The sequence below is a fragment of the Pelophylax lessonae genome, assembly GCF_965119305.1.
Source record: "Pelophylax lessonae genome assembly, chromosome: 4".
NCBI classification, from domain to species: domain Eukaryota; kingdom Metazoa; phylum Chordata; class Amphibia; order Anura; family Ranidae; genus Pelophylax; species Pelophylax lessonae.
The window spans coordinates 648,538,075-648,682,253 of NC_138771.1; the positions used below are offsets into that span (position 1 = coordinate 648,538,075).

At 45.3% G+C, this 144,179-nt stretch overlaps 1 protein-coding gene across 1 annotated transcript; it reads left to right on the forward strand.

Moving 5' to 3' along the window:
• The first annotated feature begins 22,466 nt into the window (after positions 1-22,466).
• Positions 22,467-74,236, forward strand: LOC309554080 (alpha-2,8-sialyltransferase 8F-like). Its single transcript, XM_082255614.1, has 7 exons — positions 22,467-22,668; positions 40,360-40,440; positions 44,804-44,890; positions 58,226-58,370; positions 65,263-65,375; positions 68,876-68,962; positions 73,678-74,236. The coding sequence occupies exons 1-7, from the start codon at positions 22,562-22,564 to the stop codon at positions 74,135-74,137; spliced, it is 1,080 nt and encodes a 359-aa protein (XP_082111740.1). The 5' UTR covers positions 22,467-22,561; the 3' UTR covers positions 74,138-74,236.
• The last annotated feature ends 69,943 nt before the right edge of the window (positions 74,237-144,179 follow it).

The window sequence follows — 144,179 nt, forward strand, 5'->3', positions numbered from 1 at the left end:
GAGGGAGGGGTTAATGTATGCCTGGTGCTTACTGACGTGTGTGGGGGGAGGTGACTGAGTGACACAAGGACAGATCGGATGTTCAGCTATGCTGAACACTCCGATCTGTCACTCCCTGTCACTTAGGAGATCCGCCCGCTCTGTTTACACAAGCGGGCGGATCTCCTCACTCGATTCCCCGACGATCGGGGAAGAGCGGCGGCGATCGCCGCTGCTCCTCCCCTGGCCCGACTCCCGCTGTGACTGAAAACAGCGGGAGCGCGCCTCCAGGGGTGCGCGAGCGCCGCCTACAGGGGGAGGAGTCCAGCGACGTAGGTCTACGTCGCTGGACGGAAACGAGCCACATTGCTGCAGTAGCAGCAATGTGACTGGAGGTAAAGTGGTTAAATTCTGTTCCCATGCTAACATACTAGTTGATTTCCTAGAACGTTCTTGATACTGTAGATAAGCAAAGAATTTAGATAAACTTCTACGATAATCTCTACTATAAGCTGTCTCCAAAGGTGTTTTAGAGAATTTGGCAGTACATCCAACCATTCAACCGGCCTTACAAATGCAAACCATGTGTAACTACACCAGCCCAGGACCTCCACATCCAGCATTTTCACCTCCAAGATGGTCTGAGGCCAGCCACCCAGACAGCTGCCGCAACAATCGGTTTGCATAACCAAAGAATTTCTGCACAAACTGTCAGAAACTGTCTCAGGGAAGCTCATCTGCATGCTTGTTGTCCTCATTGGGGTCTCAGCCTGAATGCAGTTCATTGTCGTAACCGGCTTGAGTGGGAAAATGCTCACATTGGATGGCATCTGGTACTTTGGAGAGGTGTTCTTTTCATGGATGAATATCGGTTTTCACTGTACAGGGCAGATGGCAGACAGCATGTATGGCGTTGTGTGGGTGAGCGGTTTGCTGTTGTGGATCGCAGTGGCCCATGGTGGCGGTGGGGTTATGGTATAGGGAGGTGTATGTTATGGACAATGAACACAGGTGCATTCTATTGATGGCATTTTGAATGCACAGAGAATGCACTCGCCTGTCAGCCTGCTTTTTGCTGCAGGCGTTTATAGGGTTTTTTTGAGGACATGTTTGGAGTCAGGCATGACATCTGAACATGTGTATAGGGGGTATATATACACACCCATGTCTGTATATATACACATATATAGGTGTGATAGGAGCAGAGACATATGCTTGCGCTAATGAAATATTGAACACCAATATGTCTCCGCTCCTATCACACCTATATGTGTGTATGTGTAAAATACATATAAGTGTGTGTGTATATATACCCCTATACAGAAGTTCAGATGTTTTGCCTGCCTCCAAAGACCCACAAAAAATGCCCAAAAAAAACACCTGCAACAACACACCTGGGCATTTTTTTTTTTGGCGCAGGCATTTTTTGGGCATTTTTTGTGGGTCTTTGGAGGCAGGCAAAACATCTGAACTTCTGTATCGGGGTATATATACACACACATGTATGTATATATACACCTACACATACATAGGTGTGAAAGTAGCAGAACACTATGCTTGCGCTAATAAAATAATTAACAGGCATATGTCTCCGCTCCTATCACACCTATATATGTGTATGTGTATATATACATATAAGTATGTGTGTGTGTGTATATATTGCTACAAAACCGGCAAGGTGTGATAATAGCGGAGCCATATCCCTGTTCTATATTAATTCTAATACAAACAACCTTTTTTTTCTGGTTCTGGACATGCTACAGAGCTGAAACTTCACAGGTACACTTTTTAGACCCCCCCCCCCCCCCCCCCAGACACTAAATCCAAAGAAATCTCTTTTTTTTTTTTTCAATAATTTTTTCAATAATTGGCTCTCTATTACAGTTTTTAATAACTTTTTTTTGTCTGATTAATAGTCCCTGGGGCATGACCCAGAACCCTAGGCACTTTTTAGGGGCATTTATTGTTTTTTAGGGCTTCAAAATGGTGTTTTTTGATTACAGAAGTTAGGGTCCCATTGATTTCAATGGGGTTCTGAAATCCGGGCCGAACTTTCGGGAAGTTCGGGTGTTCTGGTAGAACCGAACTTTTGAAAAGTTTGATCTTCCCTTCCCTTCCCTTCCCTTCCCTTCCCTTCCCTTCCCTTCTCTTCTTATTCTCTGTACTGAAGTACATTCAGGTGGTCCATAAAATCCATAAAATCAATACCAGATCACATGGGGCTAATGTCTGCTGCCGCCCAGGGAGGCCGCACAGGAGGGCGCCCCAGGGTCCACTGTGCACCCACAGGGACCATCTGATTACCGTATGTTACCGAACTTGGCCTGGACTCTCTACCTATTGATGCTATACCTTGTTGCCTGCGCGTTGTCAACCTCTGATCATCTCTGACCTTAAGCCTGCTCATGATTTGGTGCCTTCCTATTCAGCTGTTACCGAAATCAGCTTGTGACCCAGTCCTGTTCTCAACCGGTCTGGGTAAACTGGGGTGCCCTTTCATTGCTCTAGCAGGCCCTGTCTCAAACTCCGGGGATACTCGGACAGGAACTGTGTAGGCGGCCACCCTCATCATCTCAGCTCCTCATACGGGTATGTGATACTGTGGCCTTTTTAGACAATAGCTTGCCTATTAACCTTAAAAATGGGCAGAATTAAGTATCAAGATTTGCCACTATGGACTATAGTACGGGTCATTGATCAAACCTATACAGTTTTGTTCATTTCTGTTGGTGGCAGCCCATATTTTGGATCTTCTCTCTTGTCACCAGGACAGAAGAGGTTCAACCTGATATGGGTTCTAACCCTTCTGTACTCTATTCTAAATAATAAAAAAAAAAGCTTTGGTTCAGCTAAAGGTAAAGCTCTGTTTTTTAGATTTGAATAGAATGGTGAGATCGTAGAATCACTTTCAGGTGTATATTACTCAAGTCATATAAATACAGAAAAGAGAACCAGACCAAAGCACACATGAAATTACCGCACAGATGTGGTTGAGGACCGGAATGTCCCGATCTTCTCTGTGGTCGAAGAAACTGGATGCAATGAGTATTTCGTCACATCCGGTTTAGACCGGATATAAGCAAGCCAATACTGGCTTGGGGAAAGCATCGGGTCAAACCGATCTTGGTTTGGTCTGATGCTTTTAAGGGGTAGAGGAGAGATCTGGGGTATAATAGACCCCAGACCTCTCAGTAAAGAGGACCTGTCGTGCTTATTGTGTCACAAGGGATGTTATTCACCCCTTGTGATTGCACTAAAGTTGATAACAAAAATAAATAAATACAGAGACAGTGAAAAACCAAATAAATAAAATAAAACATGTAAAGCGTTCTTATCCCTCTGTGCTCGCGCGCATCGGTCCTACATGTGTAGACAAACAGCGATCGCACTCCACGTGTGATTTATTACTGCGAACGTCAGATCAAGAGCAATAATTTTTAGCATCAGACCTCCGGTGTAGAACTAAAATGGTAACCTGTAAAGGCTTTTAAAGCATTGCCTATGGATAATTTAATGTACTGTCGTTTTTTGCCATTCCACATGTGTGCGCAATTTTCAAGCATGACATGTTTGGTATTTATTTATTCGGCATAAGATCATCAAACATGGGTATTATATTTTTTATGTGTGCACTTAAATTCATTAACCACTTGCCAACCGCCTGCCGCAGATTTCCTGCTCCTGGTGGCGTGCGCGCACCCCCATTAGCCAGCAGGGAAGCCGACCCATGGGACCGGCACCTGCGGTTACCGCCAGGCACCCACGATCGCTCCTCGTGGAGAGAGAACGGCCGTCTGCTGTTGTAAACACAGCAGACCGTTGTTCTCTCTGGAATGAACACAGAGCACCTGTGATCCTCCTATTTAGGATCACAGGTTTAAATTGCATTTGAAAAACCTTTGCACAAATACCACTTGGCATGAAAAATGCAACACCCAGTATTTTATTCTCTAGGAGGCCCTCTGCTAAAAAATATATCTAAAGTTTGGGGTAGCGTTTGCACTGATACCGTTATTGGTATCGGTCCCGATACATTTTTTCTATGTAAAAACCCGTGCTACGCACGTCTGTGCTCTTATAGCGTAACTCCACTTTTGTTGAAAAAAAAAAAAACATTCCCCTCTGGGTGATCTCTGTACAAGGATTATAACAAACTTTGTTGCAGATTCCTTCCTTTTGTTATTCTGAAGAAATCATTGTTTGTTCCTCTGTGCTGAGTGGGTCTAATGGGAGGGGTTTCATAATTATCTATCAGCTGTGGCAGCTGCAGGGCTCTAATGAGGGAAGCTGATGGGCCTGCATCCCTTTAGACGTGTTCCTATTGGGAGTATCTCACCAAAAATGACATTTTTGTTGCAGGGGATGCCAGAAATCTGACTTGTATCTTTGGCAGACTTCTGGGAAAATTGGTGAGCCAATCACACAAGCAGGAAATGATGGTTCTGGGGGTGTGGTCAGTATACATTCTGTGTACAGAACAGCTCCAGGAAGCCATATTGCATTGCATTTTCAGAAAATTACAACAGCTACAGATTGAAAAGGAAAGGTAATTTTTAATAACATTCAATTACAATATGATTTGTGTCGCAATTGTATACAATATATTGTTTTTTCTTTATTGCTGATTTTTTTCCCCCATGAAAGTGGAGTTACCCTTTAACCACTTGCCGACCGCCGCAAGTACATGTACTGCGGCGGTCAGCCCCGGCCAGGCAAAGTGACGTACCGGTACGTCACTAGTCTGTCACTGGCTTGTGAGCCAATAGCGCGGCGCACGCCCGCCCCGGGTCGTTCCCTAACAAGTCAGTGCGTGTGACCGGTGGACCCGATGTCCGCTGGTCACTCACGATCATTCGCCGGGAAGGGAGAAAGGCAGGCGGCTGATGTAAACAAAGCCGCCTGTCATTCTCCCCTGTATAAAAATGGAGATCAGACGGTTCTACTATGTAGGACCGTTGATCTCTGTTTTTACACTAGTAGCCATGTCCAATCACAGTTAGAATCACGCCCCTAGGACACACTTAACCCCTCCCTCTCCAGTACAGTTAACCCCTTCCCTGCCAGTGTCATTTTTATAGTAACAGTGCATATGTATAGCACTGATTACTGCAGTAATGTCACTGGTAACCCCAAAAGTGTCAAAAATGTCAGTCAAGGGTCCGATCTGTCCGCCGCAATGTCGCAGTCCCGCAAGAAAAATCGCAGATCGCCGCCATTACGCGTTAAAAAAAAACACCAAAAATGACAAAAATCTTTCCCTTTGTTAGTAAACGCGATAACTTTTGTGCAAACCAATCAAAATACACTTTTTGCGATTTTTTTTCCAAACATAGGTAGCATAAAACAAATTGGCCGAAAATGTTAAAAAATTTAGATTTTTAAATTTTTTTTGGGGAATTTCATATAAAAAAAATGTGAAAAATATTGTTATTTTTGCAAAATTGTCGCTCTTTTTTTGTTTATAGCGCATGATCAAAGAATCGCACAGATGATCAAATACCACCAAAAGAAAGCTCTGTTTGTGGGAAAAAAAGGACGTCAAATTTGTTTAGGTACAGCGTCGCACGACCGTTAAAGTCACGCAGTAAAAAATCGCAAAAAACCCCCTGGTCAGGAAGGGGGTAAAATCTTCCGGGGCTTAAGTGGACCGGAAGGTTTTTACCCCCTTATTGACCAGGCCATTTTTTGTGATTCGGCACTGCATTACTTTAACGAACAATTGTGCGGTCATGCAACGCTGTACCCAAATAAAATTGATATCTTTTTTTCCCCACAAAAAGAGCTTTCTTTTGGTGCTATTTGATCACCTCTGTGACTTTTATTTTTTGCGCTATAAACAAAGAAAGCGAGAATTTTTAAAAACAATATTTTTTACTTTCTGCTATTATACATTCCTAATGAAAAAATATTAAAAAATTCAATTTTCTTCATCATTTTAGGCCAATGGGTATTCTTACAGTGCAGCGCAACCAAAAATCACCATAAAAAGTAATAGAATAAAAATATAATAAATAATAAAAATTTGTGTCTTCAATCAAAGTCCTTTAACTACTTGCTGACTGCCCGCCGCAGATATACTGCGGCAGGATGGCTCGGCTGCGAGAACCGCCGTACCTGTACGGGGGTTTATGGGAGCGCTCTCGGGGGCACGTGTGCAACGCCGGAGGCACGCTGGCGCCCCCATTAGCAAGCGGGGAAGCTGACTCACGGGGGCCAGCGGCCGCAATTGCCGCCGGGCACCCATGATCACTTGCCGTGGAGTAAACACAGCAGACCGTTGTTCTCTCAGGAATCAGCACAGAGCTCCTGTGTTCCTCCTATTTAGGAACAGAGGTCTCAGTGTTGATTCTACAAGTCCTTCCCCTCCACAGTTAGAAAACACCCCCTAGGCTTACACTTAACCCTTCGATCGCCCAGGGTTAACCCCTTCCCTGCCAGTGTCATTATTACAGTAACAGTGCATATTTTTAGCACTGATTACTGTAGTAATGTCACTGGTCCCCCCAAAATTGTCAGTTAGGGGTCCAATCTGTCCGCTGCAATGTCGCAGTCCCGCTAAAAATTGCAGATCGCCGCCATTACTAGTAAAAATAATGAAATAAAAATGCCATAAATCTTTCCCCTAGTTTGTAGACGCAATAACTTTTGCGCAAACCAATTAAAATACGCTTATTGGGATTTCCACAAGCGTGCGCAATTTTAAAGCATGAAATGTTAGATATGTATTTACGCGGCATAACATCATCTTTCTCATTTAAAAAAAAAAATCAGGGGATATATTGTTTTTTTTTTTAAATTAATTTAAGTGTATTTTTTTCCCCAAAAAAGTGCGTCTGAAAAACTGCTGCACTAATACCGTGTGACATAAAAATTTACAAGGATTGCCATTTTATTCCCTATGGTCTCTGCAAAAAAAAAAAAAAATATATATATATATATATATATATATATATATATACATACATACATACACACAGTATCTCACAAAAGTGAGTACACCCCCTCACATTTTTGTAAGTATTTTATTATATCTTTTCATGTGACAACACTGAAGAAATGACACTTTGCTACAATGTAAAGTAGTGAGTGTACAGCTTGTATAACAGTGTAGATTTGCTGTCCCCTCAAAATAACTCAACACACAGCCATTAATGTCTAAACTGCTGGCAACAAAAAATGAGTACACCCCTAAGTGAAAATGTCCAAATTAGTCCCAAAGTGTCAATATTTTGTGTGGCAACCATTATTTTCTAGCACTGCCTTAACCCTCTTGGGCATGGAGTTCACCAGAGCTTCACAGGTAGGGATGAGCTTCGTGTTTGAGTCGAGCGTTACTTCGACTCGAACATTGGCGAATAGCGAACAAATTGGCTTCTTTGTGGGAAATTCAAGCACCCGCATCCATAATGCACTGCGTGCACTTGCAGTGCATTATGTAATTGGCCAAAGCATCCACCCTGACCTCCATGCTTTGGCCAATCAAGTCATCTCTGCCATGATTGGACAAAGGCAGGCTGCCTTTAGCCAATGGCGGCTCAGAGGCTAAGTACACGCCCCGTACTATAAATAAGGCTGCTCACACAGACAGGAAGTGGTTGAGGCAGGGAGAGGAATGTAATTTGTAGTTTATCAGGCAGTGCAGTGTAGTTAAGACATTGTTAGCAGTCAGTTAGGCAGGGAGAGAGATTTTAGCTTTTTACAATTTAAGAGCTCAGATAGTGAAGTGTATTCAGCAGTGCAGTATGTACCACATATATATATATATGGCACTTGAGTATATATCAGGCCATTCTGTATCTATCGGTCAGTTCAGTACATATCAGCAGTGCAGTATATATCAGCAGTACAGTATATATATAATATATATTTATCAACCAGTAATAAAACCCCTCTGTAAATCCACATCATGTTCGAATGGCCGACAAGGAGAGGCAGATGCTCACAGGCCACGAAAAGAGGGCAAGCAGCCTCTGTGTCCACAGTGAAAAGTGGTGGTCACAGACATGGTACATCCTCTGCAGGAAGGGCACGCCCGTCCTTTTTTTCCGGTGCTGACCGTGTTATTCAGCCACAACATGCAGAAGAGTTGGTGGAGTGGATAACTAAGTCATCCTCATCCTCCTCATCCTCTTTCACCCAGGCTCATACTAGTTTGCCTTCCACCACAGCTGCCAAAGTGGCCCGTTCCACAGGCTCCTTTTACACAGCTACTCCTGTCGCCCCACCATCATACACGGAGGAGTCACCTGAATTATTCGATCATAGTGTCAGTGACATGCTGCTGGGGGATGCACATCAATTTAAATGCTCTGATGTGTGTTCCCAGGTTGATGAAGAGAATAACGTGAGCCTAGAGAGAGGGGATAACAATGACGAACAATAAACTAGCAGTCATGTTGCCACAGCTGCAGCATACTGCCAAGTTTGCTCCAGTGACGAGGAGGGAGGGGGTGATGAGGTCACTGACTGTACTTGAGTGCCTGAGAGAATAGAGGAAAGTGAGGGGGAGGAGGAGGAGGAGGAGGAGGAGTTAGCACAACTCCAATGAGGCAGGATGTGCTCCAGGGGCCGACATAGGAGTAGCAACCTATTGCATCACCCCACAGAGCTCCACAGGTGCAGGGTGCTGCAAACTCCCTGGGGACTTCCAAGAGTTCATTAGTGTGGGCTTTTTTCAACACATGTGCAGTAGACCGCAGCATTGCTGTTGGCAATATCTGTCTGAAGCGGATCAAGCGTAACCAGAACAACAGCCGCTTGGGCACCACATGCTTGACAAGACATATGATGATTTTCCATGCAGTCCGTTGGCAACAGCACCTAAAAGAGTTACAAGATAAAAACAAGCATCTCTAACCCTACTATACCTCATGTCTTCTCAAAAACCTGCATTGAGAGGAATGATGGTATAGCAATGAGTGCCACAGATACTTGCATCTCATCTGCTAGCAGTACACCACCTCTTCATTCCAACAGCAGGCACATTTCACTACCCCAGTTGCTGAACCCTAGAAAAGAATACTGTCCCAGCCATCCACATGCTCAGCATCTTAATGCTAGCTTTGCCAAATTGCTGCCTTTTCATCTGGTAGACTCTGCCCCCAATTTGCGGAATGTGCTGTACCACAGTGGCAGGTTCCAAAAAGAAATGTATTTTCTGTTCAAACGGTTTTTATTAAGGCAGAAGGAATGTAGTACAAAACAATACCAATAGGTAACAGTGGTGCATAACAGATGAATACACGTCAAAATGACATCATGAACAGCAAGTAGTAGCATAACAATCAGGTTAAGGAATAGGAAAGGGGCAAGCTGGGCGCCCGGAATACAGGTACAAGGGATAAACACAGTGCACAGGGGCGGCTGGGGGTAGGGCAAAAAGGGAGGCCGTAGTGCAGCAAAAGTTTGTGGTCCAGCCACAATAGGGAAACAAATTAGGTAGCGGCCAACTCGAGGCAACAAGGGGGGGGGGGGAGAAAAAAGAAATGTATTTTCACGTAAGGCCATTGCAGCTCTCTACCATCATGTGGAAGATAGTGTTTTGGCCTCATTGGACAGTGCAGTCATAAGGAAGGTTCACATTGCTGCTGACTCTTGGTCCAGCAGCCATGGAAAGGGATGTTACATTTCCTTCACGGCGCACTGGGTAACTCTGCTGGTAGCTGGGAAGGATGCAGGATAGGGTTCAGTGCTGGAGCTTGTTTTGCCACCACGCTACCAAAAAGCTGGTGCTAGTTCTGCCACATCTGGCTACTCCCCTTCCTCCTCCTCTTCTTCTTCCTCTATGTCCTCTTCTCCTGAAATGTCCTCTGAAGCAGCAGTGCTCCCTAAGCGTGCAAGGGGTTACACAAGCAGTTAAGCTAAAAGATGCCATGCAGTGCTTCAGTTGGTCTGTCAAGGAGATAGAAATCACACGGGGGCAGAGATTCTGTCAGCTCTGCAGGGGCAGGCTCAGAGATGGTTGACGCCACGACAGCTTGAGCCAGGAATGGTTGTATGTGACAATGGCACCAACCTTCTCTTTGCCCTCCGACAGGGACACTTGACACATGTTCCATGCTTGGCACATGTCCTGAATTTGGTGGCGCAGTGTTTCTTGAACAGATACCCGGGCTTACAAGATCTCCTGAGGCAGGCCAGAAAAGTCTGTTGACATTTCCGGCGTTCATATAATGCCAGTGCTCGGCTACCTGACATTCAACGGGAATTCAACCTGTCCACCAACCGTCTCATTTGTGACAGGCCCACCAGGTGGAACTCAACATTGGCAATGCTGCAGAGGGTTATCAATGAGTACCTGTGTGAGTATGGCACAAGGACAGGTTCAGGGGATCTTGGCTTCTTTTCACCATGCCAGTGGCTAATGATAAAGGATGCATGCACTGTCCTGTCACCATTTGAAGGCGGCCACAAGGATGGTGAGCTGGGACGATGCATACATTAGTGACACTATCCCTCTATTCTACCTCCTGGAGCACACACTTCATGGAATTATGGACAGGGCATTGAGGCAGAACAGCGGGAGGAAGAGGAGGACTTTCTTTCCTCACAAGGCACCCTTTATGCAGATATCATTCCTGCAGGGACACAAAACACACAGGAGGAAGAGAAAGAGGAGGAGGAGGGTTGTGGCAGCATGGATGTAGAGGATAGCATACAGCAGTCTTCAAGGAATGGTTTTTATTCCCCAGGAACCCCAGGAGTTGTATGTGGTTGGGGAGAGGTTGTTCCTGACAATGTCATCCTTAGTCACCCAGAGGACTCAGAAGCTCATGCCTCCTCAAGCCTTACATTACATGGGCTCCCTGATTCTGCAAAGCCTGTGGAAGGACCAGAGGCTTTGTGGTATCAAGGAGAGGGATAATTACTGGTTGACAACACTTCTTGATCCATGTTACAAGGGTAAAGTTGCAGCGCTCATCCTGCCTTCGCAGAGGGAGCAGAGGATGAAACATCTTGAGGACGCCTTGAAGAAAAATTTGTGTAACACGTTTCCAGACACTGGGAGGTTAACATTCTCTGGACATGTTTCTGAGGCATCGTTCAGCCAAAGGAGGAGTGGTGGAGAAGGTGCCTTTAAACAGTTCTTTATTCCTCAGCACCCAGGGCTGTTAGGCTTAAGCAACCATCGGCAGCATCTCCATAATATAGTGCAGGATTATCTAGGGGCAAGAGCAGACTTGGAGAAATTTCCAAGTGTGCATCCACTGGGTTACTGGGTCTTGAGGATGGACCACTTGCCAGAACTTGCTCAATATGCAATGGAGCTACTGGCCTGTCCTGCTTCCAGCGTGCTTTCCAAACTGACATTCTTTGCTGCTGGAGGTTTTGTGATGGACAAAAGAGTGCATCTGTCCACAGACTCTGTTGACCAGTTGACTTTTATCAAATTGAATTCTGTCCTGGATCAACAGCAGCTATAAAGCCTCTGATGCTGATGTAACTGATTGAATTTGCTAGGGGTCTGCCATCCCTTGAAGACTGCATATGCTGCCGATCCTATTCCTTAATCTTCATAATGCTAGCTTCCAATGTTTTTGGTTTAGGTCACCACCAACACCCAAGGCCTATTTTTCTGCACTTGTATGACAGGTGCATAAAATTTAAATTGCGTATGTACTTTTTAACAGCAGGCCCTGTCCCTGTGCCCTGTGCCCAGCAAGAGTAACTGCGAGGGGTTACGGTGTTCAGGCACCACCAACACCAAATGCCCAATTTTTCTGCACCTGTATGAAAAGTTCATGCGATTTCAATTTCGTATCTAATTATTAATGGCAGGGCCCATTCCTGCACCCAGCAAGAGTAAATGCGAGGGGTTGCGGTGTTCAGGCACCACCAACAACCAAGACCCAATTTTTCTGCACCTGTATGACAAGTACATGCATTTTCAAATCTAAGTCTTTTACAGCATGGCTCATTCCTGCGTCCTGCGCCCTGCGCCTGTGCTTTTTTTTATTTATTTTTTTGTGGCGTATTGCAGGGAGCTGAAAATACATTATAGCCGGGAGCAAGTTTAAATGACATTTTTTCCTTTAGAAATATCAGTATTGCTGCAGAAGGCTACATACCTCGCACAAATGCGCCACTTTACAGGAACATTAAGGGGACCCCCCCAGGCACGATATTTAAAGGAATTTTTCATTTTTATATTTCACTTTAAGCATCATTAAATCAGTAAATCACTGCTCCTTTAAATACAATCGTTTTTTATTTTTTATTTTATTGGTACATGTTCCCCAGGTCAGTACCCGGACCTCCATACACTTTTTTTTTGGGCAATAACTTGCATTTAAGCCTTTAAAATGAGGACTTTTGATTTTTGACGTTCTTGTCCTATAGACTTTAATGGAGTTCGTTTGTTCAAACAAAATTTTCCCCTGCTTGTGGTGTTCTGGTGCAAACCGAACAGGGGGTGTTCGGCTCATCACTATTCACAGGTTTCGACTGGAGTCCTCTTCTATGCCTCCATGATGGCATCACGCAGCTGGTGGATGTTAGAGACCTTGCGCTCCTTCACCTTCCGTTTGAGGATGCTAAATAGGGTTTAGGTCTGGAGACATGCTTGGCCATTCCATCATCTTTACCCTCAGCTTCTTTAGCAAGGCAGTGCTGATCTTGGAGGTGTGTTTGGGGTCGTTATCATGTTGGAGTACTGCCCTGCGGCCCAGTCTCTGAAGGGAGGGGACCATGCTCTGCTTCAATATGTTACAGTAAATGTTGGCATTCATGGTTCCCTCAATGAACTGTAGCTCCCCAGTGCTGGCAGCACTCATGCAGCCCCAGACCATGACACTCCCACCACCATTCTAGACTTTAGGCAAGACATACTTGTCTTTGTACTCCTCACTTGGTTGCCGCCAGACACACTTGACACCATCTGAACCAAATAAGTTTATCTTGGTCTCATCAGACCACAGAACATGGTTCCAGTAATCCATGTCCTTAGTCTGTTTGTTTTCAGCAAACTGTTTGCAGGCTTTCTTGTGCATCATCCTTAGAAGAGGCTTCCTTCTGGGGACGACAGTCATGCAGACCAATTTGGTGCAGTGTGTGGCGTATGGTCTGAGCACTGACAGGCTGATCCCCCACCCCTTCAACCTATGCAGCAATGCTGGCAGCACTCATATGTCTATTTCCCAAAGACAACCTCTGGATATGACGCTGAGCACTTGCACTCAACTTCTTTGGTCGACCATGACGAGGCCTGTTCTGAGTGCAAGCTGTCCTGTTAAACTGCTGTATGGTCTTGGCCACCATGCTGCAGCTCAGTTTCAGGGTCTTGGCAATCTTCTTATAGCCTAGGCCATCTTTATGTCGAGGAAATATTCTTTTTTTTCAGATCCTCAGAGAGTTCTTTGCCATGAGATGCCATGTTGAACTTCGAGTGACCAGTATGAGAGAGTGAGAGCGATAACACTAAATTTAACACATCTGCTCCCCATTCACACCTGAGACCTTTTAACACTAACGAGTCACATGACACCGGGAAGGAAAAAAGGCTAAATGGACCCAATTTGGACATTTTCACTTGGGGATGTACTCACTTTTTGTTCCAGCAGTTTAGACATTAATGGCTGTGTGTTGAGTTATTTTGAGGGGACAGCAAATTTAAACTGTTATACAAGCTGTACACTCACTACTTTACATTGTAGCGGAAAGTGTCATTTCTTCAGTGTTGTCATATAAAAAGATATAATAAAATATTTACAAAAATGTGAGGGGTGTACACACTTTTGTGAGATACTGTAGCTTTAAGACAGTGTATTTTTTATTTTTTATTTTTGCTTATAATTATTGACCTGACAGAGATTAAACTTTACAACTTGAACAAATATATGACTATCATATATGCAGAGGGGAACTGTGCCCCACCAAAAATGGCAGAAAGGTCATAAATTGCTTTCTTTTCTATATTGCTTGTCTGGCCAAGTCCTGTGTGTTCCTCGATCAACATGGGTATACCAGCATATTTTCTTTCTTGAATTTAATGCTTCAGCTAAGAAACACATCAACTGCACATCTTGGGATGGGGAGTGGAGGCTAGAACACTTGCAGGTATGCATATTTAGATGGAGAATGTTTTTAGGATTTTTATAAAATTTTAATTTCCTATTAGGCAGGGGATGTTGGTGTGGCATTTAGAAGTGCAATGTTTGTCTAGGTTAAAGAGAATTTGCTTGGTGTCTTATTTTTTTAGCTAAATGTTTGCATTCTGGAAAGGGCACAGGACCAGTTTAATAATCAGATGCCGTTACAGATTTTCCTTAAGCTGCAGTTTACACTAGACGCGGTGCGAATTCAGGATCCCGCACCGCATCAAAATTGCAACCCCTTCATGCCAACTGATTCCAGAGTATATGTTATGTTAAAAACCCCCCCGAAATCAATTTGCAATACGCAGTGCGATTTGCAGAATCAGATCACTTGGGTGTGAACAACCATGTGAGCCAATTCTGGTGTGGACAAAAAGAGTCCTGCATGAGTTTGGTGCGAATGAGGTGTGATTTGAGCCATACAAATCCAACCCCAGGGACACCGCATGCAATTCGCACAGGAATGTGCTGAGATTCCTGTGCAAATTACACGTGGTGTCCAGCGCTGCATCAGTGTGAACCTGAGCTAAAGAGATCAGGGGACAGGATAGGGAAAGGAAAACAAGATAGAGAAAAACATAATAAATTGGAACTACAGAGAAATGGAAAAAGGATAGGGAAAAGGAAAAGGATTGAGAGAAGGATTGGGAAGTACAGGATACTGAATTGAAGCAGTATATAACATGGGAAAAACCATAGGAAAAGGGAACAGGATTGGGAAAACATACAGGATAAGGAAAGGGAGCAGAATAGAAAATAGGAAAAATCATAGGAAAAGGGAACAGGATAGGTAAAAAGTACAGGGTAGGAAAAGGGAGCAGGAAAGAAAATGGGGAAAAAACATAGGAAAAGGGAACAGGGTTAGGAAAAAGTGCAGGAAATGGAATTGAAGCAGGATAGAAAATGGGGGAAAAAAATATAAAAAAGGGAACAGGATTGGGAAAAAGTACAGGATACGGAATTGAAGCAGTATAGAAAATGGGAAAAAACTATAGGAAAATGGAACAGGGTTGGAAAAAAGTACAGGAAAAGGAAAGGGAGAAGGATAGAAAATAGGAAAAACCAAGGGAAAAGGGAACAGGATTGGGAAAAAGTACAGGATAGGAAAAGGGAGCATGATAGAAAATGGGAAAACCCATAGGAAAAGGGAACAGGATTGGAAAAAAGTACAGGATAGGGATAAGGGAGCACGATAGAAAATGGGCAAAACTATAGGAAAAGGGAACAGGATTGGAAAAAAGTAGAGGATAAGGAAGAGGAGAAGAATAGAAAATGGGAAAAACCATAGGAAAAGGGAACAGGATTGGAAAAAAGTACAGGATAGGGAAAGGGAGCACAATAGAAAATGGGCAAAACTATAGGAAAAGGGAACAGGATTGGAAAAAAGTAGAGGATAAGGAAAGGAGAAGGATAGAAAATGGGAAAAACCATAGGAAAAGGGAACAGGATTGGAAAAAAGTACAGGATAGGGAAAGGGAAAGGATAGGGAAAGGGAGAAGGATAGAAAATGGGAAAAAACATAGGAAAAGGGAACAGGTTTGGGAAAAAAAGTACAGGATAGGAATTGAAGCAGGATAGAAAATGAAAAAAAAAAACATAGGAAAAGGGAATAGGAGTGGGAAAAAGTACAGGATAGGAAAAGGGAGCATGATAGAAAATGGGAAAACCCATAGGAAAAGGGAACAGGATTGGAAAAAAGTACAGGATAGGGATAAGGGAGCACGATAGAAAATGGGCAAAACTATAGGAAAAGGGAACAGGATTGGAAAAAAGTAGAGGATAAGGAAAAGGAGAAGAATAGAAAATGGGAAAAACCATAGGAAAAGGGAACAGGATTGGAAAAAAGTACAGGATAGGGAAAGGGAGCACAATAGAAAATGGGCAAAACTATAGGAAAAGGGAACAGGATTGGAAAAAAGTAGAGGATAAGGAAAGGAGAAGGATAGAAAATGGGAAAAACCATAGGAAAAGGGAACAGGATTGGAAAAAAGTACAGGATAGGGAAAGGGAAAGGATAGGGAAAGGGAGAAGGATAGAAAATGGGAAAAAACATAGGAAAAGGGAACAGGTTTGGGAAAAAAAGTACAGGATAGGAATTGAAGCAGGATAGAAAATGAAAAAAAAAAACATAGGAAAAGGGAATAGGAGTGGGAAAAAGTACAGGGTAAAAAAGGGAGGAGGACAGAAAATGGGAAAAACCACATGAAAAAAGAAAATGACAGGAAAAAGGAACTGAATACAGAAAATGAAGAGGGAGGCGGAAAGGAGACGGAAACAGCGTGGGGGAAGGGAACAGGATAGGAAAAAGGATCAAGATAAAGAAAGAGAACAAATAGAGAAAACAAACAAAATAGATGAAGGGAAAAATGGAAAAGAATCAGGAAAGGGAACAGGTTCAAGAAAAAAGAACAAAGTAGGGAAGGGGAACATGATTGAAAATGGGAAAAAAACTTGCCTAAGCCTGCAGGAACCTTACCAGTTCCTCCTTAACCCTGTGCCCTTCCCTTTCCACCCCCACCCCTCCTTTTTCACTTGTCTTGACTCTCTACTTTTATGCCCCTGAGTCATCAAACTTAGTCTGCACAGACCAGCGGTAGAGATGTCCCGAACTATTCGCCGGCGAACATTGCTTGTTCGCGTTCGCCGCGGCGGGCGAACATATGCGATGTTCTGTCCGCCCCCTATATGTCATCATTGAGCAAACTTTGACCCTGTACCTCACAGTCAGCAGACACATTCCAGCCAATCAGCATACCCTCCCACCTCCTATAAAAAAGCAAGGACACCGTCCATCTTAGATTCATTCTGAAGCTGTAGTGTTAGTTAGAGTGCTGCTGCTGAATTAATAGCTAGGCCAGTGTTCTGTGTCCACTCCAGTCCTCAAAGACTCATCTGCTGTAAGGACAGCACCTCAAAAAGCCCTTTTTTGGGCTGGTACATCAGTCTGCTTTTTTTCCCCCCTATATATATATATATATATATATATATATATTGCAGTTACCTGCCCGTGTGTGAGAGGCCACAGGCCCACAGGCTGTACTGTGTGCACACCACTCATATAGGTTGGCACAGTACATTGCAAGGCGCACGCACAGTGCTCCAAATTGGAAGTAAGAGGACCGACCAACCATCTTTTTCCATCTACCGGTTCCTAAAATATATTTCATACACCGGCCCCTGATAGGGGACGTAACAGGGATTAAACTGATAAGAATAGTACTACTTAACACACCACTCATATAGGGTGGCACAGTACATTGGACAGCGCACGCGCAGTGCCCCAAATTGGAAGTAAGTGGACCGACCAACCATCTTTTTCCATCTCCCGGTTCCTAAAATCTATTCCATACACCGGCCCCTGATAGGGGACGTAACAGGGATTAAACTGATAAGAATAGTACTACTTAACACACCACTCATATAGGGTGGCACAGTACATTGCACAGCGCACGCGCAGTGCCCCAAATTGGAAGTAAGAGGACCGACCAACCATCTTTTTCCATCTCCCGGTTCCTAAAATCTATTCCATACACCGGCCCCTGATAGGAGACGTAACAGGGATTAAACTGATAAGAATTGTACTACTTAACACACCACTCATATAGGGTGGCACAGTACATTGCACGGCGCACGCGCAGTGCCCCAAATTGGAAGTAAGAGGATGGAACAACCATCTTTTTCCATCTCCTGGTTCCTAAAATCTTTTCCATACACCGGCCCCTGATAGGGGACAAAACAGAGATTAAACTGGTAAGAACAGATTTTTTTAATTTAAAAAAAAGAGGACAGCCTCTGCGGAGCAGGGTATTTTTTGTCTGCGTTACTGAACGCTCATGCACAATGGCTGTAGGCTCATGCGTCCTTTTGCGGAGGTGACAAACCTAGTCAGTCAAACCCAAGGCAACATCCTCGACCTCATCTCATATGTGTTTTTTCAGGAGCGTGCCCTGCGAAGAGTGCTGGATCAGGCCGTAGATGAGTATGAAGAGGAAGAGTTGTGGTCACCATCACCACCAGAAGCAGCCTTGTCATCATCGATTGCTGGACCTGCAGCAATGCAGAGAGAGGAGTCTGAAGAAGAGGAGTCAGAGGAGGAAGGTGGCTTTGAGGAGGTGGAAGACCAACCACAGCAGGCGTCCCAGGGGGCTTGTTGTCACCTTTCGGGGACCCTTGGTGTTGTACGTGGCTAGGTGGAGGAAGAGACCTTCAATGACGTCAGTGAGGATAAGGAACGGGACAAGGCTAGCTTGGTATCCAACCTTGTGCAAATGGGGAGTTTGCGGTTATGCAAATGGACTGTTTGCGGTTGTTTGCTGTGCGTTAAACGGGGAGTTTGGTCTGTCAGAGTTTGGTCTGTCACTGTGAAGCAGGCGTAAACCTTACACTACCTGATCAATACAACATCATACCTGATCGTATACACACACTGAATGTTTTAAAGCACGTTATTCCAAACAATTTAGAAATGTTAGGTGATTTATGCCTTTATGGATTAAAACCCTACTCTGCGTCAACTACGTAATTTTCCATGGCCCAGGTGTTAGTCTCCTTGAAACAACTTTTCCATCACTATTGTGGCCAGAAAGAGTCCCTGTGGGTTTTAAAATGCGCCTGCCTATTAAATTCTATGGCGGTTCGCCCATTCGCGAACATTTGCGGAAATTCGCGTTCGCCGTTCGTGAACGTAAAAATTTTATGTTCACGACATCTCTAACCAGCGGTTCAAACCGTGAGGTTGTTTAGCTGACCTTTGGTAATACAGATCAATACTGTGTTGTAAAAGATCCCATTCTTATCTTTATAGTATGCTCATCTGTTGTTAACCCCTGCGGGGTGACCAGGTGTCTTGTTACCTTTAAAAATTTCAATAAAAAATTTATACCAGGAAAAAAAAAAAACACAAAAAAAGGATCAGGATATCAAATTAGAGAAACACAGGGAAAAGGAAAAGGTTAGAAAATGGAAACATCATAGGGAACGGGAACTGGTTAGGAAATGGGGAAAACCATAGGGAAAGTGAACAAGACAGAAAATGGAAACAACATAGAATAAGGGATCAGGTTGGGAAACAGGAATTAAATACAGAAAGGGAGCAGGATAGGAAACAGGAACCAAATACAGAAAGGGAACGGGATAGGAAATGGGAACCAAATACAGAAAGGGAACAGGATAGGGAACAGGAACCCAGTACAGAAAGGGAAAAGGATAGGAAACGGGAACCAAATACAGAAAGGGAACGGGATAGGAAATGGGAATCAAATACAGAAATGGAACAAGATAGGAAACAGGAACCAATTACAGAAAGGGAACAGGATAGGAAACGGGAACCAAGTACAGAAAGGGAAAATGATAGGAAACGGGAACCAAATACAGAAAGGGAATGGGATAGGAAACGGTAAACATATACAGAAAGGAAAATGGATAGGAAATGGGAACCACATACAGAAAGGGAACAGAATAGGAAACATTAACCAAATACAGAAAGGGAACAATATAGGAAACAGGAACCAAATACAGAAAGGGAACAGGGTGGGAAGAAGGAACCAGATAGGAAAATAGAACAGGATAGAAAAAGACAACAAGATAGATCAAGCAAAAGAAAAAATGGAAAAGGATATGAAAAGGGAACAGGATATCAAATTAGAGCAACTAAGGTAAACGGAAAATGTTAGAAAATGGAAATGGCATAGGGAAAGGGAACTGGTTTGGAAATGGGGAAAACCACAGGAAAAGTGAACAAGACAAAAAATGGAAACAACGTAGGAAAAAGGAACAGGGTAGGAAACGTAAACCAAATACAGAAAGGGAACAGGATAGGAAATGGTAACAAAATACAGAAAGGGAACAGGATAGGAAACAGGAACCAAATACAGAAAGGGAACAGGATAGGAAACGGGAACCAAATACAGAAAGGGAACAGGATAGGAAATGGGATCAAAATACAGAAAAGGAACAGGATAGGAAATGGGAACCAAATGCAGAAAGGGAACAGGATAAAATGGGAACCAAATACAGAAAGGGAACAGGGTAGAAAACAGGAACCAAATACAGAAAGGGAACAGGATAAAAGGGAACCAAATACAGAAAGGGAACAGGATAGGAAACAGGAACCAAATACAGAAAGGGAACAGGATAGGAAACAGGAACCAAATACAGAAAAGGAACAGGGTAGGAAACAGGAACCAAATACAGAAAGGGAATGGGATAGGAAATGGTAACAACATTCAGAAAGGGAACAGGACAGGGAACGGAAACCAAATACAGAATGGGAACAGGATAGGAAATGGGAACCAAATACAGAAAGGGAACAGGATAAAATGGGAACCAAATACAGAAAGGGAACAGGATAGGAAACAGGAACCAAATACAGAAAGGGAACAGGATAAAATGGGAACCAAATACAGAAAGGGAACAGGATAGGAAACAGGAACCAAATACAGAAAAGGAACAGGGTAGGAAACAGGAACCAAATACAGAAAGGGAATAGGATAAAATTGGAACCAAATACAGAATGGGAACAGGATAGGAAATGGTAACAAAATACAGAAAGGGAACAGGATAGGAAACAGGAACCAAATACAGAAAGGGAATGGGATAGGAAATGGTAACAACATTCAGAAAGGGAACAGGACAGGGAACGGAAACCAAATACAGAATGGGAACAGGATAGGAAATGGGAACCAAATACAGAAAGGGAACAGGATAAAATGGGAACCAAATACAGAAAGGGAACAGGATAGGAAACAGGAACCAAATACAGAAAGGGAACAGGATAAAATGGGAACCAAATACAGAAAGGGAACAGGATAGGAAACAGGAACCAAATACAGAAAAGGAACAGGGTAGGAAACAAGAACCAAATACAGAAAGGGAATAGGATAAAATTGGAACCAAATACAGAATGGGAACAGGATAGGAAATGGTAACAAAATACAGACAGGGAACAGGATAGGAAACAGGAACCAAATACAGAAAGGGAATGGGATAGGAAACGGTAACAAAATACAGAAAGGGAACAGGATAGGGAACGGAAACCAAATACAGAAAGGGAGCAGGATAGGAAATGGGAGCCAAATACAGAAAGGGAATGGGATAGGAAATGGTAACAACATTCAGAAAGGGAACAGGACAGGGAACGGAAACCAAATACAGAATGGGAACAGGATAGGAAATGGGAACCAAATACAGAAAGGGAACAGGATAAAATGGGAACCAAATACAGAAAGGGAACAGGATAGGAAACAGGAACCAAATACAGAAAGGGAACAGGATAGGAAACAGGAACCAAATACAGAAAAGGAACAGGGTAGGAAACAGGAACCAAATACAGAAAGGGAATAGGATAAAATTGGAACCAAATACAGAATGGGAACAGGATAGGAAATGGTAACAAAATACAGAAAGGGAACAGGATAGGAAACAGAAACCAAATACAGAAAGGGAATGGGATAGGAAACGGTAACAAAATACAGAAAGGGAACAGGATAGGGAACGGAAACCAAATACAGAAAGGGAAAACGATAGGAAACGGGAACCAAACACAGAAAGGGAACAGGATGGGAATAAGGAACAAGACAGGAAAATGGAACAGGATAGAAAAAGACAACAAGATAGATCAAGCAAAATAAAACAATTAAATGATATGAAAAGGGAACAGGATAAGGAAAAAGAACAGCAAGCAAAAACAGTAAGAAGAGGAAACAAGATAGGAAATCGGGAACACGGGGAAGCAAACAGTTTAGAAAATTGAAAAAGCATGGGGAAAGGGAACATCATATTTGATAGGAACAGTATAGGGGAAGGTAACAGGATTGAGAAACTGAGCAAGATAAATCAAGGAAAATAAAAATGGAAAAGGATAGGGAAAAGAAAGGGAACAGGATAGGAAAATGGCAAAAATATAGGAAAAGAGAACAGGCTAGGAAAAGTAAACCGAATACAGAAAAGGAACAGGATAGGGGAAGGGAATAGTATAGATGAAGGGAGCCTTATAGGGGAAGGGAACCTGATAGGTAAAGGAATCAGGATAGAGATAGTGAACAAGTAAGATAAAAAAAATACATAAAAAATGGAAAAAGAATCAGGTAAGGGAAAAGGATTAGGAACAGAAAAGGGAAGTGATCCATGGAAGAGAGAAGGGGCTCACTGTGCAGCTTTATATAAATCACATTGCCTGTTTTTCCTTAAATGTTGATCTCAGTGTTGGAAATCTTATCCTTTCTCTGTCCTTATCCTTTCTCTGTGTGTTTCTATCTTATCTCTGCACAAGTGTCTGACCTGATTCTAATATTGCAGCATGTTCTACTAACAACTGAATACACAATCTTTCACTTCACTCCTGTAATTGGGATTCTGACCCTCGCCACACCTTCCGACAGTCCATAGAGCCTGATCTCAAGTCTACGCGTTAGATTCCAATCCTCGGCAATGAGCTCTCTTGGAAGAAAAATTTCCTGTCGAGATCTATAGAGACGATCTGGACTTAGGAAATGATTTTGTACAGTATTCTGCGTAGATGGCGCCTCTTCCTCTTCGCGGTGCTGGCGATCCATGGCTTCTACACCAATCTGCACAGTAGGATGACCATCGACTTTTGGTAAGGGCTTTCACTGCTTGTGCGCTTTTAAATCCTTTGAAGAAGGAAAGCAACCCTGATTTTTTTTTTAAGGGTATACCTACCTGTATCTAATATCACTCATTGAGCTGCTTAGTCATTATTTCACAAAAATGAAAAAAAACAAAAAACGAAAACTAAGATAAATTTATTTTTATTCATATTTAGAAGGTGTGGGGTTGAGGATATATTTAGGGAAGTTAGCGTTAGAGTTATTTTTTTTCTCTCTTTTTTTTTTTGCATTTGATTTGTACTTTTGCTGTATGGCACACCGTCACCTACCTGAATCTGATATCACTCATTGAACTGCTTAGGCAACATTTAGCATTATTTAGAGGGTGTGGGGTATTTTAGGGAAGCTAGTGTTTTTTTCTTTCTTTTTTGCATTTGATTTGTACTGTTGCTTTAACCAGTTTACGACCACCTGCCGCAGATGTACCGCGGCAGGCAGCCGCTCCCAGGCAAATTGGCGTACATGCACGGCGTTCGCTCTTGGGAGGCTAGGGGGCGAGCGCGTGCCGCCGCCGGTGCGCTCCCACCCCCGCTTATCAGCGGGGAAGCCGATACAGCGGGCAGGGGGCTCTGATTGCTGCCTGACACCCGCGAACGCTCCCCGCTGAGAGAGAAGGACGGTCGGATGTTGTAAACACAGCTGACCATTCTTCTCTCTGGAATGATCACAGAGCGCCTGTGATGTATAGAGAGAAATAGCCGCACTCCAACTTGAAGGTGAAAAATATAAAATCTGTTTTATTCGTATCCAAAAGATAAAATCAATTCAAAGTGTATCCATAGTACAGTCAGAGACAAGAGATGAACGCATAGTAGTTGACGCGTTTCACGGATAAACGTCCGCTTAGTCGTAACCATGCTATATAGGATCACAGGTCTCTATGGTCATTTCAGAAGACACGCCCCCCCCCCATAGTTAGAATCACTCCCCTAGGCTCACATTTAACTCCTTGATCACCCACAGGGTTAACCCCTTCCCTGCCAGTGTCATTATTACAGTAACTGCATATTTTTAGCTCTGATTACTGTAGTAATGTCACTGGTCCCCCCCCAAAAGTGTCAAAAATGTCAGTTAGGGGTCCGATCTGTCCGCCCCAATGTCGCAGTCCCGCAAAAAAACGCAGATCGCCGCCATTACTAGTAAAAAAAAGAAATAAATAAAAATGACATAAATCTTTCCCGTAGTTAGTAGACGCAATGACTTTTGCGCAAACCAATCAAAATACGCTTATTGTGATTTTTTTTATATACCAAAAATATGTAGCAGAAAACAAATTGGCCTAAAATGCTAAAAAATTTTCATTTTTAATTTTTTTTTTTTAAATGTCCTATAGCAGAATGTGGGGAAAAAAAAAAAAAAAATATATATATATATATATATATATATATATATATATATTTCACAATTGTTGCTATTTTTTTGTTTATAGCACAAAAAATGAAAATTGCACAAGTGATCAAATACCAGCAAAAGAAAGCTCTATTTGTGGGATAAAAAAAATACGTAAATTTCGTTTGGGTACAGCGTCGCACGACCGCGCAATTGTCTGTTAAACTAACGCAGTGCCGAATCGCAAACTAGGGCCTGGTCAGGAAGGGGGTAAAATCTTCCGGGGCTGAAGCGGTTAATGTTTTATGATTTCACATTTTTTTCACCCACTTTTTTTTTTGTGCCTAAAAAAAAGTAAAAGGATGAGGCCCATAAAAGGCCATTTTTTTTTTTTGGGGCACAGGATCAGATCCAAATGTAAAGAGCCTTTGTATCTCTTGAGATTAAAAGCCCACTGCGCTCTCTAAAACTACCAAAAACGAAAGGAGGTGTAAAGTCAGAAGGTTTTTTATCTTAACCACTTAAGCCCCAGCCCTATTTCGGACACTTTTTGTTTACAAGTTAAAAGCAGTATTTTTTCCTAGAAAACTACTTAGAACCCCCAAACATTATATATATTTTTTTAGCAAAGATCGGTCATTGCAAAACTTTTTGTCAAGCGGTATTTGCGCAGTGGTCTTTAAAACGCCAATTTTTTGGAAAAAAATTAAAAAATCCCATTTCACTGCATTTAAAAAATACTAAACAGTAAAGTTAGCCCATTTTTTTTTTGTATATTGTGAAAGATGATGTCACGCCGAGTAAATAGATACCCAACATGTTACGGTTTAAAATTGCGCCCCCCCCCATGGGATGGCGACAAACTACTGTCAATAGAGATCTCAATCTGCGACGCTTTAAATTTATTTAACGGTTACCAGTTTAGAGGTAGAGTGTAGCTCTTTTTTTTTTAATTATTGCGCACGCTCTGGTGATCGCGGCGATACCTCACATGTGGGGTTTGAACAGCGATTTAATTCGTGGCTCGACTTGCGTATACGTTTTTTTTTGTGCGCGAGCTAACGGTGACGGGGGCGGCAAAATTTTTTTTTTTTTCCTATTTATTTTTTATTTTTTTTAAACTTTATTACAGGTTTTTTTTTTAAAAAAAAATCTGATCACTTTTATTGCTGTCACAAGCAATGTAAAAATCCCTTGTGACAGCAATATGTGTGACAGGTACACTTTATGGAGGGATCGAGGGTCTAAAAGACCCTAGACCCCTCCACTACACTTCCCTGTATGCAAAATGCCGAAAACTGCATTTTTGCATACAGCCGTTTTTTAAATTTGCCGCCTTTTGCAGCACAGTAACCCGGAAGTGACGTCATGGACGCCGCCTCCGGGTTACGTCATCGGAGCCCCGATCGATGCCGTTTCCGGCATTCATCGGGACTCCATCCAGCCGGCGGACGTGCCGGCTGGGTGCTCGGGGCTCCCGGTGGGACGGGAGCCCCGGGCAAAGCCACGGAAGGCGGCGGGAGGGGGGGGAGTCCCCTCCCGCCCCCCGGGTAACGATCGAGCGGCTCCCGAGCCACATCGGTCGTTACCGACGGAAAGCCGACCGTCGGCTTCAAACCACGGTACCGGGATGATGCCTCTAACTAGAGGCATCATCCGGTATAAACCCGCAAAGTGTACCGACGTATCGGTATGTTGATATGCGGTAAGTGGTTAATGCATTCTATGCAATAGGATAAAAAGCCTTCTGTGTGTAGCACCCCCTAATATTTACCTGAGCCCCCTCTCTGTCCAACAATGTCCACAAGTCCCTTGGCCGTCCAGCACTCTCCCTCCTGAGTGGCTGAGACACAGCCGCAACGCCATTGGCTCCCACTCCTGTCAATCAAATTCAGATAGCCAATCAGAAGAGAGAGGAGATGGGACCGAAAGGCAGCTCCATGTCTAAGTGGACACGCAGAGCTGCAGCTCGGCTCTGGTGACCCCATAGCAAGCTGCTTGCCGTGGGGGCACTCGTCAGGAGGGAGGGGCCAGGAGCAGCGAAGAGGGACCCGAGAAGAGGAGGATCCGAGCTGCTCTGTGCAAAGCCAACTGCAGAGAGGAGGTAAGTATAACATCTTTGTTATTTAAAAAAAAAACAGAAAAACACGAGACTTTACAATTACTTTAATTTCCATTTCCCTATTGATTTTAACATATTTTGCTAAAATGATAATTTATCCCAATTTTCACAGACATTTGGGGTAAATTAAAACTTTGACTCATCCCTGGTATCTATTCCAGTTCCAGCAAAAAGATCTGTTTGTTTCAGGAGCAGCCACTGCCACACTAATGTTAAAATGATTTACAATCCCTAGCAAGGAAACCTCATAGCTAGACTCTTTCTAGATTCGGGGTGTCAACCTCAGTTTCATCATGGGCCGCATCAGTATTACAGTTGCCTTCAAAGCGCTGGTTGTATCTATAAGACTATATCAATTTATCCAGGGCTTTTTTCCCAGAGAATAGGTGCAGGAATTCAAGCAGCCCCTCCTGCACTAAACCGCATTGAACGGTGGGTGTGGCCAAATTGCAAAGTTGGAGGATTTTGAAGGGGCAATAAATATCACGAGCGGATTATGTGTGGAGTTCAGAGATGCGATACATAGATGATGTGGATAGTGCAAAGATTGGGGGTGTGCTACGTGCAGAGTCCAGTTCAAGGGGCGCCCTTTGCACCATATGCAGGGAACAGGGGTGCCCTAAGCACAAAGTGCAGAGTTCAGGGTGCGCTATGTTCATATTGCAGTTTTAGGGGTGCCCTATGCACAGAGTGCAGGGTTTGGGGGTGCACTATGTACAGATTGCATTTTGAGGGATGGTCTATGCACAGAGTGCAGGGTTAAGGGATGCATGGTTCAGGGGTGCCCTAAGCACAAAGTGAAGGGTTCAGGGGTGCACAATTTACAAAGTGAAGTTTTAGGGGTACCCTATGCACAGAGTGCAGGGTTCAGGGGTGCCCTAAGCACAGAGTGCAGAGTTCAGGGGTGCGATATGTACAGAGTGCAGTTTTTGGGGGTGCCCTATACACAGAGTGCAGAGATCAGGGGTGCGCTATGTACAGAGTGCAGTTTTAGGGGTGTCCCATGCACAGAGTGCAGGGTTCAGGGGTGCCCTAAGCACAGAGTGCAGAGATCAGGGGTGCGCTATGTACAGAGTGCAGTTTTATGGGTGTCCCATGCACAGAGTGCAGGGTTCAGGGGTGCCCTAAGCACAGAGTGCAGAGATCAGGGGTGCGCTATGTACAGAGTGCAGTTTTATGGGTGTCCCATGCACAGAGTGCAGGGTTCAGGGGTGCCCTAAGCACAGAGTGCAGAGATCAGGGGTGCGCTATGTACAGAGTGCAGTTTTATGGGTGTCCCATGCACAGAGTGCAGGGTTCAGGGGTGCCCTAAGCACAGAGTGCAGAGATCAGGGGTGCACTATGTACAGAGTGCAGTTTTAGGGGTGCCCTATGCACAGAGTGCAGGGTTCAGGGGTGCTCTAAGCACAGAGTGCAGGGTTTAGGGGTGCACTATGTACAGAGTGAATTTTTAGGGGTGCCCTATGCACAGAGTGCAGGGTTTAGGGGTTCAGGGTTCAGGACCACATGAAATAGTCTGGCGGGTCGGATTTTACACATTTGCTGTAGAGATATCAACAGTTGACAAGTGATTTAGCCCATCACCGTCCACTTATAGGTAAAATTTCAGTGGTGGAAGGACTAAAACGTTAAGGACAAATGTAAAAATGAGTTTAAAAAATTAAATTTCCAATGAGAGTGGCATAACAAGTAGATGGTGACCAAATTACCAAATATACTGGGAAAGCTTGCTTTTCCACACACATGAACTTTAATGGCATTCCAGTCCTAGTCCATAGGGTTCAATATTGAGTTGGCCCACCCTTTGCAGCTATAACAGCTTCAACTCTTCTGGGAAGGCTTACGAGTGTGTCTATGGGAATGTTTGATCATTCTTCCAGAAGCATATTTGGAAGGTCAGGCACTGATGTGGACAAGAAGGCTTGGTTCGCAGTCTCAGCTCTAATTCATCACAAAGGTGTTCTGTCGGGTTGAGGTCAGGACTCTGTGCAGGCCAGTCAAGTTCCTCCACCCCAAACTCGCTCATCCATGTCTTTATGGACCTTACTTTGTGCACTGCTCCAAATCATTTGGTGGAGGATGGGATTATGGTGTGGGGTTGTTCTTCAGTTTTTGGGCTTGGCCCCTTAGTTACAGTGAAGGGAACGCTTAAGGCGTCAGCATACAAAGACATTTTGGAAAATTTCATGCTCCCAACTTTGTGGGAACAGTTTGGGGATGGCCTCTTCTGTTCCAACATGAGTGCACACCAGTGCAAAAAGCAAGGTCCATAAAGACATGTCCTAAGCTCAACCTGATAGAACACCTTTGGGATGAATAGAGCGGAGACTGCAAGCCAGACTTTCTCTTCAATATCGGTGCCTGACCTCACAAATGCACTTCTGGCAGAATGGTGAAACATTCCCATAGACACTCCTAAACCTTGTGGACAGCCTTCCCAGAAGAGTTGAAGCTGTTATAGCTGCAAGGGTGGGCCAACTCAATACTGAACCCTACGGACTAAGACTGGGATGTCATTAAAGTTAATGTGCAAGTAAAGGCAGGTGTCCCAATACTTTTGGTAATATGGTGTATTTTTCAATGTATTTTTTCTATTGATCAAAGAATAATAACTTAAATAATAATAACTTAATATAATAATATTGATCGAAGAATAATAACTTACTCAGTTTATACTCTCTGCATCAACATTGTGTCTTGTACATAAATGGGAGCAAGAAAAAATCACTGATAAGAGGTAATCCAAATTGACTCACCCAGCGCTGTATAACAGAAAATCATATAACACATAAACCTTAAAGGCTAAAGCTGCTGCTATAAAACAACAAATATAAGTCACCAGGTGTTACTGATCAAGCCTAAAGCAGGTTAATCTGTAACACTAGCAGCGCTACCACATATTTCGTATACATAAAATAATCATCTGAATGTCCATAAACAATAAAAGATGTAAAAAAGCAATCGCTGGAGATTAGAAATCCACTGAGCCCAGTGCAAGAGTCCAAGTTCAAGTGCAGATAACAGAATTGGTGAGAAAGAAGTGCAGCTAGCCGTATATTCTATGTGCCTCCACCATCAAGACGTGACACCCCATCAAAATGAACACTCACCAAATCGATGATTAATAAAAGCCTGCATATATCAAAATGAATTCTCCATCACTGGACAATTTGCACCCGCAGCTTGGCTCTTAGCAGGGCCGGATTGGGTATGAAAACCCCTGGAAAAAATTACATACCAGCCCCATAGCATTGCGTCGTCAAACCAGCACAACTTTGATTTCTTGTTCATAAAAAGTAAAATTATGCATTGCGTGCTCTCCTTTCAATGCAGAGAGACCAGCGTGCCCCCTTTCAATGCAGAGAGACCAGTGTGCCCCCCTTTCAATGCAGAGAGACCAGCGTGCCCCCTTTCAATGCAGAGAGACCAGCGTGCCCCCTTTCAATGCAGAGAGACCAGCGTGCCCCCCTTTCAATGCACAGAGACCTGCGTGCCCCCCTTTCAATGCAGAGAGACCAGCGTGCCCCCCTTTCAATGCAGAGAGACCAGCGTCCCCCCTTTCAATGCACAGAGACCAGCGTGCCCCCTTTCAATGCAGAGAGACCAGCGTGCCACCCTTTCAATGCACAGTGACCAGCGTGCCCCCCTTTCAATGCACAGTGACCAGCATGCCCCACTTTCAATGCACAGTGACCAGCGCTGTGTGCCCCCCTTTCAAGGCACAGTGACCAGCGTGCCCCTTTTCAATGCACAGTGACCAGCGTGCCCCCCTTTTAATGCACAGTGACCACAGCATTGCCCCCATTCATTGCAGAGTGCCCACAGCATTGCCCCCATTCAATGCAGAGTGCCCACAGCATTGCCCCCATTCATTGCAGAGCGCCCACAGCATTGCCCCCATTCATTGCAGAGCGCCACAGCATTGCCCCCATTCATTGCAGAGCGCCACAGCATTGCCCCCATTCATTGCAGAGTGCCACAGCATTGCCCCCATTCATTGCAGAGCGCCACAGCATTGCCCCCATTCATTGCAGAGCGCCACAGCATTGCCCCCATTCATTGCAGAGCGCCACAGCATTGCCCCCATTCATTGCAGAGCGCCACAGCATTGCCCCCATTCATTGCAGAGCGCCACAGCATTGCCCCCAATCATTGGCAGCATGATGATACTTACCAGGCACGCATGGGACCGGACTGCTCACTCACTGACCTCAGGCTGACCTGCGATCACATGCTGGCATGCGTGACGTCTCTTAGTCTGTGCAGTGTGGGAGACTGGGAGGGGGAGGGGTCGTCGGCGCCAGTTGAAATGATGCACCAGCCACGCAGCCAGCCCAGAGCCAGCACCGCCGCCCGCCGCGCAGGCGCAGCTGGCCAGCCGCCCCGCCGTGACATCATGCCGCTCACAGCGGGAGCACAGAGGGGGCCGGGGCAGTGCACGCAGCCTGCACAGCGTCAGCGGCCAATCAGCGGCGAGCGCAAGCGGCCAATCAGCGACGAGCGGCCCCAATCAATGCAATCCTTAAAGCGGCACTGCGGGCAGCCGGCAATACTTAAAGCGGCGCTCTGCGGGCAGCCCTATTAAAGCGGCCCCAGGGCCGGTAGCCCACCGGGAAATATCCCGGTATCCCGATAGGCCAGTCCGGCCCTGGCTCTTAGAGGGATTCCGTTTCTCAAACGCCAGTCAACTCTCACAAGGGAGGCTTGGATGCTGCTGGGTGAGGATTTCCCTGACATCGGTGGGTACTTGCGAATCAAGGAGTGGATTCAGGAGGGTCCAGTGTTGTTACCAGCATTTCAAGCCGTATATTGTTGGCCTGGAACACACACACTTCTGTTAGGGACTGAACCTACTTTAGCAAACTTTGCTAAGTACTATCTATAAAAATAATCAGGAAAGGAAATAATTTGAAGCCTGAATGGTATTTCTGCTTGACGCAATAGATAAGAATCTGAATGTAAACTTCAGCTTTTACATCAGAAGATTTTTACAACAATATGTTCGTATGAAAAAATACTCATTGATACATTTGATAATGCCTTCTGAGACTTGACAAATGTCATTCAAAAGTAAAAAGAACACTGTCATGGGGGTACTCTAATGCAGTCTTTTTCAACCAGGGTGTCTTGAGGTTTCTTTAGGGGTGCTTAGGAACATACCTAAAAATTGCCCCAAAATTGTATATAGGCCAGTGGGTGGATGTGACCATTTTTTGTATTGTTGTCATATTGGTCAGACAATGCACTGACACCTTTGCTGCCATTGTGCTATGTGCTGTGTGTTCAGTGTGACCCTGTGCCTTTAGGGCCTTTAACCACTTGCCGACTGCCGCCCGACTATATACGGCGACAGTCAGCCCCTCACAGGCAAAGTGACGTATGGGTACGTCACTAGCCTGTGAGGCTCTAGGGAGCGAGCGTGCGCCGCCGGAGGCGCGCTCCCGCACGGACCCCCCCCGCGCGAGTGAGCGGCTGACCCGATGTCCGCCGCTCACGATACAGCGGGAGAGAGGCAGGCGGCTAGTGTAAACAAAGCCACCTGTCATTCTCCCCTGTGTAAAAGCACAGATCATACGGTTCTGCTATGTAGGACCTTTGATCTCTGCTGTTACACACACAGCCACATCCAATCACAGTAAGAATCACGCCCCTAGGGACACACTTAACCCCTCCCTCTCAAATAAAGTTAACCCCTTCACTGCCAGTGTCATTTTTACAGTAACAGTGCATATGTATAGCACTGATTACTGTAGTAATGTCACTGGTACCCCCAAAAGTGTCAAAAATGTCAGTCAAGGGTCCGATCTGTCCGCCACAATGTCGCAAAAAAAAATCGCAGATCGCCGCCATTACTCGTTAAAAAAAAACAATAAAAATTACAAAAATCTTTCCCTTTGTTAGTAAACGCAATAACTTTTGTGCAAACCAATCAAAATACGCTTTTTGCGATTTTTTTTTTACCAAATATATGGTAAAAAAAAAAATTGGCCTAAGATGTTAAAAAATTTAGATTTTTACATTTTTTGGGGGGGAATTTCATATAAAAAAATGTGAAAAATATTGTTATTTTTGCAAAATTGTCGCTCTTTTTTTGTTTATAGCGCATGATCAAAAAATTGCACAAGTGATCAAATACCACCAAAAGAAAGCTCTGTTTGTGGGAAAAAAAGGACGTCAATTTCATTTGGGTACAGCGTCGCACGACCGCGCAATTGTGGACCGCGAATCGCAAAATAGGCCCTGGTCAGGAAAGGGGTAAAATCATCCGGGGCTTAAGTGGTTAAAGAGGGGTGGCCTCCCTCCAGTCACCTGTCCTCCGTCCATCCATCAGAATACATGTGCTCTCACTGTTTAGACTCTCTATGGTAGAGTTAGGGTCTGCCGATATCAGGGTGCCTTGCCGGGGCCTGCAGCTTACGCATGTATTTGAAAATGTGTGCAACTAAACCCCTGTTTTTAAGGCATACTGTTATAAAGGTTTATTTGGTTGGTCACAGGCTGGTTGGTAAGTTGTAACTGGAAACTCCTTGGCTTTTTTGACTGGTGGATGAAACCTGCCTTTTGGTTACACAGAGCCACTAGTTTTCATTGTAAATCACTGCAACCTTCTAGCAGCCAACCTCCTAACAACCAATGACCTCATCAGTTGATAAGGGGGATGTCAGTTACCTGCATACCATCCTTGTTTGACCCTCTCTTGCCTCTCTCCATCAGCTTTGGGGGGTCTCATGAGCTAAGTGATGGAGGGAGAAGAGAAACATTGAAATACTAGTTCACCCAACAAATTAAATTCAAAATACTTACATCTTACAAAGCAATACACAGCTTAGCCCCCAGCTACATCACCAGCCTCGTCTCAAAATACCAACCTAATCGCTCTCTTCGTTCCTCTCAAAACCTCCTGCTCATCTCCATTGTCCCCTCCTCCCATGCTCGCCTCCAGGACTTTACCAGAGCCTCTCCCATCCTATAGAACTCCCTACCCCAATCTGTCCGATTATCTCCTACTCCAGCCCTCAAATTTTCCACTCGCCTACTCGCATTTTGCGAGTGGAAAATTATGTAGGGCGAGCTACTGTCAGGGTAAGAGAGGAGAGGAAAGCCGGCCGAAGGATTGGATAATGTCAGAGCGGTGGATCATCCCGCTGTAACAGCTTTAATTGTAATTGCTGGGCGCTTGCTGACATACACAGTCCCGCCTCCTAGCCCGGCTTCTTTGATAGACAGAACACCTGGCCAACCAGGATGTGTGACGTCTATCAAAGAAGCCGGGCTAGGAGGCGTGACTGTGTATGTCGGCGAGCGCCCGGCAATTACAATTAAAGCTGAGCGGGATGATCCGCCACTCCGACATTATCCGGCCAGCAGTACTGATGGAGGGGTTCAAGCTGATCATCTCACCAGAGCCGGTACAAGGGAGGGTGGGATGGATGGATGGCTGCCCTGGGCGTCTGTGTCATGGGAGGTGGAGGGGGCGCTGCCAGGAGTGTTTCTGTGACTAGTGACAGGAGAGAGCGGGATGTGCTCTCTCTCTCTTCTCGCCGGGCTTCACACTGCTGTCAGTATAGCAGACATCAGATCGGGACTTCTTCTCCCCTTAAAGAGTCAGAGTGGAGGAGGAGCGGAGGAGAAGACAATTAATTCCTAAAGCTTTGCACGGACAGCTGGCGGGAGAGATGCGGCTGCAGAAGGGGAAGAAGATTGTGGCTCAGGAATGACACTGGATGTCAGATCCGGACTATACAGAGTTTGTTATCCCCTCTCCTCCGAGTCAAAGCAAGCAATGTGGAAAGGGGGTGGGTAACAAACTCTGTATAGTCCCATCTGACATCCAGTGTCCTTCCTGAGCCACAATCTTCTTCCCCTTCTGCTTCTGCAGCCGCATCTCTCCCGCCAGCTGTCCATGCAAAGCTTTAGGAATAGGCTTCTCCTCCGCTCTGACATATGAAGAGGAGGATCACAGAGCGATGTGCCATGCTGTATCTGAGGTCTGCATGCTGGAGGAAAGGGAGAACTACACTGGGGTACAAATCTTATCCTGTCACCTCCCAAATTCCCATCTCAGCACAATTACCCCCCTCCTAGCACAACCACCCAATCTCAGCACAATCCCCCACTCCTAGCACAACCCCCCCATTTCAGCACAGTCCCCCCTTTTAGAAAAACCCCCTTATCTCAGCACAGTCCCCCCCCCTCCTAGCACAACCCCCCCATCTCAGCACAATCCCCCCCTCCTAGCACAACCCCCCTATCTCAGCACAGTCCCTCCCCCTCCTAGCACAACCCCCCCATCTCAGCACAATCCCCCCCTTCTAGCACAACCCCCCCATCTCAGCACAGCCCCCCCCTCCTAGCACAACCTTCCCATCTCAGCACAATCCCCCCATCTCAGCACAGTCCCCCCCTCCTAGCACAACCCCCCCATCTCAGCACAATCCCCCCTCCTAGCACAACCCCCCCATCTCAGCACAGCCCCCCCCCTCCTAGCACAACCCCCCCATCTCAGCACAATCCCTCCATCTCAGCACAGTCCCCCCCCCCTCCTAGCACAACCCCCCCATCTCAGCACAGTCCCTCCCTCCTAGCACAACCCCCCATCTCAGCACAGTCCCCCCCCCTCTTAGCACAACCCCCCTCCCATATTGATCCCACCTAGAAGTAATCATCTTCTCCCCACCCCTCATGCTACAAATTCTCTTATTCCAACCCCCCCCCCCCCAGGGACAATCCCCCAAAAAGTATTTGTACTAGAAGGGGTGGGGAGAAGATGATTACTACTTCTAAGTGGGATCGATATGGGGGGGGGGGGGAGGGGGGTTGTGCTGGGATGGGGAATTTGAGAGGTGACAATATAAGATTTCTTCTAGCAGGGGAATTTGGGGGGAGGGTGCTAGGAGGAGTGATTCGTGCTTTCGTGCTAGGGGGGTGAGGATTTGTGCCAGGAGTGGGGATTTGGGGATCGTCCTTATAGAGATTATTGGAATGGGGTGGGGGGATGGATTTGTGCCAGAACAGGAAGTCTTGGGGCTGTTAAAAAGGGGTATTTGGGGGGGGGGGGTTGTGCTAGTAGGAATAATGGGGTTTTTTTGTGCTAGGGGGGAAATTTTGATGGGGGGAGGATTTGACGGGTAGGATTTGTTCTAGGAGGTGAAATTTGGGGGGGGGGGGGTACAAGGAGGGTGATTTGGGGGTTCCAGACCCTTGATGGGCACTGATTAGGCTGCACTGATGGGCACTGAAAACGTTGTTATTAATATTTATTTTTGTAACTTCTGCATTAATGCAAAAACATTTAACAGTGTCATTTTATGAGATAATTTATGAGGGCGTGTTTAGGGGCGGAATTTGGGGCGGGGCAGGGTAGGAGTTGGGTGTGGCAACTGGTGGCGAGTAACCCTTAAGGCCTGGCTAGTAGCTCAGGACTTTAAATTTTGAGCCCTGTCCTACTCTATTAGCTTTTAGGCGATCTCTGAAAACACTCCCCTTCAGAGAAGCCTATCCTACCCACACCTAACAACTGTACTTCCATTTTCTCCATCAGCCCAGCCTCCACGGTTATTGCCTTTTGTTTCACTTGACCCTCCATTCTAGATTGTAAGCTCTGACGAGCAGGGCCCTCTAGATCCTCCTGTATTGAATTGTATTGTAACTGTATTGTCTTCCCCCACATTGTAAAGCGATGCACAAACTGTTGGCGCTATATAAATCCTGTATAATAATAATAATAATAATAGTTAGAACCAGTTTGCAAAAGTGTATTTGTTTTGGAAGAATAAATCTACTTAACGTTGGGTGTCCTACGTGTATTGATGATGCTGCATGTAAAACTATCAGAAAAGTTTTTACATTTTAGAATGGGGTGCCTCTGCCTCAAGACTGTCCATCATTTTGAAGGGTGCCTCAAGGTTGTCCATAATTTTAAAAGGTGCCTTGACTGAAAAAAGGTTGAGAAACATTGCTATGATGTGATGCATATGATGTCAGGTAAAGCTACCTGACATATAGGGATGAGCTGAAGGTGCATTGGTTCAGATTGAGGCAGGCTCACAGAATAGAAGGAAAGTTTGAGTGTCAAATTTGAACCCCACTAATATCAGTGGAAGCCGAATGCTGAAAAAATAACGGTAATTTTCTAGATTAATAGGCAAGGAATAATGCCCACAGAGACTTGACTAATGTCATTCAAGAGTACTTCAAAGTTTTGTTTGCTTTTATCATTACATTTTGGAATAAATGTCATTTTTCTGAATGATAACCACAGTCAGAAATTCCTTTGTTTGACAAAAAAACAAAAAAAAATTCCATCCCGTTCCTTTGAATTTTACCATCACCACAGTTGGAAAAAAATTCTGTTTGACCCCCACTAAATGATTCGAAAATTTAACAAACATTCCAATATTTTCAAATGAAATTCTACTAGCATATGGCCAGCTTAAATCACTATCAAATCGTTTTATGATCATCCTCACCTCAATGCCCCCCCCCCCCAATTCCATTCCTTGGCCCACTTTCCTACTTTTCTTTCTGACTAATTTCCTCACTCTTATTACTATACACGTGTTTGTTTTGTGTGTGTTTTGTTTACCAGAATTGTTTTTCTTCTCAATTAAACAGTGTAAAAAATAAAAGTGTTTATCAGCCAGGGTGCCTTGGCACCATGGGGTGCCATTTGGGTACCACAAGCATGAGACTCTGGCTCCTGCTGACACTCCCCCCCTGCACAGCTCTTCACTGGGGAGATAAGTGTACAGCTCCCCCTCTGCCTCCTGCTGACACACTCCCTGCACAGCCCTTCACTGGGGAGATCAGTGTACAGCTCCCCTTCTGCCTCCTGCTGACAAGTCCCCCCCCCCCTGCACAGCTCTTCACTGGGGAGATCAGTGTACAGCTCCCCCTCTGCCTCCTGCTGACAAGTCCCCCCCCCGCACAGCTCTTCACTGGGGAGATCAGTGTACAGCTCCCCCTCTGCCTCCTGCTGACACACTCCCTGCACAGCCCTTTACTGGGGAGATCAGTGTACAGCTCTCCCTCTGCCTCCTGCTTACACACCTAACTGAACAGCTCTTCACTGGTGAGATCAGTGTAAGGCTACCCCTTTGCCTCCTGCTGAAATGCCCCCCTAAACAGCCCTTTACTGGGGAGATCAGTGTACAGCTCTGCCTCTACCTCCTGCTGACTCCTCCTCCTGCACAGTTATTCACTGGGGAGATCAGTGTACAGCTCTCCCTCTGCCTCCTGCTGACCCCCCCTGCACAGCTCTTCACTGGGGAGATCAGTGTCAGCTCTCCCTCTGCCTTTTGCTGACCACACCCCCCCCCCCCACCCCTGCACAGCTCTTCACTGGGGAGATCAGTGTACAGCTTTCCCTCTGCCTCCTGCTGACAAGTCCCCCCGGCACAGCTCTTCACTGGGGAGATCAATGTACAGCTCTCCCTCTGCCTCCTGCTTACACACCTCCCTGAGCAGCTCTTCACTGGTGAGATCAGTGTAAGGCTCTCCCTTTGCCTCCTGCTGAAATCCCCCCCCCCTAAACAGCCCTTCACTGGGGATATCAGTGTACAGCTCCCCCTCGGCCTCTTGCTGACACACTCCCTTACACAGCTCTTCATTGGGGAGGTCATTGTACAGCTCTTCCTCTGCCTCCTGCTTACACACCTCCCTGCACAGCTCTTCACTAGGGAGATCAGGGTAAGGTTCTCCCTCTGACTCCTGCTGAAACGCCCCCCTAAACAGGCCTTTCACTGGGGAGATCAGTGTACAGCTCTCCCTCTACCTCCTGCTGACACACTCCCTTACACAGCTCTTCATTGGGGAGGTCAGTGTACAGCTCTCCCTCTATCTCCTGCTGAAACGCCCCCCTAAACAGCCCTTCACTGGGGAGATAACTGTACAGCTCTCCCTCTACCTCCTGCTGACACACTCCCTTACACAGCTCTTTATTGGGGAGGTTAGTGTACAGCTCTCCCTCTGCCTCCTGCTTACACACCTCCCTGAACAGTTCTTCACTAGGGAGATCAGTGTAAGGTTCTGCCTCTGCCTCCTGCTGAAATGCCCCCCTAAACAGCCCTTCACTGGGGAAATCAGTGTACAGTTCTTCCTCTGCCTCCTGCTGACACACTCCCTGCACAGCTCTTCACTGGAGGGATCAGTGTACAGTTCTTTCTCTTCCTCCTGCTGACACACTTCACTGCACAGCTCTTCACTGGGGAGATCAGTTGACAGCTCTCCCTCTGCCTCCTGCTTACACACCTACCTGAACAGCTCTTCACTAGGGAGATCAGTGTAAGGTTCTCCCTCTGCCTCCTGCTGAAACGCCCCCCTAAATAGCCCTTCACTGGGGAGATCAGTGTACCGCTCTCCCTCTGCCTCCTGCTGACACACTCTCCCTCTACCTCTCTGGGGAGATCAATGTACAGCTCTCCCTCTGCCTCCTGCTGACACACTCCCTGCACAGCTCCTCACTGGGGAGATCGGTGTACAGCTCTCCCTCTGCCTCATGCTGACACACACCCTGCACAGCTCCTCACTGGGGAGATCAGTGTACAGCTCTCCCTCTGCCTCCTGCTGACACACTCCCTGCACAGCTCCTCACTGGGGAGATCAGTGTACAGTTCTTCCTCTGCCTCCTGCTGACACACTCTCCCTCTACCTCTCTGGGAAGATCAGTGTACAGCTCTCCCTCTGCCTCCTGCTGACACACTCCCGGCACAGCTCCTCACTGGGGAGATCAGTGTACAGCTCTCCCTCTGCCTCCTGCTGACACAACCCCTGCACAGCTCGTCACTCGGGAGATAAGTTTACAGCTCTCCCTCTGCCTTCTGCTGACCCCCCCCTTGCACAGCTCTTCACTCTGGAGATCAGTGTACAGCTCTCCCTCAGCCTTCTGCTGACATTCCCCCTGCACAACGCTTCACTGTATATTTCTGGCTCTGCATTTTACACTGGGCTGTGTTAAACTGCTGGCAAATGATGATTTAGGTCACTTTACCTCTGGTTGTTTTAAAAAAAGGGCAGGGGTTCCTTTCATCTATACCAGACCTTTATCCTAGATGAGGGTCTGGTACAGTGGTATAGATGTTAATAGATGACCCCATGCAAAAAAAATAAAAAAAATGGTGCTGGGTTACCATAACAATACAAACCAGACCCTTATCATCAAATGAGGGTCTGGTATGGATATCAAGGGGGACCCCAAATAGAAAATGGTGTGGGGTTACCCCAAATTCTGGTATGTATTTTTACAGTTAACCACATTAAAAAACAAGGGAAAAAATCATAGGGTCCCTCTCAAAAAATCTCTACCAAGCATGCAGTCTGGCTAGACAGAAAAAGGTGTGATTATGAACCCCTCCCTCTTCTGAACCATACCAGACCACATGCCCTCAGCAGGGGAGATACCTGGTAATGAGGACAAAAGCCTCTTACCCACAACCCCGTCCCAGTGGTTGTGAGGGTTTGAGGATGGGGAGGCTGATTGGACTCTGGAAGCCCTATTTAACAATAAGTGGGCCCCCAGATACCACTAGACTATGCAAATAAGTAAGGGCTACTCATTCACACAAAAAGTGAAAAGTAAATAAACACATTTACACAATTTTTGACAAGCCCTCTTTGAAAAACCCAAAAACTCCCATGATGTAAATTGATTGACAATTACATTGTCCAGCAATGCAAATCCACGTCAATCACAAAGTATGATGCCGCCAAAAGAACAAAATCCAACAATGGACACCTGCAATCTAGTCGCTGACTGGTACTGAATGGCATGTCCTGGTAAAAGTAAACAGAGAGGCAAGGTCTCCTGGATGATATAATTGACCAAGTATGGCCATGTGCTAGTAAATGAACATGGTCAGGTTCCGTCACAGTTGCTAAGGTTGCAATGGGTGTCAGCACCCTCCACCTCCTTAGCAACCATTGAAAGCAAGGAAGCTGCTATGCATATTAGCAGTAGAAATGCAGCTACTATGTATGACTAAACATTTGGCATTCAAACAAACAGCCAAAGTTCAAACTAAACTTTGAGTTCACCCCTAATCCCTAAACGTTACTATTTAAATCCTTACTGTAATCAGCCCCAATGGTACACAAAGACCAAAAAATAACCATTCAACCGTGCTTTACTCTATCCTAAAAAAAAGAAAAGTGTTGGCTATGCATATACTTCAATAAATACTATTTAGGGATTCTTCTTTTTTATCCCTTTCAGGAGGAGAGCTCGTTTTGTAAAGGCCTCGATTCCTGACTGCGAGAAAGTGAGAAACATCACTTTAACAGAGTCATTAAAATCGTAAGTATTGAAGTCACTTCTAAAATAATTATATAATTTAGGGTACACCTCGGTCTTTGCTCTACACCTCTGTAAGTTAATTTCCTCTTTTTATTTGTGCTTGTAACGGATCCGCCGACCCACACTGTACTTGTGGTCTTCCGTCAGTACACGGCTTCCTCCCAGTTATGAACATAGATATCAAATCCTAGCCGCCCCAATACATAGCTAGCCGACCACTTAAGATTGTACAAGTTAAGGAACCTTTCCCTTTATTGAACAGTTTCACACTCAATTTATACACACATGAGCACATCCCCCTCCTGATCAAATTACTACACGCAGGTCAGGGGTTGCCTGATTACATTATCCTATGCAAATGAAATTGTATACAGAAACAGAATTAACCTGAATTAATTATCTGGCCATCTGGACAGAACAATGTGAGGTCATTAACATTTAACAATGGGACAGGCAGACTTCACACAATACACACCTAGGTGTCACAGACTCCATGGCAACAGGCCACAGGTCTCACAGTGCAAAGTGGGATCAAATCTTCACATTTCTTGAGAGACACCGTTGACAAATATCACTCTCCCATCTGAAGCCATCCAAACCATTCTCTCAGCTTCCCCCAAGTATCTGTCCCTCACTCCCAGTGACGGTGAATACTGTCACAGTACTTGTATAGTAAAAGTAGGTAATGGTTAGAGTCTTTATTAGGGTTTGATTTCTGTCTATATCCCTGCTCAGGATATTCACTTTTTCTATGTGTCCTGGTGACCATTGTCACTGAGACAAAAAGTTTTGAGATATCCAAAATATGTCAGTTGTCCCAGGACAGGAGGTAAAGGGAAATATTCCAGTAGGGACATCTTTTCCAGTGACAACTGCCAAACTGGGGATTTCCTCCTGTTGTGTCTCAAGGACTGGACAGTATATCTCTCTAATGGGACACAGACAACAAAAACGTAACCAACTTACTGTATAAAAATTTAAATAATAGATATACTTTAAAGTCTAACTTCACTTTTGGCACAACGTTTTGTATACAATTTGTATTATTTAATTTTGAAATCAGTATTATTCAATTATTCATTGTTCTCCACGTGTCTATCACTAGCACTTGTAAATGTGTGTTTTTTCACTCCACATTGTAGGGAATGGGTCTTTGGGCCTACTCTGAACTCTAGGGGGATGCCTTGCTTCCCTGCCTTGGGGGGTCTCGCTTTGGAGAGCCCCTCACCTAGTACTTGTTGGTTGGCTTAGACTGATCATGAGGGGTAGGGTCCACCTACTTGGCTAGGTGAACCTGAGTGTGCCTTCTCCCTATCAGGAGTCTTGTACTCCAGGGGGCCAGAGAAGGGTCCTTAACCACTTGCCGATTACGCTATAGCGCAGCCGTCCAGTTTTGGAAGGCCATCAGAGAACGGCCTCCCGTGGTCATGCCTGTCAAACACCTGCTGCGGACCTTAGGCCAAGCCCTCTGTGACCACAGTGTCCTCCAGACACTGCTGATCACAGATTGAGGTCAAGAGCCAATCAGGGGCTCATTACCATGCGATCAGTTGTGTCCAATCAAATCTAATCACGGAGGTAAACCGAAGCTGGTTATCGGCACTCTTTTCCTCATGCTGACAGCATGAGGAGAGGTAAAAATAGGAGCCATAACCAGCTTCCGTAAAAGGGACCTGTACACTGATAATCAGTGCAGTTCCAAGAGTGTCCACCAGTGCTGCCAATCAGTGCCCACCACTGCTGCCAATCAGTGTTTATCCGTGCCTCCTCATCAGTGTCACCTATCAGTGTCGCCTATCAGAGCCCATCAGTGTTACCTATCAGTGCAGCTTCATCAGTGCCTCCTCATCAGTGCCCACAAGTGCCACCTCATCAGTGCCCACCATTACCCATTAGTGCCGCCTCATCAGTGCACATGAGTGAAAGAGAAAAATTACCTGTTTACAATATTGTATAATAAACTATGAAAAAGTTAGTGTTTTCGTTTTTTTTGTATTTTTTCGGTCTTTATTCATTTTGCAAAACATAAAAAAAAAAAACAACAGTGGTGATGAAATAACCCCCCCCCCCCCAAAAAAAAATTTCATATGGGTTGAAAGTGTTGCATGACCGTATAATTGTCATTCAAAGTGTGACAGCGCTAAAAGCTGAAAATTGGACTGGGCAGGAAGGGGGTGAAAGTGCCCAGTAGGCAAGTGGTTAATGACACACCCTAAGCACACTTTTTGTGTGTGCTTCTCTTGCATTTTTTTGCACACTTTCATTTTGACGCACCACATTGTGAGCTTGAAAAAACAAAACACTGTTTTCAATAATTTTTGATGCAGAAGTAGGTTAAAACAATCTGATAATCTTTTAAAAATATTGATTACCATAGATCTGTAAATGCCATACTTGTTGGTCATTTTCTGTCCCCTGAAGCCTGGCTGAAATATTCCTACCTCAGTTTACATTCCTATCCTAGCTAGTTTCTAGGATGCTGCAGCAGTTGAGCAGCTGGAAGCTCATCACAAGTATCACAGGAGTGAGCCCCCCAGTTCCCCACCACCCAGCACCCCCTAAGTCCCATGGTACACAGGATCCTCTTCCTTTTCATTTCCTCTCCAGGCTGGGTGGTGGTAACACAGAGAACCCCATAACATTAGCTCTGCATTATTATATATAAGTGAAGGAAGGGGCAGTGATACCTCCTCCTCCCTGCCCTCAGTATTCTGGTTTGAATGACTCTGACAAAGATGTCTGAGACTCAAAAGATTAGAAAAGTGTGCCTGACATAATTTAGGCTTTTTCATATGGTTTACCTTTTCTTCTTCTTCTAAAAGAGTAACCTCCAAACTGCAGTTTGCAGATCAAATTATGATTTTTGTTTGCCCTTATCCAGCCTTTGGGGCACTACCCCTCTTACTAATATGGGGCACTACCCACCGTTGACACCAAAGATGATGCACCTTGCCCTCCACTGACACCAAGAGTGGGGAATAATTCCTCCTAATGAAATAAACTTTATTAATGTCCAATAGGGGTGCTACACCATCATTCTGACCTTTTGTTTGGAATGGGTTGCTGTACAGTAGCTCTGCTGGTATGATGGAGGCTCTGAAAGCTAGTACCGGCTGGAACAGAAGCCACGGGATGTGGGGCATGGTAGTAATTACCCTGGGTGACTGAGGAGGCCAAGTGCCTCCTGATTTGAATGGGTCTACCTTGTCTGGTCATGGGCTGGGAAGGTAGAGAGTCAATAGTGTCTGTCCCCCCTCCAGAGTGGTTGCCCCAGGGGTGCTCTTAGTAACACTTGGGTGTGGGACCCCACTGTGTGAAAAGGCACTTATTCACAGCACTAAAAACCTTTTTCTGCAAGGTCGCCTCTTTGGGCTAGGCCTTTTGGCTATGTCAAGGGCAATATTTGTTACTAGGTCTCTGGGCTTAACCAGTGCACATGCACGGCCACTTTTTATCTATTTTTTTCTCCTCACGTTTGTCACTTTTTACACTTTTGTTAGTGTCTCTTTCGCTGGATGGAGGGTGTGGGTTCTTGGAGGATGTGTGGCCATCAGGTTCCTTCCTCTCCTGAACCAGGGGGTCTCTCTTCAGGAGAATCCCTCACCTTGTATTCATTGGTCGGCTTCGGCTGACTATGAGGAGAGGAGTCCACCAGGCCTATTGGCCAGGTTGACCATGTTGGAACCTTGTCCCTGTCACGAGCCTTGCATTCCAGGTGTTCAGGGTAAGGTCATACCCCTTTGATGGGTTGGCAAAGGCACACCCTTATGTACACATTTTTGTGTGTGTTTTACATGCACTTCTTTTGTTCACTTACAAATTAAAAATAAAAATAAAAAATATGGAACATTATTCCTCCTACTGGCACCAAAAATGGGGCATTATTCTTCAAACTGAAATCAATGCTGAGGCAACATTCCTCCCACTGACACCAACGATGGGGCACTTTTCCTCCCACTGACAACAACGATGGGGCACTTTTCTTTCCAGTGACAATAACGATGGGGTGCTATTCTCCCACTGACATCAACTATTGTGTGCTATTCTCCGCCTGGCACCAATGATGGGGCACTATTCTATCCACAGACACCAATAATGGGGCACTGTTCCTCCAACTGACACTAATGATGGGGATCTGTTCCTCCTCCTACTGACCTCAGGCACCATATCAATTTTTTCTTCCACTGACCATAAAGCCTAGGGCATTTTTTACCCCCACTGGCCATAGTCAGGTGCCCATAAGATGTAAAAAACAATAAAACTGGCCCTTTGTTTAGAACATTTGGAGACCCCTGCTCTAAAATCTAGAAGTTCTTGTTGTTTGAATGTAACCAGTTACTTTTATTTTCTTCTTTCCACATAGACTTGAACCCAATGATTTCAGAAGGCTTGTTAATGATCTGGGGCATTGTCCGTGGGAATACAGTGAGTCTGAACACAATAAAGTTAGGTGAGTATTCCCTATAATGGCTTTTTTTTATCACTATGACAAATCTTCAAAGAAGATTAAGGATATACTATAAATGAATGGGGATCATGGACCCACTCCTCAATGGGGCATCACCGCTGTGCCCCTCCTTCATAGTGGATTCTCACTATTCTGGCTGACAAACATCTCCTGGAGTAAAAACCTGATATATGTTCTACTCTACTTCAAAGAAGAAAAAAAAATGTTGCTCTTTGTGTCCCTATTGAAGAGATTGCCGTTCTCTAGACATATGGGATTCGTTTCGGTTCACATCTAAATTCGGAAAAAGTTTTAGTTATTCGGAGATTCTGATAAATCCAACTTTCTGAATAACGATTGTAATGAGTTAGTTTAAAATGTGTTTAGTCTTGTTTATTCGTCTCCTAATGAATTCCAAATTTTTAGAACGATTCTAATTCGAATCAGTCAAAAATGTATCAACCGATCTGAATCCTGTGTGAAGAATAGCTGGATGCTAAGGGAAGCTGGCTGCCACATCCTTAACAACCGATGACTCATCAGCTGTCAGCAGGTTTCCCCACTGACAGCTGAATGTAAACAAAAGAAAGCCGGCAATGAAAAATAAAGGAAAAAAACAGCGTGGGGTCCCCCCAAAATCTATACCAGACCCTTATCAGAGCATGCAGCCCTGCAGGTCAGGAAAGGAGGGGGGGGGGGGAACAAGTGACCAGCCCCTCCTGAACCATACCAGGCCACGTGCCTTCAACATGGGGGGGGGTTACCCCTGCTCATTCACCCAAAAAAGTGTAAAAATAAATAAAAACACAGAGACAATTTCTAAAAATTATTTTATTACAAAAATGAAAACAATGTCTCCCTGAAGAAAATCCTTGATGAATGCCATCACTGCTGCCGACCCAGAAACCCCTCCCCTAAAAAAAAAAAAGCCACGTTTACACCCAACGAATGCTCCCACTGTCTGATGGCTCTGCTGTCTGACAGTTCCTAAATAACTAGGGGGGGGGCACCCGATCATGTCCTCAGGTGACCCAGCATGTGCCAGAGTCCGATAAGCCTCCTGCCTGCAGACCCTCACAACCACTGGCCAAGGGGGATCCCCCTAATCTAAAGCCTCCCCCTCATGTTTAGGGCATGTGGCCAGGTATGGTTTGGGGAACACTCGCTCATCCCTCCTCCTTTCCTGATCTGCCGGGCTGCATGCTCAGATAATGGTCTGGTATGGAGAAAAGGGGGGGGGGGACCCATGCTCTTTCTTTCCTTTATTTTTTTTTATAACCAAATTTTTGAATTTTTGCAAGAAGGTTAGATACAAACGTTGTATTAGCATAATAAAGAAGAGAACAATTATCACATTGGTACACATTAACTAGGGTCGTTCGAGAATGCCCAAAGGTAGCGGATAAAATTAAGTATCTACCTTCGGGGTCAATTTCACAATGGTGCAGAGTAAACGTGATGGAGTCTCGTATGGCGATGTTTGGTTGCAGGTGGTAACCTGACGGCAGAGGAAGGCCCCGATGTTCGCTAGAGGGTGAAGCCTGGATGGGAACCCCCAACAAGTGACACAGGCTAGCCTGAGGTGCGGAATCTAAGTATCCACCGGTTTTCGCGGATCCGAGAGAATGGTCAAACAAGCCAGGGTCAGGACGGGCAGCAGACAAGCGGAGCCAGGGACGAGCCAAAAGGTCAACAGGAAATCAGCAGGAAACAGGTCACAGGTTCAGGAACAACGGCAAGAGCTGTAGACAAGACAGCAAAGACACAGAGCTGCTGAGGAGTTTAAATAAGGCAGCCTGTTGCCAATTACTGCAATTAAGCCTACACTGGGTTTACCCTTTGGATGGCAGACTCATGACAGCACATCAATGTGCTCAGGGAGCATTCCTAACAGGCGATCATTACTCCTCTTTTTTTTTTTTTGGGGTGTTGGCAAAGAAGCAGTGAGGGAATTGTTTGTGATAGCATTTTGGAGGATTGGATTGTAGAAAGTGTGTTTCTTGAACACAAATAACATGTGCTTGAGAGGATAGGGCTTCCTTCCATAAGAGGTGTCTTTTAAATGGGGAATTGAGGCCCTTAGCAATAATAGAGGTGATATTGAGTGTCATGATGAATTCTGTAGGTGGATACGAGTGAATGGAAGAACGGGACTACAGGCTCCCAATCCCCTTGGAGAGGGAAACGGGAAGTATCAAGCCGTAATACACTTAACAGTCAATAAACTAATAAACAAATAATACGCAATATCAAGAGATACTGCACAATAGTACCTATGCCGTAAGGATTATGATTAATGACTAGACAATACCAAATTGTAGATACAAAGAGGTGTAAAACTGCCTCTAAGCCTGTGACTCAATGCAATAAACCAGTAGGAGGAAATCTTAAAAGCAAGATTAAAAGAACAATTGACAAGTGTGCTTGGCACACTATACCTCGAGGGTGTGGGTAGAGTGGTGATTCAACGACCACCCTGGATCCAGTAGAGGCATGGAACACGTTGGAGAGGGAAGCCATCAGGTTTTGTCAGGAGAGGGACCTCGTTGAGAGGAAGTGTTAGGGTGAGACTTGTCACGGTGAGGGGTGAGAGGGGGAAGCGGGAGGAGACCCCAATTTGTCAGCTTCTTGTATCCATCTTTAGGTGATAGGATAGGGACCATTTGTTGCTGGTAAGTTACCAGGAGTTTGGTAGGGAAACCCCATTTGTAGATTATTTTTCTTTCTTGAAGGATGGACGTGATAGGTGTGAAAGCCCTACGCATCTCCATTGTGGCCGGTGACAAGTCGCTGAAGAGAGCCAAATCAGTGTATGGGGCTGGCAGGGGTTTCGACACCCTAGCTGTGTGGAGGATTTGTTCCTTCACGTGGAAAAAGTGAATTATTGCCAGCACATCCCTGGGCACGTCAGCAGGTAGGTGAGAAGGTTTAGCAATACGGTGGGCCCTGTCAATAAGTAAGTCGCGTGTATCCAAGCGTGGAAGGAGCACAGAGAACAAACTCTGCAGATACGGGGTCAGCTCATTAGGTTTAACAGATTCAGGAATGTTTGTGAATTTTATATTATTACACCTGGAGCGATCCTCCAGGTCTGCAAGTTTCATTTTGATGCAATGTAGGTCTTCTGCTTGGTAATCCTGAGTATCCAATACTTCATTGTGTGCTCTAGCATGTTCCTGAACAGTGTCTTCTAAGTTGTCAGTTCTGACCTCCAGGCAGTCAATTCTGTCTTGAACTTGTGATAGGGATAATTGAAGCTCCCTGTGTAGATCTTTCTGGAAGGTGAGTAGCATGGATTTAATAGCAGCCTCCAAGGCTGGATTATCTGAAGCGGGAAGTGCTGCCAAGGCTGGAGCTCTGTCGCTGTCTGCGTCTTAGGATGTGGGCCTTTGTATGGAGATTTGGCAGGGGAGGAAGCGAGCCTCTTACCTCTGTCTGATGTGAGTCCCGACGTGGGGATGTCAGGTGGCGTAGTAGTGTCCATCTCTCCAGCGCTGATGGATGCGGGAGGGTCACTTGATGGAGGTGATTCCTTGGAATGTTGCTCTTGAGTATTGAAGGTCTCGTTGTCGGCGCCATGATGTGGAGGCCGCATATTGGCGGCTTTGAAATAGTCAGTGAGGCGGCGAGGTGCGTGCGGTTTGTGACCGCGGTGCAGCATACCCTGATGCCTGGCCTGTGTGAGGATGGTCAATGGGGTGATGTGTGACTTGGGGTTGTGGCTTCAAGTTGCAGTGGATCCGGAACATGGAGTGGAGTGCCTGACTCACGCAATCATCATGGTCTGCGGCAGACCACGCACCCGTGTGAGAAGAGAACTTAAATGTTGGACTGAAGTTACTACATCAATGTAATGTAGACGTGAGCAAGAGATTAAAAGGCAAAGATACAGCCGAGGAGAGTTAATGTCATTCTGGGGAGGAATATACTGTATGCCCTGCTTGCTGGAGGCTGAGCCTGTATATAGTCAGGTTGTTGCAATGTACAGGACGGGTAGTTGGATACATGCTACTGCAGCAGGTAGGATATAGTGTGGGCAAAAAGCCTGGATGCAGCTGCTGAGGTAGAGGGTTAGTTGGGGTATAATGCTTACCCGGCGCCCGACGTGTGGAGCACAGTGGTAGGAGAGGCCGCAGCTTCTAGGACATCTAGGCAGCTACCTCGGGCGTCTCTCTGCAACCGAATTTTGTGTCCCAGAAGATGGATGGCGGTCCCGGGGTGCCCAGGCAGGTGGAGGGTGTCCTCGTAATGCAAGTAGGGAGTCTGTAGGAGCCCGGAGAGCCGCCGCTGTACCGGATGTCGGATCGCGGCATCCGCTAGGAAAGGCCGTGGCTTCGGAGGTGATGTATGCCCCGAATCCGGATCCCCAGATTATCGCTAGCGAGACTCCCAAGACTTGTCCCGACCTGTACAGTGGGTCTCAGGGGGTATTCCTCGACGGTGTGGAGGCTGTGGAAGGGGTTTGAGCGGTGGATGGCGAGGGATTAGAAAGCTGGTGAGACGGAGCTCCTCTCCAAAGCGTCCAGCTGGCTCGGCTTCCGGTCACGCCCCCTCTCTTTCCTTTATTTTTTATTGACAGGAAGTGAAATTAAAATTCCCCATTGGGGAGTCTGGGGCTAAAGACAGCAATAAAAACTCAGCAGAGGTTCTAACTATTCTCCACTATGAGAGCAAGGTGAGTTTATACCTGAGCTTAAATGGTGATCACAAAGATTTGTTGATAATGTTACTACCATGCCAAGTGATCAATATTGTTTTTTATTTTGGCATGGGTTTCCCCTTCGAATCCATATCAGACACAAAGGGCCTGGTAGGACGGGGGGGGGGGGGGGAGCTGTTTTTTTTTTTTAATTCATATATTACCAACATTGTTTTGTTTACATTTCAGCTGTCAGTGGGGAAGCCCGCTGACAGCTGATAATTTATCAGTTGTGAAAGAGGAACTGCAGTCTGCTCACATAATTTGTAGTAAAAAGATCTTCCCAATCCTCCAACCACTTTGCATATTATCTTATAAATACTGTGATTCTGTACTTGCCAAATATGCTACAGAAATCTCCCTCCACTAAGTCTGGCTGCAGCCATTTTAACTGTGGGCAGCTGAAGATGCTGACTGATCACTTCCTGGTTTTATACAGACCCACTGAGGCACACACACACACACACACACACATATTTACAGACAGACACACTCACACCACTGCCTGCCTGCGCACTTCTCCTCTCTTGATGAATACTCATGGATCTCTGCAGTCTACTGTTATCTCTGCCCTCATCCAGCCCCCTCCAGCTCTGCAGCTGACTCATCCATCCCTCCCTTGCTGGCAAACTACCACAAGAGTTAGAGAGAGACTGCTGTGCATGATGTCATTATCCTAGACTAATGACCAGGCAAGAAAGAGGAAGTGGGCTGTATAAAGTATTTACTGGCAGAAAAAAAATGTTTTACTATCTAAAGTTTAAACAAGGGCAGAGGATTAAATAGATGGAAAGATGAAAGAATTACTGGAGAGCCGCTTTAAGGACACGGCAGCTGGTTTCCCATTCTGCTGCTTAACCACCAGCTATTTTTCACACAGAATTCAAATTGGTCGATCATTTTTTAGACCAATCCGAATTCTAATTGTTCTAAAAATAGGGCATTTGTTAAAAAATGAATAAACAAAATGTTTTAAAAGAATTCCAATTAAATTCATAACTATTCATTACTATTCTATTTGGCGATTCTGAAACATCCGATTAACCAAAAATGTATTGGGTACATTGTAACCCCTACTCATTCACCAAAAAAAGTGTCAAAAATAAATAAAGACAGGAGGCAGTTTTTGACAATTCCCTTGTTAAAAAAAACTTTTTAATAAAAAAAAAAAATGCTCTGCGATAAAAGCTAATTAATTTTGGCGTGGGGTTCCCCCAAAAATCTATACCAGATCCAAAGGGCCTGGTATGGATTGGTGGGGGTCAGCTGATGACTCATCTCTTGTTCAGGACACGGCCGCTGGCTTCCCAGTCCTGCTCCTTAACAACCTTTTGGCTGTACGCTTGCGGGAGAACATCCTGCCAAGAGCACAAAAAAGCCCAGTGTTTGGGGAACACCTGAATGACCGATGTCCAGGCCAAACTCATGCTCGGCCCGAACTGTTTGCCCATCTCTAGTAAGGATTGAGTTAGAGTTAGGGTTTGTAGGGTTGGGATTAGGATTAAAGCCTGGGTTAGTAGGATTTTTATTAGGATTAGAGCTGGGGTTTGTAGGGTTAGGATTAAAGTTAGAGCTAGAGTTTGTAGGATTAGGATTAGGGTTAGAGCTAGGATTTGTAGGGTTATATACAGTGGCGGCTGGTGCTCAAATTTTTTTTTGGGGGGGGGGGGGGGGGCGCAAAAAGAAAAATGTAATAGGTATTGCTTCGCGCCAAAAAACGCAGTAAAAAAATTGTGTGACTTTGAAGCTGTGCCCCCTTCAATGCAATAAACACTGTGCTGTGCCCCCTTCAATGCAATAAACACCGTGCTGTGCCCCCTTCAATGCAATGAACACTGTGCTGTGCCCCCTTCAATGCAATAAACACTGTGCTGTGCCCCCTTCAATGCAATGAACACTGTGCTGTGCCCCCTTCAATGCAATAAACACTGTGCTGTGCCCCCTTCAATGCAATGAACACTGTGCTGTGCCCCCTTCAATGCAATAAACACTGTGCTGTGCCCCCTTTAATGCAATGAACACTGTGCTGTGCCCCCTTCAATGCAATGAACACTGTGCTGTGCCCCCTTCAATGCAATAAACACTGTGCTGTGCCCCCTTCAATGCAATGAACACTGTGCTGTGCCCCCTTCAATGCAATAAACACTGTGCTGTGCCCCCTTCAATGCAATGAACACTGTGCTGTGCCCCCTTCAATGCAATAAACACTGTGCTGTGCCCCCTTCAATGCAATGAACACTGTGCTGTGCCCCCTTCAATGCAATAAACACCGTGCTGTGCCCCCTTCAATGCAATGAACACTGTGCTGTGCCCCCTTCAATGCAATGAACACTGTGCTGTGCCCCCTTCAATGCAATGAACACTGTGCTGTGCCCCCTTCAATGCAATGAACACTGTGCTGTGCCCCCTTCAATGCAATAAACACTGTGCTGTGCCCCCTTCAATGCAATAAACACTGTGCTGTGCCCCCTTCAATGCAATAAACACTGTGCTGTGCCCCCTTCAATGCAATAAACACTGTGCGGTGCCCCCTTCAATGCAATGAACACTGTGCTGTGCCCCCTTCAATGCAATAAACACTGTGCTGTGCCCCCTTCAATGCAATAAACACTGTGCTGTGCCCCCTTCAATGCAATAAACACTGTGCTGTGCCCCCTTCAATGCAATGAACACTGTGCTGTGCCCCCTTCAATGCAATGAACACTGTGCTGTGCCCCCTTCAATGCAATAAACACTGTGCTGTGCCCCCTTCAATGCAATGAACACTGTGATGTGCCCCCACAATGCAGAGTTCAGCGTGCATGCCCCTTTCAATGCAGAGCGCCACAGCATTGTCCCCAATCACTGCAGAGCGCCACAGCATTGTTCCCAATGATTGCAGAGTGCCCACAGCATTGTCCCCCAATGATTGCAGAGTGCCCACAGCATTGTCCCCCAATGATTGCAGAGTGCCCACAGCATTGTACCCCAATGATTGCAGAGTGCCACAGAATTGTACCCCAATGATTGCAGAGTGCCACAGAATTGTACCCCAATGATTGCAGAGTGCCCACAGCATTGTACCCCAATGATTGCAGAGTGCCACAGAATTGTACCCCAATGATTGCAGAGTGCCACAGAATTGTACCCCAATGATTGCAGAGTGCCCACAGCATTGTACCCCAATGATTGCAGAGTGCCACAGCATTGTCCCCAATCACTGCAGAGTGCCACAGCATTGTCCCCAATGATTGCAGAGTGCCCACAGCATTGTCCCCCAATGATTGCAGAGTGCCACAGCATTGTACCCCAATGATTGCAGAGTGCCCACAGCATTGTACCCCAATGATTGCAGAGTGCCACAGAATTGTACCCCAATGATTGCAGAGTGCCACAGAATTGTACCCCAATGATTGCAGAGTGCCCACAGCATTGTACCCCAATGATTGCAGAGTGCCACAGAATTGTACCCCAATGATTGCAGAGTGCCCACAGCATTGTACCCCAATGATTGCAGAGTGCAACAGAATTGTACCCCAATTATTGCAGAGTGCCACAGCATTGTACCCCAATGATTGCAGAGTGCCCACAGCATTGTACCCCAATGATTGCAGAGTGCCACAGAATGACACCCCAATGATTGCAGAGTGCCCACAACATTGTACCCCAATGATTGCAGAGTGCCACAGAATTGTACCCCAATGATTGCAGAGTGCCCACAGCATTGTACCCCAATGATTGCAGAGTGCCACAGAATTGTACCCCAATGATTGCAGAGTGCCACAGCATTGTACCCCAATGATTGCAGAGTGCCACAGCCTTGTACCCCAATGATTGCAGAGTGCCCACAGCATTGTACCCCAATGATTGCAGAGTGCCCACAGCATTGTACCCCAATAAATGCAGAGTGCCCACAGCATTGTACCCCAATGATTGCAGAGTGCCCACAGCATTGTACCCCAATGATTGCAGAGTGCCACAGAATTGTACCCCAATGATTGCAGAGTGCCCACAGCATTGTACCCCAATGATTGCAGAGTGCCACAGAATTGTACCCCAATGATTGCAGAGTGCCACAGAATTGTACCCCAATGATTGCAGAGTGCCCACAGCATTGTACCCCAATGATTGCAGAGTGCCACAGAATTGTACCCCAATGATTGCAGAGTGCCACAGCATTGTACCCCAATGATTGCAGAGTGCCCACAGCATTGTACCCCAATGATTGCAGAGTGCCACAGCATTGTCCCCAATCACTGCAGAGTGCCACAGCATTGTCCCCAATGATTGCAGAGTGCCCACAGCATTGTCCCCCAATGATTGCAGAGTGCCACAGCATTGTACCCCAATGATTGCAGAGTGCCCACAGCATTGTACCCCAATGATTGCAGAGTGCCACAGAATGACACCCCAATGATTGCAGAGTGCCCACAGCATTGTACCCCAATGATTGCAGAGTGCCACAGAATTGTACCCCAATGATTGCAGAGTGCCCACAGCATTGTACCCCAATGATTGCAGAGTGCCACAGAATTGTACCCCAATGATTGCAGAGTGCCACAGCATTGTACCCCAATGATTGCAGAGTGCCACAGCCTTGTACCCCAATGATTGCAGAGTGCCCACAGCATTGTACCCCAATGATTGCAGAGTGCCCACAGCATTGTACCCCAATAAATGCAGAGTGCCCACAGCATTGTACCCCAATGATTGCAGAGTGCCCACAGCATTGTACCCCAATGATTGCAGAGTGCCACAGAATTGTACCCCAATGATTGCAGAGTGCCCACAGCATTGTACCCCAATGATTGCAGAGTGCCACAGAATTGTACCCCAATGATTGCAGAGTGCCCACAGCATTGTACCCCAATGATTGCAGAGTGCCACAGAATTGTACCCCAATGATTGCAGAGTGCCACAGCATTGTACCCCAATGATTGCAGAGTGCCCACAGCATTGTACCCCAATGATTGCAGAGTGCCACAGCATTGTCCCCAATCACTGCAGAGTGCCACAGCATTGTCCCCAATGATTGCAGAGTGCCCACAGCATTGTCCCCCAATGATTGCAGAGTGCCACAGCATTGTACCCCAATGATTGCAGAGTGCCCACAGCATTGTACCCCAATGATTGCAGAGTGCCACAGAATTGTACCCCAATGATTGCAGAGTGCCACAGAATTGTACCCCAATGATTGCAGAGTGCCCACAGCATTGTACCCCAATGATTGCAGAGTGCCACAGAATTGTACCCCAATGATTGCAGAGTGCCCACAGCATTGTACCCCAATGATTGCAGAGTGCCACAGAATTGTACCCCAATGATTGCAGAGTGCCACAGCATTGTACCCCAATGATTGCAGAGTGCCCACAGCATTGTACCCCAATGATTGCAGAGTGCCACAGAATGACACCCCAATGATTGCAGAGTGCCCACAGCATTGTACCCCAATGATTGCAGAGTGCCACAGAATTGTACCCCAATGATTGCAGAGTGCCCACAGCATTGTACCCCAATGATTGCAGAGTGCCACAGAATTGTACCCCAATGATTGCAGAGTGCCACAGCATTGTACCCCAATGATTGCAGAGTGCCACAGCCTTGTACCCCAATGATTGCAGAGTGCCCACAGCATTGTACCCCAATGATTGCAGAGTGCCCACAGCATTGTACCCCAATAAATGCAGAGTGCCCACAGCATTGTACCCCAATGATTGCAGAGTGCCCACAGCATTGTACCCCAATGATTGCAGAGTGCCACAGAATTGTACCCCAATGATTGCAGAGTGCCCACAGCATTGTACCCCAATGATTGCAGAGTGCCACAGAATTGTACCCCAATGATTGCAGAGTGCCACAGAATTGTACCCCAATGATTGCAGAGTGCCCACAGCATTGTACCCCAATGATTGCAGAGTGCCACAGAATTGTACCCCAATGATTGCAGAGTGCCACAGCATTGTACCCCAATGATTGCAGAGTGCCACAGAATTGTACCCCAATGATTGCAGAGTGCCACAGCATTGTACCCCAATAAATGCAGAGTGCCCACAGCATTGTACCCCAATGATTGCAGAGTGCCACAGCATTGTACCCCAATAAATGCAGAGTGCCCACAGCATTGTACCCCAATAAATGCAGAGTGCCCATAGCATTGTACCCCAATAAATGCAGAGTGCCCACAGCATTGTCCCCCAATCAATGCAGAGACCAGCGTGCGTGCTCCCTTCAATTTCATGCACTTACCTGGTGGCGGCGGCGGGTTCTTCCCTCCTCGATCCAGTCCATCCTCTCTGCGGCGACTGCGGCGGCGACTGCGGCGGCGGCTGCGGCGGCGGCGGGAAGGTGAGCGGCTTCTCCCTCGTCCTCCGAGCGGCGGTGACGGTGAGTGACTGACTCACGCACCGGCACCGCCCCCATTGTGACGTCAGGGATCGGATGTCCTGGATGATGATTGGTCCAGGCTGGAGACTGGACCAATCACAGCCAGGATATCAGAAAGTGGGGGTGTCCAATCGCAAAGACTTGCGCTCCGGTTACGCCGCCAGAAGGCAGCCGATCGGCGCCTCTTCTGGGACGTAAACCCCCCCCCCCCTAGCCACCACTTCCATTACAGAGGCCGGCGAACCCAATTTTTTTTTGTAAAACTTTATTTGTTCGCTTTGTCATTTTTTTTTTCTTTTTTTTTAGGGGTAGGGGGGCGGCGCCCTGGCGCCCCCTATGCACGGGCCGCTACTGGTTATATATAATGTTAGAGCTGAGGTTAGTAGGGTTAGGATTAGGGTCGGAGCTAGGGTAAGTAGGGTTAGGACTAGGGTTACAGCTAGGGATAGTATGGTTAGCATTAGAGATAGAGCTAGCATTAGTAGGAATAGGATTAGGGCTAGAGCTAGAGTTTGTAGGATTAGGGTTAGCGCTAGGGTTAGTAGGTTTAGAATGTGGTTTAGAGCTCAGGTTAGTAGGGTTAGATTTAGGATTAAATATAGGGTTAGTAGGGTTTGGTTTAGGGTTAGAGCTAGGGTTTGCAGGGTTAGTATTAAAGTTAAAGCTAGAGTTTGTAGGATTAGGATTAGAGCTAGGGTTAGTAGAGTTAGGATAAGGGTTAAAACTAGGGTTAGTAGAGTTAGGTTTAGGGTAAGAGCTCAGGTTAGTAGGGTTAGATTTAGGGTTATAGCTAGGGTTAGTAGGGTTTGGATAAGGGTTACAGCTGGGGTTTGTAGGTTTAGGATTAAAGTTAGAGCTAGAGTTTGTAGGATTAGGATTAGGATTAGAGCTAGGGTTTGTAGGGTTATATATAATGTTAGAGCTGAGGTTAGTAGGGTTAGGATTAGGGTCGGAGCTAGGGTAAGTAGAGTTAGGACTAGGATTACAGCTAGGGATAGTATGGTTAGCATTAGAGATAGGGCTAGCGTTAGTAGGAATAGGATTAGGGCTAGAGCTAGGGTTAGTAGGGTTTGGTTTAGGGTTAGAGCTAGGGTTAGGATTAAAGTTAAAGCTAGAGTTTGTAGGATTAGGATTAGAGCTAGGGTTTGTAGAGTTAGGATAAGGGTTAAAACTAGGGTTAGTAGAGTTAGGTTTAGGGTAAGAGCTCAGGTTAGTAGGGTTAGATTTATGGTTATAGCTAGGGTTAGTAGGGTTTGGATAAGGGTTACAGCTGGGGTTTGTAGGTTTAGGATTAAAGTTAGAGCTAGAGCTTGTAGGGTTAGGATTAGGGTTAGAACTAGGGTTTGTAGGGTTAGGATTAGGGTTTGAGCTGAGGTTAGTTGGTTTAGGATTAGGGTTGGAGCTAGGGTAAGTAGGGTTAGAACTAGGGCTTCAGCTAGGGTTAGGATTTGGGATAGAGCTAGGGTTAGGATTAGGGTTATAGTTAGAGTTTGTAGGATTAGGGTTAGAGCTAGGGTTTGTAGGATTAGAGTTAGAGCTGGGATTAGTAGGGGTAGGATTAGGGTTTGAGCTCAGGTTAGTAGGGTTAGGTTTATGGTTAGAGCTGGGGTTAGTATGGTTTGGTTAGGGTTAGAGCTAGGGTTTGTAGGATTAGGATTCATGTTAGAGATAACGTTTTAGGGTAAGGATTAGGGTTAGAGCTTGGGTTAGTAGGGTTAGGATTAGGGATGGAACTAGGGTTGGTAAGGTTAGGGATACAGCTAGGGTTGGTAGGGCTAGGATTAGAGCTAGGGTTAGTAGGGTTAAAATTGGGGTTGGGGCTAGCGTTAGTAGACTTTGGATTAAGGCTACAGCTATTGTTAGTAGTTTTGGAATTAGGGTTAGAGTTAGGTTTCCTGACATCAGACGTTCAATTAATGTGGGTCTAATTTTTGTGCATTAAAGGGTAAAGGATAGTTTTAATGTTATTTTGTTACCACCAGGAAAGACCTGAATACCATTAAAAAAATCTTACATTTGTATTTCTTGTTTTATTTAGCCAACATGGCGAAGGACAAACATTCAATTTTCCACATCCTTATTCTCTACTCTATAAACATCTAAAAGAGTGGCTAGAGTTTGGCTTTAGGCATCAATTTTTCAGAGGGGTGACACATCTTTAGGGTACCCCTCTAGAACCCCTTCTTGGGGAGGGACATATGTGCGATTCATATATAAATAAAAAACTGTGGATTGGACAGAAACATCAGCTGTTAAAATCTTTGAATCTTTGACAGGTTGGAGTTAGAAAATTGCTGCAATGCACAACGCATGTTTCTGGTCACCAAGCAAAATGCTCCCCTTGGAAAACTACTTTATTATGAGACAAACCCCAACAAAAATATTACAGTGACCGAAGAAATATACCGAATGCTGCCAGAGGTATCACGTACTTGAAAATAACTGTGAATGTTTTTAATATATTTTATGCTTAGATGTGTATGCGCACTCTCTAAGGGCTCTCTGTATGTAGTTAATAACAATTCTTGCTAAGTGACCTCAGCAAAGAGGCTGCCATGACACATATGACCCGTAACCTTTTCTGGGAACCTGTGCGGCAACCATGTGTAAAGACACGCTGTTGTCAGACCACTCATTTCAACAACAATCCTCCTATAAGTTTATATTGGCGCTTTTCCACCTGCATGGAACCGAACGGTTCGGCTCGCTTTTGTGCTTTTCCACTGCTGGTACCGCTTGGTACGGTGTAGGAACGGTTCGGTACGGATTGGTGCGGCGGCGCTTTTCCACTGCATGGAACCGAATGGTACGGCTCTCTAAAACAGTACCTACTCGATTGTGGTTCCAAGAGGTACCATACCGGTACCATATCCCACAATCCTTTGCATGCCGTCACTACTAGCCACTGATTGGTCGTTATCCCACCCACTTAACTTTAGTACTACTTTAGTGGAAAAGCAAACCATACCGTACCGTACCGAACCGTTCCAACACCGTACCATGCGGTACCAGCAGTGGAAAAGCAAACCGGGCCAAGCAGGGCCAAGCAGGGCCGAGTAGAGCCGAGCCGGTACTTGCAGTGGAAAAGTGCCATATGTGCATTTAATATATTGTATGCATTTTAATTACCTGTCAAAACCTCCCTGTAGACTTCCAAAAGGCCAAAGATTGTGATGTCCGCAACTCCAGCAGACTAAGAGCTTCACTCAAGCCACATGCAAAAGCATTCCCCTTTGCTTCTCCTCCAGCAGCTACAGAAAAGGTTATGTTGGCAGCTTAGGAGGATGAGGAGCTGGGCCAGCACAGAAAGCAATTAGACCCCTCCAGAAGATGAGAGGACTATACCATACAAGCAGAAAGGGGGTTGTGCTGGGGAATTGACTGTTCCTGGAGTAGTCAAATGCGTTAGCAAGTTCATGCCTGGTATCATGTGATCCCTGTAATCTTGTTTACTGCTGTTTGAGCTGTGATTGGTCACAGTGATCCCATGGTACCAGGGCCTACACTTATTCTGATTTTAGTGTTGATATTAAGGTTTTCCTGAATGATAAAACATTTTATTTGGGTGCAGTGTTGCACGTCTGAGTAATTGCCATTCAAAATGTGAAAGAGCTGAAAGATGAAAATTGGCCTGGACTTGAGGTGGTTAACCAATTCCCGCCTGCCCTATAGGCAATTGATGGTGGGAAGGTGGGCAGCACGCAGAGCGGTGATCGGTGCTGCGGTTTGGCATCTCCGATCTGACGTAGGCTCTTTACCATGTGATCAGCTGTGACCAATCAAAGCTGGTCACATAGTAATTAGGAAGTGCCGTTGAACGGCTTTCCTCAGTTCGTGCCTGACAGGCACGAGTAGAAGAGAGCCGATCTGCGGCTCTCCTGACAGGGGGGGGGGTCTGTGCACAGAGCGATGATTACCAGCGCAGATCCTTGGGGGGGGGGGGTGCCACTAGAGCCACCAGGGCTGCCCACCCATGACCACCAGGGATGCCCACCATGGCCACCAGGGATGACAATAAGCCCTCCAGTGCCCTCCCCATCAGTGCTGCCCACCATTGCCATCTATCAGTGCTGCCCACCAGTGCCCATCATTGCCGTCTATCAGTGCCACCCACCAGTGCCCATTATTGCCCACCAGTTCCGCCTATAAGTGCCCATCAGTGCCGTCCATCAGTGTCGATCAGTGCCGCCTATCATTGCCCATCAGTGCCACCTATCATTGCCCATCAGTGCCACCTATCAGTGCCCATCAGTGCCGCTTATTAGTGCCCTTCAATGCTGCATATAAGTGCTACCCATCAGTGCCACATATTAGTGCCCATCAGTGCTGCATATCAGTGCTGCCTATCAGTGCACATCAGTGCTGCATATTAGTGCCACCCCATCAGTGCCACATATTAGTGCCCATCAGTGCTGCATATCAGTGCCGCCTATCAGTGCCCATCAGTGCTGCATATTACTGCCACCCCATCAGTGCCACCCCCATCAGTGCCTCCTTATCAGCGCCTGTCAGTGCGGTCACATCGGTGCAGGAAAAAACTTATCGATTTACAACATTTTATAACATAAAAAAATATATATATTTTTTTCAAACTTTTCGGCAGCAAAAAAGAAAAAACCTTGCGGTGATTAAATACCACCGCAAGAAAGCTCTATTTGTGGGGAAAACAATTACATCGATTTGGTATAGGTACAGTGTTGCATGACTGCGCAAATTGTCATTCAAAATGCAACAGTACTAAAAGCTGAAAATTGGCCTGGGCAGTGTGGGGGTGTAACTGCCCTGTATGGAAGGGGTTAAAGTTTTATTTGTCTTGTGCATCTACCTACAATTTGGTGACAGAGTCTTCTTTAATAGTTTTCTATGCAGGTGCCAAGTTTTCTAGTGCAAACAGTCAATAAAGATAAGAGTAGACTCTCCGGTAGCCACACAAAGGGTAAAATCCAAAGATAAAGTCTATTGACCTTAAGTGCCGGGTCACACTTATGCGATGCGGGAAGGCTGCGAATTCGCAGCCTGTTCCTGCATCGCAAACGCACCCTTGGTAGTTCACACTGCCATATGCGATACGCTGGGGGTGTCAATGAAATGTTAACGACACCCCCAGTTTGATCGCATATCGCAGTGCGATCTTTACAGTTCGCACAGGATCGGATCGCACAAGTGTGAACCGCTGTGCGATCCGATCCTGATGCGACTTAAAAAAAGGGTCATGTGTGACTTTTGTGCGGGTGCAGTGCGAATTCAGCCATACAAAGTGTATGGCTGAATTCGCACCGCACAGCCGATCGCATGTAATGAAGGAGCAGTGCTCTCCGATATTACATGCGATCGCCGCAGCCGCAAGAGTGTGAACCGGCACTAAATGGGCAATGTAATAGTGTTGGGTTAATATGATTATTTTTTTTAAATTGTTGATGTTTTTAAAAGTAATGTTTTATGACTGTAAAATCTGTAATGCTGTCTAGAAAAGTTGATGATGGGAGGTATGTGGCTCTGTGTTTTTTTTGGATATTGAATCCAGTAAACCCATCTGGTAAAGAAATGTATGTATTTATATGCTATGTGCAAAACCGGTACTGGAGCTAGTTTCACTGATGTTCCTCATGGGTGGGGTGAATTCCCAATGCCATGGACCGTGTTTTAATTTATTGCAGACAGGTCTGCGAAGTAGGCTCAGCTTGACCATTCTGTGTGGGTCTGTTGGCGTCTGCTGAGAGATCTAGACTGAGCTGTAAAGCTGGAGGCAGCTATGCTAAGGACCAGTGCTATAGGACCCTGTTGCTGGACTGCTGCTCCCCAAAGAGGAACGCTATCTGGACTTGTTGAGGACATGGTCATAGCAAGCAAAGAGAAAGAAAAAGGTGCTACTACCTCAAATTGTCCGAAAGTCCCCCTGAGCTGTCGGGTGCAGGATAAGCACTATTTTGTTGTGAACAAGGCCATCATGGCTGAAACGCGTTGACAACTGCTGTACCTTTCTGTCTTTTATGGAGTATCAATGAATTTGAAAAGATTTAGGAGCAGGGTTTTTTTTCAGCTGGAACTTGGTGGAACTCATTGTTACATAGTTACATAGTAGATGAGGTTGAATAAAGACAATAGTCCATCCAGTTCAACCTGTGTAGGTGTGTGTGGCTGTAATCATCTCACATACCCCTGAATGTTCTGATCCTTGAGATGTATGTCTAAGAGTCTTTTGAAAGCCACCATACTTCCCGCAGAAACCACCTCTTGTGGTAGAGAATTCCACAATCTTGTAGCCCTAACAGTAAAGAACCCCTCACGTTGCCTGAGGTTAAAACGCTTCTCCTCTAATCGCATTGTATGCCCTCGAGTCCTCGTGCAATCCCTTCGACTCAACAGCTTTTTTTCTAAGCTGAGATCCCCATTGAGATATTTGTAAATTGCTATCATGTCCCCCCTCAGGCGTCTCTTCTCCAGGGAGAATAAATCAAGCGATTGCAGACGCTCTTCATAATTAAGGTCCTCCAATCCCCTAATCAGTTTAGTTGCCCTTCTCTGGACTCTCTCCAGCTCCAACACATCCCTCCTGAGGACTGGCGACCAGAACTGGACAGAATACTCCAGATGCGGTCAGACCAGAGTTTTATAAAGTGGAAGGATTATAGTCTTATCTCTGGAATACATCCCCTTCTTTATGCATGCTAATATTCTGCTGGCTTTGGCAGCTGCCGTTTGACATTGCATGCTGTTGCCTAATCTATCATCAACCAAGACTCCCAGATCTTTCTCCATTTTTGATTCCCCCAAGGGTTCCCCTCCTAACGTGTATTGTTGGTGGTGGAACTCAGTTCCACCACCTCTGGCTCAGGCTCTCTGCCCCCTGCTCACCACTATCACTTGTAAACCAGAAGTCCGGCTTCTGGGTTTACAAGTGACAGCTTGTCTCCCAATGGCTCCCACAGTTACGATCTCCTGAACAGCTCTTACTGAGTGTAGGATGGGGACAAGGGGGGTGCGGGTGCTGTGCAGATGCCGACACCCCAACTGGATAATCTCCCTGCAAGAGAGAGAGTCGGAGCCACCTACAGTGTGGTCTTGGTTGAGTTTCTGCATCTATTTTCTGAGAAAAAAAGCCCTGTTTAGGAGCATATATGCAGTTGCATTTCATCTTCTATTAGTTATGGTCAATGCAAGGCTCTGCTGAGCAGAAGTTTGCTTGCATTTATGCTTTTCATTTTGGGGGTAACAATCGCACATGTGGAAGGAGCCTGCCAGAACGCGGAGGAAGGTAAGTGTTACACATATTTCCTCTACTCCTTGACCTAAAGTGGTTCGAAAAGCTGAAGGTTTTTTTACCTTAATGCACTCTCTGCATTAGGGTAAAATACCTTCTGTGTGCAGCCCCCAGCCCCCTCTTATATCTGAGCCTGATCTCTATCCAGCGTTATGCCCCAGAGCATAGGCTCTCTCCTCTCTCTCCCTTCTCATAGACAGCAGCAGGAGCCATTGTCTCCTGCTGTTGTCAATCACAGGCAGTGTGGAGAGAGTGGGGGGGGGGGGGCAAGCCACACTCTCTGTGTCATTGAACTCGGAATCAAGCCCACACCCAGTGAATCGAGCCCAGCCCATTGTCCCCATAGCAAGTGGCTTGCTATGGGGGGGGGGGGGGACTTTGCAGGGGGGGGGCACCAGAAGAGGAGAACCAGGGCTGCTCTGTGCACCTCCCTCCCCTAGGTTATGCGTATCTTTGCATCCTACTCGTCCATAGAACTACCCCCTTTAGCGAACATGGAACCAAGTATAATTTGGAGGGCTATACAAGTAATATTTATAGAATTTGTTAATAAAAAGCCATGCATTAGCTCATCCCTACTGTACAGCTGTGACCCACATCCAAGCAGCAATAACAGACAGACATAGTCCTATCCAGCAACATTGTCAATTTACCAAAAAAGCAATGTCTAACAACTTGTCTCCAGGTGAGCACTGAGCAGTCAGTCAGAACAGGCTACCCTCACGCACTGCAGCTGGTGCCAAAATGAACATCCGCTCTACAGTGAGAGGCACATGATATCACTCCACTCTCTCAAGCTCGGCCGAAACTATGTGAGCTCACTGAGCTTTATCACTTTATGCGGCTGCTAGGTCACTCCACAGCCACCGTGATCAGTAATATAGAGAGTGCTTCGCTCCCTCTCTGTCTCTGTTGGAGGTGCCGGAACCCCGTTCTGGCACGTTCCGCCAGAAAAAAAATCCCTGGCTTTTTAGCACTGTGGTGCGTTAGAAGGGATGACATTTTGCCACCATTAAACTGTCATTGGTGTGATACAATGGGGTTGCTTTATTTTAGAACTGGAGAGTGCAAAATCTTGTGCAGCTCTGCATGGTAGCCAATCAGCTCCAATGGTAATTCACTAGGTGTTTGCACCCTCCTGTTTGTGAGTTTCTACAGTTTCCCGTGATATTTCCCCTTCCCCATCTGAGAAGGGCATGATTAGGGTATTACCAAGGCCTACTCCCAGTATTAACCTTACCCACCATTCCCATAATCCTAAACAAAATACTAATGACACCAGGCTGGAGAAAAATTGGCCCAGTAGGCCATTTTATTAACAAATAACCAAATAACATTTTTTTTACAACATAAACCTTAAATAAACCAGTATCACATGAAAAGTTGTTGGTCTTGGGAGGCACCAAAAATTCCAATTAAATATGTATCAGCGTAAAAAATACTTCAAAGGTCCCCAACCGCGCAACACCAGCTCGGGGACAAACCCACTTCACCACTGATACCTCCTTGTTACCACTTCCCGTTAATCCACTATTAACCCGGGATACACTAGAGGGTTCCATACCTTAGATGGGTCACCCTATGCACTGTACCAAAACTGTTTACCGCCTCCAAAGACCCCCAACCGCCCCAACAAAATAATAACATGTCCAACCAACAACCCAACCTCCCCTCAACATATATATATATATATATATATATATATATACGGTGCATACTCTGTCTTTCCTTCATCATCTTCTCTTCTGCCCAATCCCTGACCTTGACCTCTAACTGATCCTCGCACCTTAACCCTTAACTGACCGTGGCCCTGTACACCCCATCATGAGGCCCTGCGCTTATTTTTTTTTTTTTTTCTTCGGGCCTGTCTGCACTGACTGGGCATTCAAGTTGATGGATTTTCAACAAAACCCCACTGACTCTCCATGGTGAACGGTTTGGATTGTATAGAAGTCGCTAGAGGTGTTTTTCTGTCTTTATTTCACAAGTGCCTACATTATTAAACAATATATTCATTCTAGTTAATGTGCTTATCTTTATATGTGATTTTAGGACTCTCCATTCCTCAAGAAACCCTTTGAAACCTGCGCTGTGGTCGGCAATGGTGGCATTTTACTGAATAGTTTTTGTGGGGAACAAATTGATGGAATGGATTATGTCTTCAGGTGAGGAAAAGACAGTCCTGGATACAGATAAGATTGTAGATATGCATTGATTACAGCTTCTAGAGTCCTAGTGGTCAACATGTGGCGTGATGTGCGGCCCTCAGCAGTCTCTAGTGGGAATATTGTTTGGAGTAATAGCACTGATCTCTACTAGACTTATGTACCATGTCACCAGTTTCATATTGTCTTCGGCAGCATATCCCCAGCCAAAAATGTATCATTTCTGATATCATTTCTACTATTAGGTTCTGCCAGTCCTCTCAAGCATTAAATATATTGAACATTATGTGTGGCCCTTTGGTGATGTCAGGGGCCTAATTTGAAGCCCCTTTTAGTTTATAAGTTGAAAACCACTATTCTAAAGCAGTGGTCTTGAAAATGCTCCCCAGGGGCCAGATGCGGCCCTTGCCTTTATCTGGCCCTTGGACACTAATAATGGGTCACCATTTCTTCCACTGAAACCAATGATGGGGCACTATCCCTTCCACTTATATCAACAGTTTGCAGTATTCCACCTCCTAAGATATGGGACTATTCTTTGGAATGACACCAACAATGGAGAGCCATTACATCCACTGACGCCAATAATGAGGCACCATTTCTTCTCCTGGTACCACCGATTGGCACTATTGGTGCTTTTCCACTGCATGGAACCGAACGGTTCGGCTCGCTTTTGTGTTTTTCCACTGCTGGTACCGCATGGTATGGTGTAGGAACGGTTCGGTACGGTACGGCGGCGCTTTTCCACTGCATGGAACCGAACGGTTTGACTCGCTTTTGTGCTTTTCCACTGCTGGTACCGCAAGGTATGGTGTAGGAACGGTTCGGTATGGTACGGTACGGCGGCGCTTTTCCACTGCATGGAACCGAACGGTACGGCTCTCAAAAACAGTGCCACCTCGATTGTGGTTCCAAGAGGTACCATACCCGGTACCATATCCCACAATCCTTTGCATGCAGTCACTACTAGCCACTGATTGGTCGGAGAATCCCACCCACCCCGTTGTTATCCCACCCACTTAACTTTAGTACTACTTTAGTGGAAAAGCAAACCATACAGTACCGAACCGTTCCAACACCGTACCATGCGGTACCAGCAGTGGAAAAGCAAACCGGGCCAAGCAGGGCCAAGCAGGGCCGAGTAGAGCTGAGCCGAGACTTGCAGTGGAAAAGTCAAAGCTGTTATAGCTGCAAGGGTGGGCCAACTCAATATTGAACCCTGCGAACTAAGACTAGGATGACATTAAAGTTCATGTGCGTAAAATTTAGTAATATAGTGTATGTGAAATTCGATTTTGCCACTGAGAGTTTTTGCAGCTTAAAGCTCTACTAAAGGTGTAGGAGAAATGATTCAAAACCAAGGTAAAGTGAGAACCGAACCGGAGGGGCGGAGAAAAGAACTGAAGAGAGGGAAGGAGAAGTAAGCGACAGGTGGGCAGAGCAAAGGGTATCAAGCTCCATCTACTGTCCATAATGGGGTATTTTTTTTATATCGTAGCCGCTAGGAAAGGTGGACAGTCATAGGAAATAAACATATTGGACACATTACAAGGATTATTTGTGAAGACAATGACAATGCTGTTACATTCATACAACAATTTATTGTTATAAATAAACCCCAAAGTAATGAGAAATCATAAATGTTACAGTTGTCACCAGAACAGGAATAGAATTCTCCAATGGGGACAGCTCTTCTGGTGACACCAGAATGGGAATAGAATGTTCCAATGGGGACAGCTCTTCTGGTGACACCAGAACGGGAATAGAATGTTCCAGTGGGGACAGTTCTTCTAGTGACAGCAGAACGGGAATAGAATGCTCCAATGGGGACAGCTCTTCTGGTGACACCAGAATGGGAATAGAATGCTCCAATGGGGACAGTTCTTCTGGTGACACCAGAATGGGAATAGAATGTTCCAATGGGGGCAGCTCTTCTGGTGACACCAGAACGGGAATAGAATGCTCCAATGGTGACAGTTCTTCTGGTGACACCAGAATGGGAATAGAATGCTCCAATGGGGACAGTTCTTCTGGTGACACCAGAATGGGAATAGAATGCTCCAATGGGGACAGTTCTTCTGGTGACCCCAGAACGGGAATAGAATGCTCCAATGGGGACAGTTCTTCTGGTGACACCAGAACAGGAATAGAATGCTCCAATGGGGACAGTTCTTCTGGTGACACCAGAACGAGAATAGAATGCTCCAACGGGGACAGTTCTTCTGGTGACACCAGAACGGGAATAGAATGCTCCAGTGGGGACAGTTCTTCTGGTGACACCAGAATTTGAATAGAATGCTCCAATGGGGACAGCTCTTCTGGTGACACCAGAATGGGAATAGAATGCTCCAATGGGACAGTTCTTCTGGTCACACCAGAACGGGAATAGAATGCTCCAATGGGGACAGTTCTTCTGGTGACACCAGAATGGGAATAGAATTTTCCAATGGGGACAGCTCTTCTAGTGACACCAGAACGGGAATAGAATGCTCCAATGGGATCAGTTCTTCTGGTGACACCAGAACGGGAATAGAATGCTCCAATGGGGACAGTTCTTCTGGTGACACCAGAATGGGAATAGAATGCTCCAATGGGGACAGTTCTTCTGGTGACACCAGAACGGGAATAGAATGCTCCAATGGGGACAGTTCTTCTGGTGACACCAGAATGGGAATAGAATGCTCCAACGGGGACAGTTCTTCTGGTGACACCAGAACGGGAATAGAATGCTCCAATGGGGACAGTTCTTCTGGTGACACCAGAATGGGAATAGAATGTTCCAGTGGGGACAGTTCTTCTGGTGACACCAGAACGGGAATAGAATGCTCCAATGGGGACAGTTCTTCTGGTGACACCAGAACGGGAATAGAATGCTCCAATGGGCATAGTTCTTCTGGTGACACCAGAAGGGGAATAGAATGCTCCAATGGGGACAGTTCTTCTGGTGACAACTGTCGATTCCGCTCACTTTGTAGGGTTAACCTATTTTTTCCTGTTATGTTTTCAGGACAGGAAATGAAGGGAAATCTCCCCCAACATAACACAGAGAGCAATAAATCTAATGAAATAAATAATGAAAAAAATTAAAAGTTTTGGCCATACATGCACTTTAAGAGGAAACTACTCTATATTGCTTTTGGGTCAACTTTTAAATTCATTTTTATTTCCTTCCTTTGTCTTGCAGAAGCCCTTTGTGAATGTTTTTTTTTTTTAAGGTGTGATTTCCATTTTAGCTACAATCTTTACAGGGCATTATCTTTTATTGAACAAGAAAATTTAAATAAACCCCACACAGCTATCTATACTGCTTTGTTATCATAAACCTATGTTTGGAATATTGTAGGCTAGGTAATTAGGTTTGCTATACATTGCTGCTCTTTGCTCTTTACTTCATAATTTGTTATCAGTTCCCGAGAAGTTCATTTGCTGGAGGAAAACAATAAAAATGCCAATTTCATCATTTACTTAAACCTTTTTTTTTTCTCTCTAATCTGTTGCAGGCTTAATCTGCCACCTCTGACAATGGCAGAACACATTGGTACGAAGTCCAATTTCATCACTTGCAACCCAAGTATTCTGAGAGAAAAGTGAGATTCTCTTCTTTAACTTAGGGGTTTTGAAGGAAAACTTCATAATTTAAGAGATGATGTGACAGTGCCTCTGCAAAGGGTCCCATCCCCTCCCCCCTAGGCCCAATGATTTGGTGATAGACCTGAGCACTGCCTCAGGCATGTACTGACTGGCAACTTTCGTCCCAAACCAGAGGCGTATGGTGCAGCAACTCAGCCCCCCTTCCACTCTCCCTCTTCCCCGCCTTCTCTTGACCCCCATTCCAGGCTGAAAAGCTCCACTCCAGGTACTCTCTACTCACCAGCCGAATCTGGGTTCCCGACCTAGCCAGCAGGTGGCAGTTGGGGGGAGCTGGGACAGCTCTGTCGGGGCTGCCTGGGGGAGGTGAATCTCCAGTGGGTCATGGAACTGGCCTCTGCTCAGACAAAGTTTACAACATCAATGCTGGGGGGGAGAACTGCGTTCTGTCCTTGTCTTCATCCTGCAATCAGTAGGTCAGCAGTGCAGACTTTTTACTTCTCTTCACTAGGAATGTTTTAGGCATATCTCTGGCAGAAGCAGTGAAGCCTTTTTGCAGGGCATCAGAGTGGCCTGGGGGGCAATTGCCCCCCTGTCCCCTGGCCCAGCCCTCCCCTGGTCTCAGGCTGGTAGGTCACATGGTCCTCCTTATCCATAACTGCTGGGTATGGACACAAAGGAGTATTGGTAAGGTTTAGGGATACACCAATACCACTTTTTTAAGACCGAATACAAGTGCTGATACTTTTTCTCAAGTGTTTGCCGATACCAATTACCAATCACCCTTTTGCCCTTGGATGCACCGGTTCACATATATGCAAATTGGACGCGTTTCTAACTGCGTCCGATTCGCATGGTGTGTGAAATAACCTGGGTTTCCATTGTAGATATTGACATGTGGTGCATCAGCAGTGCAAATTAAAAAAGAGTCCTGTAGGTTTTCTGAGCACTGTGGTGCTGTCCCGGTGTGAATTACAAGCTCATTGCTTTGTATGGGTATGCTTTTGAATCGCACAGACCATCAGTTTTTAACCTGATTTTGGCTGTAGCGCTCGCCGCATCCTTCACAACCGACGACTCAACAGCTGACAGCTAAATGTAAACAAAAGAATTACTGTCAATGAAAATTGAGAAAAAATAAACAGTGTGCCCCCCTCCAATCGATTTTTTTAAATGATGTAAGGGTTCCCCCTAAAATCCATACCAGACCCTTATCCGAGCATGCAACTTGGAAGGCCAGGAAAAGAGGGAGACGAGCGAGTGCCCTCCCCCCTCCTGAACCATACCAGGGGTGCTTTGGGGTAGGGGGGCTCCCCCCCCAAAAATACCTTGTTCCCATATCAATGGGGTCAAGGACCTCTTCCCCACAACCCTGGCCGTTGGTTGTGGGGGTCTGTGGGAACTGGGCAGGGTGCTTATAGGAATCTGAAAGCCTCCTTTGACAAGGGGGCCTTGTACATTACCCCTACTCATTCACCCAAAAAAAGTGTAAAAAAAAAAATAAAAGCACAGAGGCAGGTTTTGACAAGTTCTTTATTTAAAAAAAAAAAAATTCTCCAAAGTAAATCACGATGAATGGCGCTGCTGCCGACCCGAAAAAAAAAACAGGTCTGAACCTGACACTGGCTTCTGCCATCTGACAGTTCTGCTGCAGGGCAGAGGTCACCAGATGACGTCACTGTGTGGCCCTGCCCCCTTGTTATGTCATCAACTGGGGCATGCTGGATCGATGATGTCATGAAGTAGTGGGTTCACCCGGTGATGGCCCCGCCTCTTGGTTCAATTAGGGATGAGAAGGGGTGGAGCTGTCAGATGGCGGCAGCTAGCGTTGGGTACAGAGCTTTTTTTTTCTGGTCGACAATGGCGTTTATTGTAATTGATGCTGGATTTACTTTGGGGGACATTGTTTTTTAATAAAGCACTTTTCAAAAACTGTCTCTGTGTTACAATGTACCCCATACCCATTGACATAGGGGGGGGCTAGGATTTGAGCCCACTGCCCAGGGTTGTGGGGAAGAGGCCCTTGTCCCCATCAAGAGGCTCTTGTCCCCATATTGAGGAGAGGGCATTCACTCACCCCCCCCCCTTTTCTGTTCCGCCAGGCTGCATGCTTGGGTAAGGGTCTGGTATAGATTTGAGGGGGAACCCTATGCTATTGTTTTTTATGTTTATTTTGGTGGGTGTTTCTCCTTATCCACTTCTGGACTGGAAGATTTTCCCCCTTAATGACAAGGCCCTATTTTGCGATTCGGCTCTGCGTTACTTCAACGGACAATTGCGTGGTCATGCGACACTGTACCCAAATAAAATTGGTGTCCTTTTTTTCCCCACAAATAGAGCTTTCTTTTGGGGGTATTTGATCACCTCTGTGATTTTTTTTTTTTTTGCACCATAAACAAAAAAAATAGCGACAATTCTAAAAAAATATATATATATTTTTCACTTTCTGTTATATAACATTCTCCAAAAAAAAAAAAAAAAAAAAATTAAAAATCTAAATTTTTTAACATTTTAGGCCAATATGTTTTCTGCTACATATTTTTGGTAAAAAAAAATCTCAATAAGGGTATTTTGATTGGTTTGCGCAAAAGTTATTGCCTCTACTAACTACAGGAAAGATTTATGTCATTTTTATTGTTTTTTTTTTTTTTTTTTACTAGTAATGGCGGCGGTCTGCGATTTTTAGCGGGACTGTGATATTGCGGTAGACAGATCGGACCCCTGACTGACATTTTTGACATTTTTGGGGGGACCAGTGACATACAGTAATCAGTGCACTGTTACTATCATAATGACACTGGCAGGGAAGGGGTTAACACTGTGGGTGATCAAGGGGTTAAATGTGAGCCTAGGGGAGTGATTATAACTGTGGGGGGGCGTGGCTTGTGAAATGATCATAGAGACCTGTGATCTTACATACAGTAGAGGGATCACAGGAGCTCTGTGATCATTCCAGGGTGAAGAATGGTCAGCTGTGTTTACAACAGCTGACCGTCCTTCTCTCTCAGCGGGGAACGATCGCGCGGGGGGGGGGGCGGCGGCAATCGGAGCCACCTGCCACGCGCATCAGAGTCCCCAAGCTTCAGGCGCGTGACCGACGTAGACCTACGTGGGTTCGAGCAGGAGGGCCAGCCTGCCGCAGTAAATATGAGGCGGCCGGTCCAGAATCGGTTAAAATCTATATCAGACCCTAAGGGCCTTGTATTGATTGGGGAGGGGGGACCCCCCACACTGTTTTTTTACTCCAAGTTTTATTGCCGCCAATTCTTTTGTTTACATTCAGATGTTAGCGGAGAAGCCCACTGACAGCTAATGAGGCATTGGTTGTTAAGACCGTGGCAGCCAACTTGCCGGCTCACTTAACAACCAGCTATTATTAAAGTTGTAGTAAACTCTGTTACACCACTTGTACCTACAGTTAAGCCTATAATAAGGGCTTATCTGTACTTACTGTGAATATCTCCTAAGCTTGCACAGTTTAGGAGATATTCAGAGTGCATGCAGCCGATGACATTACCGTCACATACGCTCTGAAGGTCTGGCCTACAGTGCCGGACCATCAAGAGCCTGTTCCGGAAACAGTGGCTCCAGGAGTGATGTCATTGTGCCCCCAGTCACTCATGTAGCCGGAGGTCGCAAACCCAGAAGGAAGACCTGGGGAAGATGTCAGCGCTCTCAGAGGTGACTGTGCAGAGCTGGAGGGCTTCATTCTAAGGTAAATTTCTCATAATGTGCTGGTATGCGATGCATTGCCTTGCAGGGAATTGACACTGAAAACAAACTTAAAAATCGCACCACACATGTGTGAACCTGTCGGACTTGAAGGTATCAGTTTTAGTATCGAAGCATTTGCACAAGTATAGGTACTTGTGCAATTGCTTAGTATTGGCACCAATACTGGTACTGGTGTGACGATAGTAAGATTGGTATAGATTGGTCACAGAGTGCAGGTTTGCCCTGCATGGGAAAGGTGATAGTGTATTTTTATAGTGAAATTGCAGGACATACATATATGAACACTTATTACCAAGGTAGGTTAGGCCGAATATTTTTTGAATATTTTGAGTGTTTCATATTAAATTGTAATGCCCCATCATTCAGAAGGACATGAGTGGGCTAGAAGAGGAAGAGAAGCCAGATCTAGAGTTGATTATGGATCTCTGAGAGAAGAGCGAACTGCCTAACAACCTCCTCTATTGTACAGTCACTTAGATATGCTCACAGTTGCTAGGTCAACTGAGGGATTCACATGCTTGCCATGGTTAGCATGGTTTCACCCAAGTGCCATAGTGATGAAAGGATCCACATGTTGCCATGGTGCAAGGTGTTTGATCCTATTGCCCTCATGACCAAAGACTCAGCCCCATTGTCATGATAACCATAGTATCACCTCTTGCCATAGAAATTGAAGAATCGGCTGATTGGTGAGATCCAAATACATTGTCAGCTATACGATAAGGTCTGTTGCCATAGTAAGCAAGCAACCAGGCCCATTATCATGGCAACAGAAGGATTTGTAGCAGTGTAGGACTAAAATCCATTGCTATGGCAGCAGGGGATTGGTCTCATTACCATGGGGCTCTTGGTTGACTTAGCAATCAACCTTTTCCTTTTTTTTTTGGGGGGGGGGGGGGTTTGTATTTCCATCCCTTGTTGTATTTCTAAGATAAATAGACTTCTGGTCTCTTATTAACTGGCCTCTTAATTCTTCAAGGTATGAAAGGCTCTATTCAAGGCGAAAGCCTTTCATCAACCATATCAAAAGGTACGGTCCTGCAATGATCGCATTGTTAGCTTTCGCCTACGTCAGCAGCACAGAGGTTTCCTTCCGGGCCTTTTACTCTGTAGAAGAATTCCAGTTGAAAAACAAAGTTGTCTTTTACCATCCGGATTATCTCAGCAACATTTCCAGGTACTGGAGAGGGATGGGTGTTGAGGCCAGGCGTCTGTCTTCAGGAGTCATGTTAGTCACTGCTGCTCTTGAGCTCTGCAACAAAGTGACCCTCTATGGATTTTGGCCATTTTCTAGAGACCCAGAAGGGAATGTTATCCTTCACCACTATTATGATAACAATATCCCCAAACCAGGCTTCCACGCCATGCCTCATGAGTTCTTTATCTACACCAAGATGCATTCAGAGGGAGCACTCTATCTGCAAGTTGGGAAGTGTTGAGTTTATGACTTTTAAATCTCAAAGGTTAATGAAAATACTTGATAACACTTTGAACTGCAGTTGTTATCGTGAGTCATGGAAGATCTGTTTACATTTTTTAACCAATCTGTTTCGTTGTTTTTTACTATTTTAATCAAGAAAAAAAATTGACAGGCGGAGCCATCGCCAAGGCCTTTTTTCCCTATACAATAATCCAAACATTTTGCCGATACTCGATATGACCAAAGGTTTATGGACATCTGAAGTTACATCTACCTATATGATTAAAATATGGGGAAACCCCTTGAAATGATTGAGTTCCATTGTTTTTACTGAAGGGTATTATTATTTCTATAGCATACAAATGCTTTTTTTGTTTTTCTTGAAAATGGGTACTTTATTGATTGCATTGATATAGAAACATATACAGTACCACCATAGATATAAAGCATACATAAAACCCAAAAGAATATGTTTTCTAGGTACATATAACAAAGTGATGTGAATCCAATCATGGAGGATCTACAGATTACAAGCTCAAGAAAAACAGGGTACTAAAGAGCGCACTCGTGAAAAGCAATATAATGGGTCTAGGTAATTATAAGACCTAACGATCCAACATCTGAATAAACAAACGGTAAATGGAGTACAATCTGAGATAAATTGCATGGTTAGACAACCACAGGAGGCAGGTAGCACAGGAAGCAAATATTATTGCCATCACAACATAACCTAGCAGGGGTCCTCCTTAGGTGAGTTTGAAAAGCAAGGGGGATTATAGAAGGTGTGTGGGAACCAACCGGTCCCCAGTTTGATATACTTACCCACCAGTCTGCTAATAAACCAAATATACCTGTCTAACAACTTGGGTTAAAAACAGGGGTTTAGTTAACACACATTTGCAAACGCATGTATAAGCTGCAAGGCCAACAACAAGGCACCCTGTGTATCTTGCAGTCCTAACACATCCTAACACTACTCAACCTGAGTGTCTGAGTGTCTCCACAAGGGAACTACATGAATGCTGATGGATGCATGGGAAACAGATGGGCTTGGAGATCGCCAATCCTCCCCCAACCTGCTCCAATCCATGACTAGTAATGAAAAACTAATGGCTATGTAATAGTCATAGGGTGCAAACTAAAAGTGATCAGCTGGGAAACACACCCCCCCGTCCCTTTAGTAAAAAGGGGGACTTTGAGTGAGACACCCGCCTGTAAAGCAAGCGTCTCCATCCCTGACAAGGTACAAAAAATGGGCAGTTTTGGACTTTAGATGAGACACCGGCAAGCACTGCTCAGCATCTCCATCCCTATACATAATGAAATTGAAAAGCAGGGGGATTATAGAAGGTGTGTGGGAACCAGCCGGTCCCCAGTTTGATATTCTTACCCACCAGTCTGCTAATAAACCAAATATACCTGTCTAACAAATTAGGTTAAAAACAGGGGTTTAGTTAACACACATTTGCAAACGCATGTATAAGCTGCAAGGCCAACAACAAGGCACCCTGTGTATCTTGCAGTCCTAACACATACTAACACTACTCAACCTGAGTGTCTGAGTGTCTTTTAGGTTTTAGGTGAGTTAGCAGAGAACCCATAGTATCATGGAGAAATCTCTCCACTTATGTCCAATACCCCAGGATAATGGGACAAGACCATAATAGATAAAAGAAAGTACAGGGACATGCCTGACACAGGGTACACAGGGGACTACAATCTGGATGAAATCTAAATAAACGAATGGGTGTCAGATAGGCCTTATGAAGAATGTAGACATACAAACACAGTTTAGGGAATTTGCACTTCCAATAACAGTTTAAAGAGGACTCTTTTATGTTCCAGCATGACTGTAACCCTGTGCTTAAAACCACCTCTGTAAAAACATGGAGGTTGATTTACTAAAATTGGAGAGTGAAAAATATGGTTCAGCTATGCATGGTAACCAATCAGCTTCTAACTTCAGCTTGTTCAATTAGGCTTTGACAAAAAACCTGGAAGCTGATTGGTTTCTGTGCAGAGCTGCACCAGATTTTGCACTCTCCAGCTTCAGTAAATCCACCCTATGGTTTGATGAGTTTGGTGTGGAGGAACTTGAGTGGCCTGCTCAGAGCCCTGACCTTAACCTTACCAAAAAACTTTAGGAATGTACCGATTTAAAGCCAGTCCTACTCACCCAACATCAGTACCTGAACTCACAATTGCTCTTTAGGCTAAATGGGAACAAATTCCCACAGAAACACTCTGAAATCCTGTGGAAAGCCTTCCCAGAAGAGAAGAGTGGAGGCTGATATAGCTGAAAAGGGTTCCTTGATTTTGTTTAGAGTTGGGAAGGATTAGAACTTTTATTAGTAAATGTTATGTGTATCCCGTTTGAGCACTTGTTTTTGTTTTCATGCTGTCTTCATTTTACGCCACTTCCTATTTTTTTACAAACACATTTTAGGGAATTTGCACTTCCAATACCAGTTTAGGGAACACTCTTTTGTTGCATACTTATCAGATGAAGTTGGGTTTTTTCCTCTCCTGTTCTGTCTGGCATCTATCAAATTGGGAAAAAGTGAGGTTAATGCTCTTAAATGTGGTCAAGCCTTCCCCACTAAGTCCAAATTCATCTCAAATCTGGTAGAAAGTCTGTGAAGGTTCTCCTTTTTCTATCACCTGGTATTTTTGTACAAATTTTGTATACATTTTGCACCATTCACATCAGTCCCTGTCCTGAAAGAGATAACTGTTTAAGCCGGCCATAGACTATTTGAATCTCGACCGGTTTAGCAGGAACCTGTCGAGATTCGAACCATGTATGGGCAGGCTGAATGTACCCAAGGGGATCGATCAATCAACTTGAGTACAACCAGCCTGTCAGATTTTACATGCAATTTTTTCTAGTGGCTCTTATAGCCACTAGCAATAATCACTGTGTTCTCCTGGACCGTTTTCCCTGCCTTGCCCCTGAACTTGTGCTGTAATGTTGAAGACATATCATTACTTATCCAGGCCACTTCTTCAGTTCCGAAGAAGTGGCTTGGATAAGTGATGAGATGTTGTCACGTACCTGATAGGAGACTGAATTGACGAGGTCAGCCTCTCTTATATCTCCTGCCCTGGCCCCACTCAGGATGATACAGAGGGTGCCAAGGGACACGAGTGCCTGTGGGTGTTGATTGCAGACCCTGCAGCAGGGAATGCGACTCCAAGGAGACCGTGGAGCCAGAGAAGCAGGAACAGCAGTTATGTTCGGAAGACTGGTCCAGGCTAAAGGGGCCCTCAGTTTATGCTGATAGTTCCGGATAGGCAGCTTGTCAGGATTCCAGAGGCTGGAACATACAGCGGTATACAGAGCTGGTGCAGCAGACAGCCAGGCAAGCACTCGAGTAGAACCAAGGGCCAGGATCAGAGGCAGGAACGGAGTCCTAGGAATAGCCAAAGTCGTCAACCAGCGGGCAGCGAGGTACCAAGTCATGTGCAGAGCCAAAGTCAGGAACGGAGCCGAGTCAAAGTTAAACAGCAAGGCAGAATCGGAATCCAAATTCAGGTCAAGAACACGCCAGGTCAGCAAGGAGAGAACATGCAGGAACAATCAGGACATGGGGCACAGCTGGAGATCAGTCAGCAAAGGAAATGGGAAGAGAGAGTAAGAGAGTATTGAGAACACACTGACTCAGGTTAGACTGCTCACGACATACAAGGCCCATTGGGTACCAGGGTTGCCAACTTTCAGTAAATTTTCGAACAGTTTGTAAAATCTGTCAATTTTGAATCTGTCCATGAATGTCCTTTATGGATATGCAGTATGCATGTCTGTAATTGACATTCAAAGACAGATGCAAAAAATGAATGTCTCTTCACGCATCGCTTATTTAGTGATCAACATATCAGTCTGGATGTCACACCACTTTCTCAAACTCAACCTATCCAAAACCAAGCTCATAATATTTCCTCCCCCACTTACCTCTTCCCCTGTCTTCTCTGTCAAAAGCAATGGCACAACTATCAACCCATCTCCACATGCCTGGGTGCTAGGTGTTATCCTGGACTCTGGACTCTCCTTTTGGCTCCACATCCAATCATTTTCCAAAATTTGCAGCCTCAACTAGGGATGATCGAACTTTTGAAAAGTTTGGTTCGATCAGAACACCCGAATTTCCCAAAAGTTTGGTTCGGATTCCAGAACCCCATTGAAATCAATGGGACCCGAACTTCTGGAATCAAAAAACACAATTTTGAAGCCCTAAAACCCAATAAATGCCCATAAAAAGTGCCCAGGGTTCTGGGTCATGCCCCAGGGACTATGAATCAGGCAAAAAAAAGTTCTTAAAAATTGTCGTTGTTGATATATATATATGTATATATGTATACCCCTAACCCAGAATCTGCATAGTGGGGTCACCCTGACATGGCAGAGTTCGGTCACCCTGACATGGCAGAGTCAGTTCACCCTAAACTACACTACGGTCACCCTGACATGGCAGAGTTCGGTCACCCTGACATGGCAGAGTCAGTTCACCCTAAACTACACTGCAGTCACCCTGATATGGCAGAGGCAGTTCACCCTAAACTACACTATGGTCACCCTGACATGGCAGAGTCAGTTCACCCTAAACTACACTACGGTCACCCTGACATGGCAGAGTCAGTTCACCCTAAACTACACTACGGTCACCCTGACATGGCAGAGTCAGGTCACCTAAACTACACTACAGTCACCCTGACACTTAAAGCTATCCCTACAAAAACTAGATTATTGAATCTAACTATAGTGGTATATAGTACCCTAACTACACTGCATATCCCTTTCCTCACACTAATAATTGCAAAATGACACTGGAGCTTTACAAGCAGAAAGGAGAAACCCAAATGCTTCCACTCTCTTCCACAGCCTCTGTATTACAGTGCTAGAGTTTTGGCGGGGCTATGTTATATACTGGGGGGCGTATGGGGTTCGTATTCACTCCTGATTGGGCTCTGGACCCCGTACTCACTCCAATCACATTTTACTGATGTTTCTGGACCAATCAAGGGCTTTTAAAGCCCAGTTCCTGTCCCATTGCATTTTGGGCGGTTCTGGTGGCCGAATTCCGAACTTTTACAGCAAAAAGTTCGGAATTCGGCCGAATTTCGAACACCCAATGTTCGGGTCGAACCGATGGTCGACCCGAACCGTTCGATCATCCCTAGCCTCAACCTCCCCACCATCTCCAAAATACGCCCCTTCCTAACCAATGACACCACAAAGCTCCTAATTTACTCCCTGGATATCTCTTACCTTGACTACTACAACTCCCTCCTTATTGGCTTACCTTTACATAGGCTATCCCCCTATAGACTATCCCAGGCTCATCCACCTTACAAACTGCTCAGCGTCTGCTACCCCTCTGCCAAACTCTCCATTGGCTGCCGCTCAACCAACAAATTAGGTTCAAGATACTAAAAACTTACAAAGCCATCCACAACCTGCCCCCCAGCTACATCACTAACCTAGCTCACTTCAAATACTAACCAAATCTTCCTCATTGTTCCTCTCAAGACCTCCTGCTCTCTAGTTCCCTTGTCACCTCCAGGAATTCTCCTGAGCTTCTCCCATTCTATGGTACTCCCTACCTCAATCTGTCCAACTATCTCCTACCCAGTCCAGTTTTAGATGATCCTGAAAATGTTTCTCTTCAGAGAAGCCTATCTGGCCCCCACTAACAACTGTATTTTTATTTTCTACATCAGCTCATCCCCCACAGCTAATACCTTTTGTATCATTTGACCCTCCCTCTTAGATTGTAAGATCTATCGAGCAGGGCCCAATGATTCCTCCTGTTTTGAATGGTATTGTAACTGTACTGTCTGCCCCCATGTTGTAAAGCACTGCGCAAACTGTTTGCACTATATAAATCCTGTATAACGGATTTTACAAACTGTTTGTAAATTTACTAAAAGTTGGAATCCCTGGTAGGTATTCCAGCAGGTTACCATAAGAAAAACATGCATACATGGAAGGAGCGCCAGACCAAAAGTCCAATTTCATTTATTGGTATTATGGTAGAAAACTTCTAACGCGTTTCGGGGGTAAAAGGATGTTTTTTGTTTTCTGGTACCTTTAGTCTATGACTGGATGGTGAAGGAGAAGCAACACAGTTATGAACTTGTCTCTTTTTGCTTCATTCTGCTTTTTTCCATCAGCTTTCTCCTCATCAGCACATAAACTAATTGGCTCCTTGTATAGCTTTTTCTTTTCCCAGGTTGAGCCCTGCTGTACGGGAACTACATGGGGCTGATACCAGGTCACTTTCAAGTATTCACACTGCTTGTATTAAAAAGAAATATAGAGTTCAGCTTTAAATCTGCTCTATGATTATTAGTTTTAGATACATTAATACATTTAGTACATCAGTACACGCTTTTGAATTTCCAAGTTTATTCTTAACTACTATTACTATGGTGACTGAGGGATGGCAATCAAGTGGTTAGATTACACCTCAGACTCTGGTATCCACTGGTAACTACACTATATTACCAGAGCTGTCTTTAACACAGGGCAAAAGGGGGCAGCTGCCCCGGGCCCAGTCATTGTTGTGGGGCCCAAAGCAGCTGCCACTTGAGCCCGCACTGCCCAAAAATAGTTGACTCAAGAGGGCCCAAGAAAATGTTTGCCCAGGGTCTAATCAATATTATAGACGGCCCTGTATATTACCAAAAGTATTGGGATGCTTATTCTACATGCACATTAACTTTAATGGCATCCCAGTCTTAGTCAGTAGGGTTCAACATGTTCAACTCTTCTAGGAGAGGTTCCACTAGGTATAGGAGTGTGTCTATGGGAATGTTTGACCATTCTTCAGAAGCTCATTTGTGAGGCCAGTCAAGTTCCTCCACCCCAAACTCCCTCATCTATGTCTTTATGGACCTTGCTTTGTGCACAGGTCCAAATCATTTGGTGGAGGGGGGATTATGGTGTGGGGTTGTTTTTCAGGGGATGGGCTTGGCCCCCTAGTTCCAGTGAAAAGAACTCTTAAGGCATCAGCATACCAAGACATTTTGGACAATTTCATGCTCCCAACTTTGTGGGAACAGTTTGGGGATGGCCCCTTCCTGTTCCAACATGACTGCGCACCAGTGCACAAATCAAGGTCCATAAAGACATGGATGAGTGAGCTTGGGTGGAGGAACTTTACTGGCCTGCACAGAGTCCTGACCTCAACCTGATAGAACACCTTTGCGATGAATTAGAGAGGAGACTGCGAGCCAGGCCTTATCGACCACATCAGTGCCTGACTTCACAAATGTGCTTTTGGAAGAGTGGTCAAACATTCCCATAGACACTCCTAAACCTTGTGGGCAGCCTTCCTAGAAGAGGTAAAGCTGTTATAGCTGCAAAGGGTGGGCCAACACAAAAGTGAACCCTACGGACTAAGACTGGGATGCCTTTAAAGTTCATGTGCATGTACAGGTTTTTTGGTAAAATAGTGTATGTCAACTCAGCGATCCTTCCCATTGGCACTGCGAACATGGAACTCAACAGTTGCCATGGTTGCTGAGGGATCGCTACGATTGCCATGGTGGCAAAACGATCCCCTGGCTGCCAAAATGGCCAAACGATCTGCCCAATCTATGTGGGGACTTTTTCCTGTTGTCAAGGGATCCATCAGTTGCTTTGGTACCTATGCAATCCACTGAATGACATGGATACCTAGAGGAACTAAGGAAATCTATCCCCTTTCCATAGAGGCTGAACCCGAGAGACCTAGACTGATGCCATAGCTCTACTGCCATGGCTTCTGAGATTATGGGGCTTTTGCCATGGCAATGGAGGCTTCAGCTCTGCTGCAATGGTGACCGAGGAATCTTTGGGTCCCAAAATCACTAACAGCCATATCAAGCACTATGGAATTAAACCTTGTGAGGTTTCAAAAACACCCAAGGGTTAAGGCTCCATGTACACGGGACGCTGGAAATGGTCGTTTAGGAGCAGTTGGGCGTTTTTTTCAGAAGCCCCTGAACCCATCTACATTTTATCTAATCTGTCCATGTACACCAGGTCGTTTACAGTCATTTGCAGGCAGTTGCGTTCAGGGACTTTTTTTAGAACGCAATTATTTGCGTTTGAACGTGTGTTTCCCGGCGTTTCAAACGCACAAACGCGTCCGAACACGTCTAAACGCGTCCAAACGCGTCCGAACGCGATGACCCGCGTTTAGCGTTTGCGTTTTTCCATTTTAAAGGGGAATAATTTTTTTGACCTCTAGGAACGCTTCTAAACGCAAACGCCCGCAAACGCCGCTAAACGCCCGCTAAACGCGGGTACAAACGCGACCGAACGGACGTTTCAAACGTCCTAAAAATTCCAGCATTCAAAGGGACTTTTAACAACGTCCCGTGTACATGGAGCCTAAACCTTTCCACCATGAATACAGAGGGGCGAGGCTGAGATAACATGTTACTCAATTCCCATCAGAGAAGGAAAAAGACTCTGACACAGAATAGATAATACTGTAGATACCTACTACTGTATATGGGAGCAGAAGAGATAAGAGTAAACGGATGATCGAACTGCAGAAGTAAAGTCAAGAAGGCAGTAAATTGTATTGGGAATGGTGCATTTATGGTAGCAAATAATTGCTAGGCCTTGTGTTATCTATCAATAGTCATTTGATGATCAATAATTAAAGCTGGACTTTGGGAATATATTGTAAAAAACAAATATATTGATCTATTTCATAAAAAAAAAAAAAAAATAAGTGCTGATTTACACTTGTAGCAGCCCTTGCCACCCCTTTGAAAAGTGATCTGCAGGGAGAAGTTTACAGATAGTTGTGAGGCAATACATCACCTCCTCACTGCCTGTTTTAACCCTAAAAATCCACACCAAAGTATGCAGTGTATCTATCACTTTAGGGGCGTCCCCATTCAAGTCATGCTCAGCAACAGTACTGCCGACTGAATATGACAGGGGGAAGGTAGCAGGGGCGGTTGCCCTGGGCACAATAGTTTATTCATGGAAAGGGGGGCGCCTTGACCTTAGCCCTAAGGGAAGGGGGGGGCGCAGTTTGGTATCCTTGCCCTGGGCACTGGGTGACCTTGTCCCAGCACTGACAAGGGATATAATTTTTGCCACGGCTTTAGCATGTGTATGTAGCACTACCCCTGTAAGAGTTGCTGATGTAAGGGTTCCCCACTGCTACATGGCCAGTCACACAGCATTTCCTTGCATCCAGACACAGAAATCAGTCCTTTGGCTTGTTTTGTGTTTTTTTTTTTTTTTTTTAATAGGGGATAATAACTTGGATGGGGTAATGCATTATGAGATATCCAGCTTGAAAATGTCCAACAATCAAACCAGGAACAATTTCCTCCCTATTTACGGTTTCCTCTTCTTTCGTCCTCCTGCACAAACTTGATGTCTTTTTGTACAGCTTCTGCTGAATCACTCCCAGAGGAACTAACAGTTAGCTCAGCAAAAACCCATTGCCGGCTAGGAATTTTCAGTCCCCTGGTAAATAGCACATGTGGAGTAAACAGTGTGTCGCACCACCTTTTGCTTCCAGAGACATAACTAGAACCTTCAGGGCCCCCCGTGCAAGAAACCATGAAGGGCTCCCCTGACCCACAGGGCAACCCAGTCCCATGCGTCACCCCTGTTCACCTGGATAGGAGGGGCAGCATATAGAGGAGCTCCTGAGGCAGAGAGGGGATAGGATCCTCTATATGCCGGCCAGCTGCCCCTCCTATTCAGCTGTGCAGGGATGAGGCATGGACCCCCTGGAGCATGGGATTGGAATGAGTGGCAGCAGTGGTAGTAGTGATGGGGGGATGGAATGGGATCAGTGTCAGTAGTGGTGGGGGGGATGAGATCAGTGGCAGCTGTGGTAGGATGGGATGAGTGGCAGCAGTGATGGGATGGCGTGAGTGGCAGCAGTGATGGGATGGGATGAATGGAATTGGTGGTGGGATGGGATGAGTGGCAGCGGTGGTAGGATGAGATGAGTTGCAGCAGTGGTGGTGGGATGGGATGGGTGGCAGCAGTGGTGGTGGTGGGATGGATGGCAGCAGTGGTGGTGGTGGAATGGGAAGAGTAGCAGTGGTGATGAAGGGGGTGGGATAAGTGGCAGGGGTGGTGGTGAAGGGGGTGGGATGAGTGACAGCGGTGGTGGGGAAAAGAGGTGGGATCAGTGGCAGCAGTGGTGGTGAAGATGGTGGGAACAGTGGCAGTGGTGGTGGTGAGGGGGGTGATCAGTGGCAGTGGTGGTGGTGAGGGGGGTGGCGAGTGGCGGCGGTGGTGGTGGTGGTGGTGAGGTGGGTGGAATGAGTGGCAGCTGAGGTGGGATGGGATGAGTAACAGTGGTGGTGGTGAAGGGGGTAGGATGAGCGGCAGTGGTGGTGGGGAAAAGAGGTGGGATAAGTGGCAGCAGTGGTGGTGAAGAGGGTGGGATCTGTGGTAGTGGTGGTGGTGAAGGGGGTGGGATTAGTGGCAGCAGTGGTGGTGGTGAGGAGGGTGGACAGTGGCAGTGGTGGTGGTGGTGAGGGGGGTGGGATCAGTGGCAGCTGTGGTGGGATGAAATGAGTAGCAGTGGTGGTGAGAAAAAGAGGTAGAATCAGAGGCAGCAGTGGTGGTGAAGAGGGTGGAATCAGTGGAAGTGGTCGTGGTGAGGGGGGTGATCAGTGGCAGCAGTGGTGGTGAGGGGGTGGGATCAGTGGCAACGGTGGTGGTGAAGAGGGTGGGATCAGTGGCAGTGGTCGTGGTGAGGGGGTGATCAGTGGCAGCGGTGGTGGTGAGGGGCGTGGGATCAGTGGCAGTGGTGGTGGTGAAGGGAGTGGGATCAGTGGCAGCGGTGGTGGTGAAGGGAGTGGGATCAGTGGCAGCGGTGGTGGTAGTAAGGGGGGTGGGATCAGTGGCAGTGGTGGTGGTGAAGGGAGTGGGATCATCGGCAGTGGTGGGGGTGAAGGGGTGATTAGTGGCAGCGGTGGTGGTGGTGAAGGGAGTGTGATTAGTGGCAGCGGTTGTGGTGGTGAAGGGAGTGAGATTAGTGGCAGTGGTGGTGGTGGTGAGGGGGGTGATTAGTGGCAGAAGTGGTGGTGTGATGGGGTTGGGATCAGTGGCAGTGGTGGTGGCGAAGGGGATCAGATCAGTGGCAGTGGGGGGGGGTGGGATTAGTGGCAGTGGTGATGGTGGTGAGGGGGCGGCACCAGTGGCAGTGAGGGAGGGTGGGATTAGTGGCAGCGGTGGTGGTGGTGAGGGGGGTGGCACCAGTGGCAGTGAGGGAGGGTGGGATTAGTGGCAGTGGTGGTGGTGGGGAGGGGGGTGTCACCAGTGGCAGTGAGGGAGGGTGGAAATAGTGGCAGTGGTGGTGGTGGTGAGAGGGGTGGCAGCAGTGGCAGTGAGGGGGAGGGGGTGAATTCGTAGAAGCGGTGGTGGTGAGGGGGATGGCACCAGTTTTGGGGAGATATGAACTTAAATCAGAAACAAGACCACTCCACAGATCCCCAAGGCATACACATTAAAAAGAGTAGTGTTCCCTTAAATGCCAGGCCCCATAGTCAGTAGGCAAAAGGCTAGCCCTCTCCAAAAGCCTCTGACCGAAGTGAGTCTGTCACATTGAATCAAGGAACCCCTGGTTGAGGGCCGGTTCACATTTCTGCGAGTGCGCCGATTGCATGTAATTCGGAGTGCACAGCTCCTTCATTACATGCGATCGGAGGTGCGGATGCAAATTCAGCCATACACTTTGTATGGCTGAATTCGCACTGTATCCGCACCAAACACGCACATGACCCTTTTTTCCAGCCGCATCAGGATCGGATCGCACAGTGGTTCACACTTGTGCGATCCGATCCTGTGCGAACTGTCAGATCGCACTGCGATATGCGATCAAACTGGGAGTGTCATTAACATTTCATTGACACCCCCTGCGTATCGCATATGGCAGTGTGAACTGCCAGATGTGCGTTTGCGATGCGGGAACAGGCTGCAAATTTGCAGCCTTCCCGCATCGCACAAGTGTGACACGGCACATAAGTAAAGAAATTAGCATAATGTATGGCCAGGCTTACTCTGTTTTCTCCTCCTTATCAGCAAATGATTGGCTTAATGTACTGCTTTTATCTTTTTCCTGCTATACTGACTAGGACTTATCAGGTCACATTCAGGTGCTCACACTCGCACTACATTACTGATATCTAGTGTTGAGCGAACACGGACTGTATGTTCGGGTTTAAAATCCGTGTTCGGTAATTTTATTTCCTGTTTTGTATGTAATGGCACGCCTTTAATGGCGGGCTTTCAACAGCCAATCAACAAGCGTTTAACTGGTGTGCCTTAAGCCATCCCAGCCATGCCTACTAATGTATTAGTAGCTGTGATTGGCCATCTGAAGCATGTGACGCATGTCTTTATAAGTTCGAGAGACACAGCGCGGTGCGTCATTCTGCTGTAGTTTAGGGAGAGAGCACACATCATACGTGCTGGCTGCTGCTGATTAGGGACAGACAGTGAAAAATTGTGCCCGAAAAGAATGCAGGGACAGGTCGGAGTGTAGGCAGGGAAAGATATTTGAGCATTTTAGGGACAGGCTGGAGAGATTAGGCAGGGACAGAACAATTGTCCGTTAGCGATCTACATCGATTTTGCAGTGTGGGGGGTGGTGCAGTGAACGATCTTTTTGCCCTCACTTGAGCCCACTGAGGAGGAGGAGGGAGAAAAAAAATATATTTTTATCAGTCTGTTGTGTGCAGCGTTCAGCTATATTTTACTACAGATTGCTGTTCTAATCTGCTATTTAAAAATTACAAAGATGAAGGGGAATTTTTTTTTTCCCTTCATAGCCTGCTGCTGAGCTGACCGTGACATAAAACATAAGACACTTTGTTCTGATTGTAACGAATTGCTTTGATCAGAATCCCCTACCCTCTTACCTACCCCGCCCCCCCCCCCCCCCCTTGTCTCAATCTTTTTTCTGCATTCTTTATCTCCTTTCTCTCTTTCTTCCTTCCTTCTGGCCTTCTAGTCCTCCTGGTGTAGCGGTCTTTAACATGCTACACCACAGCTGGTTATGATTTATGCCTTACATGTTGTTAATATTAGACTTTCAGTGTATGATGTCAATCTTACATGTAATTTAATTCTTGTGCTGAAATGTCTATAATTTTTGCTGATGCTATACCATCTTGTTTACATCATTATTTTGTCACTGTTGGCTAAATTTCTCAATAAAGCTTTTATTGGATTAAAAAAAAAAAAACATAAGACACTGCTGTGTTCACATGTGCTATTGAGTGATTTTCAATTTTGTATACTTTTTTCTATTCCACTATTCAATATACACCCTTTTGGGTTAAAAAAATTTAATTGTGGCATAGTCTGTACTAATCTGCTATTTAAAAATTACAAAGTTAAAGGGGAATTTTTTTGTTTCCCTTCATAGCCTGCTGCTGAGCTGACCCTGACATAAAACATAAGACACTGCTGTGTTCACATGTGCTATTGAAAAATCACCAATTTTATATCATATATTTTCTATTCCGCTATTCAATCTACACCCTTTGGGGTAAAAAGAATGAAATTGCGGCATAGTCTGTATCGGTACGTGTGAGATACACCTTCCAAATTTTTGGGGCACATCTTACACCGCCAAAGATTGCAGGGTGCTTCAGTTTGCCTCCTGTTCCGAACTCCTCCTACTCCTCATCCTGCCTTTAGGGTACAAAAAATTGTAATCGGGGCCTAGTCTGGGTTTGTACGTGTGAGATACACCTTTTTATATCATATTTTCTATTCCGCTATTCAATCTACACCCTTTGGGGTAAAAAGAATTAAATTGCGGCATAGTCTGTATCGGTACGTGTGAGATACACCTTTCCAATTTTTTGGGCGCATCTTACACCGCCGAGGATTGCAGGGTGCTTCAGTTTGCCTCCTGTTCCGAACTCCTCCTACTCCTCATCCTGCCTTTAGGGTACAAAAAATTGTAATCGGGGCCTAGTCTGGGTTTGTACGTGTGAGATAAACCTTTTTATATCATATTTTCTATTCCGCTATTCAATCTACACCCTTTTGGGGTAAAAAAAAATTAAATTGCGGCATAGTCTGTATCGGTACGTGTGAGATACACCTTTTAAATTTGTTTGGTGCATCTTCCACCGCCGAGGATTGCAGGGCGCTTCAGTTTGCCTCCTGTTCCGAACTCCTCCTACTCCTCTTCCTCATCCTCATCCTCCCTTTAGGGTACAAAAAATTGTAATCGGGGCCTAGTCTGTGTTTGTACGTGTGAGATACACCGTTTTATAATTTTTTTTCTATTCCGCTATTCAATATACACCCTTTTGGGGTAAAAAAAATTAAATTGCGGCATAGTCTGTGTTTGTACGTCTGAGATACACCTTTTTATATCATATTTTCTATTCCGCTATTCAATCTTCACCCTTTTGGGGTAAAAAAAAATTAAATTGCGGCATAGTCTGTATCGGTACATGTGAGATACACCTTTTAAATTTGTTTGGCGCATCTCCTTCCACCACCGAGGATTGCAGGGCGCCTTAGTTTGCCTCCTGTTCCTAACTCCTCCTACTCCGCTTCCTCATCCTCTACCGCCTCCTCATCGGGTCAGTGTAACACCTTCACCACCAAATTCAGCAAAGCCAGGGGTAAACGACAGCAGGCAGTTTTAAAACTTGCATGTTTGGGGGAAAAATCCCACACCGCGCATGAGTTGTGGAGGAGCATGGAACAGCAGACCGATAAGTTGTTGGTGCCAGCGAGCCTCAAGCCCGGCATGGTGGTGTGCGATAACGGCAAAATCTCATAGCAGCTCTGGGCCTAGCCGATTTGATGCACATCCCTTGCCTGGCGCATGTGCTGAATTTGGTGGTGCAGAGGTTCCTTCAAAATTACCCCGATATGTCAGAGCTGCTGCAGAAAGTGCAGGCCGTCTGTGCGCACTTTCAGCGTTCTCACCCTGCGGCTGCTCGCCTGTCAGTGCTGCAGCGTTACTTCGGCTTTCCCGCTCACCGCCTCATATGTGATGTGCCCACAAGTTGGAACTCCACCTTGCACATGCTGGAAAGACTGTGCGAGCAGCAGCAGGCCATAGTGGAGTTTCAGCTGCAGCACGCAAGCGTGAGTCGCTCTGCTGAACAGCACCACTTCACCACCAATAACTGGACCTCCATGCGAGACCTGTGTGCCTTGTTGCGCTGTTTTGAGTACTCCACCAACATGGCCAGTGCCGATGACGCCGTTGTCAGCTTAACTATCCCACTTCTGTGCCTCCTTGAAAAAACGCATCGGCGATGATGGAAGAGGATGTGGCACAGGAGGAGGAGGAGGAGGAAGAGGGATCATTTCCATGGCTTTTAGGGCAGTCATTCACAAGTGGCTCCGAGGGTGGGTTCCTGCACGGACAAACGCCAGGTACACAATTGTCCAGCAGGGGCACAGTTCTGGAGGATGAGGAGGAGGAGGAGATGGAGGAGGAGATGGAACCATGTTCACTGCAGTGTGGCACCCAGGCCAGCTCATGGCCATCACTGGTGCGTGGCTGGGGGGGATACAGAAGACACAGACGATACACCTCCCACAGAGGACAGCCTTTGGTTGCCTCTGGGCAGCCTGGCACACATGAGTGATTACATGCTGCAGTGTCTCCACAACGACCGCCGAGTTGCCCACATTCTAACTTGTGCTGATTACTGGGTGGCCACACTGCTAGATCCCCGTTACAAGGACAACGTACCGTCCTTAATTCACTCACTGGAGCGTGATCGCAAGATGCGCGAGTACAAGCGCACGCTGGTAGACGCAATGCTGCTGGCATTCCCACCTGACATTGGGGCCACAGTGGAAGCACAAGGCCAAGGCAGAGGAGGAGGAGGAGGAGGAGGAGGAGGAAGAGGTCGCCAACGCAGCCAGGGCACCGCCAGCACCTCAGAAGAACCCTTCAACTTCTAGGTCTCCAAATTGGGCACATGGCCTGAGCTTGCGCTTTACGCCTTGAAGGTGCTGGCGTGCCCTACAGCCAGTGTATTATCTGAACGTGTATTTAGCACGGCTGGGGGCGTTATCACAGACAAGCGCAGCCGCCTGTCCAGAGACAATGTGGACAAGCTCACATTCATTAAAATGAACCAGGCATGGATCCCACAGGACTTTTCCGTACCTTGTGCAGAATAGAGATGGATACCGACCTTACCCAGCCATTGTTATATTTTTGATCTTTCTCACTCTTTTGGGGTGTACCCTAATTTAAAACGACTGAAAAAAAGCAGTGTTGGCTACCTCGCCCCCCTCCACCGCCGCTTCCACCTACACCGCTACATCCACCGCCACCTCAACCTCCCTCCTACTCCATATGGGCACTCTAGCCCTTTCCATTGGTGTTTTAGAGCCATTTTAGTGCCTGAAAGTTCGGGTCCCCATTGACTTCAATGGGGTTCGGTGTCCGGGTAAAGTTCGGAAAAAGTCCGGGACACGGACCCGGACTTTTTTTTCAAGTTCGGCCGAACCCGCCGAACACGGACATCCAGGTGTCCGCTCAACCCTACTGATAACCTTAAACTTTAAATCTGCTCTATGATTTAGAGTCCATAGGACACAAACATGACAAATCAAAAGTCCTCATTTTAACGGCTTTTATGCAAGTTATTGCCATAATAAGTGTAAGGGAACCCGGGTACTGACCTAGGGGACATGTATCAATGCAAAAAATGTTTTTTTAAAAACGATCGTTTTTAACAGAGCATTGATTTTAACAGAGCTTAAAGAGAAACAATAAAACAAAAAGTTCCTTTAAATATCATGGCTGGGGGGTCTCCCCGTAATGTGCTTGTAAAGTGGTGCATCTGTATGGTGTATAGAGCCTGCGGCACCAATACTGACATTTCTAAAGGAAAAAATGTCATTTAACCACTTCTGGACCTGATGGTTTTGCCCCCTTAATGACCAGGCCATTTTTTGCAATTCAGGACTGCATTGCTTTAATGGACAATTGCGGGGTGACGCTGTACCTAAATAAAATTGATGTCCTTTTTTTCCCACAAATATTTTTTTTTTTAGCTATAAACAAAAAAAGAGCGACAATTCTGAAAAAAAAAATATATATATATATTTTTCACTTTCTGCTATATAACATTCCCAAAAAATAAATTTTAAAATCAAATTGTTTCATCATTTTAGGCCATTTTGTATTCTGCTACATATTTTTGGTAAAAAAAATCCCAATAAGCATATTTTGATTGGTTCGCGCAAAAGTTATCGCGTCTATAAACTAGGGGAAAGATTTATGTCATTTTTATTTTTTTTTTACTAGCAATGGCGGCTATCTGCGATTTGCAGGAGACAGATTGGACCCCTTACTGACATTTTTGACACTTTTGGGGGAACCAGTGTCCTTACTACAGTAAACAGTGCTAAAATATGCACTGTTAGAGCCCAATCAGACTAGCGCGACACGACTTTGGGGGGCGACCTGTGAAGTCACGTGCACCGCTGTGCACCGCGACTTGCAGAGACTTCACATAATGGAAGTCTATGCAAGTCGCTCCGAAGTCGCCCCAAAGTAGTACAGAACCCTTTTTCTAAGTCTGAGCGACTTGTGTCGCTCCTCTTAGAACGGGTCCTGTGCTAATCAATGGACCGCGACATACCACGACTTGTCAGGCTGACAAGTCGCCTGACAAGTCGCGCTAATGTGAATGGGCTCTTACTGTAATACTGACACTGGCAGGGAAGGGGTTAACCTAGGGGTTATCCAACTGTTAATTGTGAGCCTAGGGTAGTGTTTTCTAACTGTGTGGGGGAGGGACATGAGAAATGAACACAGAGACATGTTATCCTATATAGAAGGATTACAGGCGCTCTGTGATCATTTCAGAGAGAACAACGTTTACCTGTGTTTACAACAGCTGACCGCCCTTCTCTCTCAGAAGGGAGCGATCACGGGTGCCTGACAGCAATCAGTGCCACGGGTCCCGTGGATCAGCAACCCTGCTACCTAGTGGGGGCGGGAGCTAACTACCTGCCTAATCTCTATTGTCACACCCAATACACGGCTACCGTGTAATCAGCAGCCTTATATAGGGTGGGTGGGGTGTGAACTTATCTCCTGAGCCATGATTGGCCTTTGGCCAATCATGGCTCTGACAGTACATTGTGCTGTGATTGGCCAAAGCATACATGTCAGGTGCATGCTTTGGCCAATCAACAGCAATCAATGCACTGCAAGAGCATTATGGGGATTATGGGGAACTCATCGGCGGGCGAACTTCCCGCGGAGCATCCAATTTGTTTGTGTGTTCAGCGAACATACGAACCGCTGATGTTTGAGTCAAACTTACGTTCAACTCAAACACAGAGCCCATCCCTATACACTACTTACTTAGGTGAGACTGATCACATTATCATTATCATATGCAAACACAACTGTATACAAAAATATAATCAACACTATAAACTTTAAGTTAACTAAACAACTAGCCACCTGGACAATCAGGGATCTCATTCCAGGTCAGACTTGCCGGCATCGAGCTCACAAAGTACAATACACATTATTAAAAGTGTAAACACACCCTTCAATAGTTTGCTAGCAGACAATAGTTGAGTTAATTAGCACAATTAACAATACAAACAGTGACCCACCCCCTTCTCAGACTAGTAGGCAACAGACTATAGAAGGAGACCTACTTACAATAAACACATTATAGTAGAGGAACCCCAGTGGTTTGAGCGGATTACATTAACATCTACAGTCATTTGCTAGTTTCAGGCATTGAGGCCCCAAATATGGATATGGAACCTCCAGTTCCCAGAGTCTGTGAGTTTTGGGGAGACATGAACTCGAATCAGAAACAAGACCACTCCACAGATCCCTCAGGCATTCACCTTTAAAAAAATAGTGTTCTCTTAAATGCCAGGGCCCATAGTCAGTAGGCAAGAGGCTAGCCTGCAGCCCCCTCCAAAAGCCTCCATCCTGAGTGAGTCTGTTACATTGAATCAAGCAACCCCTGGTTGAAGTAAAGAAATCTGCATAATGCATGGCCAGGCTTACTCTGTTTTCTCCACATTAACATGCTCCTTATCAGCAAATAATCTGATTGGCTTAATGTAGTGCTTTTATCTTTTCCCTGGAATACAAGGACTACATGAGACTGATATCAGGTCACATTCAGGTACTCACACTCACACCACACTACTAATAACCTCAAACTTTAAATCGGCTCTATGATCATTTAAATTATTATTTTTTTAACACCAGTATAAGCCATTGAATAATCAAATTAAATTTTCCTTTTTTACATGCAAAGAACAATGTATAAGCCCTCAAAGGGCTTGTGCACCAACGTTTATTTGAGCGTTTTCACACTGCTGAGGTACTCATTGTGCCAAAACTGGTTAGTCCGGTACTGCATGGGCAGTTTATTTTTCTTGCAGCTAAGAGATTTTTATTTTTATATTTTTTATCAGAAATAAAACTTCTTTATTGGTTTTGAAATCCACTACAAGTCAACAACAGATGGTACATGCACCACGTTACATACATATCAGCCAAGTACAGTACGGGTATACAAATAGTAACAAAGAACACAACAATGCATTTTATAATCCACACCAAAAGTATAATAAGGCAGGGGCACAAAGGCCTTTTCTGGATACATCCACTGGACAAAAGGGGAGCCTCCCACCTGTAGAGCAGCAAAGAACAATTGAAGCCCTTCTATTTAATGAGACGGTTCATAACTAGTTCTGTCGGTGACAGACTCAGGGTATCTAACCATAAGGCTATGTTCACATGTTAGTGTAGCAGACCGCGGCAGAATCACCGCGATCCGGAAATCATTGCAAATCCCGGGATGCCTGTGAGTTGCCGTTGATTTGCAATGGCACCCCAAACGCTGTGCGATGTTGCCGCGATTTCCGCCTGCCGAATCACGGTAACATCGCGCAAACAAATTCGCGGGTCGCATGACGCCCAAAAAAGGTACAAGAGCTTCTTTGGGGCCTCATGCGACCCGCAATTTTGTTTGCGCGATGTTACCGCGATTCGGCAGGCGGAAATCGTGGCAATTTAGCACAGCGTTTGGGGTGCCATTGCAGATCAATGGCAATGCACAGGCGTCCCGCGATTTGCAATGATTTCCGGATCGTGGGCAGAAAAGCGATGATTCTGCCACGGTCCGCTACGCTAACATGTGAACATAAGTGCCCCAATTACTCAAATTTACCAGAACAACCTCGGTGCTGCCAAATGTATTTTTCAAGCCTCAAAGTGTCTCCCATCTGGGATCTCCATTCTCCCACTGTAAGGGGGTCAGGGGAAATCCAATGTCTCAGGATCAGTTTAAGAGCCTGAAACAGTGCTCTTCCTATGGCCTGACCAGTGATGTTGTCCACCAACAGTTCACTCAAAATCCCAATTATACACTGTTTGGGGTCCTCACTAAGAGACACCCGAAAGACCCTGTTCAGCTGAGAGATTTATAATGAACCTATGATGTGTCCATGCTGGGCAATGCAATAATGCTTTGCTACCTTTCTTTTACCGCCCATTCTTTCTTTCCATTCACTCTACTCAGCTGCTGAGAGCAAAAAGAGGAAGGTTTTATTCAGCCCCAAATCAGGGCATGGAGTTGAAGACTTTTCCCCCACCTCCAAGTGCCAGTGCTGTACCAGGCATCAAGTTCCAGTGTAGTCATTTGGAAGGAAGGGGAGGAACTCACATGCTCCTCCTACCTACTCTCTGAACCGGGTATTTTTTTCACTCCTTGTAGCAGTGTGAAGGAAAGGTGATTATTTACTGCCGGGGAGGGAGGGAGTTCTGTAAACCTTCTGCTTAGCTTTGCCTGGCTCCAAGGGCTCCCTTACACTTGCACATGTCACATTTCGACTGCCACCAATGACTCCCCTAAAGTTTTCAAAGGCACCCGAAAAGGGGTCCACACATGCATTCGCTGCCATGCTTTGCATCACATTGCTGCAAAAACGACCCACTCTGTTGCGTTTGGCAAGGAGTACTGACCACTGAACGTAACCAATTCAAGTGCACGGGGTGGGGCCACAACTGCCCTGCAACCATTGCCAATACATGTAAATGTGGTGTGGCAGTACGTTTATGGGCTGAAACACACCACAGTCCTGCAAACATTGACAATACATGTGATTGTGGTGTGGTGGAACTTTTATGTATTGAAGCAGGTGGTAAGAAGGTGATGCAATGCCTCCTGTCAAATGCCCTCTGAAAAGCACTCCACCATGGAACAAGCCCCATCACAGATCTCACCATGCAACACTCTAGCCCAAAAAAAAATCATCATGAACATCATGGTATTCCTAACATGCCTAGTTTAAAAAATACAGTTGATGCTGTTTTCCATGACAGAAGCATCTACTACTACGTATTGCTATGGTGATTATAGGATGTCGATCTACTGGTTGGGATACACCCATTACCATGGTGGTGGAGTGATTCACTGATCCCTATGTCAAACCAGAGATCTACCCCATTGGCACCATTACCATGGGATTCATAATTTGCCATGTTGACTGAGGGATCTCTCCAATTGCCATGGGCACAAAACAGTCAGCTGGTGATCATAGTGGCATAGTGGATCTGGCATAAGGATCTGCCCCATCTGTGTGGAGACAGAGAATTAGCCCTGTTCCTGAAGGATCCATCAGTTGCCATGATGCCTGTGAAATCCCTTGATTGCCTTTTTCATTGAGAACCAACTCCAATAGTGAGCTAGCCAAAGCAATGAAGAGTTTGACCCTGATGCCATGGCTTCTGAGATCAGCCTCAGAACCATGGCAATGAAGGCCTCAGCTCTGTTGCCATGGTGACTGATGAATCTAGCGATCCCATAATCACTATCAGCCATATCAAGCACTGTGGAAATTATCCTTTAAGTCATGAGGTTTCAAGAAGCATCGAAGGGTTAAAACAGTACAGAGGTATTCAGAGGACAAGGCTGAGATAACATGTTAGTCAATTCCCATCAAAGAAGAAGAAACAAGTCAGAATAATGGGCACAGATTAGATAATATATAGCCGTAGGAGAGCCAAGAAGACAAGAATCTGGATGAGTGATAACAAGAAGGCAATAAATTGTATTATAAATGGTTCATTCATGTTGACAAAGCATTGCTGGACCCTGTGTTATCTACAAATAGCTTATTGATGATTAACAAGTTGGACATTGGGCAGATATTAAAAATTAAACAGCAACAATTGTAGTTAAGTAATACATTTTTAATACATGATAAACACATGTGGCAACCCCTGACACCCCTCTGGAAGTGGTCCGCGGTGAACTGCTTTTCAGAGGGTAGCTGGCAGATGTCTAGGAGGCAATATCTCACCTCCTCACTGCTTGTTATAACCTTGAAAAGCCCACACCACCTCACCGCAAGCAAGTGCATTGCATATGGTTGCAGTACGGTTGTGTCATGGCCCTATTCACTTAAAGAAGTCGTGTTTGGCTATGGTATGTAATTTTTTCTGCTGCATATGAACAACCCCCTCCAGCAGCTGTGAAAGGTTAAAACAGACTTTCCTCTCTTTTTCTAAATTTCACATCAGCATGCATCTCTGCGTGCTGATTAGGAACGAGCTCAACATTTGGTTCCCTGAACCTTGGCTGTCTGGGAGATCTGATGAACGCATGAACATTTACCCATTCGACGGGCGCCAAACATTAAATATATGTAGCGCTACCCCTGCAGGAGTGGCTGGAAATTTTGGGTCCTCTGTTCTCTTTAGCCCTAGGTGAGGCTTCAACCCAGCAGACACCTTCAGAATACCTTGACTGGGAACTCCCAGCAGACATACAAAGATTGGATTGAACACACTGACCTTTTAAGAAAATAAGCAGACTGTATTGGCAGGTCAAAATTACAAAATCAGCTTCCTCCATAAATTTTCTATAGAATTAAGGTCTGGAGACTGGCTAGGCCAGTCCATAAATGTGCTTCTTCTTTAGCCACTCCTTTGTTGTCATGATGAAGGGCCCATCTTTAGTGTTCTGGCTGAGGGAAGAAGGCTCTCATCCAAATTTTACAATACATGGCCCCATCCAATGGCCCCTCAATGCAGCACCTGATGGAGTCAGGAAAGGAGTGTCACTGACTGGCACAGGAACATCTGACTGTCAGGCCGGGGGAGGCTGCACAGCGCTCGTATCCAGAAGTGTCGTTACCGGTCTGGCGGAAGTGGCCGCAGGTATGTCAGAGTGTGGGCAATGGACGAGCCGGTCCCAGCATGGGCGGAGGAAGCAACACAGCCAGCTGTAGGAAGATGACTACATGTTTCGGGGTGGACCCCTTCTTCAGGTCAAAATCTGGCTAATTAGGAAATGCAGGGATTTAAGTAACAAAAGGAGGGGAGTCACTCAAGCTGGCCCCTCCTACAGAAAAACCAACATACTTAAACGGAAATTATACAGAAACATTGGTAAAAATAAATAGATTATAATAATCCTAAAATGCAAACAGACAAATAGATGAAACAAAAACAAACATCAAAGGCAAAAAGGTAAAAATTGGAAAAAAAAAGGTGGGGGGTCAAAACAATTTATATTAATATATTATATAACCGTTTGAGTAACAAATTCCTAATTTAGGCCATGGGGGGATAAAGTATTGAGCTTATATATCCAACAAGTCTCCCTCTTGCACAAGGAGGAAAACTGTTCACTGACCCAGCCCCTTCCCCTTGCTCTCTGCTCAATAGGTTTTGACTGACAGCAGCAAAAGCCATTGGCCTATGAGAGCCGAGAGAGGAGAGAAGAGCTGCTGTAGAGTGCATAGCGCTGGACCGACATCGAGCTTAGGTGAGTATTTAGCAGGGGGAGCTTCACTTTTACCCACTAGTGAGCTAGCCCAATTCCATAGCAATGGAGAGTTTGACGTTGCTGCCATGGCTTTTGAGATTAGCCTTGGAACCATGGCATTGAAGGCTTCAGTTCTGTTGCCATGGTGACTGAGGAATCTGGTGGTCCCACAATCACTAGCAGCCTTATCAAGCACTGTGGAAAGGAACCTTCAAATTATGAGGTTTCAAGAAGCATCTATGGGTTAAAACAGCACACAGGGTATTCAGAAGACATGGCTGATATGAGGGGTTAGTCAATTCCCATCAATGAAGAAAACATTGTCAGAATACTCCAACACAGAATAGATGAAAGGTAACCGTACCAGAGCCCAGGAGAGAAGTATCTGGTCAAGTGAGGACAAGAAGGTAATAAATGGTTCATTCATGCTGACAAAACATTGCTGGGCTTCATGTTATCTACAAATAGCCATTGGATGATTAATAAGTTGGACTTTAGGCAGATATTAAATATAAAACAGAAAAAAATTGCAGTTAAGCATTTATATAATAATAATAATAATAAAAAAAACCTTTAGGGCCCTTTACACATGACGTTGAAAGGTGGCTGGGAGGCAATGGGGTTGATATCCTAAAGGCAAAAAGACTGTGTTCTTTGCAAAGTGCAGATGCGCCAAAGCTTAGTAAATGAGGTAACGATTCACGTTTGCAAACAATACCTAATCACGTACAAGGAAAATAGAAATAAAACAAAATGCATTTTTGCTTACACATTATTGGATGATGGAAGTCAGCAGAGCACCCCCTCATTTACTAAGCTCTGGAGCGACTGCACTTGCAAAGGGTGCAGTCTTTTTGCCTTTGGTAAATCAAATCTTTGCAAATGTATTAAAAATAAAAAAACAACAAAAATCCCATGTACATAAGTATTAACAGCCTTTGTTCTAGGGATTGACCGTTTATCAGCAAAGCCGATATATCGGGGGCCGATCAGCACTTTCCCCGATATATATCGGAATCGGCCCCTGTGGTTACCGATATTGCTGATATTTCGGGAAAGTGCATGTTCTGGAATGATGTCCGCAGCTAGAGGCATCAACCCGGTACCGGTGTCTATAGCCGAGGGTCGGCTGTCTTGTAATGACAACCAATGCGCCTGAGAAGCCGCTTGACTGTCATTACAAGGAGCGGGATGACATCACTTCCGGATACTCGGCGCCAGATTAAAAAAAATGACAGCATTCAAAACAGCCAAACTTGGAGTTTTGAATGCTTTTAAGTGCAGAGAAGGGATTTGGGGTCTTTTAGACCCCAGATCCCTCCACAAGAGTACCTGTCAAGAAGAAAAATAAATAAATACAATTTTTAAAATTTACGAAAATATCGAAAATATCCGCGCATATCGGTCAATATTTTTACCGAAATATCGGTATCGGCAACGAAAAACCGATATTGGTCGATCACTACTTTGTTCTATACTTTGTTGAAGCACCTTTGGCGTCAATTACAGCCTTAAGTCTTTTTGAGTATGATGCAGAGCCGGCCCTACCATGGGTCCGGCTGGATCCATTGGACCCAGGTGGAATTTTGAGAGGGGCAGCAAATTGATGGCCAAGATTTTTTTCCAGCAGTTTTTTGTGTCATCAGTTTGCGGCACGTTATGGGCGGCATTTCCGCATCTCATACTGTCACCTGTAGTGCAAACTGATGAGTATGAGGAGGCGGAGCGTCTCCTCCTGGGAACGTCCCTCACGTGATCGTGGTGTGCGCAATGATGTCAGACATCAGCACTCTCCATCTCACGCAGAGTAGGCTGGATCTTCGAGAACAGACAGTGGGTGTTTGGTGGACTGGTCTGGTGGTGAATTATGGAAGAAGATAACAGTAGATATATTTCATCTTTTCTAAATTGTATATTTATATAAAATAATGGGTGTGGGAGCCTTTTGGTGAGCGTGATTTTTTTTTGGAGGGGAGGGATGTTGGGGGAGGGGCAGCATTTCATTCCTGGAGCCAGGCAGCACAATGTCTTGGGCCAGCCCTGGTATGATGCTACAAGCTTGGCACACCTATTTCTGGGCAGTTCTCCCATTCTTCTTTGCAGGACCTCTCAAGCTCCATCAGGTTGGATGGGGAGTGGGCCACTTTGTTATCTTGGCTGTGTGCTTAAAGAGGTTGTAAACCCATGAAACTTTTTTTTTTTTGCTGCAACCTGAAAGAGAAACCCATAATGAGCTAGTATGCATCGCATACTAGCTCATTATGAAATACTTACCTAAGAACGAGCCCCCGCCGTGCTGCCCGCTTACCTGTATGACGAGCGACATGTCCAGTCGCCCGTCTTCCGGGATCCCGGCATCCGGCCATCTGATTGCCCGGAGTCGCGGTGACATCACTCCCGTGCACGGGCGCGGGAGCTGATGGTCACGGCACGGGACTCTGAAGAAACGGCACCAGCGGCCGTTCCTTCAGAGCGCATGCGCCAGTGACGTCACTGGCTGCATGTAAGGTAAATATCTCCTAAACAGTACATGTTTAGGAGATATTTACAGTACCTATAGGTAAGCCTTAATATAGGCTTACCTATAGGTACAAGTTGTAGAGGAGGGTTTACTTCCTCTTTAAGGTCGTTGTCCTGTTGGAAGATTAACCTTTGCCTCAGTCTGAGGTCCAGAGCGCTCTGGAGCAAGTTTTAATTAAGGATATCTCTGTACATTGCTGCATTCATCGTTCCCTCAATCCTGACTAGTCTCCCAGTTCCTGCCACTGAAAAACATCCCCACAGCATGATGCTGCTACCACCATGCTTCACCCTAGGGATTGTATTAGCCAGGTGATGAGCGGTGCCTGGTTTCCTCAAGACATGACGCTTGCCATTAGGGCCAAAGAATTCAATCTTTGTTTCATCAGACCAGAGAATTCTCATGGTCTGAGAGTCCTTCAGGTGCCCTTTGGCAAACTCCAGGTGGGCTGTCATGGGCCTTTTACTGAGGAGTGGCTTCTGTCTGGCCACTCTACAATACAGGTCTGATTGGTGGAGTGTTGCAGAGATGATTGTTCTTCTGGAAGGTTCTTGTCTCTCCACAAAGAAATGCTGGAGCTCTGTCAGAGTGACTATCGGGTTCTTGGTCACCTCACTGACTAAGGCCCTTCTCCCCTGATCGCTCAGTTTGGCCGGACGGCCCACTCTAAGAAGAGTTCTGGTGGTTCCAAACTTGTTCCATTTACAAATGATAGAAGCCACTGTGCTCATTGCGACCTTCAATGCCGCAGACATTTTTTTGTACCCTTCCTCAGATCTGTACCTCTGTCCAAGGACAATTCATTGGACTTCATGGCTTGGTTTGTGTACTGACATGCACTGATAACTGTGGGACCTTATATAGACAGGTGTGTGCCTTTCCAAATCAAGTCCAATCAATTGAATTTACCAAAGGCTGACTCCAATCAAGTTGTAGAAACATCTCAAAGATGATCAGTGGAATCAGAATGTACCTGAGCTCAATTTTGAGTGTCACCGCAAAGACTATGAATACTTATATACAGTACATGGGATTTTTTTTCTTTTTTATCTTTAATAAATTTGCAAAGATTTTAAACAGACTTCTTTCACGTTGTCATTATGGGGGATTGTTTGTAGAATTTTTAGGAAAATAATGAATTTAATCCATTTTGGAATAGGGCTGTAACATAACAAAATGTGGAAAAAGTGAAGCTCTGTGAATACTTTCCAGATGCACTGTATAACCCTGAAAAGCTTGCACCACAAGCAAGTGCATTGCATATGATTGCGCCATGACCCTGTTCACCTAAATAAGCCGTGTTTGACTATGGTATGGGGTCATTTTTGCTACGGCACAAGCATGGCTTTTTTTCTCAGAGAAAAGGTGCAGGATCTCCCCTTTCTAAGTTACTTTGTGTCTCCGCCCCCTACCCACCTTCGAGCACTAACCCTTGGTTCCACCCCTACCCACCTCTGAGCACCGACACTTGGATCCACCCCCTAACCAGCTTCCAGTACAGCCCCTTTTAGAGAATATAGAGTATAATTTTGTAGTGGAATGTATGGAATTTGGTTATTAAAAACAAGAAAAGCAATACAATTGATCCCCCACAGCCAGCAGCAATAGACCCCCAGCAGCAGCAAAATATCTCCCAGCAGCCAGCATCAATAGTCTCTCTAGCAGCCAGCAACAGTAGACCCCCTCCCCAAACAGTAGATCCCTTCCAGCAACAATTAACCCACAGTATCAAAAGATCCTCCACCAGCAACAATAGATTGCCATTCAAAAATAGATCCCCTCCAGCATCAATAGATCCAGCATCAGCAGACCCTCCAGCACCCCTTGTCATGGCATACATTAAGTGCTAGAGGTGCCGGAACTGCGTTCCCCCGCGTTCCCGCTGAAAAAAAGTCCTGGGCACAAGTACAACCAGTGCCGGGACAAGGTCACCCAGTGCCCAGGGTAAGGATGCTAAACTGTGCCCCCCTTTCCTTAGGGTTAGGGTCAAGGCACCCCCTATCCCTGCAATAACCATTGTGCCCAGGGCAACCAGCCCTCCTGCCCACCCCTTGTCCCGGCCCTGTGTACAACCCCCTCTAGCAGCTAACCACTTACCAACCAGTAATTACTAGTACATCGCTGGATTGGAAGAAAGGGTGATATCTCATTGTGACAGCTGCAGCAATGAGATATCATCTTTTTTTAGCCAGCGATTCCCTTCGATCTAAAAGTAATCCCAGCGGCTAAGAAGCACCCACCAACTACATGTATGAACAAGCCCTAAATTTAATTTAGATTTAGCCTTTTGTAATTCAGATTGGGAGTGGGAGGGGCAGCCCATGGGGCCAATCAGGTGTCCTGCAAGCACATGTGCTGACAAGGAACATTCTGAAAGGAGGAGAGAGAAGAGAGCTAATTGAACCACTTCCTTACTATTGGACGTCATATGACATCCTGGGCTTTAAATGGGGATATCTGAATGATAGGTGCAGCTGCAGGCATCATTCAGATATTTTTTTTTTAGCCGGCGACTTACTTCACCATAAGAACAATCATAGCGGCTGTTCAGCCACTTGATTGTTCTTACAGGCGGCGGGAGGGAACGTCGCCCATGCGATCGGCTAGCCAGAGAAGAAATCTGCCGGTGGCGGGAGTACACCATAGAGAATATCGAGGACCAGATGGTACCTGGCAGTCTCTATGACATTATGACATCATGCCCGGCCTGGCAGTTGTCAATACTGCCGTGATCTTGGCTGGATAGCCGAGATTGTTTAAAAATAAAAAACTTAAAGTGCTCCAGTCCCTGTGTGCTCGAAAGCAGAAGTGAAAGCATACGGACGTCATGCCCACATATGTAAACGGCGTCCAATCCACACATGTGGAACGTTAGAGCGAGAGCAATAATTCTAGCCCAATACCTCCTCTGTAACTCTAAACTGGTAACCTGTATAAAATGTTTTTAAAGCGTTTCCTATAGAGATTTTTAGGTACCGAAGTTTGGCGCCATTCCACGAGCGTGTGCAATTTTGAAGCATGACATGTTAGGTATCTATTTACTCAGCGTAACATTATCTTTTACATTATACAAAAAAGTAGGCAAAGTTTAGTGTTTTGTTAATTAAATAAATTGTTTTTTCCCCCCCAAAAAAATGCCTTTGAAAAATTGCTGCGCAAATACTGTGTGACATAAGAAGTTTCAATGACCGCCATTTTATTCCCTAAGGTCTCTGCAAAAAAAAAACATACAATATGTATCAGCGTATAACACGCACCTCAATTTTAAGAGAGATTTTAAAATTTTAAATTTGAAATAAAGGCCTTTGAACCCAGAACTTATTTTTTATTCAAATGCAGCCTCACCAGTGCCCATAAATGCAGCCTCACCAATACCCATTACACAGGGGAGACAAACTGTAGTCTTTTATCTCTTAATCTACTCATCACTAGGGATGATCAAACTTTTCAAAAGTTCGGTTCGGCCAGAACATCCGAACTTCCCGAAAGTTCGGACCGGATTTCAGAACGCCATTGAAATCAATGGGACCCGAACTTCGGTAATCAAAAAACACAATTTTGAAGCCCTAAAATCCAATAAATGCCCCTAAAAAGTGCCTAGGGTTCTGGGTCATACCCCAGGGACTATTAATCACACAAAAAAAGTTCTTAAAAATTGTCATTTTTGATAGAGAGCCAATTATTGAAAAAATAAAAAAAAATAAAAATAAAAAAAATGTCTTTGGATTTAGTATCTGGGGGGTCTAAAAAGTGTACCTGTGAAGTTTCAGCTCTGTAGCATGTCCAGACCCATAAAAAAAAAGATTGTTTGTATTAGGTCACTTATAGAACAGGATAGTGGCTTCTCTCTTTTCACACCTTGCCGGTTTAGTAGCAAGCGTTTTTTTGGGCATTTTTTTGGGGTTCTTTGGAGGCAGGCAAAACATCTGAACTTCTGTATACGGGTATACATACACACATACTTATATGTATATATACACCTAGACATATATAGGTGTGATAGTAGCAGAAATATATGCTTGCTCTAATGAAATCATTTACACTAATAAGGCTCCGCTCCTATAACACCTATATATGTGTAAGTGTAAAATACATATAAGTATGTGTGTATATATACCACTATACACAAGTTCAGATGTTTTGCCTGCCTCCAAAAACCCCAAAAAAATGCCTGCAACAACACACCTAGGAGTTTTTTTTTTTTTTTTTTTTTGACGCTAGCGTTTTTTTGGGCATTTTTTTGGGTTCTTTGAAGGCAGGCAAAAAATCTGAACTTCTGTATAGGGGTATATATATACACACACACTTATATGTATTTTACACATACACATATATAAGTGTGATAGGAGCGTAACTATATTGGTGTTAATTATTTCATTAGCGCAAGTAGTGTTTTCTGCTCCTTTCACACCTATATATGTGCAGGTGTATATATACATACATGGGTGTGTATATATACCCCCTATACACATGTTCAGATGTCATGCCTGACTCCAAACATGCGCTCAAAAAATCCCTATAGACGCCTGCAGCCAAAAAGCAAGCTGACAGGGGAGAAGCCATATTACTGCAGTGAATGTGACTTAAGAGAAACTAGCTTTTCTCTATAGCGGTCACCCTGATATGGAAGGGTTTGGTCACCCTGCCATAGCAGTCAGTGTCAGTTCACCCTACACTACATTACGGTCACCCTGGCACTTAACACTTTCCCTACAGAAACAAAATTTTTGCATCTAACTAAAGTGTAAAAGAACACCCTAACTACACTAGATATCCCTTTCCTCACACTAATAAATGCTAAATGACACTTTTAAAGTAAAATTAACAGAACTGCTTCCACTCTCTTCCATGTTCCTGTATTACTATGCTAGGAATTTGGCGGGGGCTATCTTATATACTGGGGGGTGTATTCACTAATGATTGGCCTAGGGACCCCCTAGTCACTCCAATCACATTCCTAGCATTCTCCTGCCCCCTCAATTGGCTTTTGCTAATGGTTCTGGTCCAATCATGGGCTTTTAAAGCCCATTTCCTGTCCCATTGCATTTTGGTCGGTTCTGATTGCCGAATTCCAAACTTTTTCAGCAAAAAGTTCTAAATTCGGCCGAACCTCGAACAGTCAATGTTTGGGTCGAACCGATGGTCGACCCGAACCGTTCGATCATCCCTACTCATCACCTCTATATTACTTTGTTTTACAATACTGACCTATGCCAGCACTCCTTCCGTTCCCCATGTCCAGACACACACACACACAAGGCTTGTGGGAGAAGTGCAAAAGTCAAAGTCAAACACAGACACAGGATGATGCGCTACCCATCTTTATTACCTGGTTAAATATCTTAAATACAAACAGGATATGATGGGGCAATGTTTAACCACTTCAAGACCTATGCATATTTCTGTATTTGTGCAGCGGTCTTTCAAAAGCATTTTTTTGGGAAAAAAAAAACATTTCAATGAATTAAAAAAAAAAAAAACAGTAAAGTTAACACAATTTCTGTTGTATAATGTGTAAGAGAATGTTACACTGAGCAAAAAGATACCCAACATGCCACACTTAAAAATTGTGCACGCTTGTGGCATGGCCACAAACTAAGGTACTTAAAAATCGCCATAGGCAATGATTTAAAAAATGTTAACGGTTACCAATTTACAGTTACAGAGGAGGTTTTCTCTAGAATTATTGCTCTCGCTCTAACGATCATGGAGATACCTCACATGTGTGATTTGAACACTATTTACATTTGGGGGCATGACTTACATTTGCGTTTTCTTTGGTGCTCGAGCACAGAGGGATGGGGTGCTCTAATAGGCAATGACAGGTACTCTTCGGGGGTCTATAAGACCTCAAACCCCTCCTTTGCACCTAAAAGTATTCAAAATGCAGAGATCTGTTTTTTTGAATACTGTTATTTTTTTAATCAGCGCAGCCGGCTGTGACGGAAGTGACGTTGTGACATTGTGATGTTGCTTCCGTGTTTGTACATCGGAGACCCGATTAAAGCCGAATCCAACTTTGTTTGGGTCTTTGGCCAGCCGGCGTAAGTGCCGGCTGGTGTCTCGGGTCCCCTGGTGGGACGGGAGACCAGGGCGGAGCAGCAGGAGGTACAAAAGCCTGGAGTGGGATGAGTGCCTAGAAATTCAGATGGGGAAAGGCTGCAGATGAGAGGTCTGTGCTTACTTAGATACAGGCTGGATCATGATGCAGGGCAGAGTACTTGGCATGCTGGCAGGTGGCAGGCAGCAGGTGCTTGGCAGGCTGGCTGATCACAGGTAGCAGGTGCTTGGCAGGCTGGCTGGTCACAGGCAGCAGGTGTTTGTCAGGTCACAGGCAGCAGGCACTTGGCAGGCTGGCAGGTAGCAGACAGCTGGTACTTGGCAGGTTGGCTGGTCACAGGCAGCAGGTGTGTGGCAGGTTGGCTGGTCACAGGCAGCAGGTGTGTGGCAGGCTGGCTGGTCACAGACAGCAGATGCTTGGCAGGCTGGCAGATAGCAGACAGCAGGCACTTGGCAGGCTGGCTGGTCACAGACAGCAGATGCTTGGCAGGCTGGCAGATAGCAGACAGCAGGCACTTGGCAGGCTGATAGGTGGCAGACAGCAGGTACTTGGCAGGCTGGCTGGTCACAGACAGCAGATGCTTGGCAGGCTGGCCGATAGCAGACAGCAGGCACTTGGCAGGCTGATAGGTGGCAGACAGCAGGTACTTGGCAGGCTGGCTGGTCATAGGCAGCAGGTACTTGGCAGGCTGGCTGGTAGGTCACTAGCAGGCACTAGGAACAGAGCAGTAGGCAGCAGAGTAGTCAGGCTCAGGCTGTAGTTGGCAATGGCAAACAGACCGACAGGTACTTGGCAGGCTAGCTGGTCACAGGCTGCAGGTGCTTGGCAGGCTGGCAGGTCACAGGCAGCAGGCACTTGGCAGGCTGACAGATAGCAGATAGCAGGAACTTGGCAGGCAGCAGACAGCAGGTTCTTGGCAGGCTGGCAGATAGCAGACTGCAGACACTTGGCAGGCTGTTAGGGAGCTGACAGCAGGTACTTGGCAGGCTGGCTGATCCCAGGCAGCAGGTGCTTGGCAGGCTGGCTGGTTACAGGCAGCAGGTGCTTGGCAGGCTGGCGGGTGGCCGGCAGCAGGCACTTGGCTGGCTGAAAGGTAGCAGATGGGAGGTACTTGACAGGCTGACAGGTGGCAGATATAAGAATGGCTGGTAGTAGGTATAAGGATGGCTGGAAACAGAGCAGGGTTAGACAAGCTGGGTAGGTCACTGGCAGGCACATCAGGAACGGTCAGGGTTTTGAATCATGTGCCTGGGTTTTAGATGGACTGAAACCTGGACACATTACTCAGAAAAGGCTGTGGCTCCCCAAGTAACCAAGATAGTCATACACAAATCTGTTGCCGTCTGGCAGCTGCGGGCGGCTGTCTGGGGGCAAGTTCGGCATCACTTGGGGGCAGGGCGCTGATGTCAGCAAGAGCAATTTGGCCACACCCACTGTTTTCTGCAGCACGCTATGTGGATCGCATTACTACTCTCCTTGGGGCATCCAAAGGTGTCCCAGGCCGATAAAGTGTTCAGACTTGGCTTGAAGAAAAGATGGCAACCCTACCTTGAGCCCTATTCTGAGTGGACAGAAATATTCTCCAAACCCCTATTTTACCCCCCGCCCCAACCTCAACTACAAGTGTAAACTAGGTCTAAAAGTGAAGCATTGAGGATAATAAAATCCATGTTGGCAATACTGTACATTTGAGTATACAAAGTTTCACAAGAGCGTGAGAAACATTCATGAGAGAATGTCAGTCCCAAATATCACCCATTCTCCAGAACAAATCATTTTCAGCATTATAAATGTCTAATCATAATGACGTTCAGGATGTCAAGTCTGCTAATAAAGATAACTTGTTCCACCGTTGATAAGCGTCCTCGTGATAATAAGGATAACGGATACAAAAAGGTCAACTCACACTGGCCAAAGTTAGCATGGGAATCCTCAACAAGGTCAATATCTCAATGGTATAGATCAATAAGTTGTCATCTTTCTTCCTTCTTCTGTTAAAACGTAAGATAAAGTAATATCCACATATTCAGAATGGACAGAAATCCTATCTCAAATAACTACTTCAGGTGGAGAAAGCAAATCCAACACCATAAAGTGAGGATAACATTAAAATAATCCACTAGGACAAATATAAAATAATTGATTAATAGTTTCTCCAACATTCCTGGAAATACTTTCCCATTCAATTTCATGAGAGGCCCACCCACATCTTCCTAGAACTTAGAGCACAATTATCCAATCTTTGGATTGCAAGTATTTTCATGGCATGAATCCTATAACCATTGGGCTGTTCTATGTACACTATATTGTCAAAAGTATTGGGACACCTGCCTTTTACTCCTTTACGACCGCCCGCTGCAGGCAGTGCTGTATTTTGGCCTAGGCCAACAAGGCCCAGGCCTAGGGCAGCACTTTGCAGGGGGGCAGCAGAAAAGCTGCCCCCCCACCTCCACCTGAGACTCTATTGGTCACTGGTTGCTAGAGCCGCCTCTCTCACCCCCCTCTCTCTCTTGACCCCTCTCTCTTTCTATATCATCCTCCTCTCTCATCCCCCCTCTCTCATCCTGCCTCTCTTATCCCCCCTCTCTCTCTCTTCTCTCCTCTCACCCCCTCTCTTTCTATATCATCCCCCTCTCTCACTCTCATCCCCCCTCTCTCTCTCTCACTCTCATCCCCCCTCTCTCTCACCCCCCCTCTCTCTCTCACCCCCCTCTCTCTCTCTCATCCCCCTCTCTCCCCCCCCTCTCTCTCTCTCTCTCTCTCTTCGACCCCCCTCTCTTTCATCCCCCCTCTCTCTCTCTCTCCCTCACCCACCCCCTCTCTCTCTCCAACCCCCTCTCACCCCCCCCTCTCGTGATATCTCAGGGGTTCAAGCTGGGACTTGTAGTCCTTCAATTTTTCAGGGAGTCACATCTGTTAACAGAGGATTGGGGCAAATTTATATAGGAGGGGGGTGTCCAATTTTAGTCTTGCCTAGGGCAGCACAAAACCCAAATACACCACTGGCTGCAGATGTACTGCGGCAGGCAGCCGCTCCTGGGCATGTACGGCGCTCGCTCCCGGGAGTCTTGGGGGTTATCGTGCACCGCCGGTGGCACGCTCCCGTCAGCGGGGAAGCCAATGCCTGTGTCAGGTGGCCTGACACCCGCGATCGCTCCCCGCTGAGAGAGAAGAACGGTCAGCTGTTGTAAACACAGCTGACCGTTCTTCTCTCTGGGATGATCACAGAGTGCCTGTGATCCTTCTATATAGGATCGCAGGTCTTTATGGTCATTTCACAAGCCACGCCCCCAGCAGTTAGAATCACTCCCCTAGGCTCACATTTAACCCCTTGATCACTCACAATGTTAACCCCTTCCCTGCCAGTGTAATTATTACAGTAACAATGCATATGTTTAGCACTGATTACTATAGTCATGTCACTGGTCCCCCCAAAAGTGTCAAAAATGTCAGCCAGGGGTCTGATCGATCCACCGCAAAAAATCGCAGATCGCTGCCATTACTAGTAAAAAAAAAACAAAAAAAAAACAATAAAAATGACATAAATCTTTCCTGTAGTTAGTAGACGTCATAACTTTTGCGCAAACCAATCAAAATACGCTTATTGCGATTTTTTTTTACCAAAAATATGTAGCAGAAAACAAATTGACTTAAAATTTTAAATAATTTTGATTTTTTTTTTTTTTTTTTGGGTCATATAGCAGAATGTGAAAAATATTGTTTTTTTTTTTTTTTTCAGAATTGTCGCTCTTTTTTTGTTTATAGCGCAAAAAATAAAAATCACACAGGTGATCAAATACCCCAAAAAGAAAGCTCTATTTGTGGGAAAAAAAGGACATCAATTTTTTTTGGGTACAGTGTCGCACGACTACAAAATTGTCCGTTAAAGTAACGCAATGCCGAATCGCAAAATAGGTCAGGAAGGGGGCAAATCCTCCCTGGCGATATTCCCGAGTGTGGCTCAGGGTTAATATAGAGTACCAAAAGCGGTAACCCCGAGCCACACTCAGGATTACCCCACAATCAAACTCATCTTTCCCTGCAATCCCCCACCGTCCTCCCGCTATCCTCCCGCTCTGTGCTCTGCATATACCGGCACCTGTCTTCCGGTTCCCTTCCCTGCAAGCGTTGCGACGTAGGGGTGTGGAACCGGCGGCAATCTCAAAAATGTAAATACACCAAATGAGATGATACAAAGCTGTGATCCTACCGGATTACACTGTATAATACCATTTCACCACAGGATTTCACCTGGTGACTTTCCCAGTGCCCTGCCTGTGCTTTTCCAGTTCTTTGTGTCTGGAAAATAGAGAACGACCATGGCGTCCAAAAAGTGTTCTTTTTGTGCAAAATTGCTTTTAGACGAACTGGAAAACAGCGACAGCAAAATGGAGTTACTTGAAGAACTGAGCGATAGCGATTTGTGGGAAAATTCATCATCAGGTACGGAAAGTGACGACAGCGACAATTCTGATGTCTCTTTCTGGCACATCGCTCCGTTGGAAATTCTGAAGAATCATTTGATATACTTTTCAAATTTTTTTTAGTTTTGGTGCAGAATGAGTAGTTTGAAAATAATGAAATATGAAACTACTCATATATATTTTTAGCACTGATTGCTGTAGTAATGTCACTGGTCCCCCCAAAAAGTGTCAAAAATGTCAGTCAGGGGTCCGATCTATCCGCCGCAATGTCGCAGTCCCGCGGTCTCGGCAGCGCACGCCACGTTCCCGCTGTGATTAGACACAGCAGGAGCCAGACCGCAGGAGGAGCGTGCTCAATCGCTGCCGGCCTCCCACGATCTTCAGATAAACTGACAGGAGAGCCGCCTGCCTATGTAAACAAAGCAGACAGCTCTCCTGTCAGACAGGCACAGTTAAAGCTAAGCTGAAACACCGATCTCTCTGTGCCTGTCACAGAGCCCACCCCCAACAGGTAGCAAGAACATTTAGGCTTTCATTTAACCCCTTGATCACCCTCAGTATTAGCCCCTTCCCTGCCGGTGTCATTAGTACAGTAACAGTGCATATTTATAGCACTGATTACTGTAGTAATGTCACTGGTCCCCCCAAAAGTGTCAAAAATGTCAGTTAGGGGTCCGATCTGTCCGCCGCAATGTTGCTGTCCCGCTAAAAATCACAGATCGCCGCCATTACTAGTAAAAAATAAATAAATGAATTAAAATGACATAAATCTTTTCCCTAGTTTGTAGACGCGATAACTTTTGTGCAAACCGATCAAAATACACTTGATGCGATTTTTTTTTTTTTTAACCAAAAATATGTAGCAGAATACAAATTGACCTAAAAGGATGAAAAAATGTGATTTTTAATTTTTTTTTTTTGGAATGTTATATAGCAGAATGTGAAAAATTTATTTTTTTTTTGTTTGTTTCATAATTGTTGCTGTTTTTTTTTTATTTAGAGTGCAAAAAATAAAAATTGCACAGGTGATCAAATACCACCAAAAGAAAGCTCTATTTGTGGGGAAAAAAGGACATAAATTTTATTTGGGTACAGCGTAGCATGGCCGCAAAATTGTCAGTTAAAATAACACAGCCACGAATCGCAAAAAATGGCATGGTCATTAAGGGGGCAAATCCTTCCGGTCCAGAACTGGTTAACAGATTACCGCACATTTTTTTCCCTGATAGTTACCAACATTTTTTTTTTCTTTGTTTACTGCAAAATCTATTTTTTTTAAAAAATGACTTCGACTTTATTTACGGCATGCGATTATTTATGCAAATGAATAACATGATGCCTTTACCGCATGCAGTAAAGCTTAGTCAATTAACCCAAAATTTGAGAAGGTAGTTCAAATTTCAATGCCTTCAATGATTACTGTAAAAAAATGTTATATTAAAAAATATTTTTTTGCAAAAGAAAAATAACAAATATGTTAAAACATAAAAATGTTATAAAGAAATGACCTTAACCCCTTCTGGACCGGAAGATTTTACCCCCTTCCTGACCAGGCCCTTTTTTGCGATTCGGCACTGCGTAATTTAACGAACAATTGCGCGGCTGTGCGACGCTGTATCCAAACAAAATTTACGTCCTTTTTTTTCCACAAACAGAGCTTTCTTTTGGTGGTATTTGATTACCTGTGCAATTTTTAATTTTTGCGCTATAAACCAAAAAAAAGCGACAATTTTGAAAAGAAAAAAAAAACAATATTTTTCACATTCTGCTATATAACATTCCCCAAAAAAAATTTTTTAAATTAAAATGTTTTAACATTTTAGGCCAACTTGTTTTCTGCTACATATTTTTGGTAAAAAAAAATAGCAATAAGAGTATTTTGATTGGTTTGCGCAAAAGTTATTGCGTTTACTAACTACAGGAAAGATTTATGTCATTTTTATTGATTTTTTTTTTTTTTACTAGTAATGGCGGCGATCTGCGATTTTTTGCGGGACTGCGACATTGCGGCGGACAGATCTGACCCCTGACTGACATTTTTGACACTTTTGGGGGGACCAGGGACATTACTACAGTAATCAGTGCTAAAAATATGCACTGTTACTGTAATAATGACACTGGCAGGGAAGAGGTTAACCCTATGGGTGATCAAAGGGTTAAATGTATGCCTCATGCTTACTGACGTGTGTGGGGGAGGGGGGTTCTGTGACACAGACACAGATCGCAGGTTCAGCTATGCTGAATCCTGTGATCTCTCCCTGTCTGTCAATGAGAAGATCCGCCTGCTTAGTTTACACGAGCAGGTGGGTCTTCTCACACTTTCCCCAACGATCGCTGCCTCTCCTCCTCAGTTTAAGAAGTAATAACTACTGTATTACTAATAACTACTGTATTTGTGCCACTTGGTAAAACAGCCAACCAGCCAGGAAACTGGTACCATGGCATGGGTGAGAGATATTCTGGTAGTGAAGCGGTAGTGTGCTTGGCCCCTTCATTAGTGACCGACTCTTCACACACTGGGACTGATCTTGTGTCAGTAAGTACCTAGGGACCTAGTGTGGAGCCACGGAGAGAGAGAGAGATGTGATGGAGGCCCTGGGAGGAGAACAAACATGGAGTTATTAAGATGTGTTAAAAGCACAGGCCATGGGCTTACAACAAGGGACTGAAGAGAAGTTACAGAAGATAGAGTACACGGGTCTAACAAACAGAGAAACTGACCTAGGGAAAATAGCTTGCTTGCCGTTGCTAATAACTACTGTATTTGTGTCACTTAGTAAAACAGCCAACCAGCCAGGAAACTGGTAACATGGCATGAGTGAGAGAAATTCTGGTAGTGAAGCGGTAGTGTGCTTGGCCCCTTCACTAGTGACCGACTCTTCACACACTGGGACTGGTCTTGTGGCAGTAAGTACCTAGGGACCTAGTCAGGAGCCACGGAGAGAGAGAAAGATGTGATGTAGGCCCCGGGAGGAGAACAAACATGGAGTTATTAAGAAGTGTGGCGTTACATAGAAGTGTGTTTCTTGCATCTAATAGTAACAGGCGGACATTGTTACTGGGAGTTAGGTAACGATACTGCTGAGTTGGTGGAGGCCAGTACAAGCTCTGCGGTACCATCTCAGAAACCCTTCACACCTGGGGAGGGATGATCTCTAAAAATAAGTTGTATCCATAGTGTGGTAGTGTCAACAGTGTAAGAAGGATGGCCAACGTGTTAACTGTGCAAGTTGCCCTAACCTGCTTCCTAACCTGAAGTGCCACCCTAATGCTGAATTCATATGACCTGTGTCACAGGCATTAGCACAGTTGCACAGTGTCCCCACTGGGGGTCCTTAAGCCCCGCCCAAAAACTGACTTTACCCTCTTGCTTGTTCCGAGTCAAGGACTTGAAATTATTGAGACCAGAGGCAACCAGGGCGCTAACATATCCCAGGAAGAGTTGTTGTGTGAAACTGGGGTCACCTAAGGGAATTATTCTGCTGCTGTTACTATTCCTTATATAGGAGGCAGCGGTCCTCATTCAAATTCAAGCCAAAGTGTGTTGCTTCATGTAGAGCAAGGTCCACTTTCAAGCGACAAAGAGATTTCAGTGGTTAGATGCCAAAGAGCCTACAATTTATGTTTCTAAATAATTTTTTATTACTGTGGACAAGGTGATCATGGGTCTTTGAGGCAAGGAACACAATCTATAACACAAGCTATAGACCGTTTTACATCTGACCTCATTAACTCTCATTATCTGTACATGATAAAACACTATCTACTCTGAGTTAATTGCAATTCACGAGCAATCTTTACAGCTATTGACCACAATAAATGAATTATGACATGACTAAATATCATACAGTGGCCATTAGAAATTTTCTCCCTTTGGACTTTACTGCAGCAGCATACAATGTTTTTCATTCTCTATTGTGCAATTTATTAAAAACCACAGAGCTGCACCAGATTTTGCATGCTCCACTTTTAGTAAATTAACCCCAATGTGCTGATGTGATCTAGGCCTAGAAGCAATGGATTTTAGTGATAGGGGAATCCCTTGATAATGTGTTTGGGCAAGAAACGTCTCGGGAGGGGCCTATGCGCTGACGTCACTACCGCCGCATCCTCGTAGTAGGAGTGACGTTTTTTTCTGTAAGTTTTTAGTGTTATTTTTATACACGTGTACATCTGTCTTTCTTTTATTCAATAAATACTACACTATATGAGCACTACTTTGGCTACTGATGCCATGAAGAAGGAGCGCGGCTGCCTATCCATTGGCAGCAGGTACGCTCAGAAATACGTTGCAGCTTTGTGACGTCATCCAGTAATGACGCTGGAGCTTCACGCTTCCCGAGCCTCGATTTCACTTGTATGCTCTCCTAGCCTCGTTCACGTTTCAGTTCCATACACCGTTACTGCCTGCATAACGGTGAAGAGGGGAGACCGACTCCGATGGCGGCGTCCACATAGGATGACGAACACACCTTTCTTGGAGCACCCAGGATTGTTTTCTACCCACTACTTGTAATCTTGAACTGATGTGAGTGTTTTATTATATCTCATTTAATGCTACAAAATCTACACTTAGAGGCACCTCTTCTCTGTTTATCCCACTACTTTGGCTCCTGTTGGTGAGATTCTTTACACAGTGTGTATCCCACTGGAAGTAATCGTGGAACCAGCACAGCGGACCACATATCCATCATACCGCTTAACAGCAGTACAAGGCTCGTCTTGTTTCATCTTCTAGTGAGGGCACAGATTGGTGGAGGGATATCACTGTGGAGAAACATCTGACAACATTTTTGGAGTATTAACCCCTGTTTTCTATTCTGTTACTTGGTTGATGTCTGGTGAGTGTTTGGACTCTACATACTTGCCATTGGAGGAGTTCTTTGGATTTACTGGACAATCCGGCTGTTATCTGACTGATGATTTTTGTTTGTGTTCACCATTTGGACTTGTTTTTACTAATAGCTATTCACGATGTACCTTCGATCACAAGCTGGTGGCTCAGTTCCACCATTTGGACAATCTTATTTGTTTACGCACTTAAAGCGGAGTTCCACCCTGGGAAAGTTTTTTTTAATAAAAATACCCCCGGGACAGTCAGGGCTAGTGCATTCCACAATGGATAGCCTCTGATCTGTCCCGGGTTGCACTTACCTTTTAGAAGAAATACTTACTTGAAAAAGTATTGTCCGGCGCTGCCATCTCAGGTGTGGGCAGCTTGAAGCCAGCGCGATCCTCTTCTGCGTCCTCTTCCGTCTTCTTCGGTCCCACGATGCACTGCACCGGCCCCGCCGTCACTTCCGGTGCGTCAGCGTCATCCCTGCACAGCTTCTGGGCATGCCCAGAAGCTGTTTAGCAAGGTATGACGGCGCCTGCACCGGAAATAAAGTCGGGGCCGGTGCAGGCGCATTGATTCCTGGGAGCGATGACGTTCAGCTCCCAGGAGTCATTGCAAAGCCAGGAAGTGACGAATCGCCATGGCCACCGAGGGGAGGAAGAGGAAGTAAGGTGAGTATATTTTCTTCTAAACTAGGTAAGTAAAAAAAAAAAAAAATGCGATTATCCATTTGTTTTTCAGGTGACCCCGGGCATGAAGATGGAGGTAAGTTTTATTTTAGGGTGGAACTCCACTTTAACCACTTCTGAACCAGAAGGATTTGCCCCCTTAATGACCAGGCCATTTTTTGCGATTCGGCACTGCATTACTTTAACGGAGATTTGCGCGGTTTGTTTTTTTTCCCACAAATAGAGCTTTCTTTTGGTGGTATTTGATCACCTGTGCGATTTTTTTTTTTGCACTATTAACAAAAAAGAGCGTCAATTCTGAAAAAAAAAAACGATATTTTTCACTTTCTGCTATATAACATTCCCAAAAAAAATGTAAAAATCTATTTTTTTTCATCCTTTTAGGCCAATTTGTATTCTGCTACATATTTCTGGTAAACAAAAATCCTAATAAGCGTATATTGATTGGTTTGCGCAAACATAATCACGTCTACAATCTAGGGGAAAGATTTATGTAATTTTTAATTTTCTTTTTACTAGTAATGGTGGGGAATCTGCGATTTTTCAACCGGACTGCGACATTGTGGCAGACAGATCGGACCCCTAACTGGAGAAGAGAAGCTGTCCCAGAGAGGCTAGCTTTCCATTGCTAACGACTACTGTATTTGTGTCACATCCGTAACACTGTCAACTAGCCAGGAAACGGGTGACATGGCATGGGTGACAGATATTCTAGTAGTAAATTGGTAGTGTGTTTGGTTCCTTTACTAGCGACTGATTCCCCACACACTGGGACTGGTCTTGTGGCACAGAATACCTGGGGACCTAGTCTGGAGCCACAGAGAGAGAGAGATGTGATGGAGGCCCCAGGAGGAGAACAAGCAAGGAGTTATTAGGAAGTGTGGTGTTACATAGAAGTGTTTTTCTTGTATCTAATAGTAACATATAGCTATTGTCAAAGGGATTAGGTGACGATACTGTTGAGTTGGTGGAGGCTGGTACAAGCTCCGCGGTACCATCTCAGAAACTCTGCACACCTGGGGAGGGGTGATCTCTAAAAAGAAGTTGTGTTCATAGTGTGGTAGTGTCAACAGTGTAAGAAGTATGGCCAAAGTGTTAACTGTGAAAGTTTCCCCACTTGCTTCTTAACCTGAAGTGCCACCCTAATGCTGAATTCATATGATCTGTGTCACAGGCATTAGCCAGGGCCAGATTAACGTAGGGGCTATTGGAGCTGCAGCTCCAGGCCCCTACCTTTTATATAGGCCCCGGGTTGGCCACATTCACTGTTACCGCTCTTCTGTCACTTGTAAACACAGAAGTCTGGCTTCTATGCTCGCTTCCCCAGGCAGCTCCCTCAGAACCTCCCCACACAGCACGAAGGCTGGACAAGGAGGGACAGTTGCCGATGCATGGATGTGTTTATGGGCTTCAGAGACAGCATCCCATGTTGAATTAGGCATGCATGGCTGCACCCTTCCTCCTCTAGGTGCATGCCAAGGCACGGCCCTTAAGGCCCTTCAAAATCCTCAGCACCAAGCCCATGATGCTCTTAATCCGGCCCTGGCATTAGCACACCTGGGGAGGGGTGATCTCTAAAAAGAAGTTGTGTCCATAGTGTCCATAGAGATCTCCGAAGACGTCACCGGATGTGACGAAACGCGTAAGCTTTGGAAGGCACAGCGTACGTGACGTGTGACGCAGGTGGAGCGCAAGCCGGAAGCTCTCCCGCTCGCCACCCTGTATTCAGATTGCTCTGACACACACGATCACCAGCGGCCGAAAGTGGCCCCCTTTTTTAATTGGAAAGCATTTTATTTGGCTAATTATTTTGTATTACTGCCAGTATGTTTTTTACCCATAATTGGGGAATAAAATGTATACCCTAAAAATACTACACTATCTGGAGCTTCTTTTTGTCTTCCTTCCCAACTGGCCTGAGGTGAGAGGAGAGAGAGGGGGAGCCCGCCATCCTATCCACCCAAAGCAAGCCACGAGGAGACCCTATCATAGCCTGGAAGGGTACCTAAGCCTGGTTGGTCTTGATGCCATAAGGCATACATGACCCACGTTTTTTGGTAAGTACCCACTCTTACCATTTATCACGGTGGAAGCTGCACTGATTATCACAGAGCGAACTGAGAAATCACCACGCTGAGCACTTGCACCTACTGTTTGGGAATAAGCATTGTTTGCACAAGAGACTCACTATTTATTTTGGACTTTTAAAATTTTGAGAATTTTGTTGGACTTTTCTATGATACTTTCACTACAGTCACCTTTAATGGATTTTTTGTATGAATTTTTTGTATGAATTTAGTTTTGGACATCACTATATGATACTTTCACTACAGTCACCTTTAATGAAATTTATGAATTATTTTATGCATATCACTATATATAACTAGAGGATTACTTATTTATTTATTTTATTATCAACATTTTACTGAAATACCTTTATTTAAATCATTTTTAGCAAGCGCTATAGGTAGCCTACCAGTGTAAGAAGTATGACCAAAGTGTTAAGTGTGCAAGTTGCCCCACTTGCTTCTTAACCTGAAGTGCCACCCTAATGCTGAACTCATATGGCCTGTGTCACAGGTATTAGCAAGCTCTGTTCCACAGTGTCCCCACTAGGGCACTTTAGGCTATGCCCACAAACTGACTTCACTTGTATGCTTGTTCTGAGTCAAGGATTTGAAGGTATCGAGACCAGAGACAACCAGGGAGCCAACATATCCCAGTAAGAGGTGTTGTGTGAAACTGAGGTCATCTGGGGCAAAGATTCTGCTGCTTTTACTATTCCTAAGGCTCCATGTACACGGGACGCTGGAAATGGCCTTTAGGAGCAGTTGGGCGTTTTTTTCAGAAGCCCCTGAACCCATCTACATTTTATCTTATCTGTCCATGTACACCAGGTCGTTTACAGTCATTTGCAGGCAGTTGCGTTCAGGGACTTTTTTTTAGAACGCAATTATTTGCGTTCGAACATGTGTTTCCCGGCGTTTCTAACGCACAAACGCGTCCGAACGCATCTGAACGCGATGACCCGCGTTTAGCATTCGCGTTTTTCCATTTTAAAGGGGAATCATTTTTTTGACCTCTAGGAACGCTTCTAAACGCAAACGCCCGCAAACGCCGCTAAACGCCCACTAAACGCGGGTACAAACGCGACTGAACGGATGTTTCAAACGTCCTAACAATTCCAGCATTCAAAGGGACTTTTAACAACGTCCCGTGTACATGGAGCCTTATAGAGGAGGCAGCTGTCCAAATTCAAATTTAAGCCAAAGTGTGTTGCTACTTGTAGAGCAAGGTCCACTTTCCACCGACAAAGAGATTTCAGTGGTTAGATGCCAAAGAGCCTACAATTTATGTTTCTAAATAGTTTATTACGGAGGACAAGGTGATTATGGGTCTCCGAGGCAAGGAACACAATCAAGCTATAGATAGTTTTACATCTGACTTGTTGAGTCAACTTTTATTATCTATACATGAAAAAACACTTATAGCTATCTACTCTGAGTTAATTTCAATTCATCAGCAATCTTTATAGCTATTGACCACAATAAATTAGTGATAACGTAACTAAATGTCATATGAGGCCTGTAATAAATCTTCTCCCTTGGGACTTTACTGCAGCAGCATACAATGTTTTTCATTCTTTATTAAAAACCATTTCCCGAAAATTCCTGCAATTTCCCGCAATTACACTGATACAGGGCGGCTGTTGTGTGCAGGATCACATATATACACTATATTAATACACTATACCTTGCTTTGTGCACTGGTCCAAATCATTTGGTGGAGAGGGGAATATGGTGTGGGTTTTTTTTTTTTTGAGGGGTTGGACTTGGCCCCTTAGTTCCAGTCAAGGGAACTCTTAAAGCGGTAGTATACCGCCTTTTGCCACTTTTATCTACAGGTAAGCCTATAATAAGGCTTACCTGTAGGTACAATTAATATCTCCTAAACCGGCACGGTTTAGGAGATATTTTCACTTTCAGGGCGGACCTTCAGCTTTCCTTGCCGGGAGCTTGCCGGAAAATGACTCCCGCGTGCATGCTCGGGAGTGACGTCATTGCGGCTCCGGCCAATCACAGCGCCGGAGCCGCCGAACCCAGAAGAGATGCTGAGGGATCATGTCAGCGCCCGCAGCGGGGTCCGGGGGTCCGTGTTGGGGCTTCGTTCTAAGGTAAGTAATTCATAATGAGCTAGTATGTGATGCATACTAGCTCATTATGCCTTTGTCTTGCAGGGTTTTTTTTTTTTTTGTTTTGTTTTTTTAAGTTTACAACCGCTTTAAGGCGTTAGCATATGTAGCACCCTCCTAGGTAGGTGCTAGAGAGTGAGTATAGTTTTGGCTATGTCTGCCTATCAGAGGAGCAGCAGGCAAATTCTATATTGCTTTCTGCTTAACAGAGAGCAGGATCTGTGAGTTAGGTCACCTCCTATCTAAGTGGATGCCCTATCGGGAGAAACGCGTCAGAGAGGAGGCGCCGCGTCATCACATCTAGACCAGGCAGCTGTCCGCACTGCAGGCGGACCCCGCCATACAGCTCCTCCGTGAGGGAACTCGCTATTATTGTCTTCACAACTGTAAGTGCAACCATTTGTTTTAAATAAATATCTACTGTTGGTAATGCACTATTGCGGTCCCCTCTGTTGTGTCCCCTATTATTGAGGTCAACCAGACTAAGGAGTTACAGAAGCCAATCAGAGTCTAGTCACCTTTGGCAGGATCTTCTTTCGTCAGGCTTTCTGACTGGGTCTGTTCCTCTTGGACACAAGCAACTACATCAGCCACCCTAGAGTCCAGTAACCCCCGGCAGGACCACTCATCACCATAGAACCAGGCTTCTTGTTTGGCTTTTGTCCGGTAAAGCCCCGTACACACGTACCGATCGTCGGCCGACAGAACGTCCTACAAATGTTCGCGGCTGGTGTGTTTGTTGTTTGTCTGTTGAAAAGTGCTCAAAACTTGCCCAGGACATTTGTCTGCCGACAGAAAATGACGTCACTACGTTCCACGCACGTTCGCCGCTACAAAAGAGGAAGTGAGTGTTTGGCCGTGACCCTTCTGGGCATCTCGCGCTGATTTCGGTAGCATTTGTTTGGTTGACGACATTTCGCTATTTTCCGAGACATCGTTCGAGAATTTATTATGGCGACCGTGAATTCGTCCGTTGCTGTCGTTAGTGTTGGAGTTTTGGCTCTGAGACGACGTACGAGCAATAGGAAGCGGACCTCCTGGACGAAAAATTGGTTGCTTAACCGTGATCAATTTTCTCATATGTCCTTGCTGAGGGAGCTCCAGGAAAATAATCCTGATGACTTCAGGAATTATTTGAGGATGACGGATCCCATCTTTTACCGTCTTCTTGCCCTGGTGTCCCCCTATATTCTGAAGCAGGATACTTGTATGCGGCTTGCAATTACTCCTGAGCAAAGGTTAATTGCGACGTTGAGGTATCTTGCAACAGGGAGAAGCCTGCAGGATCTGAAGTTCACCACAGGCATCTCCCCCCAAGCTCTTGGTATCATCATCCCTGAGACCTGCTCTGCCATCATCAAGGTCTTGCAGAAGGACTATATCAAGGTATGTTTGATTTTTTACATTACATTACATGTATTACTAGTTTCACCCGAATTATGATGTTTTTGGATGTACAGCAATTGACACAGGCCATTATTTGTAAACTACCCTCTGTCCGCATGCACATAGTAGTAAAGATGTAGATTATCTTTAACCATTTGTAAAATTACCCACTAACCACCCCACCATTCTCTCCTATGTGTCCCGAAACGCATTGCCTGTTAACAGTATGTCGAATTTATCTAATTTTATTGCTTTCCCTCAAACAATTATTCCTTGGCCAATGTTTTAGTACCTAGTTAATGATTTATCTAAAATACATCAGTCCATCCATTCCCACCTATGATTCTGTATGTTTATGTAATGATGTTAAAACCTTCACTGACCACAAGCCCTTATTGATGTATAAATGCCCAGTTTTACTTACCCATCCCCCACCCACATGCTAAATCTCAAAGTCAGCATATACCAAAGCTCAAGTTCAGAGGTCTTCAAACTATGGCCCACCAGTTGTTCACGAACTTCAATTTCCATCATGCCTAGTCATGTCTGTGAATGTCAGAGAATTACAAGGCCTCATGGGATGTGTAGTTCTGCAACAGCTGGATGGCCGTAGTTTGTAAATCTCAGCTCTAGCTGGTGAGTATAATGGGCCATACACACTAGAAGATTGTCAGAACAATTTATCCTTCCGATTTACCAAAACCAAATAATATGAGGTCCAACAAACACTTTCAAATCCTATGCAATCTGGTAGGCCCTTGCACTACATAGAAAAGGTAAATCTGCACGAAAAAGTCTTCAGAGAATCTTCTAGTGTGTATGGCCCTTTACAATATAAGAACAATAGGAGGTTGAAAATAAATGTATGTAGATGTTACATCCCCATATCCAAACCTTTGCCTTCCTGTTGTATATTTTTTTAGCAAGTTGCATAAGCATTTAACAGACAACTGTGTGTGTAATTAATAATGTGATGTGCTCAAGCACTAATTTTATTTTTTTTATTTTTTCCCCACAGTTTCCTTCAAACGCAGAGCAATGGCTGGAGATTTCTGATCAATTTCTGGAGAAGTGGAATTTTCCCAATTGTGGGGGTGCTATTGATGGGAAGCACGTCCGCATTGTCCCCCCTCCGAATTCCGGCACATTTTTTTATAATTATAAAGGTTTTTTTAGTATAGTCATGCTAGCCATAGTTAATGCAAACTATGAGTTTATTTTTTTGGATATTGGCAAAAATGGCCGCAATTCGGATGGGGGAGTTATTGATCAGACGGAGTTCGCTCGTCGTCTAAAGAACGGCACTCTGAACCTGCCATCCAGGGAGCAAACTGTTGAGGGTATGAGCTTTGTGTTTATCGCAGATGAGGCTTTTGCGCTTGGGGAGCATCTCATGAAGCCCTACCCTCAGAGGAACCTCACCCCAGACCAAAGGATTTACAACTACCGGTTGTTCAGAGCTCGCAGAGTTGTGGAGAATGCCTTCGGGATAATGGCCAACCGGTTCCGGATATTCCTGACGTCCATAAACCTGGCACTGTACAAAGTGGATAATGTGGTCTTGTGTTGCTGCATTTTGCACAACTTCCTACGCAGGAATGCACAAAATTATGTATTGCAGCAACTGGATACTGACCCTGCTATGCCAGGTACAAGTGGAGAGGCCCAACCTTCTAACCAAGTGGAGTCCATGACGTCAATGGAAGTTGGACGGTCAGCATTGGCATCACACAGGGCCCGTCAGATCCGCCAGGAATATCTGGACTATTTCGTGGGGAGAGGAGCTGTGTCCTGGCAGCAATCACTGTCACACACCCATTAATCTTGTTAAAGATTGGACACACAAGATAAATGTCAGAGATATATTATTTTTCAACACATTAAACAAAAATTGCAATGATTCTGTATTGTGGATTATAATCATTTGGGCACATATGCCAAACACAATTATTTGGGTTAATCATGTGTTATATATGTGTGACTTTGGAAGGGTTAATACATTCATCAGTGTGTTTCTTGACTGTAGTCTCTCACCAGCTGATCCAAAGTGATGATGGCCATGTGTTATTTTTTAGCCAGTGGTGTAAATACAAGGGCCTTCTGCACCCCACAAAATGTACACAAACCCTGTCACATTGAGAACTAGGTCACACCCAAGGTTCATCTAATGTCACCTTACATTGGTGTTCATTGTCCAGAAGTTGCCCATACTATATATTTCATATAATACATTAGGGTATTAACAAAGTACCTACACCTGTTATGTTGTGTTCATTTATGACATCCTTCTCACTGCCCACCAATGTTAGGATATGTCAGTGTTATGTGAAACTTGATCATTGTTCATCTCAAAGTGTTATATATATAGGTAATGGAAAGTGAACTAGAGCAACGAACAAGCAATACACTATAGATTACACTGATCTCCCTACACTGATTGCTACTGGCAATATCAATGCCATATTGAATCCTAGGACTGCTAGTACCTTGAGTGTTGAGTCACACTTATGCGATGCGGGAAGTCTGCGACTTTGCAGCCTTCCAGCATTGCATAAGGGTGACCCGCCACTTACTTTTTGCACAGGATTGTATTCCACAAGTGTTAAGCACTGTGCGATCCAATCCAGATACATCAGAAATAAAGGGTCATGTGCGACTTGTATGCGTGTTCAGTGCGAATGTAGCCATACAAAGTGTATGTCTCAATTCACACTGCACATCTGATGGCATGTAATATCGTAGCGCACTGCTCCTTTATTACATGCGATCAGATGTTCATGCGAAAATCAGCTATACAGTTTGTATGGCTCAATTCGCACTGCACTCGCACAAAAGTCGCACATGATGCATTTATTCAGCCGCATCAGGATAGGATCGCACAGTCGTTCAAACTTGTGTGATCCGATCCTGTGTGAAATGTCAGATCGCACTGTGATATGCGTTAAAACTGGGGGTATCTTTAACATTTCATTGACACCTCCAGCAACTCGCATATGGCAGTGTCCAAAATGCTTTCATTAACATGTAAATATGGGAATAGGACAGCCATCATACATTTAGTGCTTCTTTACACAGCTTTAGACCTCGACCCCCCAACGAAAGTCTAATAAAGAATTGAACACACATTGTTGAATGTAAAAACGTTTTAGTATCAAACATTCACAGGGTTAGGGTTAGGGTTAGGGTTAGGGTTAGGGTGTTGTAAAGTGCTTTTCCCAAACTTGGGTACACTCTTTAACATCTGAGTGTAATTAAAATGCCATAAAACATTATAAAAAATTTGTAACATCAGGAACATCCCAATACAAACATTAAAAACGTAGTAAAATTGTGGCTTAAAATTTGCCAATCATGTCCACAAAATTGCGCATTTTGATTTGTAATGCCGTTGCAGTCTCCTTTATTTGTTCCAGGTCTGCGCAGCATTGGAGAGCCTCACGGGTCAATTTGGCTAATGTGCAACTATGTAAAACATGGTCTGTAAAAAATAAAAAAAAATGAGTCAATGTGAATCACCTACATGAGGTCATAATAATAGAGAAACATTTGGTGTCCAGGTAATCTTAAATTCCTCTCGAGTTAATACCTACCCTGTTCTTATGCTCTTTTGCCCTAGGCTCTTCTTCTTCCTCCTGTCCTCCTCCGATGCTGTTGCTGATGATTCTGCCGGTCTCCTGAGCTTACTATAGATTTATTAGGGGTGTGAACGCATGATGACGTCATTGTGAGGGCATGGTCGTAATGTATATATATTAAGATGCAGAGACCAGAGACGGGCAGAATGCACGGCAACAGCATCGGAGGAGGACAGGAGGAAGAAGAAGAGCCTAGGGCAAAAGAGCAGACAACATAAGAGCAGAAGATTGGACAGCAGAAGAGTGGAGAGGAGAAGATCCAAAGAGCAGAGTGGAGAAGACCGGATGAAGATATTTAAGAACATTTCATAAACGTCTCCTGTCGTTATTCACATACACTTCCATTTATGTGGTTAATGTGTAGGGGTACTATGTACCCCATACCCATTCACATAGGGATTGGGGTCTGGAATCTGGGGGCCACCCTTTGTTAAAGGTTGCTTCCAAAGTCCTAGGAACCCCCTGGCCGCATGACCCCCCAAAACCACCAGACAGGGTTGTGGGGATGAGGCCCTTGTCCTCCTCTACATGGGAGCAAGGTGCTTTTGTGTGTGCGGTGCAGAGGCCCCCTGGCCCAAAGCAACAAAACCCCCCCATGTTGAGGGCATGTGTCCTGCTGTGGTCCAGGGGGTGTTTGGTCCGCTTGCTCGTTCTCTTTCCTGGCCTGACAAGCTGCATGCTTGGATAAGGGTCTGGTAGGGGTTTTGGGGGTAACCCACGCTGTCTTTTTGTTGTGGGCATACCCTCAAACTCAATACCACACACAAAAGGCCTGGTTGTAAACTTGGGGTGGACACCCACGGTGGGTTCTTCAATTTGTCTGTGTACTTCCCCCTCAAAAATCTTCACAGCGCAAGTGGCCCCGCAAGTCAGAGCATCCTGATCCGACTTACAGTGCCACTTCCATTCAAATAAAGAGGCTCCCATAGGGAACTAGTGTTGACAATTGGAGGCTAAAAAAACACTGATAAAAATCATTATGAAAAAACCTACGTGGGCACACAATTGGCTCTCTGACACTTGGTCCTGGATCCTCCACATTTTCGGAAGTGGCTTCCACGCTGCTTGCCAAGTTGCCAGGAGATCGGGGTTCTGACATGGCTGGGGATGCCACATCCTGGCATGATGCAACATCTGCAATGTAAATTTGTAAGGGAATACAAGAATATAAGGTTAAACAATCATTGCAAATACACATATTTCTATGATCCCACTACACAAAAATCTGTGCCTACAAACCTTCATGTTTCTCTGGTGTCTCATCACTTGTTGGCTCCACCAGAATAAGTTCAGGAATAATGTCTTCATCTACATAATACAAAACATTGGCCGTATCATAAAAGTCACAAGAGGTACATTTGTTAGGACATGGTGCCCTGCTTGATAGCTCTTTTAGTAACAAATATGAAGACATGTACATGGTTATCTACGAAAAATATGGTACATTAATGTTTGACAGTGCATAGGAACCAATTACCTTTAGTGGAATCTGTGCCACCATCTGGGCCCATGTCCTCCTCTTCTTCCACAACTGCCGATGGAGCTGCCAAACCTCTCCTCCTCCTTTCCCATTGTTTGGCACGGAGTTTACGTTTTTCTCCTATTTAACCACTTGCCGACCGCCGCACGACTATCTACGTCGGCGGTCAGCCCCTCACAGGCAAAGTGACGTAGGGCTACGTCACTAGCTTGTGAGGGTCTAGGGAGCGAGCGCGCGCCCCCGGAGGCGCGCTCCCGCTCCCGAGTGGTCACGGACCCCCCCGCGCGTGTGACCGGCGGACCCGATGTCCGCCGGCCACTCTGCGATCGGGGGGGGAGAGGGAGAAAGTCAGGCAGCTTGTGTAAACAAGCTGCCTGTCATTCTCCTCGCTGTATGAGAGCTGATCATCTGGATCTACTATGTAGATCCGTTGATCACTCTGCATACAGCTGAAGCCCCAGCCAATCACAGTTAGAATCACGCCCCTAGGGACACACACAGCCCCTCCCTCTCAAATAAAGTTAACCCCTTCACTACCAGTGTATTTTTACAGTAACAGTGCATATATATAGCACTGATTACTGTAGAAATGTCACTGGTAACCCCAAAAGTGTCAAAAATGTCAGTCAAGGGTCCGATCTGTCCGCCGCAATGTCGCAGTACCGCAAAAAAAATCGCAGATCGCCGCCATTACGCGTTAAAAAAAAAAACAACAAAAATGACAAAAATCTTTCCCTTAGTTAGTAAACGCAATAACTTTTGCGCAAACCAATCAAAATACGCTTTTTGCGATTTTTTTTACCAAACATAGGTAGCATAAAACAAATTGGCCGAAAATTTTAAAAAATTTTGATTTTTACATTTTTTTTTGGGGGAATTTCATATAAAAAAAAGGGAAAAATATTGCTATTTTTGCAAAATGGACGCTCTTTTTTTGTTTATAGCGCGTGATCAAAAAATCGCACAGGTGATCAAATACCGCCAAAAGAAAGCTCTGTTTGTGGGAAAAAAAGGACGCCAAATTCGTTTAGGTACAGCGTCGCAGGACCGCGCAATTCTCCGTTAAAGTCACGCAGTGCCGAATCGCAAAATACCCCCTGGTCAGGAAGGGGGTAAAATCTTCCGGGGCTTAAGTGGTTAAAGGTTTGAATAATAATCTGTGATTAATAGGAATGTTTGCTGAGAAGATTCGTGCAGGAAAGAACGTTCGTTGCAACACAATACATATATTTTTAACTATGGCTTCCTGACTTTTAATGTCATATACTAAAACATCATCAATAGATCGATCTAATCACGACATGACAACTAAAATGAGTAATCTAACTTTTTACATAGACATTATAATCTAGACATGTTAATACAACATACACAAAATTATAAAAAACGTATTGCATGATTAAAAAAAAAATTAATAAATAAAACTTACTTTTTTTCAAAATCCTATGGATTTGGCCCAGCTGATCCTGCTCACGGTGTTTCAGGTCAGACCACCGTTTCCTAATCTGATCTTTCGATCGCTCCACACCGAATTTTTTTACCAAACAGGCCACCATCTTATCCATGATGCCATCTTTCCTGGCATTGGGCCGATCGTAATTTGCCAACTTGCCATCATAATCCATTTTTTCTAAAATGGAGACCATCTCCACCATTTCTGGCTTTGACATGGGTGTAGCCCTTGATTTTCGGGTGGCCCAATCACTTCGGCCCACACTAATTGAGCTCCCAGATTGTTGAGACATTATTCTTGATTACAAGATTTTTCCACTGCTTCAGGTGTGAGTGTCGCATGTAGGCCTGATCTTCGGCACGTACACACCCCTGCACAAGCCCGCCACTGGAGGAGGAGTTGACGCCTGCGCTGTATTTAAAGGACGCCAGATCGTTCGGCCGACGATTCGCTAGCGGACATATCGAGAGTTGGAGCACGATCGAGCGGCGAATCACGACTTTTCCCCACAAACAAAGGTACGACTCTTTTAATAGAAAGTGTGTGTTTTGGGCCCTATACAGCTTTTTTTAGGAATATCTTTATTATGTGCCAAAATACATGCTATTTTAATATGTTTTGTGTTGTTTTGTGTCTTGCAGGCATATACTGTCCTGCAATATGGTGGACAATTACACCAGCCACAACTTTCTCATCAGTTTCATTGATGAGTTCAGGCAACTGCCGTGTTTGTGGCAAGTGAAGTCCGCAGATTATAAAAATAGAAAACTCAGAAAACAGGCCATGGAACATTTGGTGGCCTTCTACAAGCCCGTCTGTCCTGGGGCAAATTTTAATTATATCCGCAAAAAAATAAACAGTATTCGCACTGCCTACAGGCGGGAGTTAAAAAAAATAGAGGAGTCCACCCAGTCTGGAGCAGGTGCACGGAATGTATATGTACCACGGCTGTGGTACTATGATAACATGCGATTCCTGGCAGACACCATGGAATCCAGGCCGTCAATTTCAACACTGCCTTCTACTTCGGCAGAGGGCTCAGTGTCTGTAGATCCAAGCCAGGATGAGGATTTCCTGGAGGAGAGTTTTACTCAGGTATGGCATTTCACAATATATTGTCTGCTAAAATTTAATCATGTAACAAAATTATAAGCTAAACCATAATTGACCCTTTATGTAAACGGGCATAGCAAGGGGTTGGCATGACAGGCAACCGCCAGGGGCGCAGGCCAAGGGGGGTGGGTCACAAAAACATTGGCATTGTTTTATTGTTTATTTTAACAATCCACTCAGCCTGCACACCCCAGAACCCCCAGTTTGCAGGCGGATTCATGCAGGTGTAAAACATTGAGAGCTGCTTCATGCAGGTGTAAAACATTGAGAGCTGCTTCATGCAGGTGTAAAACATTGAGAGCTGCTTCATGCAGGTGTAAAACATTGAGAGCAGCTTCATGCAGGTGTAAAACATTGAGAGCTGCTTCATGCAGGTGTAAAACATTGAGAGCTGCTTCATGCAGGTGTAAAACATTGAGAGCTGCTTCATGCAGGTGTAAAACATTGAGAGCAGCTGAGCCAAAAGACCAGGAGACTGAGACTGCCTCTCACTGCATCCCCAGCACACCTCTGGTCTTACAAACACTGCTGCATCCCCAGCACACCTCTGGTCTTACAAACACTGCTGCATCCCCAGCACACCTCTGGTCCTAACAAACACTGCTGTAGCCTCAGCATTCCTCTGGCTCAACCTTTTTTAATACAAAACTAACAGCTCCTGCAAATGATCCATCCATCCTTGCTTCCATGTCTCTGGTCTCTCACTCTGGGTCAGCAAGGCAGGTGGCTTCCTTATTCCTGTTTCCCTGCACTGCTTCACCCTCAATGCCCTACATCAAGCCCTCTGCAAGTTCAGGCCCCTCTCTCTCTGCAACCCCCTCCTCTCTCTCTCACACCCCCTCTTTCTCTCCCTCTCTCTATCTCTCAACCCTCTCTTTCTTTTTCACACCTGAGACAATGATTGCCCACTAGAGAGCTCTACACTGGGCAAACAAGGGGCAAATTAGAAACTTTTAATGCCCTTTAATTTTTTTTTGGGGGGGTGGGTTACAGTTTTACATTGATCTTGGGGGGGGGGGGGGGGGGTTGTTGCCAAATACAGCTCCTCAACAAGGGCACTGGAGACCCTAGATACGCCACTGTATGTAAAGTCTGCTATTTGTTCACAATAATATAACAAACATGCATTTTTATATACACTATAACATTCTAATCAATTGTTCATTTCATCAACAGGGAAGTGTCACTGAGGAGGAGCCAGGTTGCAGCCAGGAGCCTGCGGAGCCTGCGGAGCCTGAGGAGCCTGTGGAACTATTTCCACCACCACCTCCTCCTGCCAAACGGAGGCAAAAGAGGAAGCACGTGGATGACATAACCGATGAATTTATCCAGGAGGCCACCATAGCCCTACGTCGGAAACCGGAGGCCAATGAGTCCTTCGGCAACATGACGGCAAAAATTTTGGATAAGGTGGACCTCAGGCAGTGTCAGTATGCCAGAAAAATTATTCTTGATGTGCTGCAAAAGGCTGAAAACGGCATACTTACTGAGCACAGCCATGCATGCCAGGAGCACCCGTGCCCTCCACCTCCACCTCCACCTCCACAACACCCACCACCTCGCCAAATGCCACATGGCCAGTGGCAATATGGCCAGCAGGATCCAAACCTGCCCTCATGGCAACCTGATTACAGTTACCAGCAACTTTAATTTTTGTAACCCCCTATTATTTATTTTACCCCTGTTTGCCAGTTTCTAGTTTAATTTTGTCCAAATGGAACTTTTTTATGTTTAGTTTATTATACGGAAAGTATTGATGTTTGCTTTGTTTTTTTTTGCTGAGATCCAAAAAATAAAGAAAATGAAAATAAAAAATGGCCTATCTGAATTTGTTAACATGTTTAATATTGTGCATAACCTGAAAAATATGTTTTAGACATTAATTCATACAAGAATAAAGGGTCATATCAATAGTTAGATCTTTGGTGTGAAAATACAAAAATAATGGTGAAGAGTTCAAATTATTTAATTATAAAATTTGATAGAACAGATAGAATAGACAAACATTATCTTCATCATAACAGAACACATGCCTTTTTATTAGAAAAGTATGGTATTATGAGCAGCATCTTCCTTCTTCTCACATTTATCAAGATGAGCATGTGCTCCGCATTTCACCTATTTCTTGGACTTCCGCGAGCCGAAAGTTCTTTCTGAATAAAATGTTGAGTTTACTAGAGAAAATTCTTCCGGGAACTCATTTGGTTTGATCATGCGTGTTGGGATTTGTAGCTGTGTGTCGGCCGAATTGTGTACTGACAGGCGAACAATCGTCCGTTCTGGTGTCGGCATACAAAAATTTTCATGTTTGCAAGAAAGACTTTTGTCCGCGGATTGTGCGCAGACATCTGTCGGAGGCACCATACTAACACGCGTACAATCGGCAGATCTTTCGTCCGCCGACGTTTGTATGCCGACGATCGGTACGTGTGTACGGGCCTTAAGAGTCTAGAGAGCACGAGTGTGTCAGAGTGCCTTCTGTATTTCTGGGAACTTTTCTACCTGGCTGCATGACCTTTGGAGCGGTCATATTCATATATGCCCTTAACGTTTAACTTCTGGTAAGAGGCCAAGCTGGTGGTGGGACTTTGCACCTTCCAATCACAGTTCACCTTTCCCCAAGCTGGAAGTTTATGTCACCATTTTTTGCACTTCATTTATGGACTTATAACATGGACGTTTATTGCACATTGGTGTATCACTAGTCACCTTCTGGACATTTTTTGTTTTACACGAATTGCATACGTTTTCATTTTTTTTGCATTATTATTGCATTTTTGGTTTATTTGTTTGCATCATTTTTGTATGTTGCACATATGCACTAGGGCAGCGCACCTGATTTCTTTACATATTCTACAACATACACTCTAAGGTAGCAGCACACCCTATATTGAATCAGCGCAATTTCCTACCCACCATAAGGTGAAATTAGAAATTAGCAGCCTGGCTGCATCTTCAGATAGAAGTTCTCAGAATTGTGAATAGTCCAAGTTCTGGAGTATCCTATTCTTCCCTTCTCCCATCTCTATTGATAATAAAACAGCAAAAACAACCAAAACCCCTAGACTGTTTATTGACCGAGCCGGAAAGTAAAGTATCAAGTTTCTGCATGCAGTTGCTAGCAGTAACTCAGAGGGACCCGAAAAGGTGAACAATCCAGCAGTCCTCTAGGGGGAGCAGTGCTACACATACCAAGACATTTTCGACAATTTTATGCTCCCAACTTTGTGGGAACAGTTTGGGGATAGCCCCTTTCTGTTCCAACATGCTGTTCCCGTTCACAAAACATAGACATGGATGAGCGAGTTTGGGGTGGAGGAACTTGACTGGCCTGCACAGAGTCCTGACCTCAACCTGATAGGACTCCTCTGGGATAATTTAGAGCGGGGACTGCGAGCCACGCCTTTTCTCCAACACCAGTGCCTGACCTTACAAATGTGTTCCTGGAAAAATGATCAAGCATTCCCATAGACACACTCCTAAACCTTGTGGACAGCCTTCCCAGAAGAGTTGAAGCTGTTATAGCTGTAAAGGGTGGAGCCAACTCAATATTGAACCCTACGGACTAAGACTGGGATGTCAATAAAGTTTACGTGTGTGAAAAGGCAGGCGTCCCAATACTTTTGACAATATAGTGTAGTTTTCTACCTACACTGGGATCACCATTGAAATATTTGCATATTGTTATCATATCTCCTCTCAAGCATCATGGGAGAATAAATTTAGAACTTGTAGCCGTTCCTTGTAATTGAGGTATATTGCAGTCCTGCTATAAGTTGCTGATCGACGCCATTACTAGTAAAAAACAAATAAATAAAGACAAATTCTATTAATTAATCCCATAGTTTGTAGACGATATAACTTTTGCGCAAACAAATCAATATATGCTTACTGGGATTTTTTTTTATCAAAAATATGTAGCAGAATACATACTGTTCTGAACTGATGAAAAAAATTTGATTTTTTTTTACATTTTTTATTGGATATGTTTTATTGCAGAAAGTAAAAAATATAGTTTTTTTTTTTTTTTTGTTTTCGAAATTGTCAGTCTTTTTTTGTTAACAGCACAAAAAATAAAAAACACAGAGGTGATCAAATATAGTATCTCACAAAATTGAGTACACCCCTCACATTTATGTAAATATTTTATTATATCTTTTCATGAAGAAATGACACTTTGCTACAATGTAAAGTAGTGAGTGTACAGCTTGTATAACAGTGTAAATTTGCTGTCCCCTCAAAATTACTCAACACACAGCCATTAATGTCTAAAAAGTTTGCAACAAAAGTTAGTACATCCCAAAGTAAAATGCCAAAATTAGGCCCACAGTGTCAATATTTTGTGTGGCCAACATTATTTTCCAGTACTGCCTTAACCCTCTTGGGCATGGAGTTCACCAGAGCTTCACAGGTGGCCACTGGAGTCCTTTTCCACTCCACCATGATGACATCACGGAGCTGGTGGATGTTAGAGACCTTACGCTCCTCCACCTTCTATTTGAGGATGCCCCACAGATGCTCAATAGAGTTTAGGTCTGGAGACATGCTTGACCAGTCCATCACCTTTACCCTCAGCTTCTTTAGCAAGGCAGTGGTTGTCTTGGGGGTGTGTTTGGGGTTGTAATCATCTTGGAATACTGCCCTGCGGCCCAGTCCCCGAAGGGAGGGGATCATGCTCTGCTTTAGTATGTCACAGTACATGTTGGCATTCATGGTCCCTTCAATGAACTGTAGCTCCCCAGTGCTGGCAGCACTCATGCAGCCCCAGACCATGACACTACCACCACCATGCTTGACTGTAGGCAAGACACACTTGTCCTTGTACTCCTCACCTGGTTGCCCCAACACACGCTTGACTTGGCAATGCTCCCAAACCATAAGTGACAGGGACACAAAACTTAGAGAGCACCGAGGGGGGACCCCGGACAACAACAAATCCTATTTTGTGGCCAGCCAGCTTGCCTAGGTAATTTCCCATGTCATAGTCCTAGGTCCCCTTAACGTGCTTCCCAAGTTTGGTGTCCTTGTCATTTATGGTTTGGGAGCAGAGCCATGTCAAGCTGACCAATATTTCCCATAGAGTTAGTGAATTTACATACATTGAGAAGTGAAAAAAGGTAATGCTTCACTTTAAGTACATTTTTGTTTTACATACATGCTCTGGTCCCATTGTGTACTTAAAAGTGGGGTGTGACTGTATTGGTGTTAGACGCTCGTTAGCCCCTTTAATTTGTTTTCATATTTTTTATATTTGTTTACATAGTGATAGCGCGAGAGCCTTTACCACTTTTCTTAAATGTTTGTGATACCCTCTGATGAAGATTGTGACGGTCAATTGAAACGCGTTGGAATTCCTTGGAAGTATCAAGTCTACAAAAAACTATTTCCTACCTAATTTGACAATTTCTTTTTTTTTTGGGGGTTATATTTTGATATGTGGTACCATAGTATTGATGTATACAGTCATCTTTTAATACATTGCACAATAAAGAATGTTGTTTTTATGAAAAACATTGTATGTTGCTGCAGTAAAGTCCCAAGGAAGAAAATGTCTTTTTTATATAGACAAATAGGGATATAACACCCCCATTTGCTCCAGAGAGGCTCACCTATTCCTTTTTTTAACGTTAGATGGTGCTCCTCCACTTTGGTCCAACACCAACATGCTGAGCATCAAGCTTTTGTTTGTCACATGTGGAACAGCAGTGACCTTTCAGAAATGCTAAAGGTTTCCTTTACCCCCATTGTCTAATAAAAAAGTCCTTTGGAGTTTCTGAAGTGTTTCTGCTGATCACCAATTGCAGTGAGGACGTACTTCCCATTGGAAGTTTTCTACTTCCACTTAAATAACCCTACAGAGATCCAAACGTTACTCCAACCTATCCAAAACAGCAAAAGGAAAGGTCAATGTTCATTTAACCAGAGGTCTCCAAAAAATTCTTAACAAAGGACCAGATTACTGTTCTTTAGACTTAAGGGGGGCCAGACTGTAGCCAGTGGGAACAGAAATTGTTCCAGTATCATTGGAATTAAATAAGGCCAAAGGCGAGTAAGAAAATGAAGTAGTGCCTGTGGTCAGTAGGAGGAAGAATAGTGTCCCATCTTTTGTGTTAGTATCAGTGGGAGGAATAGTGCCTCATCATTGATGTCAGTGGGAGGAATAGTACCCCATCATTGCTGTCAGTGGAAGGAATAGTGCCCCATCATTGCTGTCAGTGGAAGGAATAGTGCCCCATCATTGGTGTTAGTGGGAGGAATAGTGCCCCATCATTGGTGTTAGTGGGAGGAATGGTGCCTCATCATTGCTGTCAGTGGAAGGAATAGTGCCCCATCATTGCTGTCAGTGGGAGGAATAGTGCCCCATCATTGATGTCAGTGGGAGGAATAGTGCCCCATCATTGCTGTCAGTGGAAGGAATAGTGCCCCATCATTGCTGTCAGTGGAAGGAATAGTGCCCCATCATTGGTGTTAGTGGGAAGAAATAGTACCCCATCATTGGTGTCAGTGGAAGGAATAGTGCCCCATCATTGGTGTTAGTGGGAAGAAATAGTACCCCATCATTGCTGTCAGTGGAAGGAATATTGCCCCATCATTGGCGTCAGTGGGGAAAATAGTGCTCCATCATTGGTATACTGGCGCGAATAGTGCCCCATCATTGGTGTCAGTGGGAGGAATAGTGCCCCATCATTGATGTCAGTGGGAGGAATAGTACCCCATCATTGCTGTCAGTGGAAGGAATAGTGCCCCATCATTGCTGTCAGTGGAAGGAATAGTGCCCCATCATTGGTGTTAGTGGGAGGAATAGTGCCCCATCATTGGTGTCAGTGGGAGGAATAGTGCCCCAACATTGGTGTTAGTGGGAGGAATAGTGCCCCATCATTGGTGTCAGTGGGAGGAATAGTGCCCCAACATTCAGCTTCGGGTGTGGCTGCAGGAAGGTTCTCTTGCTGAGTGTCTGGAGTTGCTCCAGGTGATCTGTTTGAGAGGGGAGTCTGGTAAAATCTCTCCCAGCCCTGCTGGCCCCTATCTGGGGAGGCCATGCAGGCCAGCAGGGCCTCTCCTGCTGGAGGCTCTCAGCCATCCCCTGGGCTGATGAATGACATACCTGCTCCTGGACAAGCCATGGCTGGGGATCTCTCTGCCCCTGGTGAGGATGAGGATACCGAGTCCATTCGGGAGCGAGTGGTGGCTGGGATCAAGGTCCTAAATAGGGAGAGAGACCAGCTCTACAAATTGAGAGCAGAGTTGAAGCGTCTGCGAAAGCAGCGTGAAGGTTTGCACAGCCGCAGCCGTGGATCTATGGATTCGGAAATCCAGTTGGCAAAGGTCCGGGTTCAACACCAGGGAACCATTGTGGCCATGATGGAAAGCAGAGAGGGGCCCTTTAAGGAAAAGTTCTGCAAAGACCGCAGATTTGCAAGGATGGCAAAGATGGAGGAGACCCCCAGTTCTGACCCCCTGCCCCCCCAGGGTGAGGTAAGCAGCCCATTGTCTTCTCAGGGCTCAGGAGGCATGCTGACAGTGATCCAGGCAGTGGAGTCTCCATTACAGGCGGATCAGCTGGTGTTTGGTGAGGAGAACTTTCCTGATAATGTGCCTGATAAGGTAAAGCCTAGCAAGTCACAAGTGGCTGATAAAACTATTTTTGTGCCATTTAACACCTTGGCTAATGCTGATGTTTTGCCCAATGACACCCAGGCTGGTAATTCCATATCCAGCAATATTTCAGCTGCTGATGTTTCCTTGCAGGAAAAACTGCGTTTAAAAAATGACATTGCAGCAAAGGAACTACAAGAGCCAGAGCAACCCATTAACCCCCCTTTTGCTGAGCCCAAGGCTGTTTGTCCAGTCACAGCTATTGTTCAGGACTCTATACTGCAGCATCAGGCCACTTGTGGTACTACAACAGACACTGTGATAATGAATGGTGATTTTAACGATTCTTCTATTTCAGGTGTTATGGATAATGCTGCCAAAATGTGTGCAATAGACAATCATGCTGGCTCAGTACAAGCAATTAATAATAAGGATAGTAATGTACCGGCTAAAGTTACATCAGTGTGGGGTCTTGGCCCTGATAAGCCCTCTTTTGCTCAGGTGGTACGCTCTGCACCTGGTAATGTTATTAAGCCAGGGCTGCAGCCAATGAGGAACCCTGCTTCCAGGCAGAGATTTACACCACAAACTGCCACTTTGAGCGCCCCTGGTTCAGGTCTTGGGTCTCTGGCTTCTGCTGGGGGTCCAAGACGTAATGTCGTTATACTTAAATGGGAAGGTGGTGCAGTCTCTCCAGCACGGCGTGTGGTGGTGGATATGATTTTGGAGATGGGCTTTGGGGCGAATGACCTTTATGCCCTAATACACGTAGCTGGGAGCCGGGAGTACACAATCAGCTTCACCAGGCCGGAGGGTCTTGACCTGTTCTGGGAACGATATGAGGCTCGGTGCAGGTCAAGACCCGAATGGGAAGATCTGGCACCAGTTGCTGTTTCGCAGAGATCGACGGTTAAAAAAATAACCATCATTCTCACTAACGAGAGTGTTCTTTCTCGGGACTTAGAGGTCTGGTTAAGGAACTATGGTGAGGTTTTGACAACGCCAAATAAAATCCTTGATGAACGTGGCATCTGGACTGGGGGTTGGTCAGTAACGGTCAGGTTGGCCAGGGATGGGAATGTTGTCTGTCACCTGCCCTCCTCGGCTTTCATAGGGAGGGATAGGATGACTATTTTTTATCCTGGTCAGCCAAAGCTGTGTCACCGCTGTGGAGAAAAGGGGCATTTTAGCTCCTCCTGTTCAGCCTTAATATGTTCAGTATGTCGGGGACAGGGTCACGTGGCCAGGGACTGTACCCAGGCGATAAGGTGCAACCTGTGCCTGCGCCTTGGCCACCCCTACAGCCGATGTCCGGAAGCCTGGCACAATATGGAGAAGGAGGTAGTAGATGAACTGTTGAGGCTGGACGGGATGGAGGATGAGGCCCCTGGTGTACCATCCTCCTCTGCGGTGACTGACCCCCCAGGTCCTGTTCAGGATCCCTCCCCAGTTTCTGTGGCCAACCCTCCTGTGTCTGTAGGTATTCCTTCTGTGGCTGTCTCTGTGTACCCCCAGCCTACTGTACCCGCTCCTCTTGTGTCAGAACCTTCTAAGTTTGTGCCCCCTGAGTCAGTTATGCCCCATGAGTCTTCCCCTCTTAGGTCTGACTTAAGGGAAGGTCCCCCCCACCAGGAGTGGTAGAGGGTACCAAAAAGGGTGCTGCGGCTTCCTCTGTAAAGAAGTCTTCTGTGAAGACTTCAAAGAAGAAGAAAACAAGAGATAACATCTCTGAATCTGACCTGCAGTACCTGGAGGAGAGAAGGAGGGTTGTGAGGCGGAAGAGACAGGCGGTGAGGACGGAACAGGGACAGGATGCCCCAGTGTCTGTCCCCAACCGTTCTAGGGCTTCTGCATGGGATATCTCTTCATCTGGAGCTTCTTCTGAGCAAAATTCTGATTCAGAAATGGAATTGGAGGAGGCCTCAAGAAAGAGAGAGGCTTCTGGTGATGAGCAGCAGAGGGGAGCTAAGAAGCAATCCACCCAATAACCCAAATGGCGGTTCCCCCTCCGTTAAAAGTGGTGACAATAAATGTCGCCAGTATTAAGTCGGTAAGAGATCGTTCTATGGCCTTCTTTTTGTTCAGCCAATTAGATGCTGAAATTTTATTTTTGCAGGAGACTAGGCTCACCTCCTTGGCAGATATTCATATGGCCAAGAGAGAGTGGAGGTATGGTCCATCTTACTGGTCTCTTGCGGCCGAGCCTTACGGCGGGGTGGCGGTGTTGTTTAAAACCGGCATGGTAACTGCCCGGCGGGTTATTGAGGTGGAGATTGGGAGATGTATGGTCTTAGACGTCCTTGTGGGAGGGCAGGACCTGCGCCTAATTAATATTTATGGGCCGCACACAAAGTGGGACAGGAAATGCCTTTTTACAAGGATCAAGCCATTTCTTTTTACATCCTGGCAAGTGGTTTTTGGAGGTGACTTTAATACTGTGACTAGGCCCAAGGACAGGAAGGACTTCAATGACAGGCTGGGATATGATAGCGTTTTTTTAAATAGTATGGTTAGGGATGCTGGTCTTGTGGATGTGCACATTAAGCACCTTCCGGATGACACAGGGTTCACCTTTCATCGAGGTAATAGTCAGAGTAGGATAGATAGGTTTTTTTTGAAGGAGGCCTCTGCTTTCTCACCCCCAGTGGTGCAGGCAGTGGAGTTCTCTGATCACTGTATGCTATCTGTGGTCTTGAATGCTTCAGACTTCCCTCAGAGGGGAAAAGGCATCCGGAGATTAAATTCGACTCTCCTTGAGGAAGAACATGTTAGACAATCCTTTGAGGAATTCTTTCAGGCACAAGTGACCATCCTGGACTTTTGTAGAAGCAAGGCTGAGTGGTGGGAGCTGACCAAAAAGAGGATTTCTGGATTCTTCAGGGGCCTAGCCAATAAAAAACAGTTTAATAGATACATGACCTACCAACGTTTGCGGAGGAAGCTGGATATTCTTGTCTCGAGAGGAGGAGATCCTGGGGCAATCTCTGAAGCGAAAATCCTCCTCAGGAAGTGTCAATATGACCGGCATACCTCTTTGGTTCTGGAGCGGGACTATGGGAAATACCACTCGCCTGACCCTTACCAGAACTGCAAACAGGGTGTAGCTGTTAAGATGGTCGTTGGCCTTAAGGATAGTACAGGTTCCTTGACAAAGTCCAGGTCAGGGATCCTGGAGGTCGTGAGGTCTTTTTATGCTGAACTTTTTGGGAGGAAAGAGCTTGACCGAGACAAGATGGAAAGCTTTTTGGACTCTACTCCAGATCTAAATGGTGGAGATGTCCCTTTGATGAATTTGACAGAAGAGATCACAGTTGAAGAGGTGACGAGGGCAATTGAACAGCTTGCCATCAAAAAGTCACCTGGACCAGATGGTCTGACGGCTGAGTTTTACAAAGCCTTTAAGTCTATTCTGGCCCCACATTTGGTAGAGGTTTTTAACAGTTGTCTTGCTGAGGGGATGCTTCCCCCTTCCATGAGACTCTCAGCTGTGATTCTTCTTTCAAAAGGTAAAGATCCTTCGATGATTGAGAATTGGCGCCCCATCAGCCTTCTCAATGTCGATAGAAAGGTGCTGGCGAAGATACTTTTCTGGCACCTATCGGCAGTAGCAGAGTCTTTGCTTTCTCGCCATCAGCACTGTTCGATCCAGGGTAGGAGCACCTTCACAGAGGTTTTAGCTGTCCGGGAGGCCTTGGAGCAGTGCAGGGCTGCAGGCTGGGGAAAGTATTTACTGGCATTGGATCAGGCAAAGGCTTTCGATCGTGTCAACCATGAGTACCTGTGGTTGCTCTTTAGTAAGTACGGTCTGCCGGGTGGTTTTGTCGATTGGTTAAAAGTCTTGTATAAGGGGGCAGAAAGCTTCCCTCTTGTTAATGGTTGGGTTGGACAGTCCTTTGAGGTTGGCTCTGGGGTGCGCCAGGGTTGTCCCCTGAGTCCCCTGCTCTATGTGTTTGCAATCGACCCCTTCATCAGGAGGCTAGAGAGCAGCATGTTGTGTGGGGTACCAGTGGGAATCCCGGGTGAGCCACCTTTGAGGGTTGTTGCCTATGCGGATGATGTGTCAGTGATTGTCACTGGGACAGATGAAGCGGAGGAAGTGGTCTCTCTGACATCACGGTACTCTGAAGCATCAGGCTCCAAGATCAATCAGGAAAAGAGTGAAGTTTTTTGGATGGGAAAGGAAGGTGAGGGGTTTGATCTCCCGGACACCTTTCCAGTGCCCCAGGAAAACATTAAGATATTAGGCATTGAATTTGGACCTGGCGATTATGGCCTCAAAAACTGGGAAGGCAGGCTGGAAGTTGCCAATACTAAGGTGGTCAGCTGGAAGAGATGGAAGTTATCTCTGAGGGAAAGGGTTGATCTGATTAAGACTTACCTGATACCGATCTTCTTGTATGTCAGCCCTGTCTGCATCTTGCCAGTGTCTCTCTATGCTAGGATCTATAGTGTGTTCTTCCAGATGCTGTGGGGGAACAGACTGAACCCCATCAAGAGGAATGTCACCTATCTATCCAGGAGGGAGGGTGGCTTAGGTATGGTCAACCCCATTCTTTTCTTTTCACTGCTATTTCTCAAGTTTAACATTGGTAGTATGCTTGCAGTGGAACCTCCTGGATGGGCAGGCATGTTTAGATCTTGGTTTAGGCCTTTTCTGCGACTTTGGGAAGAAGGTGGTCAAGTGAAGAAACTCAGGGGTCATTGTGGTCAGCTCCCAGCCTATGTCGCTCCGTGTCTGAAGTTGCTGCGGCAGTGGCGACTGTCGGCTGAAGATCTCAGATCAGCTCCGAGGAAGGTCCTTATGAGCCGAGTCTTGAGCCGAGTCTTGAGCGAAGTCTTTCATGACCCACTGGCCTTAAGGGATTGCTCAGGCCCAATTTTGAGGGAAGGGTTAAGACTGATTAATTTGTCTAGAGTCCCCCTTAAATTGAGGGATCTGGCCTGGTTGTGCTTCCACGGGAGGCTCTATGTTCGGGGCAATTTGAAATTCCGCAGTGGAATGGATCGTGGTTGTCCTCGGGAGGAATGTACAGGTGAGGAGGAGACTATGGACCATTTTCTGCTTCGTTGCCCTTTTAACATAGAGGTATACAAACAGGTGGGGCGGGCCCTCGGTGTTCCTTTCCTCTCCAGGCTGGGTTATGCTGAGTGGGTGTACGGAGCATTCAATACTGGTGGGGGCTTTTGTTTGGATACACTTTTTTTAGTGAGCTTAGTAGTCCGTTATTACACATGGAATGCACGGTGTCAAGTCACCCTTCCTGTTCAGGTGGTGGTGTGTGACATTCTGCATGAGGTGGGGAAGATTCGGGCGCTTGAGAGAGACAAGTGGAGTCAGAGGGCTTGGCTGAAGGCGTGGAGGGGTTTCAAGCCTCCCTGACTGCCAGGAGTCTCTTTCCCGGGTGTGGCTTTCTGTCTCTTATCACCCTAGATTTTTTCTTAATGCTCAGTTTTTGATAAATGGCTGCATACATAGGTGATGGGTTGTGCCTCTTAGGCCCTCTCTGCTGCTTTACGTAAATAGTTCTCTAAGAATGTTGGAAGTGGATTATGTATATATTGTATATATTCTGCACATGGATGTGTATTCCTTTGTTTTCTGTTGGAATATTGTACTATAGTTCTGTTTTTTACTTTTGTATAAAATATGTTGCTTGATTCTTTTCAATAAAAGATCAATAGTACCCCATCATTGCTGTCAGTGGAAGGAATAGTGCCCCATCATTGCTGTCAGTGGAAGGAATAGTGCCCCATCATTGCTGTCAGTGGAAGGAATAGTGCCCCATCATTGGTGTTAGTGGGAGGAATAGTGCCCCATCATTGGTGTTAGTGGGAGGAATGGTGCCTCATCATTGCTGTCAGTGGAAGGAATAGTGCCTCATCATTGGTGTCAGTGGAAGGAATAGTGCCCCCATCATTGGTGTTAGTGGGAAGAAATAGTACCCCATCATTGCTGTCAGTTGAAGGAATAGTGCCCCATCATTGGTGTCAGTGGAAGGAATAGTGCCCCATCATTGGTGTTAGTGGGAAGAAATAGTACCCCATCATTGCTGTCAGTGGAAGGAATAGTGCCCCATCATTGGTGTTAGTGGGAAAGAAATAGTGCCTAATTGTTGGTGTCAATGGAAGGAATAGTGACCCAACATTAGAATTAGTGTAAATAATATTGCCCCATCATTGGCGTCAGTGGGGAAAATAGTGCTCCATCATTGGTATACTGGCGCGAATAGTGCCCCATCATTGGTGTCAGTGGGAGGAATAGTGCCCCATCATTGGTGTCAGTGGGAAGGAATGGTGCCTCATCATTGGTGTCAATAGGAGGAATAGTGCCCCAACATTATTATTAGTGTAAGGAATAGTGCCCCATCATTGGTATCAGTGGGAGAAATAGTGCCCCATCATTGGCATTCGTGGGAGGAATAGTGCTCTATTATTGGTGTCAGTGGGAGAAATAGTGCCCCATCATTGGTATCTGGGAAGGAAAAATGCCCTATCATTAGTGACTGTGGGAGGGAATGGTGCCTCATCGTTGGTGTCAATGGGAAGGAATAGTGCTTTGTATCATTAGGAGTAATAGTGTAGCAAGGGCAAGATAAAGGCAAGCAAAGTGTCGAATTTTGGAGACCACTGATTTAAAACAAATCGATAGCTCTGTCAATTTTTTTAAAATATACAGGTAATATTATAGTACATTCAAATTTCTGATAACCTATCTTTGATAGATTGTCCATCACAGAATCCATGGAAATGTCCCTGAACCACACTCCTCCAACCACCTTCTATCTCATCGGTTTCTCCAATCTACACTATGGCAGAATTCCACTCTTTCTATGTTTCCTGATCATCTACTTGTTGACACTGGTAGGCAATCTCTT

Coding starts and splice junctions, on each gene's coding strand:
- LOC309554080 (XM_082255614.1), top strand. CDS start 22,562: ATGATTTTGTACAGTATTCTGCGTAGATGGCGCCTCTTCCTCTTCGCG. Junction 44,891..58,225: donor TCTGAACACAATAAAGTTAG/GTGAGTATTCCC, acceptor AATCTTTGACAG/GTTGGAGTTAGAAAATTGCT. Junction 58,371..65,262: donor TATACCGAATGCTGCCAGAG/GTATCACGTACT, acceptor ATGTGATTTTAG/GACTCTCCATTCCTCAAGAA.